Source organism: Bubalus kerabau, chromosome 15 (genome assembly GCF_029407905.1).
Source record: "Bubalus kerabau isolate K-KA32 ecotype Philippines breed swamp buffalo chromosome 15, PCC_UOA_SB_1v2, whole genome shotgun sequence".
Lineage (NCBI taxonomy): Eukaryota > Metazoa > Chordata > Mammalia > Artiodactyla > Bovidae > Bubalus > Bubalus kerabau.
The window spans coordinates 1,682,351-1,816,915 of NC_073638.1; the positions used below are offsets into that span (position 1 = coordinate 1,682,351).

The 134,565-nt window shown below is 38.0% G+C and overlaps 2 protein-coding genes and 1 pseudogene across 8 annotated transcripts; 2 read left to right on the forward strand and 1 right to left on the reverse strand.

The window, feature by feature from the left end:
- Positions 1 to 501: 501 nt before the first annotated feature.
- AASDHPPT (aminoadipate-semialdehyde dehydrogenase-phosphopantetheinyl transferase) lies at positions 502 to 23,780 on the reverse strand. 3 transcript variants are annotated; one of them, XM_055547448.1, is made up of 6 exons: positions 23,472 to 23,778; positions 21,730 to 21,955; positions 9,483 to 9,604; positions 8,685 to 8,846; positions 3,079 to 3,150; positions 502 to 747 (listed from the first exon to the last, which is right to left on the reverse strand). In XM_055547448.1, the coding sequence occupies exons 1-6, from the start codon at positions 23,652 to 23,654 to the stop codon at positions 583 to 585; spliced, it is 930 nt and encodes a 309-aa protein (XP_055403423.1). In that variant the 5' UTR covers positions 23,655 to 23,778; the 3' UTR covers positions 502 to 582. The 3 variants fall into 3 exon arrangements, with proteins under 3 accessions (XP_055403423.1, XP_055403424.1, XP_055403425.1); XM_055547449.1 differs by lacking the exon at positions 3,079 to 3,150 and having other exon boundaries at positions 23,472 to 23,780; XM_055547450.1 differs by lacking the exons at positions 502 to 747; positions 3,079 to 3,150 and adding an exon at positions 6,848 to 6,943 and having other exon boundaries at positions 23,472 to 23,780.
- A 240-nt stretch (positions 23,781 to 24,020) lies between these two features.
- Positions 24,021 to 101,438, forward strand: KBTBD3 (kelch repeat and BTB domain containing 3). Of its 5 annotated transcripts, none has more exons than XM_055547444.1 (4): positions 24,075 to 24,160; positions 83,003 to 83,146; positions 89,598 to 89,842; positions 94,274 to 101,438. In XM_055547444.1, exons 3-4 carry the CDS (start codon positions 89,622 to 89,624, stop codon positions 95,874 to 95,876), a joined length of 1,824 nt encoding a protein of 607 aa, XP_055403419.1. In that variant the 5' UTR covers positions 24,075 to 24,160; positions 83,003 to 83,146; positions 89,598 to 89,621; the 3' UTR covers positions 95,877 to 101,438. The 5 variants fall into 5 exon arrangements, with proteins under 5 accessions (XP_055403418.1, XP_055403419.1, XP_055403420.1 ...); XM_055547445.1 differs by lacking the exon at positions 83,003 to 83,146 and adding an exon at positions 54,152 to 54,223 and having other exon boundaries at positions 24,078 to 24,160; XM_055547446.1 differs by lacking the exon at positions 83,003 to 83,146 and adding an exon at positions 29,157 to 29,288 and having other exon boundaries at positions 24,084 to 24,160.
- Positions 101,439 to 104,273: 2,835 nt separating this feature from the next.
- LOC129628387 (myb/SANT-like DNA-binding domain-containing protein 4) lies at positions 104,274 to 105,357 on the forward strand (annotated as a pseudogene).
- Positions 105,358 to 134,565: the final 29,208 nt, after the last annotated feature.

Sequence of the window (134,565 nt, forward strand, 5' to 3'; positions counted from 1 at the left end):
ATAAATGTCCTTGGTTACTAAGCCAATTCAGTTGAACCGTAATACCTATGGTCAATTGCTTCTTGATAGTAGCTGGAAAACAGAATACTTAAGCAGCACTAAAAGTTATGCTACACCAGTATAGTTATGGACCTCAGATGTAGAGTCAAGAGAAAAATTAAATATATTTATGTTCTATTAAAAAAAAAAGAGTACGTATATTAATAGGGAATCATTCACCAAGAAAAAGATCTGGGAAGATACTCCATGTTTTAAGGATAGGTACCTCTAAAATAGTTATCTCTGAAAAATAGGAATTTGAACATTCTCTATTTTGTGTATTCCGTTTTATCACTTTAAGACTCTACCATCAATTTCTATTTTTATTTTTTATCAAATCCAATGTGATTTTGGGGAGGAAGAAGAGGCAAACGTATTCTAGTCACCTATCTTGATCTGGAAGTCTGCTTTTTTAATAGGAAAAGTTGTTTCTTCTTTTTAAAAATGTTTTGTGAAACAAAATTTGATACTCTCAGGCATTTATTTTTTAGTGAATACAGAAGACTACAGTTTTCACTTCCCTTTGTTACTCAGAAAATCATATCATGACTTTGTACCATTTCTTATTGAAATCTCTTCTGTAAAGCAAAAACAGTCCCAAAATGAAGGATCTTCAGGGGTCATAGGAACTGCAGATGATATTAAATCATTAAAGGTGAGAACAGTAAACTGCCTCTGGGTTGCTTTAGAATCATCCTGAGATGTAACCTAAAAGGGGGAAAAAAAAAACCCTTAGATTACCTCAAAATTATAATGCGTATTAATCTTATGGTCAATTTTATAATTCGGACAATAAGAAATCAGTAATCACATTTCAGTAACATTAAGTTACACTTCAATAACATTAAATAACACAGTGGGATTTTAGATAATTGTTTCTATTTCTTATATTAGTGCTGTCAATATAAACAAGAATAATATGAAATAATCTGATTCTTAAACTTTTTGTAGATAACAATTGCCTGTGGTTATTTGTTTAAAATGTAGATTTACTGAACCATACGTCCAACAATTCTGATTCAGTAGAAAAGGATCCCCAAATAGATAACTTTAACAAACAAGTGGGTTATTCTGACAGGGAGAGACCACCAGGTAAACTTCTGAGAAATACTCTAGAGGGTGCATCTAATAAAATTCCTGTAACTACTTAAGAGATGTAGCACTTCATTAGTAAGTGATTCATTCAACACTAAATCGAAATTATATCTTACACTCTGTGATACACCCCTTGTTCATAAACTCAGCCCAGTGTGGACTGTCTTTAACATTCTATACATTCTAGTAAAGACAGTACTTGGGTCTTCTGCAGTGCTTTTACAGGGTCAGTATGTTTCCTATGATTTAATTCTCATTACTATGTTGATATGGTTATGTTACCTCAATTCTATAGATGGGGAAACTGAGGCTCAGTAAGATCATTCAATGTATACAAGTGTACAACATAGCTTAAATGGTAGACCTGGACCTGGAACCCTTGCCCTTTTCTCACTATGATACTGCTGCCCAAATAGACTCTCTTCATGGCAATACCGTACTGCCATCTGCAAATGTTACAAAAAATATAAAGCTCTATGGAATCATAAGGTATTTGCAGAAAGGGCAATGCTGAGACTTCAGCATACAAGGACAGCTAACCTGTTTCAGAACATCTTCAGATAAAAGGAGTCAATTTTAACTTGTCGTCCCTTTTAAAATAAAATAATTTATGAAGAATTTTACTCTTTTTTAATCTATCCAAGGCATGATCTGTATTGAGCTTTTATCCTAGAAGTAATGATGAAAATATACTGATCACACTACATTCCCTTATGCAGATTCCCTAAAATAATCATATGCATTTAATTTCAATTATTGTAACATTATCAGTATTCCTTAAATAAATACTTCTATAGAATCACAACTGTTATGTAGACTGAGAGTCAAGACCCTAAGGTTTCTCTTTTAAAAAATTTCCCAACTTACCAATTAATAGGAAAAGAAAGTAAAAACAGATTTTAATTGGAAGAATTGATGTTATGCTAGAATATATCATAAGGTCTCTCACACGTTTGACACTTTGGGAATAATTTAGGAGAGCACTACAAAAAGGGGAAGGAGATCAATTTGACAGATAATCCCATTATTCACTACCCCTCAACTTAGTACTATTATATTCAGTTCAGTTCAGTCGCTCAGTCCTGTCCGACTCTTTGTGACCCCATGGACAGCAGTATACCATGCCTCCCTGTCCATCATCAACTCCCAGAGTTTACTCAAACTCATGTCCATTGAGTTGGTGATGCCATCCAACCATCTCATCCTCTGTTGTCCCCTTCTCCTCCCACCTTCAATCTCCCCCAGCATCAGGGTCTTTTCCAATGAGTCCGTTCTTTGCATCAGATGGCCAAAGTATTGGAGTTTCAACTTCAGCATCAGTCCTTCCAATGAATATTCAGGACTGATTTCCTTTAGGATGGACTGGTTGGATCTCCTTGCAGTCCAGGGGACTCTCAAAACTCTTCTCCAACACCACAGTTCAAAAACATCAATTATTTGGCACTCGGCTTTCTTTATGGTTCAACTCTCACATCTATACATGACTACTGGAAAAACCATAGCTTTGACTAGACGGACCTTTGTTGGCAAAGTAATGTCTCTGCTTTTTAATATGCTGTCTAGGTTAGTCATAACTTTTCTTATATTCATGACAGCCCCACTTCACCAGGAAATAAACCACTGTTAAGATGACCAAGATAGTAATTATCTTGAATTTCTATTGAAAATATGAATATTGGAACAGTACTACCAAAATTTTTTCTTTGTAATATTTAAGTGTATTTGAATGCAAAGTAGCAGGTAACATATTTTAAAAACATTTCTGTGAAATCCCAAATGATCTTAAAGATTAGATAATGAACACTTCTAAAGTCTATCATTAAAAAAAACAAAAAGCTAAAACCTCTACCTGATATAAAACAAATGATTATTTCCATCAATAACAAATTCAACTTTAATACATGTTTTTTAGGGAAAAAAAAAAAGCAAACAGAGAAATCTTACACTCTGATGTCTAGATCCATTGGGTTTCCTAAGAGCTACTGCAACAAAATGGTGCTCATCTATTTTGCTTTCCTGAAAAATAAAAAATAAGTAAACAGAGAATCAGAGAAGGCAATGGCAACCCACTCCAGTACGCTTGCCTGGAAAATCCCATGGATGGAGGAGCCTGGTAGGCTGCAGTCCATGGGGTCACTAAGAGTCGGACACGACTGAGCGACTTCACTTTCACTTTTCACTTTCATGCATTGGAGAAGAAAATGGCAACCCACTCCAGTGTTCTTGACTGGAGAATCCCAGGGACAGGAGAGCCTGGTGGGCTTCCTTCTATGGGGTCGCACAGAGTCGGACACGACTGAAGCAACTTAGCAGCAGCAGCAAACAGAGAATACTAAGTATAGAAATTTAGATACAGTTCTATTTTCATCTAAAAAAAATCTCACAACCCACCACCATACACACACACACACACACACACACACACACACACACATACACACTTCCCCTGAATAGTTTAAGGTAAAGTCACATACATTTTGGCCCTTTACACTGAAATATTGCAATGTATTTTCTAATAGGGACACTCTCACATACCCACAGTAGTTAATAACTTCAATAAATTTAACATTGAAATAATACTTAAATCTACTCTCTGTATTCCAGATTCTGTGAAGAATACAATAATGTCCTTTATACCATTTCCCCACCTTCAGTATAGGAACCAGTTTTGTGGTCAAGTATTGCATTCGGTTGCCATGTCTTGCTAAATGTTTTGTCTTTTATGACACTAATATTTTAAGATACAAGCTCCACCCCCCACTTTTTTATTAATAAACCCTGCTTATTTTTTGTCTGATGGCTCTTAATGATTATTTAATTATAGACTCTTAATAGGAATACCATATAGATAAAGCATCATACCTAGAGGCATGTCTAGAGAGCCATCCGCCCTCATTGGTGATTTTTATTTTGTACATGCTTAAAGTGATTAAAAAAAAAACCAGTCTGCAACATTGGTTTATAAGCATTTAGTTAACTACGTATTACAGCTTAAGGAAAATCATGTGGAAACTCATAGGTAAAACTCAATTTCCTATTTTCCCTTATGTGTGAGACAAATGGAGAGGGGGCTTTAAAATAGACACTGAGGCAGTTACTAGAGAAAAGTATGAACAACTAAACAAAATTTCACTGAGAAGCCACTTTACTAAGGCAGCACTCCATAAGAAATCAGTTGAAATAGGAAACTACAATCAGAAATAATGTTAGAGACTTTTCATCCTTTATCCTCCTGTGTATCTTCGCACCTTAAGATATCCAAATTTGTAAAAAAACAAAAGAAATTCAAAAGAGATAAATTTAGGAAAATAGTTCAAGAGGAAAAAAATAACGAAGTATGAGAAAGATTTAATAGGCTAAAGTTTGTTATTAACATTATAAACAGAACTATTCTTTTTGAACATGGTCCTCCCATTCTTTACACTGAATATATTGCTAATACAAACACTGTAACACAGAGGTGTTTTGGCTATAGTTACTTTTGGAAAACTACTTAGATCAGCAGTTTTGTGGTGTCTGTATCTAAGGTGGAATATCAGTGTTAACCAAGGGCAGCAGACCCTTTTCATTCAGTCTGTCCTCTAAAATGCCAAGGTACCCTGCTCAATTTGTCTATTTACTTCATAATGAGCCAAAATTCAATGAGACTGACTTCAAAATAAAGATTCACCATATCTATTCACCCCTCATCAACATCACATAAATATGAAATTTAACACCGCAAAACTAAAGAAGTTATTTGACAATGATTCCAGTTATCAAACATTAATATTTGATGTCTCACCAGAATAAAAGTTCTATGCAATTAACTTTACCCTAAATCCCTTCTGCCTAGTATGTCTATATTATTAGTTGAAAAAGGAAATGAAACTGGCAAGGTAGCTAGCTAAAGTTAAGGCCATACATTCAATACTACGGAACTTAAGACTTAACTTTAAGACTTCCTAAATTTTAAAATTTTTTCTAAGCTTACTAGCAAAAATTTCCTTAAATCGCCAACAAACCCAAAGAAACAATATTTTATTTTTTCAAGAGGTAGTTTTGCATTAGACTACAAAGATTAATCTGCTTCAGTTAAATTGTATGTCATTTTCTTAGTATAATTTGTTTGTAAGATAAAATACAAAGTTTAATTTAAAACATTCAAGTTTTACAATGCTTTCCCAACGATAAAGTGCTGAATAAAATCTGTCATAAAATGTTATTCTTTCTACTGTTTAAAACGTCTCCTTTCAAAAGTAAAGCAAAGAATTTGTTTCATCTAATCTCATCATTTTAAATAATGATGGTAAATTTAATTTTCCAAATAGGAACTGGTTATGAAAACTGAGAGCCTATGAAAACACAAGATTCCTCTTGGCATAAGAATTCATACTTCTAGAGTATTATTTTTCCAGGTGTTAGATACATGTGTGCCTACTAAGTTGCCTGGGTTGTATCTGACTCTGTGCAACCCTACGGACTGCAGCCTGCCAGGTTCCTGTGTCCATAGGATTCTCCAGGCAAGAATACTGCAGTGGGTTGCCATGCCCTCCTCCAGGGGATCCTTCTGACTGAAGGGATCAAATCCATGTCTCTTCAGTCTACCTGCATTGGTAGGCGGGTTCCTGACAACTAGCGCACCCTGGGAAATTCCATGAGATACATCTCTCTTCCTGACTCCAGGTGCTCCCTCATTCACTATGATAACACTGTTGTAATGCAGCTTTTAGAACCCTGGGTCATATTAAGTATCCAGTGTGGGTGAATTCAGTGGATGAAAAGAGGGCAGACAGGGAGGAAAGGCCAGTGAAGACCACTTACACCGCAGGTGTCCACTGTGATCACAGCCATCCCTCCGCTGCACGCCTAAAGGCTTGTTCTTTATCTCGTGTGGGGATTCAGAGATGCCAACAGGAATTCCCATCTGTGTTCCTTGACTCTAGGCATGCCTCCCCTGACTCCAGGCTCATCATTCTCCCCTCAAACCCTGGCTTCTGGCTGTCCATACCACCAGACTCATTCTGTTAAGGTCACTCTCTCTTCCCAGGCCTGTTTACAGTATAATAAATAGCCCACACTTAAATATATGTATCTAACAATTATTTGTATCTTTTCCTAACTGGTACACTGAATAGACAAAATGCTCAAGTACATTCAATTCAATAAAGAATTTTTCTTCCATAGATGTTTTCAAATGTGCCCTGATGGATCTCCATTCCCAGTTCCTGGACAAGCTCTGAGGCAAACCTGGTAGCTCCTCAGTCACTTTCAGCTTAAAAAAAAATCCTATTTTAATTCTTAAGACACATTCTTCCTGGCCTCACCTTCCTCTTCCTCTGGTTTCCTTCAGGCAGGTGGCAGAGAGGAAAGTGATGGAGAACAGGCAAAGTAATGATCAACACTGTTGCAATCCACTTTTTAGAACCCTGGGTCACATTAAGTATCCAAAGGCTAGCTTAGCGGGCATCTGAGGGATTTTCAGAGAAACACTACCTGTTCCTCTGCCCTATACCACTGCTTGCGCCTAACAGTGCATTTAAGAGCTGACTTCTTGTATATCCTACCCTTAGCAATTAATAAACAGTAGAATGCCCAGTGCCTCTTTCTTTTGGAAATCCTCTTAGGCATCTTTTCAAGATACTTCTGGCCCTTTTTCCACAGCATCTCACAGGCCCACAGGAACTCAGACATCTTTGTCACCTAAAAAGTTGAAGCACAGCTGGCCCAATCACTGATTCTTTCCTCCTTACCCTGCTACTAGGTCTATTTCATCTGGCACCATTAAGAATAAAGGACTCTCCATGAATGAAACGGCTGACATCTGCCCCTTTCAAAATGAGAAAAAAAATTTTAATTGTATTAAAAAACACAGTATGCTAAATATAATTTACTCTTTAACTGACAGAATCCCTATCTTGGTATGTTAGCAATTTTGCTAACTTTCTGCCTTTGGATCACCTAAGACTACTTTCTGTCATTAAAAATATTTATATATATTTTTTGGCTGCATGGGATCTTCACTGCAGCATATGAGATCTTCCTTGCGTTGTGTGGGTTCTTCTGTCGAGGCGCCAGCTCCAGAGCTCAAGGGGGCTCAGCGGTTGTGGCACTCAGGCTTAGCTGCTCCACAGATCGTGGGATCTTAGATCTCTGGCCAGAGATTGAACCTGTGTCCCCTGCACTGCAGGGTGAATTCTCAACCACTGGATCACCAAGGAAGCCTCTACTTTCTTAATTTACATTTTGGTTATTCTTCCTCAGTCTCCTCTCCATCCCACCTTTAAATAGCATTCTCAGGACTGTACTAGGTCCTTCTAAATTCTAATTTAGGTACTCTCACTGCTGCAACTGTAAATCCCATGGTTTCAGCTACCACTCACATGTTAATGATCACCTTTTTTCCTTTAGCCCAGTCTTTCACTCTATTCGCCTGCTCAAAACCTTCACTTAGATGTTTCTATGGTATCTCACACTTAAATCCCACTTGTTTTCTAATATTCAGTATTTCAACAGACAGTCCTCTAAGTCACAGAATTGATAACTTCTTTGACACCTCACTTCCTTAAACTCCAGATATCATCATACAGAGAATGTGGTCTTAAAATATGATTCTGATCTTACAATTCTCTATTTACAACTTGTTAAATTCCCTTGAGAAAATGAACGAACATCTCCTATTTTACCTACTCATCATGAATTCTTTATTCTGGATACTGACGTTCTGTGCACACAATTCAGGGGATGACTGCAAGAACTACCACATTATAGTACAGACCATTTGGCTGGGCTGTGAACACTTGATACCAGTTGTAACACACTTCCTTGGCTACGTCTGGTCAAGAGAAAGGCAACTAACATCCAACTTAAGCCATGGAATCTTTTTTCCAGAGCTTTTACGAATTCAACCAATGAGTTCACCAATCTCTGCGGGTTTTTAAACTGTAAATTGTTACACGTACGAGTGGTAGAAAGTCATGCTTCCTGCCACATAAGGAACCTTAACTAGATAAGGTTAAGAAAGCTGGTGTATAGAATGAGAAATGTGGGTGGGAGAAAACTTAAGCCAGGAAGGCAAAAGAGAAACGATAAAAAGAGTTCTGAGTTTTCCAGTCTCTAATTCTAGCCAATTCTGCAATTTGGTTATATGAATCACCCTAATAACCTATCATAATGTCTTTCTGGCTAAAATGAGTTTGTTAAGATTTCTCTCATTAGCAACCAGGAACTGCTAGTGACAGAAAGCAAATAAGTAAGAGACCAAAATATTAACCGACGAATAAGCATCTCTCTCCACCCCTTCACCTCAGCACAGTGACAGAATGGCGGCCTTTAGTGGTTCTATTACAGGGGCTCCTTGTCCCTTCTCTTTTACTTTATGTACTATGATTTATCTTTCACGCATCAGCTTAAACGTTACACGTGCTCCCAGTATCTCTGACTTCACCTTCAGAGCACCCAGACTGGATTCTGAATGTGTCAAGTTTCAATGACTAGCCTCCCCAAGCTGAGCTTATACTCACATGCACAAAATAAGAAAATTCTTATAGCAATTCTGATAAATTTCTTACCTCAAATGCCCATTCTTTTTCTTCTTCTCCATCCAAAAATAAACGTGTTTCTTTATAAACTTGGCCTATATCCAGGTTTAACGGGGATATATCGAATTCAAGCCGTTGCAATTCAAATCCTAATCCAACACCTATTGCTTTTATGAAGCTTTCTTTCAGTGCCTAAGATACAGACAGACATTTTCTCTTAGAGCTTTAGGAGATAAAATTGTTCATAAAATCTTCAACCCTCAAAACATATGGATTTTTAATTCTCTACTACATTACAACTATAAGCTACTTATTTTCACCTTTATACTAGCACAGAGGCCAGCCAGCTATGAAAGTTGAAGATATACCATTTGGGCTCCCCGTGCCTCCATTACCCCATGTGTAACATGCAATAATAATAGTACCTTCTTCATGGGGTTATAACAACTAACTAACTTAAGAAAGGCTTACAGTAATGTCTTCTGGTACATAATAAATATTATGCAAATGTTTTTTAATTAAATTTTTTAATTAAGTTCTAATATGTATGAGATTCTTTAAGACAGAAACCATTAAACTTTATTAATAATGATAAATAAAATGTCTTATTTTAGCTTTAAGAGTAAGGATCTTCTAATTGAGTATTAAACATATGTTAAATTTTCTTAAATGTCATTATAATATAATAATGTATACATAAAAATCATGAAGTTCCCAAGTAGTGACTTATGTACTTTGAACACTACAAAATACAGGGTTACCAATGGACTTTTGCTCCTGCTTTTAACAACACAGGGGTTTACTCTCAAAACTAGAAAGAAATTATACCCAATTCCTATAAAACATATCCAGCTGAGTCCATTCATCCTTAAAGCTTCTGATTGTTTCCCATTCTTTGTCGGTAAACTTTCTTTTCATAATATGAAAAAATTCTGGAATTGAACCACGACCTGTCAATTGAGGAAATAGAGAATTACCCAACTGTTAAAGATAGCACACAAAAGGAAACAATAGTCCAATGTTACTTTCGAATACAGTCACAATTTTGCTAAACAAAGTATCAGCAAATCAAAGCTAGTTGAGAATTAAAAGGATAACATGCAAGACAAGCGTGGGTTAGTCCAGAAATAGAAGGGTGACTTAGGTTTAGAATTTTACTTTGCTATTTAACAGGAAAATCAGAAACAATTTCTTTATAATTTTGGGGGAATTGGTAGAAAGCTAAGAAATGTTCTTTTAAGTGAATAACATAACTGGAAAGTATACACTTATTTCCTTCACAATAACTGTTTTTAAACATGTATTCTAATATGATTTTTCCAAATAAAAATAGATTTTGACTTCTGTTCTATTGGCTCATTAAAAAAAAAAAAAATACTGTTACACAGACAATAAAATATTACACAGCATCCAAAAAATCAATAGAACTCGAAGAATCTGATTCCCACAATTATGAGCTAAATTTGTAGTTTATATATTACAAATTATAATATACAGTATGCTTTTCATATTACATTTTTCAAAATATTATATGTTTATCTTTACTACTAAACAGGAACCTTCTATCATCATCCATTTATTCTACAATTATGCAGAATGTGTACAAATATTATACCATTATGAACTGAACTAATAGTTAAAAACAAATTGGCCATGGTTCTTGCTCTCACAGAACTACAGCCTAAGTAGTCTATCAGAAAAATCTGGCAACAAGGTGCATGTGTGCTAAGTCACTTTAGTCGTGTCTGACTCTTTGTGATCCCATGGACTGTAGCTCGCCAGGCTCTTCTGTCCATGTGATTCTCCAGGCAAGAATATTGGAGTGGGTTGCCATGCCCTCCTCTAGGGCATTTTCCCATTTTGATCCCCCAGGGATCAAAAGCCAGGTCTCCTGCATTCCAGGCAGATTTGTTTCCATCTGAGCCACCAGGGAAGCCCAGCAACAAGGTAGGTAAATCATAAATGTTTACTATATGAATAAATGTATGTTAACTATTACCTGGTAAATTAAATGCTCTACTGCCCTATATCCTTATTTCATGATTCCATTACTTCCAGCAAACCTCTTGAAATAGTCCTTCTGCAGGTTCTATTAACATAATTTGTCTACTCCTGAACTTCCATTCCCAAAATACTTAACTTCAAAATCTGACATTCCCAACTGGCTGGAACTATAGCACGTCTGGAAGAAAAAAGATGTCAAATCCCCCTACTTCATGCTTTACGGCATTTAATCCCTAACCCCATGAGAATTCAACAGTTAGAATGCAAACTATATCATCCACTCCAAAAGTATCTTTTCCATGGTTATCTCAAGGGTAGAAAATATTAAAAACCAGCTCTTCCACAGAATTGCCCATAATTCCCCCACCATCCCCCACTCCAGTACTTTTGCCTAGAAAATCCCATGGACGGAGGAGCCTGGTAGGCTGCAGTCCATGGGGTCGCTAGAGTCGGACACGACTGAGCAACTTCACTTTCACTTTTCACTTTCATGCATTGGAGAAGGAAATGGCAACCCACTCCAGTGTTCTTGCCTGGAGAATCCCAGGGATGGGGTCGCAGAGTCGGACACGACTGAAGTGACTTAGCAGCAGCAGTAGCAGCAGCCTCCTCTCGTTTACATAGGAAATATTTCTAATGACTCTCCAATGATATGTGGTCCTTTAGTTCAAGGCAAAGATCCTCAATTATTTTCAAGTTCATCAGACTCATTTGATTTATCTATCTACTCCTTAGTCCTCTACTGTTCTCAAGAATGAAAACTTTACAATCCATTTTTATGAATCAACTAATGTTTATTATTTGTATTCATATTAATGTTATCAGGCTATCATTTCTAGGACTTTCCTGGTGGTCCAGTGGTTAGAACTTTGCCTTCCAATGCAAGGGGTGCAGGTTCCATTCCTGGTCAGGGAGCTAAGATTCCACATGCCTCACGGCCAGAAAGTCAAAACAGAAGCAGTATTGTAACAAATTCCATTAAGACCATAAAAATTTTAAAAAGGTAGATTACACACACACACACACACACACACACACACACAGAGACCTATTACTTCCTAAAATAGCTCTGCAAAGCTGCAAAGTCATTTCATGCAAAAGCACTGAAATATTAACCTGGGATCTTAGGAGTCCTGGGAGGATTCTAACCCTTTTGGGGCTATGAACACTCTTTGATAGTCTGGTGTTTATTTCTTAAGCCCCTTAATAAAGACTGTCTTGTTAATGCAAGCATCACTAGTATATCCTGGCTTGACAAGTAAAACACTAAAGAAAGTAAAGATGGTAGGCTTGTTTTTTCAAAAGTGACAGAAGAAAATCTGCAGATTTTAAACACTAGGAGCACTAAACACACACAAATCATAAACTGTTTTCTTTTGAATAGATTCTGTTACAAATAGGATAAATAATAACAACGGAATGAACAGCTACCTTGAATTTGGAAGACACTATTTTATATTTTGAGTGGAAGGGAAAGTCATTCAGTGGTGTCAGACTCCTTGTGACCCCATGGACTATACAGTTCATGAAATTCTCTAGGCCATAATACTGGAGTGGGTAGCTGTTCCCTTCTCCAGGGGATCTTCCCAACCCAGGGATTGAACCCATGTCTCCTGCACTGCAGGCGGATTCTTCACCAGCTGAGCCACAAGGGAACCCCATTTTGAATGGAACTGCAGCTTTAACAGAATACTATCCAAAAAAACCTAAAATTTTTAACAGATATGCCTGTTCTCATCTATAGTGTCATTATGTTCGTTGGTTTCTTTAAGCTGTAATTTCATAATCTTCAAGAAGTCCTATGATTTTTACCTAAATATGATGGGGCAATCAGGGAAAAAATTTAGTCATGCTAGTAAAAACACTCATTTAACATAAAAAAGCAATCTAGCACAATCACTGAAAAAAGTAATAACTGATCATGCACACTAAAAAAAATATCTGCTATGACTATTTTCATATACTTTTGACAGCACCATATGCCACAAAAAAATAGACTGACAGCAACAGAAAATGGCTTTGTAAATGTTCAGCCAAAGAACCACAGTGCCACACTGTGACTTAAGGGGAAAATACACACGCACTGGATGAGTACTCTATTAAGGACTCAGTTTATCTTCCATATTGGAATTTAAAATATCAGTAGGAAATATCAGAATACAACACCCTCAAACTAGCTGAAAATGACACAATCATTAGTTACATAACTTGGCAAAGCCTCTAAGTAATACCAACACAATTCATGTCTATTACAATCTTCGATTTAATAGACAGGTAAGAACTTAAGTACATAAAGTACATACATAAAGGTAAAATAACTGAAAAACTTCTATAGAATGAATCACTAACCAGGTTGAGAAAAACAGGATTCCCCCAACTTACAGCTTAATCTCTAGGGAAAGCAGCACTAGATATTAACTAAGTGTTCTGCAATGATCAATTAATCAAGGTCACAACTAAAAAAATAATTTATATAGTTGAGCCATGAATAAGGCGGGTTTGAACTGTGAGGGTCTAGTTGTCCTAAAACTCATGCCCAGACTAAAAATGTGACCTTATTGGAAACAGTCTTTGCAGATGTAATCAAGTTAAGATGACGTCGTCTTGGAGGACTGGTGTCCTTTAAGGAGAAACATATAGACACACAAATGAGAATACAGGGGAAAAGGAGCCCTAGGAAACTAATACATAAATGCAAACAATTTATATATACTGACACATTCACATACTCAGCTTTAGTGTTATGCCACTGGAGTCAAATGTTCAAATCTTGGCTCTATCACTTAACTTTTTATTTTGTATTGGGGTATAGGTAATTAACAATGTTGTGACAGTTTCAAGTGAAGAGCGAAGGGACTCAGCCATACACATAGCCACTCTCCCCTGAACTCCTCCCATCCAGTCTACCACACATTGAGCAGAGTTCCATGTGCTACACAGTAGGTCCTTGCTAGTTATCAATTTTAAATACAGCAGTGTGTACATGTCCATTCTCAACTCCCTAACTACCTCTTTCCCCTGGCAGCCATGAATTCATTCTCTAAGTCTATGAGTCTCTTTCTATTTTGTAAGTTAAGTTCCTTTGTATCATTTTAGATTCCACATGTGGGATATCATACAATATTTCTCCTTCTTTACCTGACTGACTTCTCTCAGTATTGACATTCTCTAGGTCCCACCAACAGTGTAGGACGGCTCCCTTCCCCAGTATTTATTTATTAAATTTTTACTTCAGAGTCTTAACCTCTGGGCCACCAGGGAAGTCCTCAGCATTTATTTTTGATGATAGCCATTCTGCTTGGTATCACTTCTTTACTGTTAACTTTTCTATGGCTGTAAGATAGGGAGAAAAGAGTTGGGTAGTTCAAGAAAGAAACATATAAATGGTCTGGGCCTGGAGCTGCTGCTGCTGCTAAGTCGTGTCCGACTCTGTGAGACCCCACAGATGGCAGCCCACCAGGCTCCCCCATCCCTGGGATTCTCCAGGCAAGAGTACTGGAGTGGGGTGCCATTGCCTTCTCTGGTCTGGAGCTAGTAAGTACTTAATAAATATTAGCTTTAAGACTGCTGCAGTAATTGTTATATATACATATCACTCCTCTTTTGTGAAATGTTTTATCAAGTCCTTAGTCCATTCATTAGGTTAAGTTTTAAGGGACTTTTCTAGCAATACTTACAAAGTACTTTAAATATTAACCATATTTACCTCTTTGTGTCTTATTTGCCCTTGTTTGTGACAGAGAAGAGACTTAACATGAAATCAATGACATCTGCTAACTTTGTGGGTTCTTCTTACCTTTCTAAGTTTAAAAGGTATGCTTCTTTCAGAAGTCTGGCCAAATATACAATTCTATTGTGTTCTAGTAACCTTTGTTAAAACCCAATTCTAATTAACTTTGTTGTATATCGTGAAATAAGGATCTAATGGCTTTCAGATAATCTTATCAGAAAAAGTTGACAACTTACAATCTAATAGTGTTTCCCAAACACTAGTATGTCTAACAATCACTAGAAACTGTTTTGAGTATAGAATCACTGGCTGCATCTAAATTCTAGTTTGAGAAGTCTGAGATGGTTTCAAGGAACCTGCACAGGCATCCTGGCTGATTGTAACATCCTGATCACTATTTCAGAAACACCATTCTACATATGTAACAACTATCACAATCACCTTAGGCTAACATTTACTTATAAAGTACTTAATACTTCCAGGCACTTTAGATGTTTATTCCTAATCTATCCCACGCTGATGGTGCTAAAACTTTTGTGCCATACGATGTAAAATATATACACACAAATTCTAGAGGAATTAAAGATTTAAAGGTAAAAAAGAAGGTACAATTTTAAAACAAAAACTAAGAGACTCTACAACCTATTGTTGGAGTAAATCTTTTACCAATTTATTTTTTTCAAATAAGACAGAGTTCAGTATTTATCAAGGAAATGTTAGATATATTAATTAAAAAAAGATAAATAAAATTTATACATTAAAAAAAAACAAAAACAAAAAAACCAATTCAAGATAAACAAATAATATAGTGGAAAAATATTTGTAAGGGCTTCACTTGTGACTCAGTGGTAAAGAATCTGCCTGCCAATGCAGGAGACACAAGTTGAATCCCTGATCTAGAAAGATCCCACGTGCTGAGGAGCAACTAAGTCCATGCACCACAACTACTGAGCCCATGTGACGCAATTACTGAAGCCCGCACTCTGTAACAAGAAAAGCCACTGCAATGAGAAGCATGCATACCACGGCTAGAGTAGCCTCTGCTCTCTGCAACTAAAGAAAAGCCCGCACAGGATCAAACACTCAGCACAGCTGAAAATAAATAAATAAATAAATACAATTAAAAAAAAAAAGAAAATAGTTGTAACAGATATTAAAGAAGTGTCACTATCCAAAGTACATAAAGAGCTTTTATATATGGATTAGAAAATAGTAATACGTTTATGGAAGAGAAAATCAAGTAGCCAACAAGCTATTACCCTAGTGATTAATGTACCACTTAATAAATAATCTTTAACCACTGAATTGAAATATTACATATAAGTACTAATCAGTACTAGCTGTCTATTCTTTCACTAACATCATGCTTTTTTGTTTAGGACGCCTCAGTTTAGTTCAGTTCAGTCACTCAGTCGTGTCCGACTCTTTGGAACCCCATGGACTGCAGTACACCATGCCTCCCTGTCCATCACCAACTCCCAGAGTTTACTCAAACTCATGTCCATTGAGTCGGTGATGCCATCCAACCATATCATCCTGTTGTCCCCTTCTCCTCCCACCTTCAATCTTTCCCAGCATCAGGGTCTTTTCCAGTCAGTCAGTTCTTTGCATCAAGTAGCCAAAGCATTGGCGTTTCAGCTTCAATGACATCAGTCCTTTCAAGGAACACTCAGATCTCCTTTAGGATGGTCTGGCTGGATCTCCTTGCAGTCCAAGGGACTCTCAAAACTCTTCTTCAACACCACAGTTCAAAAGCATCGATTCTTCGGTGCTCAGCTTTCTTTACAGTCCAACTCTCACATCCATACATGACTACTGGAAAAACCATAGCCTTGACTAGACGGACCTTTGTTGACAAAGTAATGTCTCTGCTTTTTAATGTGCTATCTAGGTTGGTCACAGCTTTTCTTCCAAGCAGCAAGCCTAGTATAAGTTTAAACAATAGTAAAGCAAGTTCCAGCTCACTTTTGTATACTCTTCTTAGACATCAGTTCTTTCCTCAAAACTTTAAATTCATTTAACCCAGTTCCATAGAATTTTTCAGTATTTTGTACCTGCAAATTCTTAGCATTTAACACACAGAAGTTGCTCAATAAATACAAGTTCTATGTTGTGATCCCACTGAATTCCTCTGCACAGTGGGAAAAACCTATTCTGTAACCTGGGAAAAGGGAAAAACTACCTGCCAGTAAACACCTACTTTTCCAGTAGCAGTTCAGAACACAAAAAGAAGTGTGACTTATTTAAGCTGCTTGACAGCTGTAAATCTCCCATTTAAAAAAAAAAACCAACCCCCCCCCCAAAAAAAAACAATGCTTTAACTAAGCATATCTTTCAAAATGCAGATCCAGAAGAATGTAGATCAGCTTAAAAATGTAGATCAGAAATGACAGTGGAATGCAGTTCTTTGATTTATGATGAAGTTATATCCTGATAAATCCACTGTTAAGCTGAAAATATTTTAGGATTAAAAAGGCATTTAATACCCCTAAGCTATGACCGTCACAGCTTAGCTTTGCCTACTTTAAATGTTTTCAGAACACTTACATTAGCCTACAAATGGGCAAAATCATCTAACAAAAAGCCTATTTTATAATAGAGTGTAGAATACTTCATAAAATGCATTGAATACCTCACTGAAAGTGAAAAAAACAATGGCTGTACTGGGTGTTTACCCTTGCGACTGTGTAGCTGACTGGGACCTATGGCTCACTACTGCTGCCTAGAATTACGACGTATGGCTAGTCTAAGAAAATGTCAAAATTAAAAGTATGGCTTCTACTGAATTGCTTTTAAACCATCATAAAGTTGAAAAATTTTAAGTCGGAGACTGTAGATTGCAACAGTAACAAAGCTGGAAACTGAATCTGCTGGGGATGCAAATGCAGGAGAGAAGCAGCTAGGGAGATTATTGGAGGGTGAGGAAGAAGACCTGAAGGAAGAACTGTTTGTAACCACAGCTCACTAATGAGAGCAGTTTATACTCCAACTAGAATCTGATATGAACATCACTGTTTACTGTAGCTGCAAACCAACTTTTCAACAAATTTAAGGAATATTTTAAGTGAAATTGAGAATATTTATTATTTGTTCATTCAATGAATATTTACTAAGCACCTTCGACGTGCTAGACACACTAAGTACTAGGTCTGCATGGCTCCTGAACTTATTTAATGAAGTGGAACAGAAATGAAGGATAATAATCAAATAACTAAGTTATAATTAGAAATGAGAAAGGCCATGACAGAAAAAAAGAGCAGATTGTCAGGAAAGCCCTTTCAGAGGAGGTACTGGAATTGGTTACTTCTCAGCCTTCAGATCTCTGGTACTCAAGAAGAGTGAGAAGAACAACAGGCAGAGGGATCAGCATTTTTTAAACGACCCTGAACGGGAAAAATTTTGCTACATTCAAGGTAATAAAAGATGAGTGTGGAGAACAGTGAGCAGACAACAGATAAAAATACAAAAGGAGAGATAAAGGAGAAGCGACAACAAGACGACACAGTCATGTTAAAAGGAATGAATTTTATTAAGAACCAACCTAAAAGTTTGAGACAACTGCTTTAAAGAAATTTTTAAAGACCACTCTTAACTCTGTACAGACAATGTACTGAGTGAGAACAGAAGTAAAGAGGGGGAACCAATTAAGAAGCTACTAAAATAGTGCTACCAATTAGTATGGTCGAAGGAGACAACAAATAGACTACCAAAGCTATCATACAATACCATCACTTAGTTTATACTTACTGTTCTTAATTTAGGTAGCAACTGTTCAAGAGAAGCAGTTCTATGATGCACTAATTTCAAAGCTATTAAATTAGCATTAAATTTCAAAATACTGAGTCATTTTGTCCTGCCAATTAATATCCAGAAAAGTTTATAACAAAAACATGAACTACAAAGTATAAACTCATGGGGAAAAATATTTTGGGTCTTTCTCCAAATTCTAATAATATTTACACTGTATCTATCTTATCTTGGCCTTCCCTCATAGTTCAGTTGGTAAAGAATCTGCCTGCAATACAGGAGACCCCAGTTCGATTCCTGGGTTGGGAAGATCCACTGTAGAAGGGATAGGCTACCCACTCCAGTATTCTTGGGCTTCCCTTGTAGCTCAGCTGCTAAGAATCTGCATGCAATGCAGGAGACCTGGATTTGATCCCTGGGTTGGGAAGATCCCCTAAAGAAGGGAAAGGCTACCCACTCCAGTATTCTGGCCTGAGAATTCCATGGACTACCAGGTTGCAAAGAGTCGGACACAACTGAGCAACTTTCATCTTTTTTTTAAATTAATTAATTTATTTCAATTGGAAGCTAATTACAATATTGTGGTGGTTTTTCACTTTCACCTTAACTTGCCGTATCTTGTAAGTATGGGTACAAAACTGAACAATTCACAAAACTATCCTTATACTTCTAACTGCAAAAGCCTTTAGAGGCAGACAAAAATTATTAGAAAAGGAAGGAAAAACCACCAATATTTCCCAACTGGGTGCAACAGATTATAATGATGACCTATAAAACACCCACCCCCAGGGTTAGGATTATATTGCATTGGCAATTTATCTATACTAGAGCCCCAATATCTTATATTAATAACTCCTTCTCTGGATATTCATTAAACAAATAATTACTGAGTGCCAAGTATACACCAGTTACGTTTGTATAAGGTTCCTCTCTCCATTAGGCAGAGAAAACAGTGGTAGGTGCAAGTGTCCTTAATTGTGGGCATCTGGCTAGAAGGAAGAAGCCCAGAAACTTCTTAATCCATGATATATTCTCTCCTACCCTGTCACAGCAACAAAGAGAACTGGGAGAAGGTGGGAAATAATCTGCACCTAGTAGGAATGTCTAACGTGACAAGGAAAGACTCCACAAGTTCCTACGTGATGTTTGCATGTTAAGTCACTTCAATTGTGTCCAAACTCTTTGCAAGCCTATGGACTGTAACCCACCAGGTTCCTCTGTCCGTGGGATTCTTCAGGCAATACTAGAGTGGGTTACCATGCTCTGCAGACAAAATGGGAGTAATGGAACTAAGTCTTTCAATATACTGATGATGCCCCCAAAGTTTAACTTCTTGAAATGAAGTTAGATAATCTTAATAACAACATTCAGAACAAAGTACAATACCTCCCTTGCTGCTATACTAAGTTTTACCCTTCATCATTTAGCAAATCTTAGGAATGTCTCCTGCTCAGTTTCCTCACTCTGATAAGCAGAGTAATTCAATGCATTGCCAGTGAAGTAAACCAGTGTCTACTTCCTGAGAAATAATGCTGCATCCATTAATCTTTCCAACATTAGTGACAGAGTAACAATACTAATTAAAACTGGAAAATACCTCTTCCTCAGTGCATTACTGGATATGTCAACAGCTTTTTGGCAATGAAACAGCTGAACAGTAAAAGGCCTGGATACTGTGATTAGACAAATTAGGGCAAAGAAAAAAGATGGTGGATAAAAAAGGCTAACAAAATATAATTAACAGAAAACAGAATCATTTTTTGCTTTAGTAATTACCTGTTTATCCAGTATTGACCATAACCCAACATTGCCCACTAAACCAAATGTAATTAAATCTGTGTCTCATAGGCATAATTTCCAAGCAGATACCAACTTGATGAGCCAACCATTACTATGTAATTGTGCTGACTGCATTCTAAGGAGCAATGGCCTCTCCAGTAATTTCTGTTTTTAAGAGAAAATTCATATAAGAAACACAGAAAACTGTGAAGTTTATAGGCTCATTTGTATGCTCACTCTGAATCCTCTAGAGCAGTGGTTCTTTCACAATACACCTTCTATGACCCTGCAGAAAACCAGATCCTCTCTTAGAGAAAAGCATACCTGTGCATACAAAATGTGGAGAACAATTTCAGGAGGTTAAAAAAATGATGCTTATTTGGGGTCAAGAACCCCTGTTGTAATTAGTAGAGCTCCCTTCTGAACAAAGAATAGAGTTTTAATAGAGTTATGAACAGGTTAGAGAAAAACCAGCTGGTGGGAAAATTCAACATAAGGGAGAGATGAGAGTCACAGCCATATTCTGAAGCCTTACTATTGTAGCACAGAATGCTTATTCATTCATTTAACAAATATTTATTATGCATTACTTCGAACTAGATGTGATAGTACAGTGGAAAGACAATCATCCTGATAAATAACTATAAAATGAAGTATATTATTGGAATGAAGGAAATATATTTTATGAGAGCCTAGAACAAAGCAAACTGGTTTACTTTGAAGGTCCACAAAGGCTTCAGTGGAAGCTGAAGTGGAAGCTAACCAATAAATAAGTTATCTGTGCAGAAATGCAGGTGAGCACGACGTTATCACAAATATTCCAGTCCAAGGGAAACACAAGCAAATAACCTGTGGTGGATGCAGTGTGGAGATTAAGAAATTGCACAATGAAATCAGGAAGATGTTGGTTCTCTTATTTTAACAGCTTTCTTCTTATCCTGTTACTTATCTTCTGAAAAGTTCCACTCAACATATAATATACATAAAGCACTGAGTAAAATGTCTTGGCACACAGTAACTGCTCACTAATGTTAGTGATGATGAAAATTACAGAGGAGTTGAGAGAGCCTATGATCTATTAAAATTACTTTAGTCAACCACACAATAAATGTCAGCAGTTCTGACAGTCATCAACTGCAAATTTCTAAGGCAAAATATAAATATTTTAGTAACTATTTGCTCTTTGTTTTCATTGTATATAAATGTGCTACAAAGAAATATATTTAGATATAATACAAATACATGTTATCTCTGCTTAGTGATTATAACATAGCTCACTATTGAGATTATTATTTTTTAAACAAGTTAATTAGTGTTAGTCACTCAGTCATGTTTGACTCTTTGTGACCCCACGGGCTGTAGCCCACGAGGCTCCTCTGTCCACAGAATTTTCCAGGCAAGAACACTTAGGTGGGTAACCATTTCTCCAGGGGATCTTCTTGACCCAGGGATATTGAACCTGAGTCTCCTGCATTGCAGGCGGATTCTTTACCATCTGAGCCACCAGGGAAGGCCACCAGTTTGATCTTCCTGATAAAGGGATAGAACCTGGATCTCTCCTGGTGGCTCAGAAGGTAAAAAATCTGCCGGCAATGCAGGAAACTTGGGTCCAGTCCTGGGTTGGGAAGATCCCCTGGAAGAGGGCATGGGAACCCACTCCAGTCTTCTTCCCTGGAGAATTCCACGGACAGAGGAGCCTTGAGGGCTACAGTCCCTGGGGTTGCAAACAGTCAGACACAACTGAGCAACTAAACACAGCACAAGAACTAAGACAAGATATTTAATAACTCATGTATTACAAAAATGCAACATTACCTGGAAAACTAGTCTTCATTATATCAATTCCAACTTGTAGCTCAGATTCTGCAGCAAGTACAGCATAGTCTCCTTGATGAGAGATGTTAAAGTTGAAATTGGGGTAAGGATTTAATGAGTCTTTTGCAAGAACTGGTTTTCCTTTTGCAGTTCTTTGCAAACGAATATTATTCCAAGGTATATTCAATTTCTCTGCAACTAATTTCCTTATCATCAGACGACCAGCCTGTTAATAAAACACTTGGTAAGTATTGCTGTCTATACTAAAGATTCAAGTAAAACTGCCTATAACATACAAAGTCTATTTTTGTGGTTTCTAAAATACTCCTTAAAGTTTTAAAACTACGTACATATTAAATATCCTGCATTAAGATTTAAGAAATGCTTATGAAGACAGAAAAGTCGAAGTCCCTCTTTAGCAATTCCCTCCATCCCATCAACAAGTAACCAATGTTGACAAGTATTCATCCTTCATCTTTTCTCTAAGTATCCAAATATATGCTCATTTGCATTTGCTATCCATCCATTTATTTGAAACCCCACTATATGTACTATTTCACTTCTATGAACTTTTTCATTTCTAAGTGTTGGGGATTATTTTATGTCTGCACATAATCACTGGCCTGTGCATTTTTAAATGTAGCATATTTGATAGTATCAAGGTACCACAACTTGACTATCCCCCTATTACTGGATATTTTAGGGGGTTCTGGTTTGCTATTATATAAAAAAAAACTCCCCAGTGGGCAATCCTGTTGTACTTACATCTTTGTGCACATGTGCAAGTGTTTCTAGATCACATGTACTTATCACGTGCCTCCACAACAGCACGACATAACCTATCTTTTTTCACATATACCCAGTCCACTCTCTCTCCGATTAAGGTCTAAAATCACAGAAAATACCCGAGGACATAAGAAAATAAGGTAGATAACATTTTGCAAAATCTTTCAAGTTTTTTTTTCCTTCAGTTCTAACACTGACTTTAAATACTGCAACACTTTGAATTTCACGAAAATATTCACTAGTGTGCCTTCAAAAATCAATTAATCTACATTTCAAACGAAAAAGTCCTTTGACAGAGGGACATTTTCAGGATAATGACAGTCTTTGACGAGATGGCACTCAGAAGCTGTGCCATACTGCGCTATATAGACATCATTTTGAAACCCAACTTTCCATTCGTTGCTAAAAATATATACGTAAAATAAACGATTATATTCAAAATAGTGTTTTCTGAGCTAAAAGTTAACAAGATATGCCTAAGACCGCATCCTTCCTTTGCTTCGGTTTCATCGGTAAAAGGAGGCTAGACTCTTCCAGTTCTATAGTGTGCAAGGTTAAACTAAGTGATACTGTCAATATTTTTTAGGGCCTACCACGTGCACGGTGCACAGGGAGACTGGTGGGATATTTAACAGGCTCAGACTGCTATGGGCCCAAGCAAGGAAATTAAACAAATTTGATTAACACTTAAAAATAAGGAAAATCCTATTGACAGACCTCCGGAACAGCTATTTTAGGGTTTAGCAGGACCTCTCTTTTCAAATGCAACGGGGGAGGGGCTGATTTTTTCTATGGACGAGGCGACGACAAAGGCGGCGGAGACTAGGCCGGGCACACCCCGGAGTCGCCCGGGGCGGCCGCACGCGGACGCCGAGGCTCGCGTGTGGGGTCTCTACTGCGCGGCCCACCACCCCGAAGGCTGCTCCCCGACCCGAAGCGCAAAAGACTCGCGGTACCAGGGCGGCCTTAGCATCCCGGGCGAAGACGAACTGGCCAATGCGTTCTTTCTCCTCGGGCTGGATCGATCGCACCGCTAGCAGCCATTCGGCGCGGCTCGGCAGCCACGTGCCACAGGGAAAGGCCCAGCGCACGCCCTCCATCGCCGGCAGCACGCAGAGTCGCTGGGCGAGGAGAACCATCCACTGAAGGCCTCGCCGCAGCCCCGGGCTCGATGGCGCGGACGCGGGCAGAGCCTCTCCTAGCTGCCCCGGCGCCGCGCGGGGGGCGGGGCGCCGCGTGCGTCCGCAGGACCTGTGTCACGGGGGGCGGGGCGCCGCGTGCGCAGGCGGGGCGCCGCGGGCGTCCTCCCGCGCGGGGGCGGGGCGTCGCGTACGTGGGCGGGGCGCCGCGCGCGTCCGCGGGAGGTGGCTCACCTGCGGCCCTCGCTGCGCGTCACCCGCGCGGCCGCCGCCTCCTCGGAAGCCGGGTCCCTGCTCTGCGCTCTGCGTCCTCTGCGCTCTGCGGCAGCGCGTGACCGCGCGCGGGGCGGGGCCTCGGGGGCGCAAGGGGCGGGACGGAGGCGCGGCGCGTTACCGGCTGGCGCTCAGACTTGAAGAAGAGGCAGCGCGACAGTGGCGGGAGCCAATCGCAGCCAGGCCTCGGGAGCGGAGAGGCCGGGCTGGAGACTTCGGAGACCGTGGTGCAGGTGGGTGATCGCGGGGCGCCGGGGGAGCGTCGGGGGCCCGCCTCGTTCCCGGGCCAGGGCCGACCTCGTCGTCCGCAAAGCGGAGGGCTCTCTGGCCTCGGCCGCCCATGCCGCTCGTCCTGAGCCGGGGCGAGGGGGCTTCCGTGACAGAGGGCGCCGCGGGGCGCTTCGGCAGTTGTTTCCCGGGCCCCGGGTTGCCTCCCCCAACACCCGACCCCGGAGGCCTGAGCGCCCCGAGGCCCTTTCGGCCCTGTGCCCGCCCCGGCCCCGAGCCCCGCCTCACTCCTCCTGGAGTGGCACGGCCCCCGCCTGAAGCCGAGACTTCGGGCGAGCCGCGGAACCGTGCAGAGGCCGTCAGGGGATCCAGGGGCTGTTTCTGCGTTTGCCAAGCCCGGGCCGGAGCCCTGGGGAGAAAAGTGAGGATTCTGTTGTTGAGGCGCCGGTGGTTCCGTTCTTATTACGGGTCCTGGCTCTGAAAGCAACGGAACCAAGTTAAATAGTTTCAGGAGCCCTTCATAGTTGCTCTGCGCCTTTGCTCAGATGTTTGTGATCAAAGATCTTGCGGCTTTGGGGCCAGGGAACAGTTGAAATCTGTAGATGAATATAAATGCCCATCTTTGAGATAGATTAAATGCCACGCTGTGTGATTCAGCCAATTCCCTTCTTCCTTTGGCTGCCCGAGAGTATTAACTAAAGGCCAGCAGTAGTACTTAACAGTTACCTGCGGCTTACTTCCGTCTTTTTTAAAATGGGTTCTATTCTATTTTCATTTATATTTATTTCTGTTAACTTTTCGTGATATCAGCCCCCCTTCAATCATTTGCAACTAAATGAGATCTTGAACACAAGCAAACACAAATCCTCAAAGGGCTTTAAAATTAATTACTCGCTTCACATATCAATGTAGCTAATACTAAAAACGTGTCAGGTGCTTTATCTGCTTACAGTCTGGCAAAGAAGATGAAACATGTACAAAAAACTACAGAAAGAGAAAATGTAAAGATATGTAAAGTATGAAGTGCTGATACCCATACCAGCAATGATTGTTCCTAATTTCTCTATTTTTAACGTTGTGTAGCTAAGCATCATATTAAAACTTTTCCATTCTTGTTTATTTGAACTTTTACAATTTTGGTATATTTATGTTTCTAAACCACTTATATGTTCATTATCTCACGTGTTCTATGCAGTAATTTTTACTGATGCAGAAACTGAGATGAGAAAGAGAATTTATGGGATTACTTAAACTCAGATTTAGAAATTTATGGTCTACCCTTTTACTATTCAACTAAGCTCTGTGTATTCACTCTATAGAGCCTAATGTAGGCAGGTAATGTAGTGGTTATTTGTACTTATTCTTTCAGAATATTCTCCGCAACTTCCATCATCACATTCCTTGTTTTTCTTTGTCATTCAGGTCTCAAATGTCATACCAAAGAGAATGTCTCCATGGAACTTGTATAAAAAGCTAACTCTTCCCATTCCCTAACCCCCAGCCCTGAGCCTTACCTTAGTCGACACTCTTTATAGGTTTGTTTAATGTAATCCCCTTCCCCATCTACTTTTAAAATTCTTACTTGTCCTTGAAGGCTTAGCTCAAATCTAAAGGACTACCACAGCGTACTAAAAAAAAAAAAATATATATATATATATATATACACACACACACACACATATAGTCTATACAGTTCGTTTGACAATTATTCTAGTACTATTTTATGACATCTCTTCTGTTGGCCTGAATTATTTATATGTGTGTTATCTTGCAAATTAGAATATGAACTGCTCAAAGGGGATTTCCTGTGTATCTTGTCCTTTACAAATAGTTTACTTCAGCAAATGTTTTTGATGAACTTTTAATAGATTTTACTCTTCATAAGCCAATACTGATATTTATATTCTACCTTTACTTTTTTACTTTTTTCTTAAAGACATATAAAGTGTGCAGTTAATAGCTTGCCTAATTATATGCAATAAACCCAAAAATGTATTGCAGTATTTTTTACTGCATTGGTTAGGAAAAAAAGAGGACTAAAGCTTCTGAGAGCATTCGTCTTGCCAGATCCTGATCTGTGGCTTCTTAGGATTATGAGAGACTTGTGTTCTATTTTCAGTTCTATCACCAGTTATCTTTGTGACTTTGGGTAAATAACATAACCTCTCCCAAGTATCAGTTTTAGTAGAAAAGTATCAAGTGAAATCCATCTCTGAAATTTGGTGATTTTTTTTTTTTTTTTTAGGTAGTATTCATTAGTTTTTTATTCTATTGCAAAATCTTGATTTCCCCTATTCCTTTAATTCCTGTATCTGATCTGTCCCAAAGTTCTATTGGTTCTATTTCTAAAATAGAGCTAAAATCTATTTCTAGTCTCTAGTCTAAACCATCGTCATTTCTAACCTGAAATACTGATTAGTTTTCTATCTTGTTCAGTAAAGGGAAACATTCTCTTCCTGTGTCTGTCCTCCATGACTAGCACTCCTGAACCAGTCTTCAGAGCTAAGTTTATAAGGCCATGCTCTTAAGCACAGTGCTGTAGGCCTCTTTATTTAAGCTAAGGAGAGAGGAAACCTGAAAAGTGTTGTGGCACAGAAAAGAAGGGGGAACTAGTTAACAGTGTGAACACTTCTGAGAGGTTATAAGATGAGGGGAGAGAAGTTAGCATTTGACTGCAAGTTGAAAGTGTGGTGACATTGACATGAACAGTTTATTTTCATTTTTATTATTTATTTATTTTATTGAAGTATAGGTGGCTTACAATGTTTTGAGTATACAGCCAAATGATTACATTTTATATATATATATGTATATATATAAATGAGACTTTGAATATAGTGCCCTATGCTATACAGTAGGTCCTTGTTTATTTTATATATGTAGTGTGTATCCTTTAATTCCCAGGTCTCAGTTTATCTCTTCCCCTATTTCCCTTTTGGTAACCATCAGTTATTTTTCTACGTCTGTGAGCTTATTTCTGTTTTTAAAGTCAGTTTAATTGTATCATTTTTTAGATTCCACATAATAAGTGATATCATATGATATTTATCTTTCTGTGTCTGATTTATTTCACTTAGTGTGATAATCTCTAGGTCCATCCATGTTACTGCAAATGGTATTATTTCATTCTTTTAAATGGCCGAGTAATATTGCATTTATATATCTATCACATCTTCTTTATCCATTCATATGCTGATGGACATTTAGGTTGCTTCCTTGTCTTGGCTATTGTTAATAGTGCTGTTGTGAACATAGGGTGCATGTATCTTTTCTAATTAGACTTTTCTTCTTTCTTGAATATATGTGGGATTGCTTGATCATGTGGTAATTTCGTTTTGTTTTTAAGAAGCCTTCATACTGTTCTCCGTAGTGGCTGAGCCAGTTTATATTGCTACCAGTAGTGTAGGAGAGTTCCCTTTTCTCCACATGCTCTGTAGCATTTATTTGTAGATTTTTTTGACGATGGCCATTCTGACTCATGTAAGGTGGTACCTCATTGTAGTTTTAATTTGCATTTTCCTTATAATGAATGATGTTGAGCATCTTATTATGTGCCTGTTGGCCATCTGTGTGTCTTCTTTGGAGAAATGTCTGTTTAGGTCTTCTGTCTATATTATGATTAGGTTGTTATTTTTGATATTGTGTTGTATAAGCTGTTTGTATATTTTGGAAATTAAGACTTTGTTGATTGCACTGTTTGCAAATATTTTCTCCCATTCTGAAGGTTGTCTTTTTGTTTTGTTTATGATTTCTTTTTCTGTGCAACAGATTTTAAGTTTAATTAGGTCCTATTTGTTTATATTTGCTTTTGTTTCCAATTCTAGGGGAGAGATACAAAAATGTTGCTGGGATTTATGTCAGAGTTTGTTTTCCTCTAGGAGTTTTATAATATTGGGTTTTGCATTTAGATCTTTAATCCATTTTGAAGTTTTTTTTTTTTTTTTTCTGTATATGTGTTAAAGAATATTCTAATTTTATTCTTTTACCTGTAGCTGTCCACTATTCTCAGCAGCTCTTATTGAAGAGACTGTCTTCTCTGTTGTGTTGTAATTGATTGACTATAAGTATGTGGGTTTATTTCTGGGCTTTCTGACCTTTTGCATTGATCTGTGTGTGTGTTTGTACCAGTACAATACTGTTTTGATTATTCTAGCTTTGTATAAGCTGAAGTCAGGGAGCATGATTCCTCCAGCTCCATTCTTCTTTCTTAAGATTGTTTTGGCTATTTCGGGTCTTTTGTTTTCCATACAAATGAAAAAAAAAATTTGGTTCAGTGACAGGAACAATGTTAATAGAGTGAAAGAGAAGACCCTGATTGTAGTGGATTGAGATAATAACTGGTTGCAAAGTTACTGCAGACAATTCTTTAAAGAATTTTTTCTGGGAATAAAAGAATAGGATGATAGCTAGCAGAGAGTGCAAGGTCAAATGATAGATTTTTGTTTGATGTTTGTTTAAAGATGGGAGATAGTAAAACTTGTATACTGATAGAAAATGTTCAGTAGAGTGGGAGAAACTGTGAACGTATGAGTTTGTATGTGTGTTCACCACTCAGAAGTGTACTCCACAGTGGAGGACCTTGTCTCTAATATTTTTGACTCTGTGTCCAATCTCTGGAATAGTGCTTACTACAATAATAGTTACTTCATAAATATTCTAATATTTGTTGAATAAGTGAAAATTTAGACTCTATTTATCTTAACTTCTTTCAATTCATTCTTTACACATCAGCCAGATGGATATTTTAAAAAAATAAATCGGATTATGTCCCTGTCTAGTTCAGTTTTCCATAAATCCAGTAGGAAGTCAAGAAACACCTGAAGTAACAGGCAAATTTGGCCTTGGAATATGGAATGAAACAGGACCAAGGCTAATAGAATTTTGACAAGAGAATGCACTGGTCATAGCAAACACCCTCTTCCAACAGCATAAGAGAAGACTCTATACATGGACATCACCAGATGGTCAACACTAAAATCAGATTAATTATATTCTTTGCAGCCAAAGATGGAGAAGCTCTATACAGTCAGCAAAAACAAGACCCGGTGCTGACTGTGGCTCAGATCATGAACTCCTTATTGCCAAATTCAGACTTAAATTGAAGAAAGTAGGGAAAACCACTAGACCATTCAGGTATGACCTAAATTAAATCCCTTACGACTATACAGTGGCAGTGATAAGTATATTTAAGGGACTAGATATGACAGACAGAGTACCTGATGAACTATGGATGGAGGTTTGTGACACTGTACAGGAGAGAGGGATCAAGATCATCCCCCAGAAAAATAAATGCAAAAAAGCAAAATGGCTGTCTGAGGAGGCCTTACAAATAGCTGTGAAAAGAATGGAAGCGAAAAGCAGAGGAGAAAAGGAAAGATATACCCATTTGAATACAGAGTTCCAAAGAATAGCAAGGAGAGATAAGAAAGCCTTCCTCGGTGATGAGTGCAAAGAAATAGAGGAAAACAATAGAATGGGAAAGACGAGATCTCTTCAAGAAAGTTAGAGATACCAAGGGAACATTTCATGCAAAGATGGGCTCAATACAGTAATGGTATGGACCTAACAGAAGCAGAAGATATTAAGAAGAGGTGGCAAGAATACACACAAGAACTATACAAAAATGATCTTCACAACCCAGATAATCACAATGGTGTGATCACTCACCTAGAGCCAGACATCCTGGAATGTGAAGTCAAGTGGGCCTTAGGAAGCATCACTATGAACAAAGCTAGTGGAGGTGATGGAATTCTCTTTGAGCTATTTCAAATCCTGAAAAATGATGCTGTGAAAGTGCTGCACTTAATATGCCAACAAATTTTGAAAACTCAGCAGTGTCCACAGGACTGGAAAAGTTCAGTTTTCATTCCAATCCCAAAGAAAGGGAATGCCAAAGAATGCTCAGACTACCACACAATTGCGCTCATCCCACATGCTAGTTAAGTAATGCTCAAAATTCTCCAAGCCAGGCTTCAACAATATGTGAACTGTGAACTTCCAGATGTTCAAGCTGGATTTAGAAAAGACAGAGGAACCAGAGATCAAATTGCCAGCATCTGCTGGATCATTGAAAAAGCAAGAAAGTTCCAGAAAAGCATTTATTTCTGCTTTATTGACTATGCCAAAGCCATTCACTGTGGATCACAACAAACTGAAAAATTCTTCAAGAGATGGGAATACCAGACCACCTGACCTGCCTCTTGAGAAACCTGTATGCAGATCAGGAAGCAACAGTTAGAACTGGACATAGAACAACAGACTGATTCCAAATAGGGAAAGGAGTACGTCAAGGCTGTATATTGTCACCCTGCTTATTTAACTTGTATGCAGAGTACATCATGAGAAACGCTAGGCTGGATGAAGCACAAGCTGGAATCAAGATTGCCGAGAGAAATCTCAATAACCTCAATAATCTCAGGTTTACAAATGACACCACCCTTATGGCAAAAAACAAAGAAGAGCTAAAGAGCCTCTTGATGAAAGTGAAAGAGGAGAGTGAAAAAGTTGGCTTGAAGCTCAACATTCAGAAAACTAAGATCATGGCATCATGTCCCAACAGTTCTTGGAAAATAGATGGGGAAACAGTGGCAGACTTTATTTTTTTGGGCTCCAAAAATCACTGCAGATGGTGACTGCAGCCATGAAATGAAAAGACTCTTGCTCCTTGGAAGAAAAGCTCTGACCAGCCTAGACAGCATAGTAAAAAGCAGAGACATTACTTTGCCATCAAAGGTCCGTCTAGTCAAGGCTATGGTTTTACCAGTAGTGATGTATGGATATGAGAGTTGAACTATAAAGAAAGCTGAGGACCGAAGAATTGATGCTTTTGAACTGTGGTTTGTAGAAGACTCTTGAGAGTCCCTTGGACTGCAAGGAGATCCAACCAGTCCATCCTAAAGGAGATCAGTCCTGAGTGTTCATTGGAAGGACTGATGTTGAAGCTGAAACTCCCGTACTTTGGCCTTCTGATGCGAAGAGCTGACTCATTTGAAAAGAACCTGATGCTGGGAAATATTGAAGGCAGGAGAAGAAGGGGACAACAGAGGATGAGATGGTTGGATGGCATCACCAACTCAATGGACATGGGTTTGAGTAAGCTCCGGGAGTTGGTGATGGACAGGGAGGCCTGGCATGCTGCAGTCCATGCGGTTGCAATGAGTCAGACACAACTGAGTGACATTACTGAAATCCAGCTGCACTTAAAATAAAATTCCAGTTCCTTGCGTCTTACAAATCCTGCACGAGGTAGCACCAGCCTTCTGTAGGCCTGTCTCTCCAACATTCTTGCTGTCATTAACTACACTCCAACAATGCTGGCCTTATGTCATATTCTAAAACTGAAGGACCCTTTCCCACTGTAGGGCTTAATACATAATTTCTCTCACCACCCCTTACCTTCTCATCTTTCAGGTGTTAACTTATGAAACCAGCTCAGGAAGGCTCTCCCTGAAATTATAGTGGATTGAAAGCACGTTCTCTGGAGCCAAACTTTCTGGGTTTATAGCCTATCTCACTGCTTACTTGCTATCCATTATTATTTTCAAGATTTTGTTTCAAGACACTGTTAAACCATTTTTCACATTTTAATTCACATACATAGGTAATGACAAATATATCATGACTTCTGTCCAGAAGTGATTATAAGATACATATCAATTTCAGGTATGTTAAGCCTCATATTCCCTGGGTCTATAAAATAGAGATAATAGTAGTATCTATTTTATAGTAGTTGTTTTGGAGATTAAAGAGTAGGTAAAGATGTAGTTACAGAGTCTGGCACAGAGTAAGGTTATGTAAGTTTTCGCTGTTACCATTGCATTATCTGCAATTGAATACCGTCCACTGTTCATTTTTATTTTCTTTTTCCAGTTGTTTCTTCACAGAATGTATTAGAATTTATAATTTGTCAGTCTTCTTTTCTATATACTAAACATCAGGAAAGCAGTGATCATGTCTGCCTTTATTCTCCTTGCTATCTCTAGTGTGTAATTCACTACCTGGCATATAGTTAGCACTCTGTAATAAATATTGAAATAGAATAGCTAGAAATGTCAGTGACCAAATTTCTATCAGTGGGAGACTTAAAGAAATCAGAGCCTGCATCAGTCATAGCACAGCTTTAGTTTAATATTCTCCTATCAATTTGCATATGTTCCTTTGTTGTTACTTAATTTAAAAAGCTTGGTTATTAGGCTTGGTGCCTGTACTTTTAGTGACTAAATTTTTTTAAATCAAATTATAATGGAAGACATTAAAAGAAAAAAAACAAGTGAAATTTTGAAAATTGATTCAGTGTTTTCAGCAGGAAGGTGAAGAGAAAAGTGCCGTTTAACTGTGACACAGCTTTTTATGACTTGGAAGTTTTCATTCTCATGGCAAGCCCTTTTAAAAATAATTGTATCAACCTTGTACACACATTTTAAAAAGTAAGCAAAATTAATTTGCTGAGATACTCACATTCAGAGCCTAACTCTTCTGTTCACCTTCAACTTAAAGTTGCAATGTCCACGTTTTTCTATATAATATTGTTCTCTGTTATCAGGAGCATTTGTGATGTATCATTTTTTAAACAAAGTCAGTGTCCATTTTTGTCTTCAGGGTTTTCTTCCAAGACTGATACACATCTTTCACATTTTGATGCACATAACACATGTAATAACACGTATCTTATGACTGCTGTTTAACTAAAGTGGTTATTAGATACATTTCCATCAATTTCAGATGTGTTAAGTATGAAAAGTTGTGTCTTGAAATCAGTGAAATAAGATATTGAACTTATAGAATATTTTGGAAAAAAAGAATCGCCTACAAATCTTTTACCCAGATTTAAGAATTGTTTAACATTTAATAATGTTTATTGCTAAGTATACATTATTATTGATTTTGACCATTAATATTTATATACCACTTGACAACATTAATATTAATGTCATTTAAGCACCACTGCAGTACAATGTAATTTAATGTGTCCACTTTGCAGTTAAGGAAGCCAGAGCCTTAAAGAGCATCAGTAGGGGTCACTAGTCAGTGATGGATCATCTGGGACCCTATTCCTTCACCTCTCAATCCCAGGTTGTTTGCCATTTGCAAAATACACTTAATATTAGGAGTGAAGTGTCCGACTCTTTGTGATCCCATGGACTGTAGCCCACTATTCTCCTCTGTCCATGGAATTCTCCAGGCCAGAATACTCAAGGGGTAACTGTTCCCTTCTCCAGGGGATCCTCCCAACCCAGGGACTGAACCCAGATCTCCCGCATTGCAGGTGGATTCAGGCTTCCCTGGTGGCTAAGTTGGTTAAAGAATCCGCCTGCAATGTGGGAGACCTGGGTTGGGAAGATGCCCTGGAGGAGGGCATGGCAACCATTCCAGTATGCTGGCCTGGAGAATTCCATGGACTGTATAGTCCATGAGGTTGCAGAGTCAGACACGAGTGAGCAACTTTCACTTTCTTTTACCCCCTGAGCTACCAGGGGAGCCTTGTATTATTAGAGACTTACTCAAACCAAATTTAAGAATAGAAAGTTTCGGCTTCTTGGATTTATCCTGTGTAGACTACATGGATGGTGGGCTTTTATCTTTTATAAAAGTGACTAGCTGTGTATGATCCTAATATATTTGAGAATACTTGAAAATTTATAGTAAAGTTTGCTTTTAGTGACTATCTTTGTATCAATAGAAATAAGAATGCTGTTTTATAATTGGAGGATTATTGCTTTACAATGTTGTGGTGGTCTCTGCCATACATCAACATGGTACATCATAATTAGATATATATCCCCTCCCTCTTAAGCCTCCTTCATACCCCCTACACCCCCATATTCCACCCCTCTGGTTGTCACAGAGCACCAGGCTGGGCACCCTGTGTTTTACAGCAGTTTCCTGCTAGTTACTTGTTTCACTCATGATAGTGTATATATGTCAATGCTACTTTCTCAATTTGTCCTACATTTTCCTTCCCCCACTGTGTCCACAGACCATTCTCAATGTCAGGGTTGGCATTTATTCTCCGTAAATAGGTTCATCAGTACTATTTCCTAGATTCCATATGTATTTTTTGTTTTTTCATATGTATGTTTTAATATACAATTTTTGTTTTTCTATGACTTACATCACTCTGTGTAACATGCCTTTATCTACCTCACTACTTACTACTAACTCAAATTCCTTACTTTTTATGGCTGAGTTTGGGCTTCCCTGGTGGCTCAGCTGGTAATGATTCCGCCTGCAATGCAGGAGACCTGGGTTCGATCCCTGGGTTGGGAAAATTCCCTGGAGAAGGGAACGGCTACCCACTCCAGTGTTCTGGCCTGGAGAATTCCATGGACTGTATAGTCCATGGGGTCACAAAGAGTCGGACCCGACTGAGCAACTTTCACTCACTCACTCATTTCATAGTATATATGTACTACAGTTTATCCATTCATTTGTTGATGGACATCTAGATTGATTTCTGTGTCTTGGCCATTGTAAACAAGTGCTGTAGTGAACATTAGGGTGCGTGTGTATTTTTGAATTGTGGTTTTTTAAAAGCCTTAAGGGTATATGCTCAGTACTGAGATTGCTGGGTCATATGGTATTTGTATTGCTAGTTTTGAAAGAAATTTCCATACTGCTCTCCATAGTGGCTATACCACTTTACATCCCATCAACAGTGCAGGAGGGTTCCCTTTCTCAGCTTCAACTCCAGCATTTATTGTTTGTAGGTTTTTTGATGATGGCCATTGTCACCTGTGTGAGGTGATGCCTCATTGTAGTTTTGATTTGTGTTTCTCTGATAATGAGCATTGTTGAGCATCTTTTCATGTGTTTATTGGCCATCTGTATGTCTTTGGAGAAATGTCTGTTTAGGTCTTCTGCTCATTTTTTGATTGGGCTATTTGTTTTTCTGATATTGAGATGTATGAGCTGCGTATACATTTTGGAGACTAATCCTTTGTCAGTTGCTACATTTGCAAATATTTTCTCCCATTCTGAGTGTTGTCTTTTACTCTTGTATATTGTTTCCTTGCCTTGCAAAAGCTTTATAGTTTAATTAGGTCCCATTTGGGGCTTCTCTGGTGACTCAGTGTTGGGATGACCCGCAGGGATAGGATGGGGAGGGAGGTGGGAGGGGGGTTCAGGATCGGGAACACATGTACACCCATGGCTGATTCATGTCGATATATGGCAAAACCACTACAATATTGTAAAGTAATTAGCCTCCAGTTAAAATGAATACATTTATATTAAAAAAAAAAAAAAGACTCTGCAGGAGGTGGCAAGAGTCATGAGTCCGATCTTTGGGTCAGGAAGATCAATTTGAGGAAGAAATGGTAACCCACTCCAGCATTCTTGCCTGGAGAATCCCATGGACAGAGGATTCTAGTGGGCTACAGCCCATAGGGTCACAAAGAGTCAGCCACACTGACGCCACCGAGCATTCATGCCAGTCCTATTTATTTTTGTTTTTGTATCCCTTACTTGAAGAGGTGGGACAAGGAGGATCTTATGTCAAAGACTGTTCTACCTATGTTTTCCTCTAAGAGCTTTATAAGTTGCTAGCCTAACATTTGAGTCTTTAATCCATTTCAAGTTTATTTTTGTGTATGGTGGTAGAAAGTGTTCTTTTCATTCTTTTACATGTGGCTGTCCACTTTTCCCAGCACTGCTTATTGAAGAGGCTGTCTTATCTCCATTGTATAGTCTCCTTTGTCAAAAATAAGGTGCCCATAGGTATGTGGGTTTATCTCTGGGCTTCCTTTCTTGTCCTATTGGTTTGTATTTCTGTTGTTGTGCTGGTACCATACTCTTGATGACTATCAGATCAGATCAGATCAGTTGCTCAGTCGTGTCCGACTCTTTGCGACCCCATGAATCGCAGCACGCCAGGCCTCCCTGTCCATCACCAACTCCCGGAGTTCACTCAGACTCACATCCATCGAGTCAGTGATGCCATCCAGCCATCTCATCCTCTGTCGTCCCCTTGTCCTCCTGCCCCCAATCCCTCCCAGCATCAGAGTCTTTTCCAATGAGTCAACTCTTCGCATGAGGTGGCCAAAGTACTGGAGTTTCAGCTTTAGCATGATTCCTTCCAAAGAAATCCCAGGGCTGATCTCCTTCAGAATGGACTGGTTGGATCTCCTTGTAGTCCAAGGGACTCTCAAGAGTCTTCTCCAACACCACAGTTCAAAGGCATCAATTCTTCGGCACTCAGCCTTCTTCACAGTCCAACTCTCACATCGATACATGACCACAGGAAAAACCATAGCCTTGACTAGACGAACCTTTGTTGGCAAAGTAATGTCTCTGCTTTTCAATATGCTGTCTAGGTTGGTCATAACTTTCCTTCCAAGGAGTAAGTGTCTTTTAATTTCATGGCTGCAGTCACCATCTGCAGTGATTTTGGAGCCCAGAAACATAAAGTCTGCCACTGTTTCCACTGTTTCCCCATCTATTTCCCATGAAGTGATGGGACTGGATGCCATGATCTTCGTTTTCTGAATGTTGAGCTTTAAGCCAACTTTTTCACTCTCCACTTTCACTTTCATCAAGAGGCTTTGAGTTCCTATTCACTTTCTGCCATAAGGGTGGTGTGATCTGCATATCTGAGGTTATTGATATTTCTCCCGGCAATCTTGATTCCAGCTTGTGTTTCTTCCAGTCCAGGGTTTCTCATGATGTACTCTGCATATAAGTTAAATGAACAGGGTGACAATATACAGCCTTGATGTACTCCTTTTCCTATTTGGAACCAGTCTGTTATTCCATGTCCAGTTCTAACTGTTGCTTCCTGACCTGCATACAAATTTCTCAAGAGGCAGATCAGGTGGTCTGGTATTCCCATCTCTTTCAGAATTTTCCACAGTTTATCATGATCCACAGAGTCAAAGGCTTTGGCATAGTCAATAAAGCAGAAATAGATGTTTTTCTGGAACTCTCTTGCTTTTTGGATGATCCAGCGGATGTTGGCAATTTGATCTTCGGTTCCTCTGCCTTTTCTAAAACCAGCTTGAACATCAGGAAGTTCACGGTTCACATATTGCTGACTATAGCTTTGTAGTATAGTCTGAAGTCAGCAAGGTTGATTTCTCCAGCTCTGGTTTTCTTAAGATTGCTTTGGCTATTTGGGGGTCTTTTGTTTTTCCAAATCATGAATTTTTTTGTTCCAGTACTGTGAAAAATTACATTGGTAGTTTGATAGGGATAACATTGAGTCTGGAGATTGCTTTGGGTAGTATAGTCAGTTTCTCAGTATTTTTCCAATTCAAAAACATGGTATATCACTCCATTTGTTTGTGTTGTCTTTGGTTTCTTTTATCTGTATCTTATAGTTTTCTGCATACAGGTATTTTGTCTCTTTAGGTTGGTTTATTCCCAGCTATTTAATTCTTCTTGTTGCAATGGTGAATGGGATTGTTTTCTTAATTTCTCTTTTTGATTTTTCATTGTTAGTGTATAGGAATGTACGGGATTTCTGTATATTAATTTTATATCCTCTGACTTTACTGTATTCATTGATTAGCTCTAGTAATTTTCTGGTGGCATTTTTAGTGTTCTGTATATAGTATTATGTCATTCTACGAACAGTGAGAATTTTACTTTTTCTTTTCCAATCCGTACTCCTTTTATTTCTTGTTCTTCTCTGACTGCTATGGCTAGGACTTCCAAAACTGTATTGAATAATAGTGTTAAGAATGAACACCCTTAATCATGTTCCTGATCTTAAAATGTTTTTAGTTTTTCACCATTGAGAATAATGTTTTTCTGTGGGTTACTTGTACATGACCTTTATTGTGTTGAGGTATGTTCCTTTTCTACCCACATTCTGGAGAATTTTTTTATAATTATATTTATTTTAAATTGATTGCTTTACAATATTGGTTTAATTTCTCTCATACATCAACATGAATTAACCATAGATGTACATATGTCTCCTCCCTCTTGAACCTTCCTCCCACCTCCCAACCTTTCCCACCCTTCTAGGTTACTACAGAGCCCCAGTGTGAGTTCCCTGAGTTATACAGCAAATTCCCTTTGGCTGTCTGTTTTGCATATGTTAGTGTATGTCCCTCCATGCTGCTGTCTCCATTCATCTTGCCGTCTCCTTCTTCTCTCCTGCCCTTGTCCATAAATCTGTTCTCTGTGTTTTCTCCATTGCTGCCCTGCAAGTAGGTTCATCAGTACCATCTTTCTAGATTTCTTATATATGCATTAATATATGATATTTGTTTTTCTGACTTACTTCAGTGTGTGTAATAAGCTTTAGGTTCATCTACCTCATTAGAACTGACTCAGATGTGTTCCTTTTTATGGCTGAGTAGTATTCCATTATATATAGGTACCACAGCTTCTTGATCCATTCATCTGTCAATGGACATCTAGGTTGCTTCCATGTCCTCAGTTCAGTTCAGTCGCTCAGTCGTGTCCAACTCTTTGCGACCCCATGAATCGCAGCACGCCAGGCCTCCCTGTCCATCACCAACTCCCGGAGTTCACTCAGACTCAATGTCCATCGAGTCAGTGATGCCATCCAGCCATCTCATCCTCTGTCATGCCTTGTCCTCCTGCCCCCAATCCCTCCCAGCATCAGAGTCTTTTCCAATGAGTCAGCTCTTTGCATGAGGTGGCCAAAGTATTGGAGTTTCAGCTTTAGCATGATTCCTTCCAAAGAAATCCCAGGGCTGATCTCCTTCAGAATGGACTGGTTGGATCTCTGTGCAGTTCAATGGACTCTCAAGAGTCTTCTCCAACACCACAGTTCAAAAGCATCAATTCTTTGGCGCTCAGCCTTTTTCACAGTCCAACTCTCACATCCATACATGACCACAGGAAAAACCATAGCCTTGACTAGACGAACCTTTGTTGGCAAAGTAATGTCTCTCCTTTTTAATATGCTATCTAGGTTGGTCATAACTTTCCTTCCAAGGAGTAAGCGTCTTTTAATTTCATGGCTGCAGTCACCATCTGCAGTGATTTTGGAGCCCAGAAACATAAAGTCTGCCACTGTTTCCGCATCTTATTTCCCATGAAGTGATGGGACCGGATGCCATCATCTTCGTTTTCTGAATGTTGAGCTTTAAGCCAACTTTTTCACTCTCTATAGCTATAGTAAATGGTGCTACAGTAAACATTGGGGGGTACAGGTTTCTTTTTCAGTTTTGGGTTCCTCAGGGTATATGCCTAAAAGTGGTATTGCTGGGGTTATATGGTAGTTTTATTCCTGATTTTCTAAGGAATCTCCATACTGTCTTCCATCATGGCTCTGTGAATTCAGTATTCCCAATAGCAGTGCACGAGGGTTTCCTTTTCTCCACATCCTCTCCAGCACTTGTTTGTGGACTTTTTGATGATGGCAATTCTGACTGGTATGAGGTAATAGCTCATTGTAGTTTTTATTTACATTTCTCTAATAATGAGTGAGGTTGAGCATCTCTTCATGTGTTTATTAGCCATCCATATATTGTTGGAGAAATGTCTGTAGGTCTTTTGCCCACTTTTTGATTAGATTGTTTCTCTGGCATTGAGTTGTATGAATTGTTTGTATATTTTGGAGATTAATCCTTTGTCAGTTATTTCATTTGCTATTATTTTCTCCCATTCTGAGGGTTATCTTTTCACCTTGTTTACAGTTTCCTTTGGTGTGCAAAAGCTTTTAAGTTTAATTTGGTCCCACTTGTTTATTTTTGTTTTTATTTCCATTGTTCTAGGAGGTGGTTCATAGAGGATCTTGCTATGATTTATGTCATAACAGTGTTCTGCCTATGTTTTCTTCCAAGAGTTTTATAGTTTCTATAATTTCTATCAAACTATAGTTTTATAGTGTACATTTAGGTCTTTAATCCATTTCAGGTTTATCTTTGTGTATGGTGTTAGGAAGTGTACTAATTTCATTCTTCTACATGTTGTTGTCCAGTTCTCCCAGCACCACTTATTGAAGAAGCTATCTTTTTCCCCACTGTATATTCTTAACTCCTTTGTCAAAGATAAGGTGCCCCTAGGTACATGGGTTTGTCTCTGGGCTTTCTATCTTGTTCAGTTGGTCTATACTTTTCTTTTTGTGCCACTACCATACTGTCTTGATGACTGTAGCTTTGTAGTATAGTCTGAAATTAGGTAAGTTGATTCCTTCAAGTCCATTCTTCTTTCTCAAGATTGCTTTGGCTATTTGGGGTCTTTTGTGTTTCCATACAAACTGAGATTTTTTGTTCTAGTTCTGTGAAAAATGCCATTGGTAATTTGATAGGGATTGCCTTGAATCTGTTGATTGCATTTGGTAGTTCAGTCATTTTCACAATATTGATTCTTCCAAGCCAGGATCATGAAATATTCCTCTATCTATTTATATCATCCTTGATTTCTTTCATCAGTGTCTTATAGTTCGCTGAATACAGTTCTTTTTTTCTCTTTACGTAGATTTATTCCTAGGTATTTTATTCTTTTTGTTGCAATGGTAAATGGGATTGATTCCTTAATTTCTCTTTCTGATTTTTCATTGTTAGTATATAGGAATGCATGTGTTTTCTGTGTATCGATTTTGTATCCTGCAACTTTACCATATTCACTGATTAGCTCTAGTAATTTTCTGATAGTATCTTTAGGGTTTCTTATGTACAGTATCATGTTATCTGCAAATAGAGTTTTATTTCTTCCTTTCCAGTCTGGATTCTTTTTATTTGTTTTTCTTCTCTGATTTCTGTAGCTAGGACATCCAAAACTATGTTGAATAATAGGGCATCCTATCTCACAAGTGGGCACCCTTGTCTTGTTTCTGATTTTAGAGTGAATGCTTTCAGTTTCTCACCATTGAGAATCATGTTTGCGTTGGTTTGCTGTAAATGGCCTTTGTTAGTGGTGGATTCCTTCTGTGCCCATTTTTTGGAAGAGTTTATTTTAACATACATGGGTGCTGAATGTTGCAAAAGCTTTTTCTGCCTTTATTGAGATTATCATATGGTTTTATTTTTCAATTTGTTAATATGGTGTATCACATTGATTGATTTGTGTGTATTGAAGAATCCTTGCATTCCTGAGATAAACCCCATTTGGTAAGGGGATATCTGATGCTTTTAATATGTTGTTGGATTCTGTTTGCTAGTATTTTGTTGAGGATTTTTGTATCAATGTTATTAGTTATTGACTTCCCAGGTGGCACAGTGGTAAAGGAATCTACTTGCCATTACAGGAGACTCAGAATCACAGGTTCAACCTCCAGGACAGGCAGAACCCCTGGAGTAGGAAATGGGAAACCACTCTAGTATTCTAGCCTGGAAAATTCCATGGACAGAGGAGCCTGGTGGGCTACAGTTCATGGGATTGCAAAGAGTCGGACCTGAGAGCATGCATGTGGTACATGTCATCAGTGATATTGGCCTGTAATTTTCTTTTTTTGTGTATGTTTGTCACGTTTTGGTATCAGGGTGATGGTGGCTTATAAAAGGAGTTTGGGAGTTTTCCTTCCTCTGCAGTTTTCTGGAAGAGTTTGAGCAGCATATGGGTTAGCTCTTCTCTAAACTTTCGATAAAGCTTGCCTTTGAAACTATCTGGCACTGGGCTTTTGTTGGAAGATTTTTTGAGTAGAGTTTTGATTTCAGTGTTTGTGATTGATGTGTTCATTTTTTCTATTTCTTCCTGCCTCACTCTTGAAAGGTTGTACTTTTCATAGAATTCATCTGTTTCTTCCAGCTTGTCCATTTTATTGGCATATATTTTATTGGCATTTTATTGGCTCATAGTGGTGTTTTATAATCCTTTATATTTCTTTATTGTCTGTTGTAGCTTCTCTTTTGTCTATTCTAATTTTATTGATTTGAGTTTTCCCCTTTTTTTTCTTGATGAGTCTGGCTAACAGTCTGTCAGTTTTGCTTATCTTCTCAAAAAACCAGCTTTTAGTTTCACTGATTTTTTCCTATTGCCTCCTTCATTTCTTTTTCATTTATTTCTGATCTGATCTTTATAATTTCTTTCCTTCTAACAACTTTGGTTTTTTTTTTTTTTTTTGTTGTTGTTGTTCTTATTTTTCTAGTTGCTTAAATGTAAAGTTAGATTGTTTATTTGATGTTTTTCTTGTTTCTTGAGCTAGATTTATATTGCTATAAATTTTCCTCATAGCACTGGTTTTACTGAATCCTATAGGTTTTGAGTTGTTGTGTTTTTCTTTTTTGCTTTTCCCTCTTTGAGATCTTCAGTGAACTCTTGGTTATTTAGAAGCATGTTGTTTAGCCTCTCTGTGTTTGTGATTTTCTTTTACAGTTTATTCCTGTAGTTCATATCTAATCTTATAGCATTGTGGTAAAAAAAACAAAATGCTTGATATATTTTTAGTTTTACTTTTTTTAAACTTACCAAGGCTAATTTGTGACCCCAAGATGTTATCTTTCCTGGATTTTGTTTCTTACGCACTAGAGAAAAAAGTGAAATCTACTGTTTTTGGATAAAATGTCCTATAGAAATCAATTAAGTCCATCTGGCCCAATGTATCATTTAAAACTTGTGTTTCCTTAGTAATTTTTGTGTATGGATGACCTGTCCATTGGTGTGAGTGAGATTTTAAAGTCCCCCTCTATTATTATGTTAGTGTTGATTTCTCCTTGTATAATTGTTAGCATTTCCTTATATATTGAGGTTCTTCTATGTTTGGTGCATATATATTTTTGATTGTTATATCTTCTTCCTGGATTAGTCCCTTGATCTTTATGTAGTATCCTTCCTTGTTTCCAGTATTTTACATTTACATTGTAAATGTAAAATAGACATTGTAAATGTCTGGTTAGGCTACTCCTAAACTTCCTTTTGATTTTCACTTGCATGGAATATATTTTTTAAGTTAAGCTCCATACTTTCAATCTCTGTGTGTCCCTATGTTTGAAGTGGGTTTCTTGTAGATGGCGTACATAGGGGTCTTGTTTCTGTATCCGTTTATCCTGTCTGTGTCTTTTGCTTGGAGCATTTAATCCATTTACATTTAAGGTAATTAGTGATATGCATGGTCCTATTACCACTTATTTTATTGTTTGGGGTTTGTTTTTGTAGGTCTTCTCTTACTCTTGTGTTTCCTCTTTAGAGACGTTCCTTTAGTATTTGTCATAAAGCTGGTTTGGTGGTGCTGAATTCTCTTAACTTTTGCTTCTATGTAAAGCTTTTGATTTCTCTGTCAAATCTGAATGAGATCCTTACTCTAAAAAGTAGTCTTGGTTTTAGGTTTTTTCTTTTCATCATTTTAAGTATATCCTGCTACTCCCTTCTGGACTGCAAACTTTCTGCTGAAACATCAGTTATTAGCTTTATGGGAATCCCCTTGTACATTATTTGTTGTTTTGCCCTTGCTCTTTTCATAGGTTTTCTTTGTGTCTAATTTTTGTTAGTTTGATTAATATGTGTCTTAGTCTGTTTCTCTTTGGTTTTATCCTGTGTGGGACTCTGGGCTTCCTGGGCTTGTATGGTATTTCCTTTCCCATATTAGGGAAGTTTTTGACTATAATCGCCTCAAATATTTTCTCATACCCTTTCTATTTGTTTTCTTCTTCTGAGACCTCAATAATTCAAATGTTGGTGTGCTTAATTATGTTACAGTCGTCTCTGAGACTGTCTTCTTTTCATTCTTTTTTCTTTATTCTGCTCTCTTTCAGTTATTTCCATCATTTTATCTTCCTGCTCACTTATCCATTCTTCTGCCTCAATAATTCTGCTCTTGGTTTCCTCTAGTGTATTTTTCATCTCAGTTGTTTTGTTTTTCATTGCTGATTATGTGTTCTTTATTTCTACTAGGTACTTAGTAAACATTTCTTGTATCTTCTAAGTCTGTGCCTCAATTCTGTTTATCTGTGCTTCCATTTTCCACATTTTTGGATCATCTTTACTTTCATTACTCTGAATACTTTTTCAAGTAGGCTGCCTATTTCTTCTTCATTTGTTTGGTTTTGTGGGTTTTACCGTGTTCCTTCATCTACTGTATGTTTCCCTGTCTTTTCCTTTCGTTTAATTTACTGTGCTTGGGGTCTCCTTTCCGTAGCTGCAAGGTCGTAGTTCATGTTGTGGACTTGGTCCCCAGCTGGTGGGTTTGGACCAGTGCCTTGTGAAGCTTTACTTGGTGGTGGGGATTGGTGCCTGTGTTCTGGTGGTTGGAGTTGGATCTTGTCTCTCTGAAGGGCAGTACTACATCCAGTGGTTTGTGTGGGGTGTCTGTAAACAAGGTATGGCATTGGGACACACCTCTGCTACTGGGCAGTGTTATGTTCATGTTTTGCTGATGGTTTGGCATCAGACATCTGGCATTGGAGCTTTCTGGCCTTTTGTGTTGCATGGTCTTAGTGTTGAGATGGCGGCCTTTGGGAGAGCTCTTGCTGTTTAATATTCCATGGGATTGGGAGTTCTCTCATGGTGCAACACCCTGGACTCAGGTATCCTACCTTGGAGATTCAGGCCTGACTCCTTCTGTAGCCCCAAGACTCCACAAGCCACACAGCATAAAAGGGAAAGAAAAAGTCATAAAGGGCACAAAAAAGGAGTGAGAGAAGAGGGAAAAAACAAAAGAAAAGAGGGGAAAGAGTGAAAAAAAGAAATGAAAAGCAAAAGGAAAAAGAAAACGTCAACTATAGAAAGAAAAAAAAAAAAAAAGGGACAGACAAAACCCACGACAAATGGTAAAGCAACACAAGCAACAATCAACAGACAAGAATAAACAAAGGAGCTTTCATACTCACAAAGAGAATAGAAAAAAAAAAGAAGAAGAAAAAAGAATAAAAATAGGAACCAAAAAAGGAAGAGTACATTCAAGCCAATAAACAAATGCTAAGTGAAAACAAATACTAAAAACTAGAGTAGCAAAAATACAATATCAAAAATGTGGAAAAAATGGAATATAACTAGAGTACTGTAAAAATAGAAAAATAATAAATTTATTCAAAAGTAAAAGGTTTCTAAAAAGGAAAAGTAAGTTAAAAAATAAAAATTAAAGGAATAATAAAGAACACCATTACAACAGTATGAAAAAGAAAAAATATATACGTACATATATAGAGAGAAGAATGTCCTCCTGAATCCTCCGTTGTCCTTGCGTACAGTGTGTACTAGGCATTCTGTTTACTCAGGAAGTCCTCCAACATTTCTGGGAAGGTCTCTGGACCTGTTGTGGATGCTGTACGGTCAGCTCAGACTCAGATCTGGTCTTACTCCAGCTTGTTCTTGCACCCAAAGTCCACAGTTGCCCCCAAAGTCCACAGCCTTAGGCTCTTTCTGGAGATTTAATCTGCTGCACCTGTGGCTAGAGGAGCACATGCCCTTCCTCTTCTTCCATCCTACAACCCCTGGTGCTCAGCTTTGGTTTTGGCCCTGCTTCTGCTTGTAGGCCACCCTCCAATGTCTGTTCCCCACCCAGACAAGAGTGAATGAGAGTAGCAGCTGATCAGGGCTTGCTTGCTCAGTTTGACTTGGGAGAGGGAGTGCTATGGGAGACACAACTGGGACATAGGGAAGTGCCCACTGAGGTGGAGGCCTGCAGGAAGTTGCTATAGTCAGGCCGTCATGTGCTCCCTCAGGGGAGTTGGCCTTGGTTCATGTGTCCCTCAGCAGAGCCAAGCTGCAAAGTTTCCCCAGAAGGTGTGGGCAGTGACCTGTGCCTGCTCATTACTTGGTGAAAGCTGCTGCCTCTGAGGTTGGGACCACAGTGGCATTTTGTCAACAACCTCTGGCCCTCGCCTTGGCTTTAGAGGTGGCCAGTCAGCCTGCATTCCCCACTCTGGGATCATAAACTGCAGTCATGGCTAGTGCCACATCTGGCACTTCTGCCAGCTTTGGCAGTGGTGGCCAGTATACCTGCCTCTGGGGTAGCAGTCCACATCTGTGGCTTCTCCCATCTATGGCTTTCACAAAGGCAGAGTCCTGTAGTCTGTGCATGTGTGGAATTAGAGTTTCCCTGCAGCAGTGATCCCTTGACTCTCTGGAAGGCCCATGCTTTACCCTGGACTCGCCTAGCTGTATTGTACTAGTTCCCTCAGATTAGCATCATTTCTGTCAACCCCAGTTTTCCCTCTGGGGTCCAGTGCCTGAAGCCTGAGCCTCAGCACCCAGCCCCAAATCACTGTAGTGGGCATGCAAACAGCATCTCAACTGGGAAGTGCTGGTCAGCAGTTATCTCTGTGGTGAATTCTTTTCATTTTGCCTTCCTAATGTTGCTGCGTTCCCCTTTGAGGTTCTGAAGATGCTCCTGTCCCCACCCATGAGGGGGTTTCTGAGTGTGCAGACTTTTTCTCCTTCACAGCTCCCTCCCTGAAGTTCAGATCCCCATCCCAAGTCCTTTGTCTTTCATTGTTCTTGTATCTTTTGCCCTACTTCATTCTGTGGAGATTAGCTTGCCTTTTTGGAAGTCTGGCATCTTCTGCCAGCATCCAGGTGTTCCGAATGAGTTGTTCCACATGCAGATGCATTTATGATGTATTTGTGGGGGATGGTGATCTCCCCACCTTCCTTTATGGTATAGTCTTACTTTATGGTATAGTCTTACTCCTCTGCCATTTTGAAAGTCCCCCAAAGAACTTCTTTATACTTATATCATTGAGTTTAATTCTTCATGAAAAAATGAGACTTAATCTAACAATCCAAATTACATTCATATTTTTATCATCAGTGAACTTAATATAAAAAAATTTATGGTTGAGTTTTAAAATCGATGTTCTCGAGGTCTGTGCCACAATGAAGAAATAGAGATTTTATCCTTTTGAAAGTCTCAGATTTGGATATCTTCTTGTTGTTTTACATTCAACTTATTTTTAAAAACTGAGGAACCAGTTACACCAAAAATAAAAGGAAATTTTCTTTGAATATTCTGAGTGTTTTGAACAAGAACAAAACTGTAAGGTCAAAATAGTTTCTGATTTGAATTTATATGTCATTGTCTTTTTCTCTTCATTTTTAAAAGAGTAACTACGGATACACAGGAAGTTACAAAACTAGTACAGAGAGATCACATGTATCCTTCACACAGTTTCCCCAGTTTTATATCTTACATAATTATTGTTCAAATTCAAAACCAGGAATTTGACATTGATACAGTGTGTGTATAATTTCATGTCATTTTATCACCTGTGTTAGATTCCTGTGGCTACTGTCAACAATCAAGTCTCCTTTGTGTATATCCACTTCCTCCAACCCCCCACAACAGAGCCTTCAGTCCCTGGAAACCTCTAGTCTGTTTCTCATGCCTATAATTTTATCATTTAAAGGATATTTTAGAAGTGGAATTATAAAATATGTGACCTTTAGAGACTGAATTTTCATTCATGGTAATGCTCTTGTAATTCATCTAAATTGTGTATATAGTAATTTGTTCCTTTTTAAAGGTGAGTTATACTTCGTGGTATGGATGGTCCAGTTTGTATACTCATCTGTTTGTTTAGCAACATTTTGGTTGTTTCCAGTTTTTGATTATATAAATAAAGCTGCTATGAAAAGTTATATACAGGATTTTATGCCCACATAAATTTTTATTTCTCCTAGGATAAATGCTCAGGTCTGTGATTATTGGGTTGTATAATATGTGTTTAGTTTCCTGCCCCTTAGTTTTATTGAGATATAATTATATATAACATTGTATTTTTGGTGTACATCATGATTCCTGCAATGCAGGAGATGCAGGAAACATGGATTTGATCCCTGGGTTAGGAAGATCCCCTGGAAGAGGAAATGGCAACCTTCCCCAGTATTCTTGCCTGAGAAATACCATGGACAGAGGAATCTGGCAGGCTATGTCCAAAGGGTCACAGAGCGTTGGACACAACTGAGCAGATGAACACATGCATACATGTATTGCTAAATAATTACCACAATAAGTTAGCATCTATCTTCCGAAGTTAGTTTTTTCTTCTTATGTGAACTTGTAAGGTCTAATTCTCTTAGTAACTTTCAGATATTCCACATAGTATTGTTAACTATTGTCATCATGCTGAATGTTACATTTCCAGAACTTATTTATCTTATAACTGGAAATTTGTATATTCTTATTACCTTTACCCAGTTCTCCCCTGCACACACACACCCACCCACCTTTGACTAACATTAATTTGTTCTTTTTCTATGACTTTAGGTTTTTAGATCCCACATGTAAGTGACATCATACAATATTTGTCTTTCTCCATTTGATCTAGCATAATGCCCTTAAGGTCAATCCATGTTGTCACAACTAGCAATATTCCTTCTTTTTTATGGCTGAATATTTTTTCTCTGTATGTGTGTGTGTATATACATATTATTTTTTCTTTATCCTTTCATTTACCCATGAGCCTTTACAATGTCTCCATGTCTTGGGTATTGTGAACAATGCTACAGTGAAGTGGGGGTACAGACAGCTATTCAGGATGGTGATTTGATGTATTTTGAGTATATACCCAGAAGTTGAATTGCTGAATCATGTGGTACTTCTCTCTGGAGGAGGAAATGGTAACCCACTCCAGTTACCTTTGCCTGGAAAATCCCATGGACGGAGAAGCCTAGTGGACTATAGTCCATGGGTCGCAAAGAGTTAGACACCACTGAAGCATGAAGTGGTACTTCTGTCTTTTTCAAGAAATGTGCAGACTATTTTTTATTTGACTATACCTGTTTACATTCACAACAGATGTATACAAAGGTTTCTTTCCTTTTATCCACATCCACAACACCACTTGTTATTGCTTCTGTTTTTGACAGTAGCCATGCCAACAAGTGTGAGGTGATCTATTAGGGTTTTGATTTGTGATGTTGAGTACCTTTTCACGTTCCTGTTGGCCATTTGAATATCTTTTTTGGAAAAAGAAGGCTATTTGAGTTCTTTGCCCATTTTTAATTGTGTTATTTGGATTTTTTTGCTATTGAGTTGTTTGAGTTTGTTATACAGTTTGGATGTTGACGTTTTATCAGATGTGTGGTTTGAGAATATTTTGTCGCATTTTATAGATTGCCTTTTCATTTTGTAGATTGTTTCATTTACTGTACAGAAACCTTGTGGCTTGCTATAGTCCCACTTGTTTATTTTTTTGTGTCTGCGCTTTAGGTGTCATACCCCGCCCGCCCCGCCCCTGCAAAAATCATTGCTATTACTGTGATCAAGGAGCTTATTCTTCATTTTTCTCCTGGGAGTTTTATGGTATCAGATTTTACATTTAACTCTTTAATTTTGAGTTAATTTTTGTGGATATTGTGAAATAGGGATGTAGTTTCATTCTTTGGCATGTGAATATCCATTTTCCTCAGCTAAATTTTTGAAGAAATTTGTCTTTTTACCACTGAGTTTGTGGCCTTCTTGTCAAACATTAGTTGAACTTACATGTGTTTCCCATTAGTCTATGTATCTGGTTTTGTCCTAGTGCATACTGTTTTGATTACTGTAGCTTTGTAATATAATTTAAAATCAAGACATGATGTGTCTAGCTTTGTTCTTTCTCAGGATTGTTTTGCCTATTTAGTGTCTATGATAGTTCTATATAAATTGCAAGATTTTTTTTTTTTCCTTCTGTTATTTGTGTGTGTGTGTGTGTGTGTGTGTGTGTGAGAGAGAGAGAAATGCCTAGGAAATCATGATAGGGATTGTATTGACTCTATAGATGGCTTTGTGTTGTATGGACATTTTAATAATGTTAATTCTTCAAATCCAAGAACATTTAATATCTTTACATTTATTTATGTCTTCTTCAGTTTCTTTCATTAGTATCCTGTACTTTTTGGTGTGTTAAGTTTTTCACCTACATGGTTAATGTACTCCTAAAAAGCCTTTTGATGAAAGTGAAAGAGGAGAGTGAAAAAGTTGGCTTAAAGCTCAACATTCAGAAAATGAAGATCATGGTATCTGGTCCCATCACTTCATGGGAAATAGATGGGGAAACAGTGGAAACAGTGGCAGACTTTATTTTTTTGGGCTCCAAAATCACTGCAGATGGTGACTGCAGCCATGAAATTAAAAGGCGCTTACTCCTTGGAAGGAAAATTATGACCAACCTAGATAGCGTATTGAAAAGCAGAGACATTACTTTGCCAACAAAGGTTCGTCTAGTCAAGGCTATGGTTTTTCCAGTGGTCATGTATGGATGTGAGAGTTGGACTGTGAAGAAGGCTGAATGCCGAAGAATTGATGCTTTTGAACTGTGGTGTTGGAGAAGACTCTTGAGAGTCCCTTGGACTGCAAGGAGATCCAACCAGTCCATTCTAAAGAATACCCAGGAGATCAGTCCTGGGTGTTCTTTGGAAGGAATGATACTAAAGCTGAAACTCCAATACTTAGACCACCTCATGCGAAGAGTTGACTCTTGGAAAAGACTCTGATGCTGGGAGGGATTGGGGGCAGGAGAAGGGGACGACAGAGAATGAGATGGCTGTATGGCATCACCAACCCGATGGACATGAGTTTGAGTGAACTCCGGGAGTTGGTGATGGACAGGGAGGCCTGGCTTGCTGCAATTCATGGGGTCGCAAAGAGTCGGACACGACAGAGCGACTGAACTGAACTGAAGTATTATATTGTTGTTGATGCTGCCATAAGTGAGAATGTTTTATTTACTTCATAGTTAATTTCATTCTTAGCATATACAAGACCTGGAGCTGACTGTTGCTCATATCATGAATTCCTTATTCCAAAATTCAGACTTAAATTGAAGAAAGTAGGGAAAACCATTAGCCCATTCAAGAATGACCTAAATCAAACCCTTACGATTTTACAGTGGAAGTGATAAATAGATTCGAGGGATTAGATCTGATAGAGTACCCGAAGAACTATGGATGGAGGTTCATAACATTGTACAGGAGACAGTGACCAAAACTGTACAAAAAAGATCTTAATGAGCTGGATAACCCCAATGGTGTGGTCATTCACCTAGAACCAGACATTCTCGAATGTGAAGTCAAGTGGGCTTTAGGAGGCATTGCTATGAAAAAATCTAGGTACGGTATTGGAATTCCAGCTGAGCTATTTCAAACCCTAAAAGTTGATGCTGTGAAAGTGCTGCACTTGATATGTCAGCAAATTTGGAACTCAACACTGCCCACAGGACTGGAAAGGGTCAGTTTTCATTCCAATCCTAAAGAAGGGCCGTACCTAAGAGTGTTCTAACTACTGTACAGTTGTGCTCATTTCACATGCTAGCAAAGTAACGCTCAAAGTCCTTCAAGTTTGGCTTCAACAGTATGTGAACTGAGAACTTCCAGATGAACAAGCTGGATTTAGAAAAGGCAGAGGAACCAGAGATCAAATTGCTAACATCCATATGGATCACAAAAAAACAAGGGGATTCTAGAAAAGCATTTACGTCTGCTTCTTTGACTACGCTAAAGCCTTTGACTGTGTGTATCACAACAAACTGTGGGAAATTCCTAAAGAGATGGGAAAACCAGACCACCTTGCTTATTTAATTATATGCAGAGTGCATCATGTGAAATGCTGGGCTGGATGAATTACAAACTGGGATCAAGATTGCCAGGAGAAATATCAACAACCTCAGATATGCAGATGATACCAGCCTATTGGCAGAAAATGAAGAGGAACTAAAGAGCCTCTTGAAAGTGAAAGAAAGTGAAAAAGCAAAAAACTAGTGCTGGCATCTGGTCCCATCACTTCATAGCAAGTAGATTGGTAAAAAGTAGAAACAGTGCAGATTTTATTTTCTTGGGCTCCAAAATCACTGCAGATGTTAACTGCAGCCATGAAATGAAAAGACATTTGCTCCTTGGAAGAAAAGCTGTCATAAACCTTGTCAGTGTATTAAAAAGCAGAGACATCACTTTGCCAACAAAGGTTCATATTGTCAAGGCTATGGTTTTTCCTTCCAGTAGTTGTGTATGGCTGTGAGATTTAGACCACAAAGAAGGCTAATTGCTGAAGAATTGATGGTTTCAAACTGTGGTTTTGGAGAAGACTCTCAAGAATCCCTTGGACAGCAAGGAGATCAAACCAGTTAATCCTAAAGGAAATCAACCCTGAATATTCACTGGAAGGACTGATGCTGAAGCTGAAGTTCCAATACTTTGGCCACCAGATGGGAAAAACCGACTCATTGGAAAAGACCTTGATGCTGACAGAGATTGAGGGCAGGATGAGAATGGGGTGACAGAGAAAGATGATTGGATGGCATCAGTGAATCAGTGGTCTTTGAGTTTGAGCAAAGAGGTAGAGAAGGACAGGGAAGCCTGGCATGCTGCAGTCCATGAGGTGCAAAGAGTCAGACACAACAACAATTTTTGTATGTTGATATTGTATCTAGTAATTTTGCTTAATTTATTAATGCTTACATTTCTTGGTGGAGTCTATGGAATTTTCTACTTAGGTAAAGACTTCTGTTGCCATTTGGTTAATAGTGTTGAGTTTCTTTTTTATCTCTCTTCTTTGTGACTTGACTTTTTGTAGTAATATTCTTTGACTGGCTTCTGAGATAGCTCAGTTGGTAATGATTCCGCCTGCAATGCAGGAGACCTGGGTTTGATCCTGGGGTTGGGAAGATCCCCTGGAGAAGGAAATGGCTATCCACTCCAGTATTCTGGCCTGGAGAATTCCAGGGACTGTGTAGTCCATGAGGTCGCAAAGAGTTGGACACGATTGAGCAACTTTCACTTCACAGTCTTTGACTCTTGTCATAATCATTAGTGTAACTACTATAGGTTTTTTGCTTTTGGTTACCATGAGACTTACATAAAATTTATGTTTTTAACTTATTGTTTTAATCTGACACAGTTTTTGCATATATAAATTTTATATTTTTACTTCTCCTTTTCCATTTTAAATTATTGATGTTTTAGTTTATATGTATTTTATATTATGCATCTAATACATTATTTTAGTTATGGTTGTCTATTAGTATTTATTTTAAAATTTTGAATTATGTATCACCATTATAATATTAGAGAATCTGACTTTGTATATTTACCCAGTTAGCTTTACACTTACATTTATGTGTTTTTATCATGTTTTAAATAACTCCCTTTATTATTTCTTTGAAGGCAAATCTAGTGGAAATGAACTCACTGAGTTTTTGTGTTTTCAGAAAATTCTTTATCTTTCATTAATTTCTGAAAGATGATTTTGTTGGGTGTAGTATTCCTGAGACAGTGTTTTGTTTTCTTTCAGTATTTTGAATATATCACCCCATTCTCTCCAGAACTACTAAGTTTCTGTTGAGAAATCGGACCACAGTCTATTGGGAGTGGTCCCTTGTATATGATGTGTTGTTCCTCTGCTCCTTTTAAAATTCTTTCTTGTCTGACTTTTGACAGTGTAATTACAATGTGTCTCTATAGCTGTTTTGGAGTAGTCTATTTGGCGTTCTTTGGGCCTCATGGCTTTTGATATCCATATCTGTCCCCAGGTTTGTACAGCCATTATTGCTTTAAAAATATTTTCTGTTCTTTTTTCTTCTGGGATTCTCATAATGCAGTTGTTATTCATTTGATGATATCTTGTGGTTTTCATAGACAGTTTTACTCTTTTGCACTTTTTTGGTCTTCCAGCTGAATGATTTTAAATGCCCTGTGTTCTATTCATTGATTCTTTTTTCTGCTTGACCAAGTCTGATGTTAAAGCTCTCCATTGAATTCTTCAGATCAGTCATCATGTCCTTCAACTCTAAAATTTTTTTTTTATGGCTTATTTCTTGGTTGAACTTCTTGCTTTGCTCATGCACTGTTTTCCTAATTTTGTTTAATGTCTGTAAAGAAGCTCACTAAACTTCTTTGAGGGGATTATTCTGAAATCTTTGTACACAGTTCAGAAATTTCTGTTTCTTTAGAGTCAGCTTGGAACTTTCTTACTTTGCTTTGGTGGTGCCATGTTGGCTCAGCTTTCTGCTCCATTGCTGTTGTAAGCAGGGTGGTAGGTGGGGCTACACAGCTTCCTGAGTTTTCTGTTTAGTTTTTCTGATTGGGCAGGCATGGAGGCTGTATTCAGGCCAGGCGTTGAATTTGCTTTCCAACCTGGGGGCCATGTAACAGCATTCACAGCTGGTATGACTTGCTGACTAAGGATCTTAATCAGTCAGAACTGCTCACTAAGTTCCTTGGTCAGACAGAATCACTGACTTGGTGCTCTTCAAGTGTTGCTGAGCTGCTCTGTTTCCTGGATGCTCTGGGCAGGTTTCCAGGTAAGTGGGGCTGGGGTTGCATTCACCAATAAAGCTAGGAATTAGCTTCCCTACCTGGGCCAGCAACAGCAGCAAAGCAGGCATCAAAGCCAGCAAGGCATTGTTGGGGATCTTGCATCATAGTATTGAAAATACAAGCTAAACCACTTTTTAAGAAACTAGCAAATAATTGCCATTAGCAATGTATGAATGGTTTAGTGTCTCTGAATCCTCTCAAGCTTTTGGTGTTACCACTGTTTTTAATAATATATTAGCAATTCTAATAGGTAATAATATTCCCACTGTGGTCTTAACTTTACATTTTTTCATAGTGGAATATCTTGGAGCTATAGACAGGTTGTTTCCAGACCTCTGCAATAAAGCAAATGTTGCATTAGTTGTTGTTTTTCCCAATGCTTACAAAAGTTATGTTTAAGTATTAATATCAATACCACTATGTTTAAAAACACTGTACGTACCTTAATTTAAAGTATCAGTTCTAAAAAATGCTAACCATCATCTGACAGCACAAGGTTGCCACAAATTATCAAAACTGCAATATCTGTGAAGTTTAATAGAATAAATTATGTCTTTAATGACTAATGATATGAACACCACTAAATGTACTTATTTTCCATCTGTATGTTTTCATTGGCCAAATATTTATTCATGCCCTTGGGCTATTTTATAGTTGGATTGTTTGGGTTTTTTTCAACCCATTGAATTTCGAGAGTTCTTTGTGTGAATCTTTTATCAGATTTCATTTGCAAGTATTTTCTTACAGGCCATAGCTTGTTTACATGGTCTTTCACAAAGGAAAAGATTTTAGATTTGGTAAAATTCAACCTATCAATTTTTTCCTCTATTTTATGGATTATACTTTTAACTCATATTGACTAACCCCTAGTAGTCACAAAGATTTTCTCCTATAATTTCTTTCTTCTAAAAGTTTTATAGTTTAAATTTTTTCCTTTAAATTTATGATGCATTTTGAGTTAATTTTTGTATAAACGGTGATGGTTAGATCAAGGTTCACTTTTTTTTTGCTTGTGGATATCCATTTGTTTTAATATCATTTGCTTCAGTACTATTCTTTAAATTACTTTCGAACTTTGGTGAAAAATCAGTTGACTTTACTTGAGCGGGACTGTTTGTTAATTATATATTCTGTTCCACTGATGTGTGTATTTAGTCTTCACCAGTATCATACAGGTTGGAGAAGGCAATGGCAGCCCACTCCAGTACTCTTGCCTGGAAAATCGCATGGACGGTGGAGCCTGGTAGGGTGCAGTCCATGGAGTCGCTGAGAGTCGGACACGACTGAGTGATTTCACTTTCACTTTCACTTTCATGCATTGGAGAAGGAAATGGCAACCCACTCCAGTGTTCTTGCCTGGAGAATCCCAGGGACGGGGAGCCTGGTGGGCTGCCGTTTATGGGGTTGCACAGAGTTAGACACGACTGAAGCGACTTAGCAGCAGCAGCGGCAGTATCATACAGTCTGGATTCAGTTCAGTTCAGTCAGTTCAGTCGCTCAGTTGTGTCCGACTCTTTGCAACCCCATGAATCGCAGCATGCCAGGCCTCTCTGTCCGTCACCAACTCCCGGAGTTCACCCAGACTCAGGTCCATCAAGTCAGTGATGCCATCCAGCCATCTCATCCTCTTGTCGTCCCCTTCTCCTCCTGCCCCCAATCCCTCCCAGCATCAGAGTCTTTTCCAATGAGTCAACTCTTCGCATGAGGTGGCCAAAGTACTGGACTTTCAGCTTTAGCATCATTCCTTCCAAAGAAATCCCAGGGCTGATCTCCTTCAGAATGGACTGGTTGGATTTCCTTGAAGTCCAAGGGACTCTCAAGAGTCTTCTCCAACACCACAGTTCAAAAACATCAATTTGAGGGGAGGAGCCAAGATGGCGGAGGAGTAGGACGGGGAGAACACTTTCTCCCCCACAAATTCATCAAAAGAGCATTTAAACATCGAGTAAATTCCACAAAACAACTTCTGAATGCCGGCAGAGGACATCAGGCACCCAGAAAAGCAACCCAACTCTTCGAAAGGAGGTAGGAAAAAATATAAAAGACAAAAAAAAGAGACAAAAGAGGGAGGGACAGAGTTCCATCCCGGGAAGGGAGTCTTAAAAAGAGAGAAGTTTCCAAACACCAGGAAACCTTCTCACTGCTGAATCTGTGCCGAGCTTTGGAAGCACAGAGGGCAACATAACAGGGAGAAAAAATAAATAAACAATTAAAACTCGCAGATTGCGAGCCCTACGGTAACTCCCCCAGCAGAGAAGCAGTGCAGACGCCTGCACACGCCATTAGCAAGTGGGGGCTGGGCAGGGAGGCACGGCGCGGGCTGTATCGCTTAGAGTAAGAATTTGGCCTGAATATCCAGAGTGCTATCTGAGCGAAATAATTTGGGCTAGCAAACCAGACTGTGGGATATCTATCACACGAAAATCCAGCCCTAACCTAAGACACCACCAGGCCCGCACACGGAACAAAGGACTGAATAGAGATAGCCGGCTGCAGACCTTCCCCCTCCGGTGACAGGCAGCCAGAGCCAGAAGGGGGCAATCACAGCCCCAGAGAGACATTATCTATAAAACTGTAAGCAGGCTTCTTTGCTAACTAAAACTTCTTGGGGGTCTGGATGGTCAACATCTGCCTGAGAAGGTGCGCCGGTTTTACACCCAGATAACCGAGTGGTGGGGAGGCAATAAATCGCAGCATTGGCACTCGCCAAACACCTCATCACATGAGCTGTTTGGACCTGGGAAGAACACAAAATGCAGGCCCAACCGAGTCGGTGCCTCTGAGGACTACCCGAGTGCCTGAACCTGAGCGGCTTGGACCTGGGAGGTGCATGCAGCCCAGGGCCGGCCTCGGATTGTTCCCGGCGGAACAACCTAGAACCCAAGCACTGTGGGCAGGGAGGCTACACACCGTGAGCGGGGGCAGACCCATGTGGCTGAGGCACTGTGAGCGCACGCCAGTGTTATTTGCAGCATCCCTCCCTCCCTTCCCACAGCGCGACTGAACAAGTGAGTCTAAAAAAAAAAGTGTCCTCCACCGTCCCCTTTGTGTCAGGGCGGAAACCAGACACTGAAGAGACCAGCAAACAGAAGAAGCTATAACAGAGGGAAACGCCTTGGAAGCTACAGGCCATAGATTAAAACCCTGTGGTTACTACGGACTACATAGAAAGGGGCTTATAGATCTTGAGAAATATAAGTCGGACCAAGGAACTAGCCAAAAATGAACTGAACCCACAATACTCACAACAAAACCAGAGAAAGTCCTAGATATATTTTTACTATTTTTACGATCATTCTTTCTTTCTTTTTTAATTGAAAAAAATTTTTTTAAGTCGTCTATTGTTCCTTTAATTTTCACTTTTATAACCTATTACTTTGCCAAAAAAAAAAAGACCCTATTTTTTTCTTCTTCAGCAAACTTCATATATATATATTTTATAATTTTTTGACCTTATTTTTTTTTTTCTTCTTTTCTTTAACATTGTATTTTTGAAATTCCAAACTCTACTCTAGATTTTTAATTTTAGCTTTTTGGTATATGTTATCAATTTTGTACCTATGGTTTTTTTTTTATAATTTCTGTGACTTTTTTTTTTTTCTTTCTCTGTTTCTTTCTCTTCTTCTTTTATATAACGTTGTATATCTGAAATTCCAAACTCTACTCTAGATTTTTAATTTATGCTTTTTGGTATTTGATATCAATTTTGTACCTGTATTTTCTTTATAATTTTTGCGACTTTGTGTTTGTTTTCTTTCTTTATTTTTCTTCTTTTTTAAAACATTGTATTTTTGAAATTCCAAACTCTACTCTAGATTTTAAATTTTTGCTTTTTGGTATTATCAACTTTGTACTTGTATTTTCTTTATAATTTTCGCGACCTTGTTTGTTTTTCTTTGTACGTTTTTTCTCTCTTTCTTTTCCTTCTTCTTTTCTTTAACATCGTATTTTTGAAAGTCCAAACTCTACTCTAGATTTTTAATTTTTGTTTTTATGTATTTGTTACCAATTTTGTACCTTTAAGAACCCAATCTTCAGGACCCATTTTTCACTAGGGAGCGAGATTACTGGCTTGACTGCTCTCTCCCCCTTTGGACTCTCCTTTTTCTCCACGAGGTTGCCTGTGTCTCCTCCCTAACGCCTCTCTACTCTACCCAACTCTGTGAATTTCTGTGTGTTCCAGACGGTGGAGAACACTTAGGGAACTGATTACTGGCTGGATCTGTCTCCCTCCTTTTCATTCCCCCCTTTTATCCTTCTGGTCACCTCTGTCTCCTTCCTCCTTCTTCTCTTCTCTGTATAACTCTGTGAACATCTCTGAGCGGTCCAGTTGTGGAGTGCCCATAAGGAAGTGACTACTGGCTAGCCCACTCTCTCCACTATTGATTCCACCTCATCTCATTTGGGTCACTTCTAACTACCTCCTCCCTCTTCTCTTCTCCATGTAACGCTGTGAACCTCTCTGAGTGACCCTCACAGTAGAGAAACTTTTCATCTTTAGCATAGATGTTTTATCAGTGGTGCTGTATAGAAGGTGAAGTTTTGAAACTACTGTAAAAATAAGACTGATAACTGGAAGCCGGAGGCTTAAGTCCAAACCCTGACTCCAGGGAACTCCTGACTCCAAGGAACATTAATTGACAGGAGCTCATCAAATGCCTCCATACCGACACTGAAACCAAGCACCACACAAGGGCCAACACGTTCCAGGGCAAGACATACCAAGCAAATTCTCCAGCAACAAAGGAACACGGCCCTGAGCTTCAAGATACAGGCTGCCCAAAGTCACCCCAAAACCATAGACATCTCATAACTCATTACTGGACACTTCATTGCACTCCAGAGAGAAGAAATACAGCTCCACCCACCAGAACACCTACACAAGCTTCCCTAACCAGGAAACCTTGAGAAGCCACCTGTACATACCCACCCAGAGCGAGGAAATGCCACAATAAAGAGAACTCCACAAACTGCCAGAATACAGAAAGAACACTCCAAACTCAGCATTTTAAACAAGATGAAGAGACAGAGGAATACCCAGCAGATAAAGGAACAGGATAAATGCCCACCAAACCAAACAAAAGAGGAAGAGATAGGGAATCTACCTGATAAAGAATTCCAAATAATGATAGTGAAATTGATCCAAAATCTTGAAATTAAAATGGAATCACAGATAAATAGCCTGGAGACAAGGATTGAGAAGATGCAAGATAGGTTTAACAAGGACCTAGAAGAAATAAAAAAAGAGTCAATATATAATGAATAATGCAATAAATGAAATTAAAAACACTCTGGAGGCAACAAATAGTAGAATAACAGAGGCAGAAGATGGGATTAGTGAATTAGAAGATAGAATGGTAGAAATAATCAGAGAGGATAAAAGAAAAACGAATTAAAAGAAATGAGGACAATCTCAGAGACGTCCAGGACAATATTAAACGCTACAACATTCGAGTCATAGGGGTCCCAGAAGAAGAAGACAACAAGAAAGACCATGAGAAAATACTTGAGGAGGTAATAGTTGAAAACTTCCCTAAAATGGGGAAAGAAAGAATCACCCAAGTCCAAGAAACCCAGAGAGTCCCAAATAGGATAAACCCAAGGCGAAACACCCCAAAACACATATTAATCAAATTAACAAAGATCAAGCACAAAGAACAAATATTAAAAGCAGCAAGGGGAAAAACAACAAATAACACACGAGGGAATTCCCATAACAGCTGATCTTTCAACAGAAACTCTTCAAGCCAGGAGGGAATGGCAAGACATACTTAAAATGATGAAAGAAAATAACCTACAGCCCAGATTATTGTACCCAGCAAGGATCTCATTCAAGTATGAAGGAGAAATCGAAAGCTTTTCAGACAAGCAAAAGCTGAGAGAATTCAGCACCACCAAACCAGCTCTCCAACAAATACTAAAGGATATTCTGTAGACAGGAAACACAAAAACGGTGTATAAATTTGAACCCAAAACAATAAAGTAAATGGCAATGGGATCATACTTATCAGTAATTACCTTAAACGTAAATGGGTTGAATGCCCCAACCAAAAGACAAAGGCTGGCTGAATGGATACAAAAACAAGACCCCTACATATGTTTTCTACAAGAGACCCATCTCAAATCAGGGGACACATACAGACTGAAAGTGAAGGGCTGGAAAAAGATTTTCCATGCAAATAGGGACCAAAAGAAAGCAGGATTAGCAATACTCATATCAGATAAAATAGACTTTAAAACAAAGACTGTGAAAAGAGACAAAGAAGGTCACTACATAATGATCAAAGGATCAATCCAAGAAGAAGATACAACAATTATAAATATATATGCACCCAACATGGGAGCACCGCAGTATGTAAGACAAATGCTAACAAGTATGAAAGGAGAAATTAACAATAACACAATAATAGTGGGAGACTTTAATACCCCACTCACACCTATGGATAGATCAACTAAACAGAAAATTAACAAGGAAACACAAACTTTAAACAATACAATAGACCAGTTAGACCTAATTGATATCTATAGGACATTTCACCCCAAAACAGTGAATTTCACCTTTTTCTCAAGCGCACATGGACCTTCTCCAGGATAGATCACATCCTGGGCCATAAATCTAGCCTTGGTAAATTCAAAAAAATAGAAATCATTCCAAGCATCTTTTCTGACCACAATGCAGTAAGATTAGATCTCAATTACAGGAGAAAAACTATTGAAAATTCCAACATATGGAGGCTGAACAACATGCTGCTGAATAACCAACAAATCACAGAAGAAATCAAAAAAGGAATCAAAATTTGCATAGAAACGAATGAAAATGAAAACAACAACCCAAAACCTGTGGGACACGGTAAAAGCAGTCCTAAGGGGAAAGTTCATAGCAATACAGGCACACCTCAAGAAACAAGAAAAAAGTCAAATAAATAACCTAACTCTACACCTAAAGCAACTAGAAAAGGAAGAAATGAAGAACCCCAGGGTTAGTAGAAGGAAAGAAATCTTAAAAATTAGAGCAGAAATAAATGCAAAAGAAACAAAAAAGATCATAGCAAAAACCAACAAAACCAAAAGCTGGTTCTTTGAAAGGATAAAATTGAAAAACCATTAGCCAGACTCAGTCAAGATACAAAGGGAGAAAAACCAAATCAGTAAAATTAGAAATGAAAATGGAGAGATCACAACAGACAACAAAAGGATCATAAGAGACTACTATCAACAATTAAATGCCAATAAAATGGACAATGTGGAAGAAATGGACAAATTCTTAGAAAAGTACAACTTTCCAAAACTGGACCAGGAAGAAATAGAAAATCTTAACAGACCCATCACAAGCACGGAAATTGAAACTGTAATCAAAAATTCTCCAGCAAACTAAAGCCCAGGTCCAGACGGCTTCACAGCTGAATCCTACCAAAAATTTAGAGAAGAGCTAACACCTATCCTGCTCAAACTCTTCCAGAAAATTGCAGAGGAATGTAAACTTCCAAACTCATTCTATGAGTCCACCATCACCCTAATACCAAAACCTGACAAAGATGCCACAAAAAAAGAAAACTACAGGCCAATATCACTGATGAACATAGATGCAAAAATCCTTAACAAAATTCTAGCAATCAGAATCCAACAACACATTAAAAAGATCATACACCATGACCAAGTGGGCTTTATTCCAGGGATGCAAGGATTCTTCAATATCCGCAAATCAATCAATGTAATACACCACATTAACAAATTGAAAAATAAAAGCCATATGATTATCTCAATAGATGCAGAGAAAGCCTTTGACAAAATTCAACATCCATTTATGATAAAAACTCTCCAGAAAGCAGGAATAGAAGGAACATACCTCAACATAATAAAAGCTATATATGACAAACCCACAGCAAACATTATCCTCAATGGTGAAAAATTGAAAGCATTTCCTCTAAAGTCAGGAACAAGACAATGGTGCCCACTTTCTCCACTACTATTCAACATAGTTTTGGAAGTTTTGGCCACAGCATTCAGAGCAGAAAAAGAAATAAAAGGAATCCAAATTAGAAAAGAAGAAGTAAAACTCTCACTATATGCAGATGACATGATCCTCTTCATAGAAAACCCTAAAGACTCCAACAGAAAATTACTAGAACTAATCAATGACTATAGTAAAGTTGCAGGATATAAAATCAACACACAGAAATCCCTTGCATTCCTATACACTAATAATGAGAAAACAGAGAAATTAAGGAAACAATTCCATTCACCATTGCAACGGAAAGAATAAAATACTTAGGAATACATCTACCTAAAGAAACTAAAGACCTATGTATAGAAAAGTATGAAACACTGGTGAAAGAAATCAAAGAGGACACTAACAGATGGAGAAATATACCATGTTCATGGATTGGAAGAATCAATATAGTGAAAATGAGTATACTACCGAAAGCAATTTATAGATTCAGTGCAATCCCTGTCAGGCTACCAACAGTATTCTTCACAGAGCTAGAACAAATAATTTCACAATTTGTATGGAAATACAAAAAACCTTGAATATCCAAAGCAATCTTGAGAAAGAAGAATGGAACTGGAGAAATCAACCTACCTGACTTCAGGCTCTACTACAAAGCCACAGTTATCAAGACAGTATGGTACTGGCACAAAGACAGAAATATAGATCAATGGAAGAAAATATAAAGCCCAGAGATAAATCCACGCACATATGGACACCTTATCTTTGACAAAGGAGGCCAGAATATACAATGGATTATAAAGACAATCTCTTTAACAAGTGGTGCTGGGAAATCTGGTCAACCACTTGTAAAAGAATGAAACTAGAACACTTTCTAACACCATACACAAAAATAAACTCAAAATGGATTAAAGACTCAACATAAGAATAGAAACTATAAAACTCCTAGAGGAGAACATAGGCAAAACACTCTCTGACATACATCACAGCAGGATCCTCTATGACCCACCTCCCAAAATACTGGACATAAAAGCAAAAATAAACAAATGGGACCTAATTAACCTTAAAAGCTTCTGCACCTCAAAGGAAACTATTAGCAAGGTGAAAAGACAGCCTTCAGAATGGGAGAAGATAATAGCAAATGAAGCAACTGACAAACAACTAATCTCAAAAATATACAAGCAACTCCTACAGCTCAACTCCAGAAAAATAAATGACCCAATCAAAAAATGGGCCAAAGAACTAAATAGACATTTCTCCAAAGAAGAGATACAGATGGCTAACAAACACATGAAAAGATGCTCAACATCACTCAGTATCAGAGAAATGTAAATCAAAACCACTATGAGGTACCATTTCACAGCAGTCAGAATGGCTGCGATCCAAAAGTCTACAAGCAATAAATGCTGGAGAGGGTGTGGAGAAAAGGGAACCCTCTTACACTGTTGGTGGGAATGCAAACTAGTACAGCCACTATGGAGAACAGTGTGGAGATTCCTTAAAAAACTGGAAATAGACCTGCCTTATGATCCAGCAATCCCACTGCTGGGCATACACACTGAGGAAACCAGAAGGGAAAGAGACATGTGTACGCCAATATTCCTTGCAGCACTGTTTATAATAGCCAGGACATGGAAGCAACCTAGATGTCCATCAGCAGATGAATGGATAAGCAAGCTGTGGTACATAAACACAATGGAGTATTACTCAGCCATTAAATAGAATACATTTGAATCAGTTCTAATGAGATGGATGAAACTGGAGCCTATTACACAGAGTGAAGTAAGCCAGAAAGAAAAACACCAATACAGTATACTAACGCATATATATGGAATTTAGAAAGATGGTAACAATAACCCTGTGTATGAGACAGCAAAAGAGACACTGATGTGTAGAACAGTCTTATGGACTCTGTGGGAGAGGGAGAGGGTGAGAAGATTTGGGAGAATGGCATTGAAACATGTAAAATATCATGTATGAAACGAGTTGCCAGTCCAGGTTTGATGCACGATACTGGATGCTTGGGGCTAGTGCACTGGGACAACCCAGAGGGATGGTATGTGGAGGGAGAAGGGAGGAGGGTTCAGGAAGGGGAACACATGTATATCTGTGGCGGATTTATTTTGATATTTGGCAAAACTAATACAATTATATAAGTTTAAAAATAAAATTAAAAAAAAAAAAAAAAGCATCAATTCTTCGGCGCTCAGCCTTCTTCACAGTCCAACTCTCACATCCATACATGACCACAGGAAAAACCATAGCCTTGACTAGACGAACCTTTGTTGGCCAAGTAATGTCTCTGCTTTTCAATATGCTATCTAGGTTGGTCATAACTTTCCTTCCAAGGAGTAAGCGTCTTTTAATTTCATGGCTGCAATCACCATCTACAGTGATTTTGGAGCCAAGAAAAATAAAGACTGACACTGTTTCCACTGTTTCCCCATCTATTTGCCATGAAGTGATGGGACCAGATGCTATGATCTTCGTTTTCTGAATGTTGAACTTTAAGCCAACTTTTTCACTCTCCACTTTCACTTTCATCAAGAGGCTTTTTAATTCCTCTTCACTTTCTGCCGTAAGGGTGGTGTCATCTGCATATCTTAGGTTATTGATATTTCTCCTGGCAATCTTGATTCCAGCATGTGCTTCCTCCAGCCCAGCGTTTCTCATGATGTACTCTGCATATAAGTTAAATAAGCAGGGTGACAATATACAGCCTTGATGTACTCCTTTTCCTATTTGGCACCAGTCTGTTGTTCCATGTCCAGTCTGGATTACTCTAGGTATATAAGTCTTAAAATCAGGTAGACTGATTCTTCTCACGTTATTTTTCAAATTTATGTTAGCTATTCAGCTTTCCTTATCATCCCATATATGTTTTGAAATAAATTTATTATCTATATTTTAGAAAACCCTTTCTGGGATTTTGATAGGAATTGTATTAAACCAGTATAGTCAGTATGGGGAGAACTGACATACTTATTACTATGGTTATTTTTCCAACTCATGAATGTGGCATATCTTAACATGTATTTAGGTTTGATTGATTTCTTTGATTAGCATGTTGTAGTTTTCAGTGTATGAATCCTTGTACATATTTTGTTAGTTTTATACCTGTGAATTTCTCTTTCCCTTTCTCCCTTTGATATTGTAGATAGTTTTGATTGCCATGTATTCATGGCTATTTTATAGAATAACTGTTTTCATGTGTTATTATATCCTGTGGCATTGTTGAATTTATTAGTGTATATGTGTGTATGTGCATGTGCTCAGTCATGTTTGCCTCTTTGCAGCCCCATGGACTGTAGCCCACCAGGCTCCTCTGTCCATAGGATTTCCCAGGCAAGAATACTGTGATGGGTTGCCATTTCCTATTCCAGGGGATCTTCTCAACTCAGGGATTGAACCCATGTTTCTTATGTCTCCTGCATTGGCAGGCAGGTTTTTTACCACTAGTGCCACCTGGGAAGCCTATATAAATATATATGTATGTATTTACATATACAAATATGTATTTGTATTTACATATATATATACACACACATATATTTTATCAAATACTTCTTCACAGACAAGTTTAAGGTCTATAAATAGTTTATTTCTTCCTTTCAAATATGTATGGTTTGTATGGTATTTTCTTGCTTTGGTGTGCTGGCTAGAACTTCCAATATTATAATGAAAGGCAGTGGTACGAGTGGTTATCCTTGTCGTTTTTTCTCATCTTAGAACATTCAGTTCCTTGTTCTTGTTCAGTTGCTAAGTCATGTCTGAGTCTTTGTGACCTCATGGACTGTAGTATGCCAGGCTTCCCTGTCCTTCACTATCTCCCAGACTTTGCTCAAACTCATGTCCATTGAGTCAATGGTGCCATCCAGCTGTCTCATCCTCTGTCACCCCCTTCTCTACCTGCCCTCAATCTTTCCTAGAATCAGTCCTTTCCAGTGAGTCTGCTCTTCACCTCAAGTGGCCAAAGTATTGAAGCTTCAGCATCCATCGTTCCAGGGTTGTTCAGCGTTGATTTCGTTTAGGATTGACTGGTTTGACCTCCTGTCCAGCTCTCTTACCCTTTAGTATATAATGTTATTGATAAATTTTATTGTAGATGTTCTTTATCAATTTGAGGAAGTTCTCTATTTCTTATTGGCTGCAGAGTTTTTCTCATTAATAATAGATATTGTATTTTTAATGCTTTTACTGTGTTGATTTTCTTTCATAGAATCCTTCAAAGGTGGATTACATCTATTGATACTTGAATATTGAAGTATTCTTACATCCCTGGATAAACCTACATGGTTGTAATATAAAGTTTCTTTTGTTTATTGCTGAACTTTTAAAAATAATTTTAAAAGTAATTTTTACATCATATTTGTGAAGGTATTTATAGTTCGGGCTTCTTTTTTTGTAGTTTCTTTGGGATGCTACAGTAAAACTGACTTTATAAAATTAATTAAGAAGTATTCTCTCTTTTATATTGTGGAAGAAATTGTATAGATTTAGTATCCATTCTTTAAACTTCTGGAAAACTTAATTTGTTTAATAGTAACATGGCTGTTCAAATTTTATGTTTCATTTTACTTGAGTTCTAATGTGTGCTTTTTGAGGAATTAGTCCATTTCATCTGTACTATCAAACTGTTATGTGAACAGTTATTTATATTAGTAGTACTCCCTTATCCTTTTGATGTTTACAAGGCCTATAGTAATTCCCTTGCTTCATTCCTGATATTATTAATTTGTGCTTTTTTTCTTCTTTCTTTGTCAGTCTTGCTGTAGGTTGGTCTACTTTATTGAACTTTTACAAAGAATAAGCTCTTTGTCTCATTGATTTTTTTCTCTGCATTTAAAAATTTTCAATTTCATATATATTTGCTTGTTATCATTTCGTCTGTCTTGCATACATTGAGTTTATTTTGCTCTTCTTTTTCTAGTTTTCTAAGGTGTGAGCTTCGGTTATTGGTTTGAGGCCTTTATTTCATAACATAGGCATTTATTGAGATTAAATTTTCTCTCAGCATTGTTATTAGCTACATCCCACACATTTTAGATATGTTATATTTTTGTTCCAATTAAATGTATTTAAAAAATATTTCCCTTGAGACTTTTTCTTTGCCTCATGTATTGTTAGGAAGTGTGTTACTTAATTTCTAGGTGTGGGGGAGATTTTAGTGTTAACTATTTTCTTAATTTCTAGTCTTGTTTCATTGTGGCCACATAACATAGTGTGTGTGTGATTTCAATTCTTTTAAATCATTGGAAGTTTCTTTTTGTGAGTCAGAATATGGTCACCCTTAATATATGTTTTATAGGCACTTAAAACTCATGTATATTCTGTTGATTAGATTCTGTTGGTTACCAAGTTCTTATGTATCATTGCTGATTTACTGTTTTCTTGTTCTCTTAATTTTAGAGAGAAAGATATTCAGGTCTCCAGCATTATAGCTATAATAAATACTTTTGTCTGTTCTTTTCAGACCTATCCTTTTTTGCTTCGCATTATTTCAGCTCTTTTGTTTGACATCCTCACTTCAGTTTACCCTGTCTTCTTGGTGGATTGACCTTATGTGATATTTCTCTCTATCCCTGATACTTTTTCTTGCTGAAGTCTACTCTACCTGATATTCATATAGCCCTACCTGTTTTTCTTAATTCATGCTTGTATAGTATATCTTTCTTTATCCTTTGACTTCTAGGCTACTTGTATCATTCTGTTTGAAGTGACTTACTTGTAAGAAGGATAAAATTGGGGTAACTTAAAAACAAAATCTCTGCTGTTCTCTGTCTTAAATTGATATATATATGTGGGGTGTGTGTGTGTGTATGTACTGTTTACATTTAGTACAGTTGTTGATATTTTAGTACTTAAGTCTTCTTTTTGGTTGTTTTCTGTTTATTTTGTTTTCTTTTTTTCCTTTCTTCCTGTGTGTTACTTGAACCGTTTTTAGGATTCCATCTTCCATTTTCCTGACTCTGGGTGTATCTCTTTGTATAGACTCTATAATGGTTGTTTTAAGTGTTACATCACTTACATATTTTGTACATGTATTCAGTCCTCCATATCTACAGGTTCTGCATCAACAGATTGAGAGGACTGACCATACTTTGCCAGCCATTTTTAAAATATTTTTTTTTTTTAATTGAAGGATGCTTGCTTTAAAGAATTTTGTTTTCTGTCAAACCTCAACAAGAATCAGCAACAAGGGTATACATATATCCCTTCCCCTCGGAACCTCCCTCCCATCTCCCTCCCCATCCCATCCCTCTAGGTTGACACAGAGCCCCGGTTTGAGTTTCCTGAGTCATACAGCAAATTTCTGTTGGCTATCTTTTTTTACATATGGTAATGCAGGTTTCCATTTTACTCTTTCCATACATCTCACCCTCTCCTCCCCTCTCCCTATGTCTGTAAGTCTTTTCTCTGTTTGTCTCTCCATTGCTGCCCTGTAAATAAATTATTCAGTACCATTTTACTAGATTCTGTATATGTGCGTTAGAATATGATATTTATCTTTGTGCGTTAGAATATGATGTTTATCTTTCTCTTTCTGACTTACATCACTCTGTATAACAGGTTCTAGGTTCATCATTAGGACTGACTCAGATGCATTCCTTTTTATGGCTGAGTTTTATTCCATTGTGTATATGTACCATGACTTCCTTATCCATTCATCTGTCAGTGGACATTTAGGTTGCTTCCATGTTCTATCTATTGTAAGTAGTGCTGCAGTGAACAATGGGATACATGTTTCTTTTTCAATTTTGGTTTCCTCAGGGTATATCCCTAGGAGTGGGATTGTTGGGTGATCAGTTCAGCTCAGTTCAGTCGCTCAGTCGTGTCCGACTCTTTGCGACCCCATGAATCACAGCATGCCAGGCCTCCCTGCCCATCACCAACTCTCGGAGTTCACGCAGACTCACGTCCATCGAATCAGTGATGCCATCCAGCCATCTCATCCTCTGTCATCCCCTTCTCTTCCTGCCCCCAATCCCTCCCAGAATCAGAGTCTTTTCCAATGAGTCAACTCTTCGCATGAGGTGGCCAAAGTACTGGAGTTTCAGCTTTAGCATCATTCCTTCCAAAGAAATCCCAGGGCTGATCTCCTTCAGAATGGAGTGGTTGGATCTCCTTGCAGTCCAAGGGACTCTCAAGAGTCTTCTCCAACACCACAGTTCAAAAGCATCAATTCTTCGGCGTTCAGCTTTCTTCACAGTCCAACTCTCACATCCATACATGACCACTGGAAAAACCATAGCCTTGACTAGATGAACCTTTGTTGGCAAAGTAATGTCCCTGCTTTTGAATATGCTATCTAGGTATCTAGGTTGGTCATAACTTTCCTTCCAAAGAGTAAGCATCTTTTAATTTCATGGCTGCAGTCACCATCTGCAGTGATTTTGGAGCCCCCAAAAATAAAGGCTGACACTGTTTCCACTGTTTCCCCATCTATTTGCCATAAAGTAATGGGACCAGATGCCATGATCTTCGTTTTCTGAATGTTGAGCTTTAAGCCAACTTTTTCACTCTCCACTTTCATCAAGAGGCTTTTTAGTTCCTCTTCACTTTCTGCCATAAGGATGGTGTCATCTGCATATCTGAGGTTATTGATATTGTTCCCAGCAATCTTGATTCCAGCTTGTGCTTCTTCCAGCCCAGTGTTTCTCATGATGTACTCTGCATATAAGTTAAATAAGCAGGGTGACAATATACAGCCTTGACGTACTCCTTTTCCTATTTGGAACCAGTCTGTTATTCCATGTCCAGTTCTAACTGTTGCTTCCTGACCTGCATACAGGTTTCTCAAGAGGCAGGTCAGGTGGTCTGGTATTCCCATCTCTTTCAGAATTTTCCACAGTTTATTGTGATTCACACAGTCAAAGGCTTTGGCATAGTCAATAAAGCAGAAATAGATGTTTTTCTGGAACTCTCTTGCTTTTTCCATGATCCAGAGGATGTTGGCAATTTGATCTTTGGTTCCTCTACCTTTTCTAAAACCAGCTTGAGCATCTGGAAGTTCACAGTTCATGTATTGTCAAAGCCTGGCTTGGAGAATTTTGAGCATTACTTTACTAGCATGTGAGATGAGTGCAATTGTGCGGTAGTTCAAGCATTCTTTGGCATTGCCTTTCTTTGGGATTGGAATGAAAACTTTCCTTTTCCAGTGGCCACTGCTGAGTTTTCCAAATTTGCTGGCATATTGAGTGCAGCACTTTCACAGCATAATGTTTCAGGATTTGAAATAGCTCAACTGGAATTCCATCACCTCCACTAGCTTTGTTCATAGTGATGCTTTCTAAGTGATGTCTCACCTAGAGCCAGACGTCCTGGAATGTGAAGTCAAGTGGGCCTTCCATAGTGGCCGTATCAGTCTGCATTCCCACCAACAGTGCAAGAGTGTTCCCTTTTCTCCACACCCTGTCAAGCATTTATTGTTTGCAGACCTTTTGATGATGGCCATTCTGACCGGTGTGGGGTGATCTCTCACTGTAGTTTGATTTACATTTCTCTAGTAATGAGCATGTGGAGCATCTTTTCATGTGTTTGTTAGCCATCTGTATGTCTTCTTTGGAGAAAAGTCTTAGGTCTTTTTCCCACTTTTTAATTGGGTTGTTTGTTTCTCTGGTTTTGAGTTGTATGACCTTGCTTGTATATTTTCCAAGTTTATCCTTGGTCAGTTGTTTCATTTGCTCTTATTTTTTCCATTCTGAGGGTTGTCTTTTCACCTTGCTTATAGTTTCCTTTGCTGTACAAAAACTTTTAAATTTAATCAAGTCATACTTGTTTACTTTGGTTTTTATTTCTATTACTCTAGGAGGTGGATCATAGAGGATCTTGCTTTGATTTATATCATCGAGTGTTCTGCCTGTGTTTTCCTCTAAGAGTTTTATAGCTTCTGGTCTTCCATTAGGTCTTTATTCCATTTTGAGTGTATCTTTGTGTATGGTGTTAGGAAGTGCTCTGATTTCATTCTTTTACATATAACTGTCCAGTTTTCCCAGCACCATTTATTGAAGAGGCTGTCTTTCCCCATTTTATATTCTTGGCTCCTTTGTCAAAAATAAGGTATCTGTAGGTGCATGAGTTTATTTCTGGGCTATCTTTTTCCATTGGTCTGTATTTCTGTTTTTGTGGCAGTGCCATACTGTCTTGATGACTGTACCTTTTTAGTATAATCTGAAGTCAGGAAGGTTGATTCCTGCAGCTCCATTCTTCTTTCTCAAGACTGCTTTGGCTCTTTGGGGTCTTCTGTGTTTCCATATGAATTGTAATTTTTTGTCCTAGTTCTGTGATAAATGTCATTGGTAATTTGATAGGGATCACATTGAATCTGTAGATTGCCTTTGGTAGTATAGACATTTTCACAATATTGATTCTTATTACCCAGCAACATGGAATATGATGCATCTGTGGAGTTTGGTATTAGATGAGGTGGAGTGTCTTGGAAGCAACCCCCTTTGGTTACCAAGGGACCAATGTATATAATATATGTGTGTGCATGCTTCTCTGGTGGCTCAGTAGTCAAGAATCTGCCCGCCATGCAGGAGACACAGGTTCAATCCCTGGTTTGTGATGTTCCTCTGGAGAAGGAAATGGCAACCCACCCCAGTATTCTTGCCTGGGAAATCCCATGGACAGAGGAGCCTGGCAGGATACAGTCCATGGGGTTGCAGAAGTGTCAGAAAGAACTTAGGATCTAAACAACAACAATGTAATATATACTTTATAATTGTTCATTGAAGCTTTTCCAAGATCAGTTCAGTCGCTCAGTCCTGTCCGACTCTTTGCGACACCATGGACTGCAGTACACAAGGCATCTTGTCCATCCCCAACTCCTGGAGCTTGCTCAAACTCATGTCCATTGAGTTGGTGATGCCATCCAACCATCTCATCCTCTGTCATCCCCTTCTCCTCCTGCCTTTGGTCTTTCCCAGCATCTTTTCCAGTGAGTCAGTTCTTCACATCAGGTGGCCAAAGTACTGGAGCTTCAGCTTCAGCATCAGTCCTTCCAGTGAATACTCAGGATTGATATCCTTTAGGATTAACTGGTTTGATCTCCTTGCAGTCCAAGGGACTCTCAAGAATTTTCTCCAATACCACAGTTCAAAAGCATCAGTTCTTCAGTGCTCAGCCTTCTTTATGGTCCAACTCTCACATCTATCCATGACTACTGGAAAAACCATAACTTTGACACATGGTACTGACTAAATGTTAGCTCTTATTATCATCATATATGTCTTTCTTACTCAAAATGACCTTAAATTGTCATGGTAACTTTTGACCAGTACATTTATATTTGGATATTTTGAGCAGTAAAATACTTTGTGAGCTTTCATTTAATATTAAAATCCTGGGTCAAAATAGTATTGAAAATACTGTGGACTTTCAGTGAAGCAAGCATAGTTCTGTTAGTTTTGTGTCTAAATCTTATTGTTTAACTTGGCTTCAATTTCCCATTTTGGAAAACTAATTGTTAATCTTAAAGGATTATGAATATTGAATAAAATAGCTCTATAAATTGCTAATTATAAATTCTAATACTGTCAGGTCTGCTATATCACAAACTATGAAATTTGAGTCTCTAATCATTCATTTATTTATTAATGTTTACATGTTAACAGAAAGGGGAGTTTTTACCAGATAGTATTTTTCTCTAGTTTATTGCTTTAAAGGTCCAAAAAGCTCTACATTGATAGGGATGTAAATTCTTAATTCCCCTTCATGGATCACAGCCTTGTGGTGAAGGGGCTAGCCTAACTCAATGAAGATATGAGCCAGGCCATGCAGGGTCACCTAAGATGGACAGTTTATAGTGAATAGTTCTGATAAAATGTAGTCCAATGGAGGAGGGAATGGCACATGACTCCAGTATTCTTGATGTGAGAACCTCATGAAAAGTATGAAAAGGCCAAATGATGCGACACTGAAAGATGAGTCCCCCAGGTCAGAAGGTGTCCAGTAGGCTACTGGGGAAGAGCACAGGGTAATTACTAATAGCTCCAGAAAGAATGAAGTGGCTGGGTCCAAGAGGAAACGACAGTCAGTTGTAGACCACTCTGGTGGTGACAGTAAGTCCGATGAACAGTATATTGCTTAGGAACATGGAATGTTAGGGCCATCAGTCAAGGTAAATTGGACATGGTCAAGTGAACAAGAGAGTCTGAAATGCAGTACTTGGGTACAATCTCAAAAACAATAGGATGTTCTCGGTTTGTTTCCAAGGCAGACCAATATTACAGCAATCCAAATCTGTGCCTCAGCCGCTAATGCTGAAAAGCTGAAGTTGACCAGTTCTTTGAAGACCTACAAGACTTTCTAGAACTCACACCAAAAAAAGATGTCATTCTCATCACTGGAGATTGGAATGCAAAAGTAGGAAGTCAAGAGATACCTGAAGTAACAGGCAAGTTACATTTACCTTGGAGTGCAAAATGAAGCAGGGCAAAGGCTGACAGTTTTGTTAACGACATGCTCATAGCAAACACCCTCTTCCAGCAACACAAGAGATGACTTTACACATGTACATCACCAAATGGTCAGTAACTAAGGCAGATTGATTATATTCTTTGCAGCCAAAGATGGAGAAGCTCTATACATACAGCAAAAACAAGACATGGAGCTAACTGTTGCTAGATCATGAGCTCCTTATTGCAAAATGCAGGTTTAAATAGAAGAAAGTAGGAAAAGCTGCTAGCCCAGTGAGGTATGACCTAAATCATATGGTGGAGGTGACAAATAGATTCAAGAGGTAAGGTCTGGTAGGTAGAGTACCTGAAGAACTATGGACAGAAGTTCGTAGCACTGTACAGCAGGCAGAGACTAAAACCATCCCAGAGAAAAAGCAATGTAAGAAGGCAAAGTGGTTGTCTGAGGAAGCTATACAAAAAGAGAAGCGAAAGGCAAAGGAGAAAGGGAAAGATATACCTAACTGAATGCAGAATTCTTGGAAATAGCAAGGAGGGTTAAGAAAGCCTTCCTAAATAAACAGTGCAGAGAAATAGAGGAAAATAATCAAATGGAAAAGAGATCTCGTCAAGAAAATTGGAGATATCAAGGGGGCATTTCATACAAGGATGGGCACAATAAAGGACAAAAATGGTAAAGGCATAACAGAAACAGAAGATATGAAGAAGAGGTGGCAAGAATACGCAGAACTGTACAAAAAAGATTCTTAGTGACCCAGATAACCACAATGGTGTGGTCACTCACCTAGAGCCAGACATCCTGGAGTGTGAAGTCAAGTGGGCCTTAGGAAGCATCACTGTGAACAAATCTAGTGGAGGTGATGGAATTCCAGCTGAGCTACTTCAAATCCTAAAAGTTGATGCTGTTAAAGTGCTGCACTCAACATGTCAGCAAATTTGAAAAACTTGGCAGTGGCCCCAGGACTGGAAAAGATCAGTTTTCATTCAATCCCAAAGAAGGGCAAGCCAAAGAAGGTTCAGACTACTGTACAGATGCGCTTATTTCACATGCTAATAAGGTTCTGCTCAAAATCCTTCAAGGTAGACTTCATCAGTACATGAGCCGAGAACTTCCAGATGTACAAGCTGCATTTAGAAAAAGCAGAGGAACCAGAGATCAAATCGCCAGCATTCGTTGGATCATGGAGAAGGCAAGGGAATTCCAGAAAACAAAACAAAACAAAACAAAACACACATACTTCTTTGACTATGTTAAAGCCTTTGACTGTGTAGATCACAACAAACTGTTGAAAATTCTTACAGATATGGGAATACCAGACCACCTTACCTGTCTCCTGCGAAACCTGTATGCAGATCAAGAAGCAATAGTTAGAACCAAACAGGGAGCAATTAACTGATTTAAATTTGGGAAAGGAACAGGACAAATCTGTATGTCTCTCTGGTTATTTAACTTCTATGCAGACTCCATCATAGGAAATGGTGGGCTGGATGACTTACAAAATGGAATCAAGATTCCCTAGAGAAACACCACTTCAGATATGCAAATGACACCACTCTTAATGGCGGACAGTGAAGAGGAACTAAAGAGCCTTTTGATGAAGGTGAAAGGGGAGAGTGAAAAAGCTGGCTTGAACTCAACATTCAAAAAACCTAAGAACATGGCTTCTGGTCCCATCACTTCATGGCAAATAGAAGGGGAAAAAGTAGAGTCAGTGACAGGTTTTATTTTCTTGGGCTCCAAAATCTCTGTGGACTGAGACTGCAGCTATGAAATGAAAAGATGCTTGCTCCTTGTAAGAAAAGCTGTCACAAACCATGTCAGCATGTTAAAGAAACAGAGAGATCACTTTGCCAGCAAAGGATGTCTAGTCAAAGCTATGGTTTTTTCAGTAGTCATGTCTGGATGTGAGACTTGGACCATAAAGAAGGCTGATCACCAAAAAATTGATGCTTTTAAATTGTGCTGGAGAAGACTTCTGAGAGTCCCTTGGACAGTGAGGAGATCAAACCAGTCAATCCTAAAGGAAATCAATCCTGAATATTCATTAGGACTGATGTTGAAGCTGAAGCTTCAATACTTTGGCCACCTGATGGGAAAGCTGACTTATTGGACAAAACACTGATGCTGGGAAAGATTGACAGCAGGAGCAGAAGAGGGAAGCAGAGGATGAGTTGGTTAGATGTCATCACCGACTCACTGCATATGAATTTGAGCCAAGTCCGGGAGATAGTGAAGGACAGGGAAGTCTGGAGTTCTGTATTCCATGTGGTTGCAAAGTGTCAGATTGAACTTTTGACTGAAGAATAACAATAAAAAGTGCTTAATTTAGATTGGTGTAGTCATTATCAAAAATTTTCCTCCATTCCCCGCCCCCCCCCTTTCTTCTCAGTGTATTTGCATGCTTAAATTTCTCCCATCTAAGCAAAATAAAATTCCATAGAATCTACACGATCCTCTAGTTCCAACCTCACTGAACTTAAAAAAAAATTACGTAAAATATGTTCATTATCCTCTCTTAAAACCACTGTAATCTGGCCTCTCCCTATCCCACCCTCAAATCATCAGTGACTTCTTTTCAGTCCTTACCTTACTTAAACTTTTTCAGCCTTTGATGATATGGGAGCTACATCATTTTTGAAATTCTCCTATGGCTTCCACCATCTCTCCAAATTAATTTTCCTCCATTTCTGTCCCTGTTCTTTTTATGTTTTTTTCTCAGCTCTAGAACTTTTTCACCGGTGTCTTCTACAGATTATATTTCTCATATTTTCTTTCCATCTAGGCTGTCACCTGGTATGTAGCAAATGCTGCATAAATAATTCTTCAGCTTAGATTGTCTATCCCTTAAGGTTAATTATCCTTGGTGTTCTATCCTTAACACTCTTCTCTAGAAATTCTACTTGTCTTCTTTGATTGATTGTTATTAATTTCAGTGGACTTAGTTATCTTGTGGATTAGTTCCCTCTTTCCCTTTCATATATTTTCCAGTGCCCTTTGTCTATGATAGTGCTTGCAATTGTTGTTTAAGTAAAGTCTACATAAAGAAATTTATTCAAGCCAAATTGACCAAATAGGACATTTCAACTTCTCTGCTTAACCACTGTACATAGAGTAAACATGGAGAGTTTTAACTTTTAGGCACATTGCAAAAGTGAATACCCTTGTGTAATAATGTATTATTAGTTCAGTACTTGAAAATTTCCAGTAAAGCCATTTTACTTGTATTATTAGTCATAGAAATAAAAACTACTATGTGTATATATCATTGTGTTCACTTCTTATCTATGAACTATTAGCTTCAGTAATTTAGACTTACTCTAATACAAATTCCAGATTATATATTTATATAATAACTTAGTATAAATAATTAGGTATAAATTAGATATACACACTTATATAGAGATATTTTTAAAAGTATTGCAACCCATACTGCTTTTATTCATCAGTGTTCAGGAGGTCTTAGCTACTACTGTAGTACAAAAGAAAGGAAATTGGTAAAAAATAATACAAAAGCAGTCTCAATATTTACAAATGATATATTTTTTTATGCATTAAACCAAACAGTAAAGAATCAACAGATAAATATTTAGATTAATAAATATGTTTAATGAGTTGCTGAGATTAAAATTAATACTCATCAGTTAAGATAGTCTTATTTGGGTTTTACCTAGGGGCTCAGTAGTTGAGAAGCTGCCTGCCAGTGCAGGGGATATAGGTTCAATCCCTAGTCCTGTAAAATTCTGCATACCAAGGAGCAGCTAAGCCTGTGTTCAACAGCTGCTGAGCCTGTACTCTAGAACCTGTGTACTGCAACTACTGAGCCCCCAGTCACTGCAGCAAAAGATAGCCTGTGTGCAGTAGTGAAGACCTGGTACAGCCAGAAATAAATAAATTTTTTAAAAATGATCCTATTTGTTATAATAGATGCATCTCAGTGACTTAACAAAATTAAAGTTGTTTTTCATTAAAGTGGATTTTAAAAAATTGATACTCATTACCAGTACCACTGCACATGCATATCTGTCTCATTAGATAGTAAACTCTGTGAGAGTAAGAGCCTCATCTTTGTTACTTACTGCTGTATTCTTAGCAGTATTTCTAAATGTAAATCCAGTGGTATAATGCCAATCCTTCTTAAGTTTACTATATGTTCTGTATTACGTATAGAGTGAAACCCACACCCCCTTTCATGAGGTAAATACCCTGTTTACCACGTAAGCTTTCTTTAATCCTGTCCCCTGTCCTCAACTTTGTTTTTCTCCATAGGGCCATAATAACCCTTTTATCCATGGCTTTGCACTTACAACTTAATTTTTTTCTCTTGGAAATGTTGGTCTCACCTTCTTTGATAACAATTTTTCTTAACAGCTCAAGTACCATACTCATCAGAATGGTTTCCTCAGTCCTCCCCTCTCTATTCTGTCCTCTCCACTCTTGAAGCAAGTCTGAATGTTGTTCTTCCTCTGTGCATCCATAGTACTTGCTCATATTGCTTTTGTGACTCTTGTACAGGTTATCTGGGGCTTCACTGGTGGCTCAGATGGTAAAGAATCTGCCTGCAATGCAGGAGACCGGGGTTCAAGACCTGTGTCGGGAAGATCCCCTGGAGGAGAATGGCTACCCACTCCAATATTCTTGCCTGATCCCATGGACAGAGGAGCCTGACAGGCTACATACAGTTCACGGGGCTGCAAAAAGTTGGACACAATTGAGTGACTAACTTTCACAGTTTACTTATTTCTCACCACACTAGCCTATAAACCTGTAAGAGCAGGAATCCTGTACCTCATTTATTTTATATTCCCAATGTATGTGCAGGTTTGAAAACCAGAAGATTCAAATAAAAGTTTATAGAATAAGGAATATTAGTGTAGAGGCTGTTGCGGCAATTCAACCCCAGTCCAACCCCAAGTGAGAGTAATGAGAGCCTCACTAAAAGAATGACAAATAGGGAAGGAAAGAAGTGGTTTTAAAATGAATGTGTATCATTGGTGAAATATGACTTCCACTTGTCTGACTTGGAGAGTATAGAAGCTATTCATCTAGATGAGAATTAGAAAAATAATAAGAGTCATGGGGGGAGAAACCCTACATTGCTGTTATAGAGTATGGATGCTTCAGCCCGTGGCTAAACTTGGGAAACAAGCCAAGGATAACACCTTGACCTCATTGTGTTGTTGAGAAAATACTTTGATCCTTTGCACCACATTAACCCATGTCTGTCTGTCTGCCTAGTGCGAATCATGCTGGTGATTTGCTCTGTTATGCTCCCCTTTAGTGTGTATAAATACTCCCTGGCTCATCCTTACAAGTATTCCTTTCCATCATCATGGAGTCAGAAAGAGAAGGCTGGTTCATGTCTCCACCAGCTGTCTCTCTCCTCTTTCATTGATATTCCATATAAAACTATTGTGCAGTGATAGCTCTTATGCTCAACTTTCTCTTAAGCTCTCAGTTCAGTTCAGTTCAGTTGCTCAGTCCTGTCCGACTCTTTGTGACTCCATGAACTGCAGCACACCAGGCCTCCTTGTGCATCACCAACTCCTGGAGTTCACTCAAACTCACATCCATCGAGTCAGTGATGCCATCCAGCCATCTCATCCTCTGTCATCCCCTTCTCCTCCTGCCCCTAATCACTCCGAGCATCAGAGTCTTTTCCAATGAGTCAACTCTTTGTGTGAGGTGGCCAAAGTATTGGAGTTTCAGCTTTAGCATCAGTCCTTCCAAAGAACACCCAGGACTGATCTCGTTTAGAATGGAGTGGTTGGATCTCCCTTGCAGTCCGAGGGACTCTCAAGAGTCTTCTCCAACACCACAGTTGAAAAGCATCAGTTCTTTGGTGCTCAGCTTTCTTCACAGTTCAACTCTCACATCCATACATGACCACTGGAAAAACCATAGCCTTGACTAGACCGACCTTTGTTGGCAAAGTAATGTCTCTGCTTTTGAATATGCTATCTAGGTTGGTCATAACTTTCCTTGCAAGGAGTAAGTGTCTTAATTTCATGGCTGCAAACACCATCTGCAGATTTTGAAGCCCCGAAAAATAAAGTCTGACACTGTTTCCACTGTTTCCCCATCTATTTCCCATGAAGTGATGGGACCAGATGCCATGATCTTACTTTTTTGAATGTTGAGTTTTAAGCCAACTTTTTCACTCTCCACTTCCACTTTCATCAAGAGGCTTTTTAGTTCCTCTTCACCTTCTGCCATAAGGGTGGTGTCATCTGAATATCTGAGGTTATTGATATTTCTCCCGGCAATCTTGATTCCAGCTTGTGCTTCTTCCAGCCCAGCGTTTCTCATGATGTACTCTGCATATAAGTTAAATAAGCAGGGTGACAATATACAGCCTTGACATACTCCTTTTCCTATTTGGAACCAGTCTGTTGTTCCATGTCCAGTTCTAACTGTTGCTTCCTGACCTGCATACAGGTTTCTCAAGAGGCAGGTCAGGTGCTCTGGTATTCCATCTCTTTCAAATTTCCCACAGTTTATTGTGATCCACACAGTCAAAGGCTTTGGCATAATCAATAAAGCAGAAATAGATGTTTTTCTGGAACTCTTTTGCTTTTTCCATGATCCAGTGGATGTTGGCAATTTGATCTCTGGTTCCTCTGCCTTTTCTAAAACCAGCTTGAACATCAGGAAGTTCACGGTTCATGTATTGCCGAAGCCTGGCTTGGAGAATTTTGAGCATTAATTTACTAGCGTGTGAGATGAGTGCAATTGTGCTGTAATTTGAGCATTCTTTGGCATTGCCTTTCTTTGGGATTGGAATGAAAACTGACCTTTTCCACTCCTGTGGCCACTGCTGAGTTTTCCAAATTTGCTGGCATATTGAGTGCAGCACTTTCACAGCATAATGTTTCAGGATTTGAAATAGCTCAACTGGAATTCCATCACCTCCACTAGCTTTGTTCATAGTGATACTTTCTAAGGCCCACTTGACTTCACATTCCAGGATGTCTGGCTCTAGGTGAGTGATCACACCATCGTGATTATCTGGGTGGTGAGGATCTTTTTTGTACAGTTCTTCTGTGTATTCTTGCCATCTCTTTTTGATATCTTCTGCTTCTGTTAGGTCCATACCATTTCTGCCCTTTATCGAGCCCATCTTTGCAGGAAATGTTCCCGTGGTATCTCTAATTTTTTTGAAGAGATCTCTAGTCTTTCCCATTTTGTTGTTTTCCTCTATTTCTTTGCATTGATCACTGAGGAAGGCTTTCTTATCTTCCCTTGCTATTCTTTGGAACTCTGATGCTTATATCTTTCCTTTTCTCCTTTGCTTTTTGCATCTCTTCTTTTCACAGCTATTTGTAAGGCCTCCCCAGACAGCCATTTTGCTTGTTTGCGTTTCTTTTGCATGGAGATGGTCTTGATCCCTGTCTACTGTACAGTGTCACGAACCTCTGTCCATAGTTCATCAGGCACTCTTATCTATCAGATCTAGTCCCTTAAATCTATTTCTCACCTCCACTCTATAGTTGTAAGGGATTTGATTTAGGTCATACCTGAATGGTCTAGTGGTTTTCCCTGCTTTTTTTCAATTTAAGTCTGAATTTGGCAATAAGGAGTTCATGATCTGAGTCACAGTCAGCTCCCGGTCTTGTTTTTGCTGACTTTATAGAGCTTCTCCATCTTTGGCTGCAAAGAATATAATCATTCTGATTTCGGTGTTGACTATCTGGTGATGTCCCTGTGTAGAGTCTTCTCTTGTGTTGTTGGAAGAGGGTGTTTGCTCTGACGAGTGCGTTCTCTTGGCAAAACTCTATTAGTCTTTGCCCTGCTTCATTCCATATTCCAAGGCCAAATTTGCCTGTTACTACATGTGTTTCTTGACTTCCTACTTTTGCGTTCCAGTCCCCTATAATGAAAAGGACATCTTTTTTTCTTAAGCTCTAGGAATTATTAGAGAATGCAGTGAGTGGCACCCCACTCCAGTACTCTTGCCTGGAAAATCCCATGGATGGAGGAGGCTGGTGGGCTACAATCCATGGGATTGTGAAGAGTCGGACATGACTGAGCGAGTTCACTTTCACTTTTCACTCTGTTGCATTGGAGAAGGAAATGGCAACCCACTCCAGTGTTCTTGCCTGGAGAATCCCAAGGACCAAGGAGCCTGGTAGGCTGCTGTCTTTGGGGTCCCACAGAGTCAGACACGACTGAAGTGACTTAGCAGCAGCAGCAGCAGCAGGAATTATTAACTGCTTCTACTCTCCTTCCCCCATCACCTTATAAACATTTTGATTAATGTAGTTTAAATGATTTTTTTGACTTTTAAGTGGACTTCTAATAGAAAACTGGCTTCCCTGGTGGCTCAGATGGTAAAGAATCCACCTGCAAGGCAGGAGACCCAGGTGTGATCCCTGGGTCAAGAAGATCCCCTGGGGAAGGAAATGGCAACCTACTCCAGTATTTTTGCCTGGAAAAGCCCATGGACAGAGGAGCCTCGTGAGTTACAGTCCCTGGGTTACAAAGACTTGAACACAACTGAGTGAGTAAGCACACATGCACACACTAACTTTCATTTAGCACACAGTAAATGCTAAATTATGTATTACTTTTTAATCTCAGCAACACAACTAGATAAAGTTTATCCTTATTTTACAAATGAAGAAAATGAGAATCAAAGATTAGTAGTTACTTGCCTCAAATATATCACAAGTATATTACACAGCCAAAACTGGAACTCAAGTGTATCCTATTCTGTGTGTGTTAGTTGCTCAGTTGTTTCCCAGCTGTTTGCAACTCCATGGACTTTAGCCCACCAGTCTGCTCTGTACACAGAATTCTCCAGGCAAGAATACTGGAGTGTGTTGCCATTTCCTTCTCCAGGAGATCTTCCTGACCCAGGGATCAAACCTGGGTTTTCTGCGTTACAGGCATATTCTTTACAGTCTGAGCCACCAGGGAAGCCCATCCTATTCCAGAGCCCTGCTTCTATTTCATATTATGTCATAGCTCTGGGACGATATGATTTTGTAGTTATTCGAAAAGGAGGAAAAACATGCGTATTTTATAAACATAGTTTTACAAGTGACGTAAGAAGTATGCCTTGTGAGGTAAGGAATTACCATTGGGACAATAGCCATATGTACTTATTGGTACATGTATTTTGTACCCTACTCTAACTTGGAATATTTTTTTAATCCTAGATCAGATGTTACTAACGTTCTTTTTTGTTGTTGTTTTGTTTGGCCACAACATACGGCTTGGGGAAATGTTAGTTCCTCACCAAGGATTGAACCCAGGACCCAGCAGTGAAAGCACAGAGTCTTAACCATTTGGACTACTAGGGAATTAACCTCAACAGTCTTAAGTAAAGATTTGCACCACTGTGATGATTTTCTCTGTAGCTTACTTTAACTTGGAATATTCTTTTGCATCCTAGATCGGATTTATCAACATTCTTAAGATTTGCACTGTTGCATTGTTTGCACTGTTGTGATGACTTGGCACTGGGTGCCCAGACATTTGGTCAAATGGTTATTCTGGGTATGTCTGTGAGGATGTTTCTGGATAAGATTAATAACACGTGAGTAGATAGACTGAGTAAATTACTGTCACTTCTAATGCATGTGGGCCTCATCCAATCAGTTGAAGACCTGAATAGAACTTTAATCATTTCCTGCCTTTGGCCTTGAAATGAAAAAAGAATTTCTTCCTAGGTTTCCAGCCTGCCAGCTTTCAGAGTAGAACTGACACCATCAGCTGTCCTGGTTCTTAGGCCTTTGGATTCAAAGTGAATCTACACCATTGGCTGTTCTGAGTCTTTGACTAGCCAGCCATAATCTTGGGACCTCCACAATGTTATGAGCCAATTATGTGTATGACAACAGACTGGTTCAGAATAGGAAAAGGAGTATGTCAAGGCTATATATTGTCACCCTGCTTATTTAACTTATATGCAGAGTACATCATGAGAAGCACTGGGCTGGAAGAAGCACAAGCTGGAATCAAGATTGCTGGGAACAATATCAGTAACCTCACATATGCAGATGACACCACCCTTATGGCGGAAGGTGAAGAGGAACTAAACAGCCTCTTGATGAAAGTGAAAGTGGAGAGTGAAAAAGGTGGCTTAAAGCTCAACATTCAAAAAACAAAGATCATGGCATCCGGTCCCATCACTTCATGGGAAATAGATGGGGAAACAGTGTCAGCCTTTATTTTTGGGGGCTCCAAAATCACTGCAGATGGTGATTGCAGCCATGAAATTGAAAGACGCTTACTCCTTGCAAGGAAAGTTATGACCAACCTAGATGGCATATTCAAAAGCAGAGACATTACTTGGCCAACAAAGGTCGGTCTAGTCAAGGCTATGGTTTTTCCACTGGTCATGTATGAATGTGAGAGTTGGACTGTGAAGAAAGCTGAGCACCAAAGAATTGATGCTTTTGAAGTGTGGTGTTAGAGAAGACTCTTGAGAGTCCCTTGGACTGCAAGGAAATCCAACCAGTCCATCCTAAAGGAGATCAGTCCTGGGTGCTCATTAGAAGGACTGATGCTGAAGCTGGAATTCCAATACTTTGGCCACCTCATGCGAAGAGTTGACTTATTGGAAAAGACTCTGATGCTGGGAGGGATTGGAGGCAGGAGGAGAGGGGGATGACAGAGGATGAGATGGCTAGATGGCATCACGGACTTGATGGACATGAGTTTGGGTAAACTCCGAGAGTTGGTGATGGACAGAGAGGCCTGGCGTACTGCAATTCATGGGGTCTCAAAGAGTCGGACACGACTGAGCACCTGAACTGATATACATATATACTATATTTACATACACGAATATACATATACACACACAACCCACACAGATATCACATGTATACCAGTAGTTATATATATAACAAATAGCCTTATAGCCAAATATATAGCCTATTGGTTTTTTTTCTCTGAAGAACTCTAATACAACTGTTTTCTGTTTTATGTTTCTTTGGAGCCCAAGCCTTTTACTGTCTTTCTCCTTTTATGACACTTCATTCTTTGTGTTTATTTGTCTGTGAGCTCAATTTTATTGACAACAAATATTCTCAGTTCTTTTCCTCAAAATGGCAGGCTCACTTCTTTCACTTTTGAGCATATCTGCCAAATATGCAAGATAGAATAGCCATAATGTGTCTGTCATTTGACATTCCGTATAAATGGTAGCTGCATCTGTGCTTTTCCTCAAGACGGCGTAGTTCTTGGGCACGTAGCACAAGTGCTCTATATGGGCTTCCCATTTTGTCACACGGAATTAAAAAGATGTATCCTTAAGGAGCAAGCTTTAATAAAATCCAGAATTTTTAGCGCTTCACTAAGGACAGTTTTAAGTGAAGTTGACTTTTTCCCCCTTCCGAGTGCTTGGGGTGAAGAATAGAATAAATAGGTGTATTCCTTGATGGTAGCAATTTCAATCACATTTCTTTTGTACTATCAGTGCAAGTGTCAGAATAGTGAGAAAAGCAACTACTTAATGTTTGTATGAAAATTGTTTTAATTTCACAGACTCCTGAGAAGGTTTCAGGGACCTTTGGTGGTCCATGCGCTACATTTGAGAAACAGTTTGAGATACTGTCTCACAGAATAGACATGGTTGCTGATGATGAATCTGAGTTATACTTGACCTTCTTTCTCTCCCTTCTTGTGATTTTTTTTTTCACGATTTGTCAGCAACTGAAGTTCCATCAGATGCCTGTAGCATCTCTCTAAAGGAGAGTGGCAGAACAAATTTACCATTTGTTCCTTCGTATTGTATGTCTTGCATCTGCTTTGTTTGATCTTTGAAATTTGAAACTAGTAATGTCCTTTGAGACTTTATTTCCTAGATGACAACAGTAAGGTTCTAAGATATGGGGGTCAGAGAGAAAACAATAGCAACCTGGAAACAAAGCTTTGACCTGGCTAGAGTAAAATCATAATTATTGGCACTCACATTTAGAGCCATTCCTTGAATATGTTTTTTTCCAGGGCTATTTCTCATCATTACTGTGCCTTTCAGCTTGTAAGCATCCGCTTTGGAATTTTCTTAAATTCAGATTTACAACATTTGGTAATAACATTGAATCTGTGAGGCATGCAGAAAGTGAGGCATGCTGTCAGAATCAGAAACAATTCTACTTCCCAAGACTGTAATCATCCAATTTGAAACTCTTTGCATACTGGCAATATATTAAAGCATGTGTAGCAGGCACAGAAATGAAAATGGAAGTTTACTATAGGAATCCTCAATTTATGACATGTCATGATCCTGTACCTAAATCTGCAGAATGGGGCATCCATTTTTTATACCCTTAAAGATACTGTTTTTGAAAGTTTCCCTTTTTTCTTTTTCTTTTATTTTTTATTTTTTTTTAATTTTATTTTATTTTTAGACTTTACATAACTGTATTAGTTTTGCCAAATATCAAAATGAATCCGCCACAGGTATACATGTGTTCCCCATCCTGAACCCTCCTCCCTCCTCCCTCCCCATTCCATCCCTCTGGGTCGTCCCAGTGCACCAGCCCCAAGCATCCAGTATCGTGCATCGAACCTGGACTGGCAACTCATTTCATACATGATATTTTACATGTTTCAATGCCATTCTCCCAAATCTTCCCACCCTCTCCCTCTCCCACAGAGTGCATAAGACTGTTCTATACATCAGTGTCTCTTTTGCTGTCTCGTACACAGGGTTATTGTTACCATCTTTCTAAATTCCATATATATGTGTTAGTATACTGTATTGGTGTTTTTCTTTCTGGCTTACTTCACTCTGCATAATAGGCTCCAGTTTCTCCACCTCATTAGAACTGATTCAAATGTATTCTTTTTAATGGCCGAGTAATACTCCATTGTGTATATGTACCACAGCTTTCTTATGCATTCATCTGCTGATGGACATCTAGATTGCTTCCATGTCCTGGCTATTATAAACAGTGCTGCGATGAACACTGGGGTACTCGTGTCTCTTTCCCTTCTGGTTTCCTCAGTGTGTATGCCCAGCAGTGGGATTGCTGGATCATAAGGCAGGTCTATTTCCAGTTTTTTAAGGAATCTCCACACTGTTCTCCATAGTGGCTGTACTAGTTTGCATTCCCACCAACAGTGTAAGAGGGTTCCCTTTTCTCCACACCCTCTCCAGCATTTATTACTTGTAGACTTTTGGATCGCAGCCATTCTGACTGGTGTGAAATGGTACCTCATAGTGGTTTTGATTTGCATTTCTCTGATAATGAGTGATGTTGAGCATCTTTTCATCTGTTTGTTAGCCATCTGTATGTCTTCTTTGGAGAAATGTCTATTTAGTTCTTTGGCCCATTTTTTGATTGGGTCATGTATTTTTCTGGAGTTGAGCTGTAGGAGTTGCTTGTATATTCTCGAGATTAGTTGTTTGTCAGTTGCTTCATTTGCTATTATCTTCTCCCATTCTGAAGGCTGTCTTTTCACCTTGCTAATAGTTTCCTTTGATGTGCAGAAGCTTTTAAGGTTAATTAGGTCCCATTTGTTTATTTTTGCTTTTATTTCCAATATTCTGGGAGGTGGGTCATAGAGGATCCTGCTGTGATGTATGTCAGAGAGTGTTTTGCCTATGTTCTCCTCTAGGAGTTTTATAGTTTCTGGTCTTACGTTTAGATCTTTAATCCATTTTGAGTTTATTTTTGTGTATGGTGTTAGAAAGTGTTCTAGTTTCATTCTTTTTTCATCTCTACCTATTTGATTTACATATTCTTTCATTTCCACAAAGTTCACTCCCACCTTCATTCTTAATATATTTCCTTCCTTATAGTTACTCAGAACACTCTCACAAAATGACTGCAGGTAACTTATTTTTCTAATACTTACTGCAAATTACATCATATTACTGCCTCCTGCACATGTGTGCACACACACTCTTAACACAGGCACATTATTTTATAGTACATCAGCTAGTCAGTAACTTTCTATGATGATGGAAATACTCCTTATTTCCTGTATAATACAGTACACTGCAGTAATCATTAGCCACATGTATTAGTGTTCTCCAGAGAAACAGAGCCAATTGGAGGGAAGATAGATTGATTTACTCTGTAGAGTTAGCTTATATGCTTATGGAAGCTAAGCAGTCCTAACATCAGAAAACTGGTCCTACTAGTAAAATTAGCAGGAAAGTTGTAATCCAAGTTTTAGTCCAAAGGAAGGAGAAGTCTGATACTCCAACTTAAAGACAGTCTGGCAGACAGAAAAAATTCTTTCTTACTGGACCTTTTGTTCTTTGCAGGCCTTTAATGGATTCAGTGAGTTCCACTCACATTAAGTAAAGCAACCTGCTTTCCTCAGTCTGCTGATTCAGATGTTAGTCTCATCCAAAAACACCTTCACAGACATACCCAGATAAAATGTTTAGCCAAATATCTGGGTACCCCCATGGCCCAATCAAGTTGACACAAAAAAGTAACCACCATATTACATATAGCTACTGACTACTTAAAATATGGCTATACCAAGGAACTAAACTTCTATTTAAATTTAAATAGTTTAAATGTAAATTGGTATACATGGCTCATGCTTACTACTTTGGATAACACAGAGATGAGCTTTGCTTGATGTTGTAGGACAATTCAGACTACTTCTCCAGCGTCTAGCTTTCACCTGGGCTTGAAACTCCTCCTATAGACCACAGCTACCATGTAAGAAGTCTAGCTACCCTGAGACTGCCATGCTATGAGGAAGTATTGCTTTGGCCACCTCCTGCGAAGAGTTGACTCATTGAAAAAGACTCTGATGCTGGGAGGGATTGGGGGCAGGAGGAGAAGGGGACGACAGAGGATGAGATGGCTGGATGGCATCACTGACTCGATGGACATGAGTTTGAGTGAACTCCGGAAGTTGATGATGGACAGGGAGGCCTGGCATGCTGCGATTCATGGGGTCGCAAAGAGTCGGACACAACTGAGCAACTGAACTGAACTGAACTGATGGAGAGAGTGCATCAAGAGGGGGAGAGAGCCCTGTCTGTTCTAGCTGTCCATCCCATATGAAGGAGATGGGAGTGAGGAAATCATACTGGACCTCTCACCCAGGTTAATCAGGCCTTCAGGTGAGCTGCCATCTGACTCTGACCCGATCAGGCCTTCAGCTAGAGCTGCCACCCTACTGACCATATGAAAGCCTGCAAAGAAGAAGCTCCATCTAACCCTGCAGAACCATGAGAGACTAAGTTGTCTTAAACCACTAAGTTTTGGGGTGATTTGCAAAGCAGTAAATAACCAGAACAGAAATATGCTAAGGACTCAAGGTTTCCTATTTCTCTGACTCACCTAGATCCCAGTCTTACTGTCTTGCTGTTTCCTACTTTCTTGCTTTTTGTGGTATAAACTTTTATGCTCAAAACTAAATTTGTGGTTTGGGAAAGTCAGTTAATCTGGCCTTCAACTATCTTGGATTTCTGACCTCACTTAAAAGGCTTTCTTACTTTCAAATAGGACAGCTTGAACCAATGTTGACTTTTCCTTCCTTACTAAAGGCCATAGCCAGTTAATTTAACACCCTTTTCTTTTTCAACCAGTCATTTTTTAAAAGTGTAATCCCAGAAGACATGTACCTGTGCTTCAATATCAACATTTTAACATCTGGTTTGCTACCAGAAGGAAAAGGATGGGAGCGGAGAGGGGTGTGTTGGATAGATACTCAAATGATACCTGCTTATAAAAGCTATACCACTTATATGTAACAAGACTAGACATGTAGTCAGATTCTATGTCAGGTTTTAATACAACTTATAATTGTACTATTTAATGCAATTATACAGCCTCGAACTTTATTACTAAATAACATACTTTTTAATTTCAGTGAGCTCAATATAAAAATTTAAAAGGAATTTACTGTTAAATGTCATGAAAACAAGTGTGTGGGACAAGATTTACCATTATGATTGTTTTTAGTGAGCATTTTTTTGTGATTTACACTAAGAGGGCGAATTTTAGATCTGAAAATTCATTAAGACTGCTACATCAGTGATTTGTTTTTTTTTTTCCTTCTAGTTCTAAGAACAGATAGAAGTGGCTATGGATAATTCATATGATTTCAATCAAAAAGGCTCATGTAATGGAATTCCATCTGAGAAGAAAAACAACTTCCTTGTGTCAGAAGATCATGGACAGAAAATCTTAAGTATACTACAGAATTTTCGAGAACAAAATATCTTTTATGATTTCAAAATAATCATGAAAGATGAAATAATCCCATGTCATCGTTGTGTGTTAGCAGCATGCAGTGACTTTTTCAGGTACTTTTACCTTGTCTGTCTATCCCTCAGATTTTATGATACCACTAATTAAGTTATTTTTATGACTGTAACTGAGTTTTTCCCCTACAGAGTATGGAATAGTAATCTTTAATACTTAAAAAGAGATACTTAGAACCTAGATTAACTAATGATTTTTTTAATATGAAAATATAAGAATACCTTTTTTAAAGCTCAAGTCTTCCCAGGCTAGGATTTCCCAAAGTTAAACATTAGTCCTTACTGTTCTGGAAAAACAAATTGTTTTGATGTGGGGTCAGTTTTGTTTGGGAGGTCCCCTGCACTGTATAATTTGGCAAAAGAGAAAAGGATAGACTGAGCAGAAATGGAAGCCAAGCTCAAAGAAAATGAGGCATCTGAGAAAAAAATACGTTTTGGACATGGGTTGTATCCCATGGATTGTCCAGGGAAGAGGTACTCTAATGCGGAGAGTTTCTCTTCTCTTTAGCCTGGATCATCCTAAAGTGGGGAGAAGTACTTCCAGAGCCATTTCTGGAGAGCACTCAACTTGTTTTGATTCTGAGTATAATTCTGTTCCCCAAGTAAATCATCCTACAAGGAATGCACTAGTCATAACACTGTTAGAATCCACTATGACAACAGTGGGTTTCTGATTCTTCGTGGTTAAGGGTCAGACACATGACCTTAGTATTGTGGTAACTGTATGAAGGTAATACCTCTGAGACCTATTCGTCAGACAGGCAAACCTCTCTTGCTGACGTCCTGACCTTCAGGCCTCCTAGTCATATTTTAATAAACTTAAATCTTAAGTGCAATATTTTGTATTAAGTTCAGTTTCAGAAGCAATTCTAAGTAAGCAGAGTTTAAATCTCTAACAAACTTGATAAAAGAAGAGCAAGATATAAGATACAAAAACATCTAGATACAAGTTAACGTATACTGGTTTTAATCCTTAATTTAACTCTTGTTTTACTACCAACATATAATTAAACCATACCCTTATTGCTCAAGATTAAATCTTACAGGTTGTACTTCATTCAGCAAGTTTATTGATATCTACTACTCACTAAACACCTTTTTTTTTTTTTTTTTTTGACTCTCCTATGTGGCATGTGGGATCTTCATTACCTGATGAGGGATCAAACCATGCCCCCTGCATTGGAAGCATAGTCTTATCCACTTGACCACCAGTGGAAGTCACTAAACACCAGTTTCTCTAGGGTTTCCTGCTTTGAATTTGAGAGCAGTGGCTCAGTGCTACATCACAATTTACTGAGGACAAGGGGAACTACACCTTTTACTAGCTTTTTGCCTAACTAGACTATATGTCTTCAGGTATTCTTCTCATTTCTTCTCTCAGGTAACCTAAGTTATTCTTCAGCCTCCACTGGGGCCCTAACTGGCCTTATGCTCTCCCATTTTCAGATTCCACTAGTTTCTTTCCACTTCCCTTTGAATTCAGTTTTTCTTCCAAGGAACTCTTTTTTGTTCCCTTATCCTTCATATCACCTCTTCATTAGAGGAAGCAATACAGTATAATAGGTAAGTATTTGGCCTCTTTATACACATGCCCTAAATCTAAATTCCAGCTCCATCACTTATTAGACTGAACTTAGGTAACTTAGCCTCTTTATGTATCAGTTTCTTTATTTGTAAAAAATTAGGATAAGACAAATAGGACCTAGCTCATAAAGTCATTAGTGAGAGTTGAATGAAATAACATATATGCAATGATTAGGTCAGTCTTCCCTGGTATCTTGGTAAAGAATCCACCTGCCAATGCAGGAGAGGCAGGTTCAATCTCTCGGTCAGGAAGATCCCATGGAAAAGGAAATGGCAACCCACTCTAGTATTCCTGCCTGGGAAATCCCATGGACAGAGGAGCCTGGTGGGCTATGGTCCATGGGGTTGCAGTGAGTCAGACACTAGAAACTAAATAACAACAATTGATTAGTGTCCACTACTTTCAGTTATTATTGTTGAATTTAATTGTTATTAAGTTGAATTTTGTATTATTTATTAATATTATTAGCTGACTTTTTTTTAGCTGAACTTATTTCCAAATCTAGCCAAAAAATGGAAATAATTTGGTATGAACATGCAGTTTTTTTCCTTATAAAGTTTGCATGTTAACAAAATAAGAAGTTCATGTGAGCATTTGAATTGGCAGTCTTCTACTCTTTATGTTGGAGTTATGCCTACAGCTTAGCTTTTTAGGGATCTGTTTTCAATTTTTAAAAATTACTGTTAAAAACAGTGTTTTTAAAAATTTGTACCTGTTCTGAAGTAAAACAAATGACAATTTTATAATGACCTGAATCTTTTATGATATATAATATTTTACTAAATGAGTATATAGTTCACATAAAAATGTGTATAAATGTAGTTAGAAGGTCTATATAATTTACGCTCTTGTAGATAAGGCCACTGAGTCATAATTTTGTGTTATGATCAAACTCACTGGAGTATTGGGCTATAAACTTACAGGAATATTGGGGTATATAAAATTAAAAATAGCAGAAAAGTACACAGTGCATGGTAAATGCCCTTTATAATGTTTTTGAAAAATGAAAATTATGATTGAAATATAAAGTCCCTGGAGACAAGATTCAAAAACAAGCACACTATTGTATAACCAGTTTATGATAACACAGTAAATTTGAGATGGAAGTTAACTGAACACTTTAAAGATGAATAGGATGAAGTATATAAATATGATATTACATGTCTTCTCAGAGACAGTGTGGAAGCTGATGGTAAATTAGGAATGCATATGATTTTAGAAAACTTTTTTTCCTTAAAATGATAGTAACAGCTAATGTGCTCAGTTGCAATGCAATCCCATGGGCTGTAGCTCACCAGGCTTCTCTGTCCATGGAGTTTTTCAGGCAGGAATACTAGACTGGGCTGCCATTTCCTACTCCAATAACAGCTAATATTTTGCATCAGTTAACTTAGTTGTTCCTCTCATAACTCTGTGGCATAGGTACTACTAGTATCCGCATTTTCAGAAGAATTTGAAGTACGATTAAGTTGTTAGCTCCCCAAGGTCACACAGTTAATAAGGCAGCCCTGTCTAGAGGCCACACTCTTATTATTACCTTAAACTGACTATAGATATCTTAATAATCTAATATGATTATCACCACAGGTTAATGTTTCTAAGTTGATCACATTGAAATATATATGTGGAATATGTATAAATTTTTGTAACCATGTTTATTTGTTATTATATTAAGAAGTATTGAATATCCCTGTTAGAAAGGAGCTTTATCATCCTTTTCCTAAGGAGTGTTCTGTATTTGGAAGCCTCCTCATATTTTTCAGGTGGACACTAGTGTTTCTTTAGTAGCTTTAGTTACTCTCTAGAATAGACTTTAATAATGAAATTTAGTTTTCCCCCAGTACTACTTGGGGGCTTCCCTCATAGCTCAGATGGTAAAGAAACCACCTACAGTGCTGGAGATGTGGGTTTGAAACCTGGGTTGGGAAGATACCCTGGAGGAAGAAATGGCAACCCACCCCAGTATTCTTACCTGGGAAATCCCATGGAAGAGGAGCCTGGCGGGCTGCAGTCCATGCAGTTGAAAAGAGTCTTAACACGCTAACCAACTAAGCATGCCTGCAGAGTACTTGGGCACTGCTCACAAAGGTATCCTGGACAATCAATACCGGTACAAAAACAAACCAATGTTAAACCAGGCCCAAAGTCAGATGATCTTTAGTCTTAATGAATGTTCAACTGGCAATCTTTAGTTCTTTGTTGTAGTCCTTTCCTCTTTAACCTTAATTTTTATTTGCAGTTCTACTGAAAACCATGTTAATGGGTTTGTTTAAAGTGTAAAAATTAGTAACTCTGGATATAAAGTTAATTAAGGATGGATGGCAATATTGTTCTTACCAAAGCCAGTCATGAAATATTCTTAGTCTCCTGCCTAAACATTTCCAAATAATTTATACTTGTGCTTAAAATGAGCCAAAAATGTTCCCAGTTTCTTAGAGTGGCATCAACATTACCAGGTGGGGATAATATATATGTAAGTTTATCCTGTATTTTAAGTAATTTTAGTTATCACCTGCAGAGTTGATACTAAATTAATCCATAGGTAAATAAATTCAGCCATTAGATTTTACCCCAATTTTGTGAATAATGTATAAGAACATCAAATCAGACACAAAATTTGAATCTTTTTATAGCCTTTGGATTCATTGCTATGGCTTAGCTGTAATCTATGTATTTTTCAATGTGGTATTGTGTAATATGTGTATTTTACAGATAAATAATATGGTCTCTATTATAGATATTAATTTATTAGGATGCTTTAAAAATGTATTTTGTAAATATATTTTATATCAACCTAAGAGTGAAAGAAACCTCTTTAAGGTCATATTGAAAATTATCTTGGAATAAAATATTCCTGTTTATTTGTTCTTCTGTGTTCATTTTTGCAGGGCTATGTTTGAAGTAAACATGAAAGAAAGAGATGGTGGAAGTGTTACCATTACTAATTTGTCCTCCAAAGCAGTAAAAGCATTTCTTGATTATGCCTATACTGGAAAAACAAAGATAACAGATGATAATGTGGAAATGTTCTTCCAGTTGTCATCATTTCTTCAAGTTTCCTTCCTATCCAAAGCTTGCAGTGACTTTTTAATAAAAAGTATTAATCTTGTCAATTGTTTACAATTATTATCTATATCAGATAGCTATGGCTCTGCCCGTTTGTTTGACCATGCTTTATACTTTGTACAACATCACTTCTCTTTATTATTTAAATCCAGTGATTTCTTAGAGATGAATTTTGGAGTACTGCAAAAGTGTTTGGAATCAGATGAATTAAATGTTCCTGAAGAAGAAACTGTACTGAAAGTTGTCCTTAGTTGGACTAAACATAACTTAGAATCAAGGCAAAAACATCTGCCTTATTTAATTAAAAAAGTAAGATTATGTCAGTTATCTGAGGAGACACTTCAAGATTGTCTACTCAATGAAGAGTGTTTACTCAAAAGCACAAACTGTTTTGACATAATCATGGATGCAATTAAGTGTGTGCAAGGTTCTGGTGGACTTTTCCCTGATGCTCGACCATCCACAACTGAAAAATACATATTTGTTCACAAAACTGAGGAAAATGGAGAAGCTCAATATACGTTTTGCTATAATATTAAAAGTGATTCATGGAAGATACTGCCACAGTCACACCTGATTGATTTGCCAGGATCTAGTCTGTCTAGTTATGGGGAGAAAATATTCTTGACAGGTGGTTGCAAAGGGCCATGTTGTAGAACAGTTCGGCTTCATATTGCAGAATCATATCATGATGCCACTGATCAAACCTGGTGCTACTGTCCAGTCAAAAATGATTTTTTCCTGGTATCAACTATGAAAACACCAAGAACCATGCATACATCAGTTATGGCTCTCAATAAATTATTTGTCATAGGTGGAAAAACTAGAGGATCTCAGGACATTAAAAGTCTCTTAGATGTTGAATCTTACAATCCTCTTTCCAAAGAATGGGTGTCTGTTAGCCCATTACCCAGGGGCATATACTATCCTGAAGCAAGTGCATGCCAAAATGTAATTTATGTTCTTGGATCAGAGGTAGAAATTACAGATGCTTTTAACCCATCACTTGATTGCTTTTTCAACTACAATGCTACAACTGATCAGTGGTCTGAACTAGTGGCAGAGTTTGGGCAGTTTTTTCATGCAACACTAATTAAAGCTGTCCCAGTAAACTGCACACTCTATATATGTGACCTTTCCACTTATAAGGTTTATAGTTTTTGTCCAGATACTTGTGTTTGGAAGGGTGAAGGATCTTTTGAATGTGCAGGCTTCAATGCAGGTGCGGTTGGAATTGAAGATAAAATTTATATATTAGGTGGTGATTATGCACCAGATGAAATCACAGATGAAGTTCAAGTCTACCACAGCAGCAGGTCTGAGTGGGAAGAAGTTTCACCAATGCCAAGAGCCTTAACTGAATTTTACTGCCAGGTGATTCAGTTTAATAAATACAGAGACCCATGGTTTTCTAATCATTTCTAAAAGTAGTGTATGATTAGACATTCTAAAGCAATTGCAGTTCTAGAAGCCTGCAGTAAATTTACTAACTTTAATTATTGGTAAAAAGGTCTTTACAGCTTAGTGAGATAAAATAGACCTTCTATAAGAGAATTACTATGAATGTATACCATATTAGAAAAATACTATGAATGTATACTATATATGAATTAGCAGTTCCCAGAAACTTAAAATACACAATACATTCTACCAAAAACTGTATTTAATTTACTCTTGGAGAATAGGATATTAGTATTTTCATATGTAAGTAAAACTCAGGCTTTGATGTTTTGATTCTTAAAGTACTTTATCCATGACAGAAAAACAAATCATACTTCACAGAACTGTACAATGTAAATGGGAGAAGTCTCTTTAGGTAGTAAAAATGACTTATTTATACTATATTATATGAAGTATAAAATATATTAGAGGTGAGAATCCTATCTTGTTACTACAGGTATAAGAGTAGTTGAATTCCTATTTTTTCTGATCATTGGTTAGCTATTTTTAAGCCCTTTCTTTTTTTTCACTATTTTTCAGTCAGAAAATTTTCTGAAATGAAGTGTATTTCCCCAGCCTTCTAAAACTGTACACTAAACATATTTTAATTTTTTGATTCAACTCGTCATTAAGAGCATAGTGTACTGTAATGCTGTTGGCAGTTACTGAAATGTCTTAAAATTTGCTTATTCTATTAGTTTTCAGTGTTAGTTAGTCTCAGTTTTTAGAGGTATTTTATTTTCTGGCTCAAGCTCAGTAAATTAACTGTCTTGATTTATTTAATCAGTTCAAGTTATACCTGACCTGATTTTATCTTGACATGTAATCCTTTTAGTGACATTCTTGGATTCTGGGATGGTAGTCCTAAAATACTTTTCCATATTGTTGCCAGATTCCAATGTAAGCGAGGATATAGAAAATCTGACCTCTAGCTAAGTGGACCACTGTTGTTGGCATTTCTTAAACTTTTGCATGTCCAAATTTGAGTTGCAGTAAGAAATTTCAACATCTCAGTTAGTACTGTGTCAGTTTTTTTGTGATGATGTATACCAGCTGTAAACTGCTGTGTATGTTTTCTTCTTCAGCACATTATTCATTGTGAATTATTTACTAAATTTAAAAATGTGACTGGGCTTTTGGTATTGATAGTAAACATGTGAAACTTGCAACTTATTTGATGTTTAATCATCTCTAACCCAAACAATGAAAGAGAATCATCCTTGTTCTCAGCTAAGATGATTCTGCCTTGTAAGAGGATGTGTTTCTTTAATCAGTTTTAACGATACAGGTATTTTAGGTTTTAGGACCTGATTTATATCTCAGGTAATCTGTAGATTGTATTTCTCTGGAATCAAATGAAGTTTCCCACACACTGTAGTAAATGTTAATCTGTTGTAAATATTCTTTAGAAGTAGAAATATGCCTAAATGAAGGTCCTTTTATTTTACCATATAAAATTTATGTAATCATAGGTTTCAAATATATTTTTCAAAATGGAACAGAATGCTAGACTAAATTATGCAATTCAAAAATCAGGGATTGTCCATAATCAGATGATTAGTTGCCTAAAAATTCTTCTGTAGTATTGGTGGCTTCCTCCCTACCTACCTTTATTGGCTCTGCCCTGTTCTCTCTCTCTCTCTCTGTGGGTGTGTATATGTGTGTCATGTGCGTAAGAAAGAAAATTCAGTGGAGACCTTCTCTGTGTGTTATGTGGCACTTTGAAAACAAGTTATTTAAGAAAAACCATAACACAGTGGGTGATTAAATTGTTAAACATTTATAAACAAATATTTCCAGAAGGGCGAAACTAAAGCAAAATAGAATCCCTTCCTGATCTTGTTTCATTATTATATCTTGATTTCTACCATTCTTCTCACTGGCCATTGATTTTTTAAATTTTATTTTTACTTGGAGGATAATTACGATGTGGTGATGGTTTCTGCCACACATCAACATGAGTCAGCTATAGGCATATATACTTCCCCTTCCTCTAGAGCCTTCCTCCTAACTCCCTCCATACCCCAACCCTCTGGGTTGTCACAGAGCAACTGCGGCCATTGGTTCCTGATGTTACTAGAAGTATCCTTGTTACCAAGCCATAAGTAACTCCCTCTGCATTTGATTTTAAACACTTTTCAATGCACAAGGCTTTGTGCCTTAGTTTCCACAATTGCTGCAGGAAACTTGATTGTTTTTCACTTACTGTCATCCCTTTACATCTGTACCTGAGTGTTCTTCATCAGTTATAACTAAAAAAAGTAGTCTGTCTAGTCATAAAACCTCAAACTCTTCCTTTACTTACTGTTCTTTTTCCTTGACATTATGGCAATCTGTGCTGGGCTTGGCTCTCTTAGCAATTAATCTTGTAGTCTCCAATTTTGCATCATCTGGTAAAGGGAACACTTTCATTTGATCTACTAAATGGTTATTGAAAAATGGTTCTGGGTGTTCAAAATCCTCAAGAAACCCAGGCACATGTACACGTGGTCAGTGACTTAACTGGTATTATTCTGATCTTGGCAATCACTTTGGCTTCACCAAGAACCACATATATTATTTCTGCCTTGGCCCTCTATTCTTGATCTCTTGCAAATCTCAGTGATCTCTCAAGTCTATTCTGCTACCCATGAGGAGCTGTTTTTCCTGTCTGTAAGATTAGAAAACAATATCCCTTTATGACTTCTTCCTTCTTTTTTTTTTCTTTTAAGTTTCCTTTCATTATCATCCTTCAGTCAGTGCTGCATTGTAAGAGACAAAATAATTAAGCTCATTATCCAGATTGCTTTCATTCTTGTAGCAAAATTCTAAATAACATTTCCAAATTGTCATTTGTCCTGGTAAATGGATTATGCATGCAAAAAAAAAAAAATTGCAGTATTGTAGTATCCTAGTGTCCACTAAAATTGAAAGTAGTTATGTGTCACTGTTAAACATAAAAAAGATTAAATTCAACATTTATATGATATCAAAGTTAATGAACATTTTTAGAACTATCTTCAAACTTGATTTATAATGTAGAGCACCTGTTCATGTATTGCCTGTGAAATAAAAGCAGTATGAAGAATATTTGCATAATCAAATTAACTGCATTCATATAATACTCAATTTTGGTTGGGGAGGGGAAACAGTCTTTATCACAACAGTATTCACTATATGTTACTCTTGAAAGCTAGAATATTATTTGAGAGCAACCACATCCTGCAACATGATTCCATTTTCCCCAGATACCAAGAAGAGCAATTGAGTATGTGTTCAGGGTACCTAAATGAAGGCATCTGACTTGAAAATCAGAGTCAAATATAGAGGGAGACATCTGTTTACCTTTTGAGATTTGGAAGCAATAAATGTAGTGGTTAAATATATTGTTGAATATATTTTGGATCATCGTTCTCAGTTTAATTGGATCCAATGTTTGGAAACCCGTATATTTAGAATTGAATGTGTAAGGATGAAAAATGCCTTCCAACGGACAGCTCTTGAGGGCAACCTAAAAATGAAAGGCTAAAGTTTAAAAGGAAGCCAGTTTCTGTTCAGCATAACAGAATTCACTCCACTTTATAAAGCCATATTTGGAATAAGACTAAATATCAAAAACTGTGGCATGTGGCAGAAAATGAGCCCAAATAAATAAATTCCTACACAGGAGTACACAACCAAAGATTTCTATATTTTATTTGCACATTTTGATCTTAATATTTTTCTGCCTTTTGACTAATTGCTTCCTCCAGTTTGTTTAGCATTTAGGCATTCTGAGTAACTTGATTTTATTGCCTGCATACTCAAGATTTCATTAAGATGTGAGTCATAAAATTACATCATTTTAGGAGCATTCTTGTTGAAGGAAATTTGTTCTTTTTTTAAATCACTTCGGAAAAACTCTGTAAAGGGTGTTGACATTTATAGTGAGCTGCTAATAGGGATTTCTCCTTCTGTTTACCATAAGTGCACATTTGTTTTACATCGAATAGAAACTGAAAGACCATTACCTAAAATTTTGTCCTGAATTATTTCACTGCAAATGTGGCTATATAGCAATATGTAGTGAATTTAAAGATGATGTGCTTTGAAAGATATCTTTAATTTTAAAAATCTGTTTATAAATTATATTTGACTACACTAAGATGCTTAATCAAATTTCATTTATAAATAGGGGTTTTAATCAGCATAGTATTAAAATAGGGATTTTAATCACAGCATGGTATTACACACTGATCAAGAGATAACTTTTCTAAATCATAGATTCGTATTCAAACTTGAAGGTAAAATCTAATACAGCTTTCAGCCTTGTATAGAAAACCCCTCTAAATTCTAAAATACCCTTGACAGATGATTTTCTTTTCAAATTCTAATTCAGTTCTTTCAGGGTGAAGAGCTCACTGCCTCCATTTTTAAACAGTTCTATTAGAAAGTTCTTCCTAAGGTTGAAAGCAACTCTGCCTCCCTGTAATAACTTTCAGTCCTTGATCTTAGGTTGCTGTCTCCATAAGTATTGAAAATAGCATGTCTTCCATTCCTCTAAAATCAAGTCATCACTTTCCTTCTTGTTTAAATGCTTAACACTTTAAAACTTGCCACAGTGGCCAAGGTTACATACCTTCTACATGTACATTTGCCTCAGAAAAATCTATCCTAACTCTATTGCTTTTTTGGTGTGTTGAGCATGATGAGCATTGCATAATCTAATAAAGCAAGCACTTCATTTCCTTAATCAGCTCTTATAAATCCAGTGTGAGCTAGAGCTTTGCTATCTCTCCTATCAACTATCGACATAATCACAAACATTTTCTGGGAGAGGAATTCTGAAGCCAGATTTTAATGTCTTGATCATTTGTCATTAGGTATGGTTTTGAGAATTTTAATAATACTTCTAAAAGAGACTAAAGCATATACAAAAAATAGAAACCAAAGCAGTCACTAACTAGTTCAACAAATTATGCTATTGGTTCCAAGGGTAACAGGGTTGCCGGAATTACTTAAGAGTACAATTCTCTAGAGTATCACATTGTAGTGTAAATACTTCTTTACATATCTGTCTTATTTAATTGGAAACTCTTAGGAGTAGGGGTATTATCATTTCTGGACCTAGCAATTAGTACAGTGCTTGCATATTAATAAGGCATCTAACATTCTATCAAGCCAATATATGAAGCAAAATTTATTGTTTCTGAATGGGTTAGACTTAACTGCATATTTTGCGATTTCCATGTACAAAAAATTGATTTACATTAGGATTTTACATTTAAGAATGCTACACGTTGTACTTTAATTATCAATGTATGTGTTAATTCTTTTTGTAATATTTGATATCCTTATATTAAAAAGTCTGGGCTAGCTAATTTATACAATTTTTGTTAGTATATGTTGTATATCTTTGTTAGTATATGGAAAAATTAATAATGAAGTACTTTTTATTTGAGAATGAAATTGCATTACATAGTACATTGCCCACATTTGGAGAACATGTATAGTTGGTTGTATAGTTGTGTTGTATATGTATATTTGGTACTTGAAAGTGAAATTATACTTTCAAAGTAATTCATTGAATTTTTTTAGTGCTTAAGGATTATTTGTTCTCCTTGAATTTTAATTATAATATTTAATTCTGTGTTTCTTTTCAAATACAGTAATAGATAAGACAATGATTGAAAATATTGTTAGTAGACATACAACCCCCATTTCCCCTACAAGAACATAATAGCTTTAGTGACCTTCTTCCCACAGGGGAGACTGTGCGCAAAGCTACTTAACTTTGCATACATAAGTGATTTATTTCATTTTCTATGAGTAGAATATGGGCATTTACCATATGGTATGAGAAATAAAATCATTTTTTTCAGTTCCATGTTAACCATATTAATATATAGTAAACATTTCAATTATATAAAATAATTATTAATGTATTAAAATGTATCTCAGAAAAGAATATATATTGTTTGTATTTATTGTTACTAGAAATAAAAAAGATAGAAAAAGGTGAATTCTAAGGCTCTCATTTTCTTGCCACCCCCTTCCCCAGATGCCCTGAGTGGCTCTGATGAATCTCAGAATTCCTGAGAGAGTGGTGGTGGAGGTGGGGTTACTGTTAGAACTGGCTCTGTAACTGTGGACAGAGCAGCATAGACTTCAAGGTGGACATAGTGGGCTGAGTGAATAAAATGCAGCTAGATTTGAAATGAATCATAGATAGGGAGAGACCTTGAGGCTGTTAATGAGCTAAGAAAGAACAGACCAAATGTCCATGAGCCACAAATGAAATCAGTAGAAGCTAGCTGAATATCCAAGGTCAGGCACTGTCCAACCTTACTTCAGCGGACATCAGCAACACAAGAATCAGCTAGATGCCAGGGTATAAGCCTCCTTCCTACCTAATACGTACAGGTGAACTAGTGAAGAGGTCCAGAGTCTGAGAGACTAAATCAGACCATAACATTATTTTAAGATGTTTACATTGGACAGATGCTGTCTTAATTCCAGTTCAATTTTTCCTATTTCTGGATAGGCTCATTTGCCATCACATTTCTGGTTTTCCTATGTGATCAGTTGTGATTTACTAAACAACTTTGACTTCCAAACCCTCTTCTAGAATACTGCTCAGGTTGAAACAGTTTGTCTATGGAAACCTAACCCTTCAAAAATCAACTGTTCTATCCCACATGCTTGCATAATGCTAGTTGATTTCTCTTCATTTCTTAGGCTGTCTTATCAAATCCTTGGTCCAACCTTACTGCTCCAGATTTCTTCCCTTATTACCTCCAATTCTCCATGTGCTTCCAGCTTCTGTAGTTTACTTTGCCAGCAAATGATGACTCACCTCCTTCTCTTTAATCACTGTAGTTAATTTAAAATGTAAGGATATTGGAGGGAATTTGCCTGTTACCAGGTTATTGGGGATGCTACCCTGAAACCAGAGGTCTCTCTTGGTCAGCATTTTAATACTTGCAAGGTTTCCTCTTAAGTCATTAAATAGAATGGTTCATAATCTCAGACTGATGCATTGGCATTTGAAGTTGTTTCCCTAAATTCTGAACTGCCTGAATTTATCCTACTCCTCACTGCAAAACAAAACCCCCTCAAAGACAAAATTTAATCTCTGTACTCAGAAAATAAATTGCAAAACACATTTAAACTTAAGTAATTAAGAATTACTTAATATTGTTTTACAGGCTCTTATTCAGTTACAGTGTAAGTTGCAAATATGTTTTGTCAAAAACTAGCTATTTGGCCAATATATATATATGTACATTTTTCAGAGAAAAAAAAAATCCTAAAATGTAATTACTCTTCACTATGAATATGGAGTTTCAAAGTAATATAAAGTGGTTTGAGGTTTTTGAAACTATAAAATATTGAATTTTTAGACACTGTGGCACTAAACCAATCTACCTAGTAAACATTAATTAAAACTGCAATTTATTTTAATTACTTTTATAAAACCTGTTTCCAAGGTTAAGTTTCCTTGGACTTATTAAATTTTGCGATTTTGAAGACTTCTATGAAGCCTAATGAAACTAAACCTAAAATAGCAAACTTAATATTCATGAAAAACTTAAGAAATATGTGGGACCATCTTAAAATATTTGACATATCATCATAGTATTTATAGAGTTAGATTTCACTGCACTGGATAAATATTTTTGCATTTCTTCCAAATTCAGGGCTTGTTTAACCTGATTCTGTTCTGGTAGTAATTAGTGAGTCTTTCCATTGGAAATTAATTACCCTTACGTAACTTTGAGTAAAATACATGGTGCAAAGTTAGTTTAACATTTTCAATCAAGCCTTTGTCTAGCCTTTTTATTTAAAAATTCAACTAGCCTAATTTTTTCCTTTTAGAGATTAACCACCTTTTATGTTATGGAACATTAATTGAAATTCGAAAAAACTTTTCGAATGTTTTTAAAAACTTTTAAAAACAATTTTGAACAAATGAGTAATTTTTTTTGTTTGTTTGTTTCCTTTACAAATAGTGTTCACCTTGTGATCAATTCCTGAAGGAGTGAAATATACCACAATATTCTTCCATTTAAATACAATTCACATTTCACTTATAAGCACAAATTAATGAACACTTGTTTCTAGGAATTTTCACAAAGATAATTATTCTAGTAGTTTAAAGCATCTAAGTTTCTTTCCTTGATAAATGAAATATTAAGCTCTAGCCAATAATTTTTGTTATGGGATTTCTACCCAGGAGTATATGTGTCAGGCAGTGTTCCTTAAAGTTTCCTCCAAAAAGAAAAAGGTCATCTGGTAATTCCATTAAAAATACTGAATCTAGGGGGAGGTGCCGCCAGGCTAGCAGGAAACCTCCAACCCCATGTGCTACTAGATGAATAGAAAACTGATTTAGACAAGGTACTAACAAGGAATTGTCCTTGATTTTTGTACTTTGTAGCATTCCTCAAATTCTTTTCACATCTTCCCTTACTGTAAAAACTGCATTTAAGTTAGAAAATGAAGCAATTGAAAAGGAAAAGCAATTTCAGTGTACAAGAAACTCAGACCCTTTTGAAAGAAATTACAGAAAGGAAGGAAGTAATTTTTTCTAAGCAGCTTAATACAACAATTAATGTGATGAAGCAAATGACTTGGGAGGAGATTGCACAGCATGTGAATGCTGTAGGAGAAGGAGAACAGAGAACAGGGACAGAAGTGAAAAGGAGTTACCTTGACTGGCAAGCCCTTATGAAGAGAAAGAAGATGAAGGCGAACATTAAGCAAGTTGGTTCAGGGTTTCCCCTTCCCACATCTGATTTAGATGACTCTCACTGAAGAGATAGATGAAAAGATTGGATTCCGAAGTGATATAGATTTTGATTGGCAAAATGTGGCAGATTTCAGGGATGCAGGTGGATCCTGAGGTCAAGGAAGAAGAAGAAGAAAGAGATCCCCAGAGTCCTGAATTTGAGATTTAAGGAAGAAGAAATGTCATCAGTCATACCAGATTCCAGGAGGGAAAATGAACTTCCTGATTTCCCCCACATTGATGAATTTTTTACTCTGAACTCAACACCATCTAGGTCTGCATATGATGAGCCCCATTTGCTTGTAAACATTCCAGAAACTAGAATTGGAAAAACGAAGGCTTGATATTGAGGCGGAAAGACTGCAGGTAGAAAAGGAACGCCTACAGATTGAGAAAGAGAGACTGTGACATTTAGACATGGAGCATGAGCGACTTCAGCTGGAGAAGGAGCGGTTGCAGATTGAAAGAGAGAAGCTGAGGTTACAGACAGTAAACTCAGAAGCCATTTTTGGGAAGTGAACTTGATCAAGGGGAAAAGTCCGTACATCAGCCACAGGGTATAGAAACCGAGAAGTTAAAACCTGAGAGAGAATGCTTACAACTGGAGAATGATAGGCTGCATTTTTTGGAATCTGAATCAAAGAAGCTGCAGATTGAAAAGAAACACTTTCAAGTAGCAAGAGACTACAAATTCAGAAGGAAAGACACTTGCAGTGATTTATCTAGGTCTCCATTTATCAAATGGTTGTAAAGCATAAGTTTAGGTTTAAAAATGGTTGCAGGATTAGCTGTATTGTTGTTTTGCCCCTGTTTAATATTAGTGTTTTCAATACGAAAAAGATAATTCTTTGCGGATAATATATGCTTAAGTCTTCTATGAAAACTATGTGCCCTAGCATAAATAGTATAGCAGAAATTGTTGTACTATACACTTTAATTTAGTAAAATTACACACAATCTTGTATAATCTATGCACTCAGAGTTTACAGTTACGTCTTTGTAAAATTCTAGCTCAGTAGTTGTCAACTGGGGGTGACTTTGGCCCCCAAAAGACATTTGGCAATGTCTGGCAACATTTTTTGGTTGTCAGAATTGGAAAGTTGGCCACATTCCTCCTGGGATGTAGTAGCTAGGGATGCCCTACATCCTGCAATGCACAGGACAGTTCCCACTCTCCCCCCCAAAAAAGAATGATCAAACCTTAAATAGCAATGTTGCTGAAGTTGAGGAACCCTGTCTTAGCCTGGCTGAGCACCTCTTTAGCTTTGTTTCAGTTTCAGAATGTTAAAACCATAGATATTTATGTGGGAATTACTTAAATGGCCCAAAACTTTACCTATGAAACAGTACTGTATAGTATATTGACTATAGGAAGTGATGAAGATTATAGATGTTTTATTCCTTTGTTTCCATCTATAGATAATGTGAGAGTCAGAAAACAATGTAAGCAACATCAGAGGTTGTCTAAAGTGGGTTACTTTCCAAAGCAGTTCACTCATCTAGCTATCGGTGCTTTAGAAATGGCACACATTTTTGTAAGCTTTATGCTTTCTTCTGTGACTCCATTGACTAAGCCAGTAGTTTAGACAAAAACTGTCATTTCAACCATGTACTGAAATCTTAATATACTTGGTTGAAGCTAGTAAGAATGTTACCAGTTTAAAAATGGTGCCAGTAGTCAATGAACTGGAACTCAGCAAGTGGTCATTTGATTTTTAAAATAGATAATAGCTATTTGAAACTGGGAGTGGGTGTAGGGGAAAATGTCCTCTGTATCCAATAGTAATGATGATGGTGATGAAATAATGATAGTAGTGGTGTATTATGAATTAGGGAAGCACTTACTGTACACTATCTGACCTGTAGAAAAAGTCTTAAGAGTAGTATCATTATTCCTGAATCTGAGACTTAGAGAAGTCACACTTCTCTTAAATGACTGATTTCATATATCATGATGTATCTTGTCTTTGTTCTTCCCTGTGAAACAAAGTTTGTATCTTTAGTCAGTCATTTTGATATTTATTCTGAGACCAAGGGTTTACTTAATCTGGTGATTTGCCTTCAGTCCCCTAAAGGTATTTTTCCACTGTCCAGATGATTGTAATGCACACTAAATTTGAGAATCACTGCATGAGATCACCTTGTATTTTCCCATTTCCCTGTATATAGCCTTAATACATCTCTTCTATTCACAGATACTACCTTGATTCTAAATTGATTATTGTTAATTTAAGAATATCTTGAAACCAAATTTAAAGAAGAGCTAACAGCTATCCAACTCAAACTCTCCCAGAAAATTATAGTGGAAGGTAAACTTCCAAACTCATTCTATGAAGCCACCATCATCCTAATACCAAGAGCAGACAAAGATGCCACACACACACAAAAAAACAAAAAACAAAAAACTACAAGCCAATATCACTGATGAATATAGATGCAAAAATCCTCAACAAAATTCTAGCAAACAGAATCCAACAACATATTAAAAAGATCATATATCATGACCAAGTGGGCTTTATCCCAGGGATGCAAGGATTCTTCAGTATTAGCAAATCAATCAATGTGATACAGCACATTAACAAATTGAAATATAAAAACCATACATTATCTCAATAGATGCAGAGAAAGACTTTGACAAAATTCAACACCATTTATGATTAAAAACTCTCCAGAAAACAGGCATAGAAGGAACATACCTCAACATAATAAGAGCCATATGTGATAAACACATAGCCAACATTATCCTCAATGGTGAAAAATGGAAAATATTTCCTCTAAAGTCAGGAACAAGACAAAGGTGCCCACTCTCACCGCTACTATTCAACACAGTTTTGAATGCTTTAGCCAGAGCAATCAGAGAAGAAAAAGAAATAAAAGGACTCCAGATTGAAAAAGAAGAAGTAAAACTCTCATGACATGATCCTCTACATAGAAAACACTAAAGACACCACTTGAAAATTACTAGAGCTAATCAATGAATATAGCAAAGTTGCAGGATATTAAATTAATACACATAAATCCTTTGCATTCCTATACACTAACAATGAGAAAACAGAGAAATTAAGGAAACAATTTCATTCACCATTGCAACAAAAAATAAAATACTTGGGAATAAATCTACCTAAAAAAACAAAAAATCTTTGTATAGGAAGCTATAAAACACTGATGAACGAAATAAAAAATGACACAAATGGATGGGAAAATATACCATGTTCATGGATCAGAAGAATCAATATAGTGAAAAATGAGTATACTACCCAAAGAAATCTATAGATTCAACTCAATCCTCATCAAGCTACCAATGGTATTTTTCACAAAACTAGAACAAATAATTTCACAAATTGTATGGAAATACAAAAAAACCCTCGAATGGCCAAAGCAATCTTGAGAAAGAAGAATGGAACTGGAGGAATCAACCTTCCTGACTTCAGACTATACCACAAAGTTACAGTCATCAATACAGTATGGTGCTGGCACAAAGACAAAAATATAGAGCAACGGATCAAAATAGAAAGCACAGAGATAAATCCACGCACCTATGAACACCTTATCTTTGACAAAGGAGGCAAAAATACACAATGGAGAAAAGACAATGTTTTTAATAAGAGGTGCTGGGAAAGCTGGTCAGTCACCTGTAAAAGAATGAAACTAAAACACTTTCTAACACCATGCTGCTGCTGCTGCTTCTAAGTCGCTTCAGTCGTGTCCGACTCTGTGCGACCCCATAGACGGCAGTCCACCAGGCTCCCCCATCCCTGGGATTCTCCAGGCAAGAACACTGGAGTGGGTTGCCATTTCCTTCTCCAATGCATGAAAGTGAAAAGTGAAAGTAAAGTTGCTCAGTCGTGTCCGACTCAGCGACCCCATGGACTGCAGCCTACCAGGCTCCTCCATCCATGGGATTTTCCAGGCAAGAGTACTGGAGTGGGGTGCCATTGCCTTCTCCGAACACCATACACAGAAATAAACTCAAAATGGATTAAAAATCTAAATGTAAGATCAGAAACTATAAAACTCCTAGAAGAAGACACAGGCAAAACACTCTCTAACATAAATCACAGCAAAATCCTCTATGACCCATCTCCCAGAGTAATGGAAATAAAAGCAAAAATAAACAAATGGGACCTAATTAAACTTAAAAGCTTTTGGACAACGAAGAAACTATAAGCAAGGTAAAAGGGCAGTCTTCAGAATGGGAGAAAATAATAGCAAATGAAACAACTGACAAAGAATTAATCCCTAAAATATGCAAGCAGCTCAAGCTGCTCAGTACTAGAAAAATAAATAACCCAATCAAAAAGTGGGCCAAAGAACTAAACAGGCATTTCTCCAAAGAAGACATACAGATGGCTAACAAACACATGAAAAGATGCTCAACATCACTCATTATCAGAGAAATGCAAATCAAAACCACAATGAGGTACCATCTCATGCCGGTCAGAATGGCTGCTATCAAAAAGTCTACAGACAATAAATACTGGAGAGGGTGTGGAGAAAAGGGAACCCTCTAACCCTGTTGGTGGGAATGCAAACTAGTACAGCCACTATGGAGAACAGTGTGGAGATTCCATAAAAATCTGGAAATAGAACTGCCATATGACCCAGCAATCCCACTGCTGGGCATCCACACCGAGGAAACCAGAATTGAAAGAAACTCTTGTACACCAATGTTCATTGCAGCACTGTTTACAATAGCTAGGACAGGAAAGCAACCTAGATGTCTATCGGTAGACGAATGGATAAGAAAACTGTGGTATTTATACCCAATGGAATATTACTCCGCCATTAAGAAGAATGCATTTGAATCAGTTCTAATGAGGTGGATGATAACTGGAGCCCATTATACAGAGTGAAGCAAGTCAGAAAGAAAAACACCAATACAGTATATCAACACATATACATGGAATTTAGAAAGATGGTAACGACAACCCTATACACGAGACAGCAAAAGAGACACAGATATAAAGAAATGACTTTTGGACTCTGTGGGAAAAGGGGAGGGTGGGATGATTTGAGAGAATAGCATTGAAACATGTATATTACGATATTTGAAATAGATAAACAGTCCAAGTTCGACACATGAAAAGGGCACTCAAAGCTGGTGCACTGGGACAACCTAAAGGGATGGGATGGGGAGGGAAGTGGGAGGGGGGTTCAGGATAGGGGACACATGTACACCTGTGGCTGATTCATGTCAATGTATGGCAAAAAAAAAAATATATTGTAATTAGCCTCCAAGTAAAATAAATAAAAATATAAAAATTAAAAAAAAAAAAGAGTATCTTAAAAACCACATGTGACATTTGAGTATGTGTATATAAGGCAAAAATATACATCTTAGTTATCTTACATTTGAAATAGTGTTATTTTTCTATAATTGAAATAAATGCTTCCATAGGGGGAAAAATACCCAATCCAGGACCTTATCCTTAGAGATTTTCATTTAGTAAGTTCTAGATTTGGATCCTAGGAACTCATAGCTTTTACAAGCACAGCAAATAATTCTTATCAGTAAGCAGGCCTGGAAATATACTAAGGTAGAGACTGAGAACCCAACTCTAAGTCAAGTAGGTTTGGGTTTGTATCTTTGTTCCACCATAGAGTGGTTTAAAAGCTGTACAAGCTTGAGTAAATTACTTAAACATTCTGTGCCCCAGGTGTTTTATTGACAAAACAGGTAATAGTTATAACCTCCTACAACATGTTGTTGTAAGAATTAAATAACACACGTGACATACTTGACAGTGGGAAATGTTCAGTAAATGTCCTTTGTCTCCTCTCTTTTGTCTTGTTTGCTTTCAGCAGAAACCATCTTTTCCTAATTCTCTGACATTCTACTACAGCTTTACATTCTACAATTAGAGCTAAAATTTTAAATCTGAGAAGTATACCAATCTTCCTTGACAGAGGGAATTGATGGGACAAAGTAAAACTTTGCCTAATACACAGTTTAGCTTTGACTTGGCCCTAAACATTCCTTCTTAGGCTCAACCATGAGTATCTCATTTATTAATTTAACTGAATTCCTAATGTGTGTTATCAGTGTAGTAGGCTTGAAGGTACAATAGCAAGAAAATCAGATGTGTTCCCTATTTTCCTTGAACTCACTTAGTGTTCTGTCACTTCTTCAAGTCTCTCCAGGCTTGATTTTTGCCTAGTCTCTATTGATAACAAACACTTTCGATTTGGCCCCATTTTTGTTTTCCAATCCCTCTTTCAGGGCTTTGAACCTTAGAAAGTTCTTTGGCTTCCTCATCTGCTCTGTCCAGATGAGAATTCCCTTTTTCTCTTTGACCCACATCTCTCACCTTTTTCTCAAGTTTAACTTTGGATGATGCCAGATAGAAAATGAAGTTCAAATCTCCTGTATATACCTGAGCAGAGGGTCAGACAACCAGGTTACAGAACCCTAAAATGGGTAAGAGCTCTTAGAAGTCTACAAGAAATTTAAAATCTATTGCATGTTTTATTTTCACAAACTGCAATGTAGAATGTATACACGATTCAAAATTTTGAACACAAAAAACTTTTTTCTCATTAATTTCTCATCCTGCTATCTGTATTCAACCCTATATAATATGTCATGTTGAGGGGGTGGTCCCGAGATGACTTAAGAATAGCATGGGGAGATCACTTTCTCCCCTACAAATTCATCTAAAGATCAGTTGAATGTTGAGCAACTCCCACAAAACAACTTTTGAACGCTGGCAGAGGACACTAGGCACTGAGAAAGGCAGCCCAATCTCTTCTAAAGGAGGTAGGACAAAATATAAAAGATGAAAATAGAGACAAAAGATTTAGAGATGGAGACTTGTTCTGGGGAGGGAGTCGTGAAGGAGTAGGATAACCCTCTCATAAACTGTGTAGGTTTGTCACAGCTTTTCTTCCAAAGAACAAGCGTCTTTTAATTTCATGGCTGCAGTCACCATCCACAGTGATTTTGGAGCCCAAGAAAATAAAATCTGCCACTGTTTCCACTGTTTCCCATCTGTCTGCCATGAAGTGATGGGACCAGATGCCATGATCTTCGTTTTCTGAATGTTGAGCTTTAAGCCAACTTTTTCACTCTCCTCTTTCACTTTCATCAAGCTTTTTAGTTCCTCTTCTCTTTCTGCCATAAGGGTGGTGTCATTTGCATATCTGAGGTTATAGATATTTCTCCCAGCAATCTTGATTCCAGCTTGTCCTTCATCCAATTCAACATTTCTCATTATGTACTCTGTATATAAGTTAAATAAGCAGGGTGACAATATACAACCTTGATGTAATCCTTACCTGATGTGAAACCAGTCTGTTGTTCCATGTCCAGGTCTAACTGTTGCTTCCTGATCTGCATACAGATTTCTCAAGAGGCAGGTCAGGTGGTCTGGTATTCCAATCTCTTTCAGAATTTTCCAATTTGTTGTGGTCCACAGAGTCAAAGGCTCTGGCATAGTCAATAAAGCAGAAATAGATATTTTTCTGGAACTCTATTGCTTCCAGATGTTCAAGCTGGTTTTAGAAAAGGCAGAGGAACTAGAGATCAAATTGCCAACATCTGCTGGATCATCGAAAAAGCAAGAGAGTTCCAGAAAAACATCTATTTCTGCTTTATTGACTATGCCAAAGCCTTTGACTGTGTGGATCACAATAAACTGTGGAAAATTCTTCAAGACATGGGAATACCAGACCACCTGACCTCCTTCTCGAGAAACCTATATGCAGGTCAGGAAGCAACAGTTAGAAATGGACATGGAACATTGCCGGGAGCCACCATGGGAGATCCAACCCATGACAAAGGTCATGCGGAAGAGACCTGACAGGCAAAGGTGGATCAGGCTTCAAGGGACCCCCCTGAATCTGCTCGAGCATCTACCCCAAAACCAGAATCTGTCTGTCTTGCTATTTTGTGCCTTTCACCAACTCTTCTGACATCAACAGGGGGCTATCCCCGACCATCTTTCTCTGGAAAAAGTCAACTTAGGGCTTTAGTTAATGGGCATGATAGGAGTGTTTCAATTCAAACCCCTCTGATGGCTTTCTAGCTTGCCTGACAGGTTTATCCATACTCTTGCAATTAACATAAATGATTGTTCACAATTCCCCAACCTTGAAAGGCACGGGAAGCCAAAACATTCTAAAAGTCCTAATGAGCATAGAGTCCTTTAAGGGATGAAAAATTATTAGAATAGATAGTACTGGTGAAGGGCTTCATTACTGGGCCAATGCTTGCTGCCAAGTTCCCATATCCCTTATCCATTGTACACCTGGGAGTGCATTAGTTAACACAGTTGGAATGTAAGAAAAACAAGTAACAGCCTTGGAATTAACCACATCAGACCTTTGAGCTAATTGGTTCTTTCTTTGTTGTGACCCATTGCACCTTTGCTCTGTGAGAATGTAACTCTGTTTAATACTTTCTGAGTCTGGGGAAAATAAAGAAAAAACACTTCAAGGGAAATAAGTTTTCTGGTTGAGCAGCCTTTATCAAAAAAGGGTCATAAAATGTCCACAGGCCTCCAAGGCCAGAAGATATTGTGTACAACATTGTTTATAGGAAAGGTATGCAGAAAAAATCCTGGTTTCGATAAAGACAAAACAGATGTAATGTTTGGGCTGACTCTGTATGACTTTGCATCTTTCATTTCCCTCTATGTACAAGTCAAGGTATAAAAGTTCCTTTTGAAAATAAAGTTATGAGCCTCGCTCACCGAAGCTTGGTCTCCCCATGTCATTCTTTTTTTCCTTTTCCTCCTTTTCTCTCTCTGTTCTTCTTTCAGGATGACTCCTTGGAACACAGGAACTTTATTGGCTTTCTGTGTTAATCAAGGAAGAGCAAGCCTCTGATCTCTCTGCTTTGCTATCCTTATTGTCTAGGCCGTCATCCTGAGGGTACCCCTGGATCCTGCTGGGGCTGGACCCCGGCAGAACAACAGACTGGTTCAAAATAGGAAAAGGAGCATGTCAAGGCTGTATATTGTCACTCTGCTTATTTAACTTATATGCAGGGTACATCATGAGAAACGCTGGGCTGGAAGAAGCACAAGCTGGAATCAAGATTGCTGGGAACAATACAATAACCTCAGATATGCAGATGACACCACTCTTATGGCAGAAAGTGAAGAGGAACTCAAAAGCCTCTTGATGAAAGTGAAAGAGGAGAGTGAAAAAGTTGGCTTAAAACTCAACATTCAGAAAACGAAGACCATGGCATCTGGTCCCATCACTTCATGGGAAATAGATGGGGAAACAGTGGAAACAGTGTCAGACTTTATTTTTGGGGGCTCCAAAATTGCTGCAGATGGTGATTGCAGCCATGAAATTAAAAGACGCTTACTCCTTGGAAGGAAAGTAATGACCAACCTAAATAGCATATTGAAAAAAAGAGATATTACTTTGCCAACAAAGGTCCGTCTAGTCAAGGCTATGGTTTTTCCAATAATCATGTATGGATGTGAGAGTTGGACTGTGAAGAAGGCTGAGCGCCGAAGAATTGATGCTTTTGAACTGTGGTGTTGGAGAAGACTCTTAAGAGTCCCTTGGACTGCAAGGAGATCCAACCAGTCCATCCTAAAGGAGATCAGGGCCTGTGTGTTCATTGGAAGGACTGATGCTGAAGCTGAAACTCCAATACTTTGGCCACCTCATGTGAAGAGTGGACTCATTGGAAAAGACTCTGAGGTGGGAGGGATTGGGGGCAGGAGGAGAAGGGGATGACAGAGGATGAGATGGCTGGATGGCATCACCGACTTGATGGACATGAGTTTGAGTGAACTCTGGTAGTTGATGATGGACAGGGAGGCCTGGTGTGCTGTTATTCATGGGATCACAAAGAGTTGGACACGACTGAGCAACTGAACTGAACTGATTGCTTTTTTGATGATCCAATGGGTGTTGGCAATTTTATCTCTGGTCTATAAATAATCTACAGAGCAAGTCAAGACATGAGAATAATAAATGTTTTTTCTTGAGTCACTGCTGTCAGAGTCCTTTCCCGTGCTGGGAGTCACAGTCCATCTCACCTCCCGAGGATGCTCCCCAACACTGTGCTGATCTCTGGGCCTGCTGTGGGGGCAGCGCAAATTCTAATCTGGTTCTCCTCCTATGTGTTCTTTCCTCCAGTGTCTACATATATCAGTACTAGTGCATTTTCTTTTGTGTAAGCTCTCAATGACCTTTTATATATTCCATAAGCACAGAATCTGCCTAGTTGATTGTGTGGGTTTAATCTGCAGCTTGTACAGCTGGTGGGAAGGTTTTGGGTCTTCTTCCTTAGCTACACTGCCCCTGGGTTTCATTTGTTGTTTTGAGTAGGATAGGTGTTAACTCTTCTCTAAATTTTTGGTAGAATTCACCTGTGAAGCCATCTGGTCCTGGACTTTTGTTCGTTGGAAGATTTTTGATTACAGTTTCGATTTCCATTCTTATGATGGGTCTGTTAAGATTCTCTATTTCTTCCTGGTTCAGTTTTGGAAGGTTATACTTTTCTAAGAATTTGTCCATTTCTCCAAGTTGTCTAGTTTATTGGCATATAGTTGCTCATAGTAGTCTCTTATGATTTTTTTGTATTTCTGTGTTATCTGCTGTGATTTCTCCATTTTCTTTTCTAATTTTATTGATTTGATTCTTCTCACTTTTATTCTTCATGAGTCAGCTAATGGTTTGTCTATTTTATTTATCTTCTTATAGAACCATCTTTTAGTTTTGTTGATTTTTCCTATTGTCTCCTTCGTTTATTTCTGCTCTGATTTTTATGATGAGTTTCCTTCTACTAACTTTGGTGTTTTTCTGTTATTTTTCTAGCTGCTTTAGGTGTAAAGTTAGGTTGTTTATTTGGTATTTTTCTTGTTTCTTGAAGTAAGCTTGTATTGCTATGAATCTCCCTCCTAGCCCTGCTTTTACTGAATCACATAGGTTTTATGTTGTCATGTTTTCATTTTCGATGGACGTGAGTCTCAGTGAACTCCAGGAGTTGGTGATGGACAGGGAGGCCTGGCGTGCTGCAATTCATGGGGTCACAAAGAGTCGGACACGACTGAGCGACTGGTCTGATCTGATCTGATCTGATGCATATTTTGGTTTCTGTTCCATGATCTCTTGGTTATTCGGAAGTGTGTTGTTTAGCCTCTGTATGTTTGTATTTTTAATAGTTGTTTTTTTTTGTTTTTTGTTTTTTTTTTTCCTGTAGTTGACATCTAACCTTAAAGCTTTGTGATCAGAAAAGATGCTTGAATTGATTTTAATTTTTAAAAATTTACCAAGGCTCGATTTATGGCCCAGAATGTGATCTTTCCTGGAGAATGTTCCATGTGCTTTTAAGATAAAGGTGAAATTCATTGGATTTTGGTGAAATGCCATGTAGATATCAATTAGATCTAACTGGTCCATTGTATCATTTAAAGCTTGTGTTTCCTTGCTAATTTTCTGTTGGGTTGATCTATCCATAGGTGTGAGTGGGGTATAATTCAGATCAGATTCAGATCAGTCACTCAGTTGTGTCCGACTCTTTGCGACCCCATGAATCGCAGCATGCCAGGCCTCCCTGTCTATCACCAACTCCCGGAGTTCACTGAGACTCACGTCCATCGAGTCAGTGATGCCATCCAGCCATCTCATCCTCTGTCGTCCCCTTCTCCTCTTACCCCCAATCCCTCCCAGCATCAAAGTCTTTTCCAATGAGTCAACTGTTCGCATGAGGTGGCCAAAGTACTGGAGTTTCAGCTTTAGCATCATTCCTTCCAAAGAAATCCCAGGGCTTATCTCCTTCAGAATGGAGTGGTTGGATCTCCTTGCAGTCCAAGGGACTCTCAAGAGTCTTCTCCAACACCACAGTTCAAAAACATCAATTCTTCGGTGCTCAGCCTTCTTCACAGTCCAACTCTCACATCCATAGCTGACCACAGGAAAAACCACAGCCTTGACTAGACGAACCTTTGTTGGCAAAGTAATGTCTCTGCTTTTGAATATGCTATCTAGGTTAGTCATAACTTTCCTTCCAAGGAGTAAGCATCTTTTAATTTCATGGCTGCAGTCACCATCTGTAGTGATTTTGGAGCCCAGAAAAATAAAGTCTGACACTGTTTCCCCATCTATTTGCCATGAAGTGATGGGACCAGATGCCATGATCTTCGTTTTCTGAATGTTGAAATTTAAGCCAACTTTTTCACTCTCCTCTTTCACTTTTATCAAGAGGCTTTTTAGTTCCTCTTCACTTTCTGCCATAAGGGTGGTGTCATCTGCATATCTGAGGTTATTGATATTTCTCCCGGCAATCTTGACACAATAATAGTGGGGTATAATAGTCCCCCACTATTATTGTGTTACTGTTAATTTCCCCTTTTATACTTGTTAGCATTTGCCTTATGTATTGAGGTGCTCCTTTGTTGGGTGCATATATATTTATAATTGTTATATCTACTTCTTGGATTGATCTTTTGATCATTAGGTAGTGTGCTTCTTTGTCTCTTATCACGGCCTTTATTTCAAAGTCTATTTTATCTGATATTAGTATTGCTACTCCTGCTTTTTTTTTGGTCTCCATTCGCATGAAATATCATTTCAAGCCCCTCACTTTCAGCCTGTATGTGTCCCTAGGTAGGTAATTATTGATAAGTATGATCCCATTACCATTTACTTGTTTTGGTTTTTATAAACCTTTTCTGTGTTTCCTGTCTAGAGAAGATCCTTCAGCATTTGTTGAGGAGCTGGTTTGGTGGTGCTGAATTCTCTCAGCTTTTGCTTGTCTATAATGCTTTTGATTTCTCCTTTGAATCTGAATGAGATCCTTGCTGGGTAGAGTAATCTTGGTTTTCAGTTCTTCTCTTTCATCACTTTAAGTGTGTCCTGCCATTCCCTGTTGGCCTGAAAAGTTTCTATTGAAAGATCAGCTGTTATGTTTATGGGGATCCCCTTGTGTATTATTTGCTGCTTTTCCCTTGCTGCTTTTAATATTTTCTCTTTGTGTTTGATATTTGTTAATTTGACTAATATGTTCTTGGAGTGTTTTGCCTTGGGGTTATCCTGTCTCTGGGTCTTTTGGACTTGGGTATCTATTTCCTTCCCAATTTTAGGGACATTTTGACTGTTATCTTCTTAAGTATTTTCTCATGCCTTTTATTTTTTCTTCTTCTGGGACATCTAAGATTCAAATGTTGGGGCAATTAACATTGCCCCAGAGGTCTCTGAGGTTGTCCTCATTTCTTTTAATTCCTTTTCTCTTCTTTCCTCTCTGCTTCATTTATTTCCACCATTCTATCTTGCACCTCACTTATCTACTCTTCTGCCTCTGTTATTCTATTGTTGGTTCCCTCCAGAGTGATTTTATTTTATTTATTTATTATTTTTTAAAATTATTTATTTATTTTACTTTACAATATTGTATTGGTTTTGCCATACATTGACATGAATCCACCATGAGTGTGCATGTGTTCCCCATCCTGAACCCCTCTCCCACCTCCCACCCCATCCCATCTTGCTGGGTCATCCCAGTGCACCAGCCCCGAGCACCCTGTATCATGCATCAAACCTGGACTGGCGATTCATTTCACATATGATAATATACATGTTTCAATGTCATTTTCCCATATTATCCCACCTCGCCCTCTCCCATAGAGTCCAAAAGACTGTTCAATACAACTGTATCTCTTATGCTGTCTCGCATACAGGGTTATCATTACCTTCTTTCTAAATTCCATATATATGTGTTAGTATACTGTATTGGTGTTTTTCTTTCTGGCTTACTTCACTCTGTATAATAGGCTCTAGTTTCATCCACCTCATTAGAACTGATTCAAATGTATTCTTTTTAATGGCTGAGTAATATTCCATTGTATATATGTACCACAGCTTTCTTATCCATTCATGTGCTGATGGACATGCTTCCATGTCCTGGCTATTATAAACAGTGCTGCAATGAACATTGAGGTACATGTGTCTCTTTCAATTATGGTTTCTTCAGTGTGTATGCCCAGCAGTGGGATTTCTGGGTCATATGGCAGTTCTATTTCCAGTTTTTTGAAGGAATCTCCACACTGTTCTCCATAGTGGCTGTACTAGTTTGCATTCCCACCAACAGTGTGAGAGGGTTCCCTTTTCTCCACACCCTCTCCAGCATTTATTGCTTGTAGACTTTTTGTTAGCAGCCTTTCTGACTGGAGTGAAATGGTACCTCATTGTGGTTTTGATTTGCATTTCTCTGATAATGAGTGATGTTGAGCATCTTTTCATGTTGTTTGTTAGCCATCTGTATGTCTTCTTTGGAGAAATGTCTGTTAGTTCTTTGGCCTATTTTTTGATTGGGTCTTTTATTTTTCTGGAATTGAGCTGCAGGAGTTCCTTGTATATTTTTGAGATTAATTCTTTGTCCGTTGCTTCATTTGCTATTATTTTCTCCCATTCTGAAGGCTGTCTTTTCACCTTGCTTATAGTTTCCTTTGTTGTGCAGAAGCTTTTAAGTTTAATTAGGTCCCATTTGTTTATTTTTGCTTTTATTTCTAATATTCTAGGAGGTGGTTCATAGAGGATCCTGTTGTGGTTTATGTCAGAGAGTGTTTTGCCTATGTTTCCCTCTAGGAGTTTAATAGTTTCTGGTCTTACATTTAGATCTTTAATCCATCTTGAGTTTATTTTAGTGTATGGTGTTAGAAAGTGTTCTAGTTCCATTCTTTTACAAGTGGTTGACCAGTTTTCCCAGCGCCACTTGTTAAAGAGATTGTCTTTTCTCCATTGTATGTTCTTGCTTCCCTTGTCAAAGATAAGGTGTCCATATGTGCATGAATTTATCTCTGGGCTTTCTATTTTGTTCCATTGATCTATATTTCTGTCTTTGTGCCAGTACCATACTGTCTTGATGACTGTGGCTTTGTAGTAGAGCCTGAAGTCAGGCAGGTTGATTCCTCCTGTACCATTCTTCTTTCTCAAGATTGCTTTGGCTATTCGAGGTTTTTTGTATTTCCATACAAATTGTGAAATTATTTGTTATAGTTCTCTGAAGAATACCATTGGTAGCATGATAGGGTTTGTACTGAAGCTATACATTGCTTTTGGTAGTATATTCATTTTCACTATATTGATTCTTCTGATCCATGAACACGGTATATTTCTCCATCTATTTGTGTCCTCTTTGATTTCTTTCACCCGTGTTTTATAGTTTTCTATATATGGGTCTTTTGTTTCTTTAGGTAGATGTAAGTATTTTATTCTTTTCATTGCAATGGTGAATGGAATTGTTTCCTTAATTTCTCTTTCTGTTTTCTCATTGTTAGTGTATAGGAATGCAAGGGATTTCTGTGTGTTAATTTTATATCCTGCAACTTTACTATATTCATTGATTAGCTCTAATAATTTTCTGGTTGTGTCTTTAGGGTTTTCTATGTAGTGGGTCATGTCATCTGCCAACAGTGAGAGTTTTACTTCTTCTTTTCCAATCTGGATTCCTTTTATTTCTTTTTCTGCTCTGATTTCTGTGGCCAAAACTTCCAAAACTATGTTAAATAGTAGTGATGAGAGTGGGCACCCTTGTCTTGTTTCTGACTTTGGGGAAATGCTTTCAATTTACACCATTGAGGATAATGTTTGCTGAGGGTTTGTCATATATAGCTTTATTTTGTTGAGGTATGTTCCTTCTATTCCGGCTTTCTGGAGGGTTTTTTTTTTATCATTAATGGATGTTGAATTTTGTCAAAGGGTTTCTCTGTATCTATTAAGATAATCCTATGGTTTTTATTTTTCAATTTGTTAATGTGGTGTATTACATTAGTTGATTTGCAGACATTGAAGAATCCTTGCATCCCTGGGATAAAGCCCACTTTGTCATGATGTATGATCTTTTTAATATGTTGTTGGATTCTGTTTGCTAGAATTTTGTTAAGGATTTTTGCATCTTTGTTCATCAGTGATATTGACCTGTAGTTTTCTTTTTCTGTGGCATCTTTGTCAGGTTTTGGTATTAGGGTGATGGTGGCCTCATACAATGTGTTTGGATGTTTACCTTCCTCTGCAATGTTCTGGAAGAGTTTGAGTAGGATAGGTGTTAGTTCTTTTCTAAATTTTTGGTAGAATTCAGCTGTGAAGCCGTCTGGACCTGGGCTTTTGTTTGATGGAAGATTTCTGATTACAGTTTCAATTTCCGTGCTTGTGATGGGTCTGTTAAGATTTTCTATTTCTTCCTGGTTCAATTTAGGAAAGTTGTACTTTTCTAAGAATTTGTCCATTTCTTCGAAGTTGTCCATTTTATTGGCATATAATTGCTGATAGTAGTCTCTTGTGATCCTTTGTATTTCTGTGTTGTCTGTTGTGATCTCTCCATTTTCATTTCTAATTTTGTTGATTTGGTTTTTGTTCCTTTGTTTCTTGATGAGTCTGGCTAACGATTTGTCAATTTTATTTATCTTCTCAAAGAACCAGCTTTTGGTTTCATTGATTTTTGCTATAGTCTCTTGTGTTTCTTTTGCATTTATTTCTGCCTTAATTCTTAAGATTTCTTTCCTTCTACTAACACTGGGGTTCATAATTTCTTCATTTTCAAGTTGCTTTAGGTGTAAAGTTAGGTTATTTATTTGACCTTTTTCTTGTTTCTTGAGGTAAGCCTGTATTACTATGAACCTTCCCCTTAGTACTGCTTTTACAGTGTCCCATAGGTTGTGGGTTGTTGTGTTTTTTTTTTTTTTTTTTTTCATTCATTTCTATGCATAGTTTGATTTCTTTTTTGATTTCTTCTGTGATTTGTTGGGTTTTCAGCAGCCTGTTGTTCAGCCTCCATATGTTGGGATTTTTAATAGTTTTTCTCTTGTAATTGACATCTAATCTTACTGAATTGTAGTCATAAAAGATGCTTGGAATGATTTCATTTTTTTTTTTAATTTACCAAGGCTAGATTTATGGCCCAGGATGTGATCTATCTTGGAGAAGGTTCTGTGTGCACTTGAGAAAAAGGTGAAATACATTGTTTTGGGGTGAAGTGTCCTATAGATATCAATTAGGTCTAACTGGGTCTATTGTATCATTTAAAGTTTGTGTTTCCTTGTTAATTTTCTGTTTAGTTGATCTATCCATAGGTGTGAGTGGGGTATTAAAGTCTCCCACTATTATTGTGTTATTGTTAATTTCCCCTTTCATACTTGTTAGCATTTGTCTTACATATTGTGGTGCTCCTATGTTGGGTGCATATATATTTATGATTGTTATATGTTCTTCTTAGATTGATCCTTTGATCATTATGTAGTGTCCATCTTTGTCTCTTTTAATCGCCTTTGTTTTAAAGTCTATTTTATCTGATATGAGTATTGGTACTCCTGCCTTCTTTTGGTCTTTATTTGCATGGAATATCTCTTTCCAGCCCTTCACTTTCAGTCTGTATGTGTCCCTTGTTTCAAGGTGGGTCTCTTGTAGACAACATATATATGGATCTTGTTTTTGTATCCTTTCAGCCAGTCTTTGTCTTTTTGTTGGGGCATTCAACCCATTTACACTTAAGGTAATTATTGATAAGCATGATCCTGTTGCCATTTACTTTAGTGTTTTGAGTTCGAGTTTATACACCCTTTCTGTGTTTCCTGTCTAGAGAAGATGCTTTAGCATTTGTTGGAGAGCTGGTTTGGTGGTGCTGAATTATCTCAGCTTTTGCTTGTCTGTAAAGCTTTGGATTTCTCCTTCATATTTGAATGAGATCCTTGCTGGGTACAGCAATCTGGGCTGTAGATTATTTTCTTTCATCACTTTAAGTATGTCATGCCATTCCCTTCTGGTCTGACGAGTTTCTGTTGAAAGATCAGCTGTTGTCCTTATGGGAATCCCCTTGTGTGTTATTTGTTGTTTTTCCGTTGCTGCTTTTAATATTTGTTCTTTGTGTTTGATCTTTGTTAATTTGATTAATATGTGTCTTGGGGTGTTTTGCCTTGGGTTTATCCTGTTTGGGACTCTCTTGGTTTCTTGGACTTGGATAATTATTTCCTTCCTCATTTTAGGGAAGTTTTCAACTATTATCTCCTCAAGTATTTTCTCATGGTCTTTCTTTTTGTCTTCTGCTTCTGGGACTCCTATGATTTGAATGTAGGGGCGTTTAACATTTTTTCAGAGGTCTCTGAGGTTGTCCTCATTTCTTTTAATTCTTTTTTCTTTTTTCCTCTCTGTTTCATTTATTTCTACCATTCTATCATCTACCTCACTTATTCTATCTTCTGCCTCCGTTTTTCTACTGTAGGTTCCCTCCACAGTGTTTTTTTTATCTCATTTATTGCATTATTCATTCTATATTGACTCTTTTTTATTTATTCTGGGTCCTTGTTACACCTTTCTTGCATCTTCTTGATCCTTGTCTCCAGGCTATTTATCTGTAAGTCCAATTTGTTTTCAAGATTTTGGATCATTTTCACTATCATTATTCGGAATTCTTTGTCAGGTAGAGTCCCTATCTCTTCCTCTTTTGTTTGGTTTGGTGGGCATTTATCCTATTCCTTTACCTGCTGGGTATTTCTCTGCCTTTTCATCTTGTTTATATTGCTGTGTTTGGTGTGGCCTTTCTGTATTCTGGCAGTTGGTGGTTCCTCTTTATTGTGGAGGTTCCTCACTGTGGGTAGGGGTTGGATGGGTGGCTTGTCAAGGTTTTCTGGTTAGGGAAGCTTGTGTTGGTGTTCTGGTGGGTGGAGCTGGATTTCTTCTTTCTGGAGTGCAATGAAGTGTCCAGTAATAAGTTTTGAGATGTCAGTTGGTTTTGTGTGACTTTGGTCAGCCTGTGTATAGAAGCTGAAGGTTATGTTCCTGTGTTGCTGGAGAATTTGTGTGGTATTTCTTGCTCCGGAGCTTGTTGGCTCTTGGGTGGTGCTTGGTTTCAGTGTAGGTATGGAGGCGTTTGATGAGCTCCTATTGATTAGTGTTCCCTGGATTCAGGAGTTCTCTGGTGTTCTCAGGATTTGGACTTAAGCCTCCTGCCTCTGGTGTTCAGTCTTATTCTTACAGTAGCCTCAAGATTTCTCCATCTTTACAGCCCCGATGATAAAACGTCCAGGTTAAGGATGAAAAGTTTCTCCACAGTGAGGGACACCCGGAGAGGTACACAGAGTTACGTGGAGAAGAGAAGAGGGAGGAGGGAGATAGAGGTGACCAGGAGGAGAAGAGGGGGAATCAAAAGGGCAGAGAGCAAGCTAGCCAGTAATCACTTCCCTATGTGCTCTCCACAGCCTGGATCCCTCAGAGATGTTCACGGAGTTACACAGAGAAGAGAAGAGGGAGGAAACAGACAGAGGTGGCCAGGAGGATAAAAGGGGGAATCAAAAGGAGAGAGACAGATCCAGCCAGTAATCAGTTCCCTAAGTGTTCTTCACAGCCTGGAACACATGAAGAGCTTCACCTATTTGAGTAGAGAAGAAAAGAGGGGGAGAGGGATAGAGGCGACCTGGTGGAGAAAAAGGAGAGTCAAAAGAGGAAGACAGCCATCAGGCCAGTGATCTCGCTCCCAAGTAAAAATGGGTACTAAAGATTGGGTTTTTAAATGTACAAAGTTGATACAAAGACCAAAAAGCAAAGATTAAAAATTTTGAGTAGAGGTTAGATTCTAAAAAATACAATATTAAAAAAAAAAAGACAAAACGAAAAGAAAACACAAAGTCACAGAAATTATATATATATATGTGTGTGTGTGTGTGTGTGTGTGTGTGTGTGTGTATGTATATGAAGTTTGCTTTAAAAATATGGTCTTTCTTTTTTTGTAAGGTAATTGTAGGTTATAAAAATGAAAATTAAAGGAGTAATGGGGACTTAAAAAACAAATAACAAAAAGCAAAGATTAAAAATCTTGAGTAGAGGTTAGATTTTCAAAAATACAATATTTAAAAACAAAACAAAACAAGAAACAACAGAAAAAAAAGAAAACAGAAAACCATAGAAATTATAAAATATATATATATGAAGTTTGTTTTTAAAATAGGGTCTTTCTTTTTTTGTAAGGTAATTGTAGGTTATAAAAAATGAAAATTAAAGGAGTAATGGGGACTTAAAATAACAACAAAATAATAAAGTAAAAAAATTTTTTTTAATTTAAAAAATTATAATAGTAAAAACATATCTAAGACTCTCTGGAGCTGTTGTGGACAGTGTGCAGTCACTTCATTTTCAGATAGTTCCTTGGTCCAGCTTGTATTTCTCATGGTCTATAGGTTCCTTCCTATGTAGTTAGTGCTAACTACAGGGTTTTAATCTATTGCACCTGTCACTTCCCAAGCGGTTCCCTCTGCTTATTTTAGCTTCTTCTCTTTGTTGGTCTCTTCAGTGTCTAATTTCCACCCTGACACAAGGGGCACGGTGGTGGTCACATTTTATTTTAGCCTCGCTTGTTCCAGAGTGATTTTAATCTCACTTATTGCATTGTTCATTATTGATTGACTATTCTTTATTCTATGTCCTTGTTAAACATTTCTTGCACCTTCTCAATCCTTGTCTCTAGTCTGTTTATCTGTAACTTTATTTTGTTTTCAAGATTGTGGGTCATCTTTACTATCATTATTATGAATTCTTCTAAAGGTAGACTCCCTATCTCCTCCTCTTTTGTTTGGTTTGTTGGGTTTTTATCATGTTCCTTCATATGTTGTATATTTCTCTGCCTTTTCATTTTGTTTAGACTGCTGTGTTTGGGGTGCCCTTTCTACAGGCTGGAAGTTTGTGACTCCTTTTAATAGAGGAGTCTGCTCCCTGTGGTTGGGGTTGGACCAATGGCTTCTCAAGGTTTCCTGGTTGGGGGAGCTTGTGTCTGTGTTCTGGTGGGTGGAGATGGATCTCTTCTCTCTGGAGTGCAATGAAGTGTCCAGTAGTGAGTCTATGGGTTTGGTATGGCTTTTGGCAGCCATCTTTCAATTTTTAGGATTGTGTTCCTGTTTGCTAGAGAATTTGCATGGTATGCCTTGTTGGCTCTTGTGTGAATCTTGGTTTGAGTGTACGTATGAAGACTTTTGTGTGAGGTGTTGTCTATTAATGCTTCCTGAGTTAGGTGGTCTGGGGTTCATCTTTGGTTTATCATTTTTGGATATTTGTTTTACTCTCCCTTAATGCCATAACAAACCACTTGTGGAATCTTCATTCCTGACCAGAGATCAAACCCTGAGCCTTTGGAGTGGGAGCACTGACTCCAAGACCCCAGACTACCAGAGAACTAACCCTAAGGAATATCAAATACTGAGAAATCACGTGAAGGAAACCACTTGAATAAAAGATCCAGCAACAGCCAACCACCAGTAACACCCTGTGCAGGACTTCTCATCTAAACAAGAAACAAACAAACAAACAAACACAAACCCAATCATCAGCAGACAGCATTATCACCTCACTCAGCCTTGCATATCAAAGGAAAAACAAGCAAACAAACAAAAACTCAGGTGAAATCTCACTCTATATGAAGCTTACACAAACCACTGGACAAACCTTAGAAGGGTAGAAACCAAAAGGAAGAAATAATTCAACCTTGAAGCCTGGAAAAGGAGACCTCAAACCCAGTAAGTTAAAAAAATAATGAAAAGACAGAGAAATGCTACACAAATGAAGGAACAATCTAGAAACACAAAAGTCCAAATAAATGAAGAGTAAATAGGCAAACTACCTGAAAAAGTATTTAGAATACTGATAGGGAACATGATAAAAACAAACAAACAAACAAAAAAAACCTTGAAAACAAAATGGAGAAAAGATTCAATTAACGAAAACCTGGAAGAATTAAAGAATAAACATACAGAGACAAACAACACAATTACTGAAATTAAATATACTCTAGAAGGAATTAGTAGCAGAATATCTGAAGTAGAAGGGCGATACAGTGAGCTGGAAGATAAAATGGTGGAAATAAGTTCTGAAGAGCAGAATAAAGTAAAAATAATGAAAAGAACAGGACAGTCTCAGGGACTTCTGGGACAATATAAAATTCACCAACCTTCAAATTATAGGGGTCCCAGAAGACAAAGAGAAAAAGAAAGGGTATGAGAAAAATTTTGAAGAGATGATATTTGAAAATTTTCCCAACAATGTAAAGGAAATAATCAATCACGTCCAACAGGCACAAAGAGTCCCATACAGGATAAACCCAAGGAGAAACATGCCAAGACACATACTAATCAAACTAACAAAGACTAAACACAAAGAAAGAATATTAAAAACAGCAAGGGAGAAGCAACAAGTTACATACAAGGGAAACCCCATGTACTTACCAACTTATCTTTCAGCAGAAACTCTTCAGGCCAGAAGGGAATGGCAGAATGTATTTAAAGTACTGAAAGGAAAAAATCTACAACTAAGATTACTGTAGCTGGCAAGGATCTCATTCAAAATTGATGGAGAAATAAAAAGAATTTCAGACAAGCAAAAGTTAAGAGAACTCAGTACCACCAAAACAGATTTACAACAAATGTTAAAGGAATCTATATAGTCAAGAAATACAAGAGAAGAAAAAAGATCTACAAAATCAACCCCAAACAATTAAGAAAATGGCAACAGGAACATATATATCATATATATCTTTGTGACCCTGTGGACTGTAGCCCACCAGGCTCCTCTGTCCATGGGATTCTCCAGGCAAGAATACTGGAGTGGGTTGTCATTTCCTTCTCCAGGAGATCTTCTGGGCCCAGGGATCGAACCCAGGTCTCCCACATTGCAGGCAGACACTTTAACCTATGAGCCACCAGGGCAGACCCATATATATCAATAATTACTTTAAATGTAAATGGATTAAGTGCTCCAAACAAAAGACACAGACTGGCTGAAAGGATAAAAGAAAACAACAAAAACAACAACAACAAAACCCATATATGCACTGTCTACAAGAAACCTGCCTCAGACCTGAAGACACATATAGACTGAAAGTGAGAGGATGGAAAAATTGGGAAGCAAATTGGGAAGCAAAAGAAAGCAATTGGGAAGCAATTGGAAGTCAAAAGAAAGCTGGAGTAACAATCCTCATATCAGACAAAATAGACCTTAAAATAATGACCAAGGGATCAATCCAAGAGAAAGACATAACAATTGTATATATCTATGCACCCAACATAGGAGCACCTCAATACATAAGACAAACACTAACAGACATAAAAGGAGAAATTGACAGTAACACAATAAGAGTAGGAGAATTTAACACCCCACTCACATCAATGAACAGTTCATCAAAACAGAAAATTAATAAGGAAACACAAGTCTTAAATGATACATTAGATAAGGTAGATCTCACTGATATCTTCAGGACATTCCATCCAAATGCAGAAGAATACACCTTCTTCTCAAGTGCACATGAAACATTCTCCAGGATAGACCACATCTTGGGTCACAGATCAAGCCTCAGTATATTTAAGAAAATTGAAATCATATCAAGCATCTTCTCTGACCAGAACGCTGTGAGACTAGATATCAATTACAAGAAAGAAATTGTAAGAAACAAGAACACAAGGAGATTAAACACGTTTCTAAATAACCAACAGGTTACTGAAGAAATCAAAAGGGAAATAAAAAGTTTTCTATAAACAAATGACAATGAAAGTACAACAACTCAAAACCTATGGGATGCACCAAAGCAGTTCTAAGAGGGAAGTTTATAGCAAGACAATCTTACTTCAAGAAACAAGAAAAACATTGAATAGACAACCTAACTTTACACCTAAGACAGCTGGAAAAAGGAGAACAAAAAAACCTCAAAATTAATAGAAGGAAAGAAATCGAAAGACCTGAGCAGAAATAAATGAAAAAGAAATGAAAGAAACAATAGTAAAGATTAAAAAAACTAAAAGCTGGTTCTTTGAGAAGATAAACGAAATTGACAAGCCTTCAGCCAGTTCAGTTCAGTCACTCAGTCGTGTCCGACTCTTTGAGACCCCATGAACTGCAGCACGCCAGGCCTCCCTGTCCATCACCAACTCCTGGAGTACACCCAAAGCCATGTCCGTTGAATTGGTGATGCCATCCAAGCATCTCATCCTCTGTCGACCCCTTCTACTCCTGCCCTCAATCTTTCCCAGCATCAGGGTCTTTTCAAATGAGTCAGCCCTTCGCATCAGGTGGCCAAAGGATTGGAGTCTCAACTTCAACATCAGTCCTTCCAATGAACACCCAAGACTGATATCTTTTAGAATGGACTGGATGGATCTCCTTGCAGTCCAAGGGACTCTCAAAAGTCTTTTCCAACACCACAGTTCAAAAACATCAATTTTTCAGCACTCAGCTTTCTTTATAGTCCAACTCTCACATCCATACATGACTACTGGAAAAACCATAGCCTTGACTAGATGGACTTTGTTGACAAAGTAATGTCTCTGCTTTTTAAATATGCTGTCCAGGTTGGTCATAACTTTCCTACCAAGGAGTAAGTGTCTTTTAATTTCATGGCTGCAAACATCATCTGCAGTTATTTTGGAGCCCCCCAAAAATAAAATCTGCCACTGTTTCCAATGTTTCCTCATCTATTTGCCATGAAGTGATGGGACCAGATGCCATGATCTTAGTTTTCTGAATATTGAGCTTTAAGCCAACTTTTTCACTCTCCTCTTTCACTTTCGTCAAGAGACTGTTTAGTTCTTCTTCACTTTCTGCCATAAAGGTGATGTCATCTGCATATCTGAGTTAATTGATATTTCTCCTGGAAATCTTGAGTCCAGCTTGTGCTTCCTCCAGTCCAGCATTTCTCATGAAGTACTCTTCATATAAGTTAAATAAGCAGGGTGACAATATACAGCCTCGACGTACTCCTTTTTGCTATTTAGAACCAGTTTGTTGTTCCATGTCCAGGTCTAACTGTTGCTTCCTGACCTGCATACAGCTTTCTCTAGAGTCAGGTCAGGTGGTCTGGTATTCCCATCTCTGAAGAAATTTCCACAGCTTATTGTGATCCACACAGTCAAAGGCTTTGGCATAGTCAATAAAGCAGAAATAGATGCTTTTCTGGAACTCTCTTGCTTTTTCGATAATCCAGTGGATGTTGGCAATTTGATCTCTGGTTCCTCTGCCTTTTCTAAAACCAGCTTGAACATCTGGAAGTTCACGCTTCATGTATGCTGAAGCCTGGATTGGAGAATTTTAAGCATTACTTTACTAGTGTGTGAGATGAATGCAATTGTGCAGTAGTTTGAGCATTCTTTGCCAGACTCATCAGGAAAAAAAGAGAGAATAATCAAATCAAGTTTAGAAATGAAAAATCAAAATTAGAAATGAAAAAGGAGACATTACAATAGACAATACAGAAACACAAAGGATTTTAAGAGAATATTATGAAAACTATTTGGCAATAAAATGGATAACTAGGTAGAAAGGGACAGATTCTTAGAGAAGTTCAACTTCAAAGACTGAAGAAATAGAAATTATGAAGAACCCTATTACAAGCACTGAAATTGAAGCTGTGATAAAAAAAAAATCCCCCAAAATCAAAAGCCCAGGACCAGATGGCTTCACAGGAGAATTCTATCAAACATTTAGAAAAGAGCTAATGCCTATCCTTCTAAAATTCTTTCAAAAAATTTCAGAGGAAGGAATGCTTCAAAACTCATTCTACAAGGCTACCATATCCCTGATACCAAAACCAGAGAAAAATAACACTAATAAAGAAAATTACAGGCTGATATCACTGATGAACAAAGATGCAAAAATCCTCAACCATATTTTAGTGAACAGAATTCAGGAACACATCAAAAAGCTCATACACCATGATCAAATTGGGCTTATTCCAGCAATGCAATGATTCTTCAATATATGCAAATCAATCAATGTGATACACCATATTAACAAATTGAAAGATAAAAATCATATGATTATCTCATAAGATGCAGAAAAAACCTTTGACAAAATTTAGCACCCATTTATGATTGAAATTCTTCAAAAAAAGGACATAGAAGGAACCTACCTCAGCATAGTAAAGGCCATATATGATAAGCCTACAGCAAATATTATTCTCAATGGTGAAAAACTGAAAGCATTCCCCCTAAGATAAGGAAAAAGACAAGGGTGTCCACTTTCATCACTATTATTCAACATAGTTTTGGAAGTCCTAGCCAAGGCAATCAGAGAAGGAAAAAAAAAAAAAAAAAAAAAAAGAAAGGAATCCAGATTGGAAAGAAGAAGTAAAGCTCTCACTGTTTGCAGGTGACATGATACTATACATAGAAAACCCTAAATATAGTATCAGAAAATTACAGAGCTAGTCAGTGAATTTAGCAAAGTTGTAGGATACAAAATCAATACACAGAAATCACTTGCTTTTCTATATACTAACAATAAAAAATCAGAAAGAGAAATTAATAAATCAATCCCATTCACCATTGCAGCAAAAAGAATTAAATATCTAGGAATAAACTTACCTAAGGAGACAAAATAACTATACACAGAAAACTATAACACGCTAATGAAAGAAATCAAAGACAATGTAAATAGATGGAGAGATATTCCATGTTCAAAGGTAGGAAATCAATGTTGTGAAAATGACTATACTACCAAATGCAATCTACAGATTCAATGTGATCCCTATCAAATTACCAATGGCATTTTTCACAGAACTAGAAGAAAAAATTTCACAATTCATATGGAAACACAAAAGACCCTAAATAGCCAAGGCAGACCTGAGAAAGAAGAATGGACTGGAGAAATCGACCTTCCTGACTTCAGATTATACTACAAAGGTACAGTCATCAAGACAGTATGCTACTGACACAAAAACAGAAATATAGACTAATGGAACAAGTTAGAAAGCCCAGAAATAAACCCATGCACCTATGGTTGCCTTATTTTTGACAAAGGAGACAAGAATATACAATGGGGGCAAAGACAGCCTCTTCAGTAAATGGTGCTGGGACAACTGGACAGCTACATGTAAAAGAATGAAATTAGAACACTTCCTAACACCATATGCAAAGATTAACTCAAAATGGATTAAAAACCTAAATGTAAGATCAGAAACTATAAAACTCTTAGAGGAAAACATAGGCAGAACACTCCATGACATAAATCAAAGCAATATTCTCTATGACCCATCTCCTAGAGTAATGGAGATAAAAACCAAAGTAAACAAGTGTGACCTGAATAAACTTAAAAGCTTTTGCACAGCAAAGGAAACTACAAGCAAGGTGAAAAGACAACCCTTAGAATGGGTGAAAATAATAGCAAATGAAACAACTGACAAAGGATTAATTTCCAAAATATACAAGCAGCTCATACAACTCACTGCCATAAAAACATACAATCCAATCAAAAAGTGGGAAAATGACCTAAATAGACATTCCTCCAAAGAAGACATAGATGGCTAACAAACACATGAAAAGATGCTTAACTTTGCTCATTATTAGAGGAATGCAAATCAAAACTACAGTGAGATATTATCTCACACCAGTCAGAATGGCCATCATCAGAAAGTCTACAAAAAATAAATGCTGGAGAGAGTGTGGAGAAAATTGAATGCTCTTGCACTTTTGGTGCGAATGTAAATTGATATAGCCGCTAAGGAAGACGGTATAGAATTACTTAAAAACCTAGGAATAAGACCACCATAAGATCCAGCAATCCCACTCCTAGGCATATACCCTGAGGAAACCAAAACTGAAAAAAAAAAAACACATGTATCCCATTGTTCATTGCAGCACTATTTACAATAACTAGTCAAGGCTATGGTTTTTCCAGTAGTCATGTATGAATGTGAGAGTTGGACTGTGAAGAAAGCTGAGCACCAAAGAACTGATGCTTTTGAACTGTGGTGTTGGAGAAGACTCTTGAGAGTCCCTTGGACTGCAAGGAGATCCAACCAGTCCATTCAGAAGGAGATCAGTCCTGGGTGTTCTTTGGAAGGAATGATGCTAAAGCTGAAACTGCAGTACTTTGGCTACCTCATGCGAAGAGACTCTGATCCTTGGTGGGATTGGGGGCAGGAGGAGAAGGGGACGACAGAGGATGAGATGGCTGGATGGCATCACTGACTCGATGGATGTGAGTTTGAGTGAACTCCGGGAGTTGGTGATGGACAGGGAGGCCTGGCATGCTGCAGTTCATGGGGTCGCAAAGAATCGGACATGACTGAGCGACTGAACTGAACTGAAGAGGATGAGATGATTGGATGGCATCACCAATTCAATGGGCATGAGTTTGAGTGAACTCCGGGAGTTGGTGATGGACAGGGAGGCCTGGCGTGCTGCAGTCCATGGGGTTGCAAAGAGATGGACATGACTGAGCGACTGAACTGAACTGAAGTAATGAGTGGGAGGATTATTCCAATTATTTGGGGAAGAGGTGAAGATTTCCAGGAATTGGGCTATCACTCACTTTTTGGTCTTTTATGGTTAGCTTCTGAACTGTCATGGTGTCTGTGGGTATGTCATTTAACATATTAATGTATTACAATGAGCATATAATGAGGCCAAAGGTCTACTGGAAGTCACATCTTCCACTATCTTGGACCTAGTTGATTCTAACCGGTTTTTCTCATGTCCTGTGGCTGTCCCCTGTCATAGATCACAGACTTGTCATGGTGAAGGGGCTTGCATAACTCAAAGAAGCTATGAGCCATGCCATGCAGGGCCACCCAAGATGGAAGGGTCATAGTGGAGAGTTCTGACAAAACGTGGTCCACTGGAGGAGGGAATGGCAAACCACTCCAGTATTCTTGCTGTGAGAACCCCATGAACAGTATGAAAAGGCAAAAAGATATGATACTGGAAGATGAGTCCCCAGGTTAGAAGGTGTCCAACAGGCTACTGGGAAGAGAGGAGGGCAATTACTAATATCTCCAGAAAAAATGAAGCATCTGGGCCAAAGTGGAAATGACGCTCAGTAGTGGATATGTCTGGTGGTGAAAGTAAAGTCCGATGCTGTAAAGAACAACATTGCATAGGAACTGGAATGTTAGGTTTATGAATCAAGGTAAATTGGATAAGATTAAGCAGGAGATGGTAAGAGTGAACATTGAAATTTTAGGTATCAGTGAACTAAAATGGATGGAAAGGGGCAAATTTAATTCAGATGACTATTATATATACTACTGTGGGCAAGAATCTCTCAGAAGAAATGGAGTAGCCCCCATAGTCAACAGAAGAGTCCAAAATCCAGTACTTGGGTACAATCTCAAAAATGACAGAATAATCTTTGTTCATTTCCAAGGCAAGCCATTCAACATCACAGTAATCTAAGTCTATGCCCCAACCACTAATGCTGAAGAGCTAAAGTTGACCAGTTCTATGAAGACCTACAAGACTTTCTAGAACTAACATCAAAGGAAGATGTCCTTTTCATCATATAGGATTGGAATAAAAAAGTAGAAAATCAAGAGATACCTGGAGTAATAGGTAAGTTTGGCCATGGAGTACAAAACGAAGCAGGACAAAGACTAACAGAGTTTTGTCAAGAGAATACAGTGATCATAGCAAACACCCTTTTCTAACAACACAAAAGATGACTCTTCACATGGACATCACCAGATGGCCAATACCAAAATCAGATTGATTATATTCTTTGCAGCCAAAGATGAAGAAGCTCCATACAGTCAGCAGAAACAAGACCAGGAGCTGACTGTGGCTCAGTTCATATGTTCCTTACTGGAAAATTCAGACTTTAAGAAAGTAGGGAAAATCAGTAGTCCATTTAGGTGTGATCTAAATCAAATCCCTTATGATTATACATACAGTAGAGGTGACAAATAGATTCGGGAGATTAGATCTGATAGACTGCCTGAAGAACTATGGATGAAGGTATGTAACATTTTACAGGAGGCAGTGACCAAAACCTTCCCAAAGAAAAAGAAATGCAAGAAGGCAAAGTGATTGTTTGAGGAGGCTTTACAAATAGCTGAGAAAAGAAGAGAAGTGAAAGGTAAAGAAGAAAGGGAAAGATATACCCACTAAATGCAGTTCCAGAGAATAGCAAGGAGAGATAAGAAGACTTTCTTAAATGAAAATTGAAGATAAAAAGAGGAAAACAATAGAATGGGAAAAACTAGAGATCTCTTCAAGAAAATTG

Coding starts and splice junctions, on each gene's coding strand:
- AASDHPPT (XM_055547448.1), bottom strand. CDS start 23,654: ATGGTTCTCCTCGCCCAGCGACTCTGCGTGCTGCCGGCGATGGAGGGC. Junction 9,605..21,729: donor AATGAAGACTAGTTTTCCAG/GTAATGTTGCAT, acceptor CTCAATTGACAG/GTCGTGGTTCAATTCCAGAA. Junction 8,847..9,482: donor ATATGTTTTATAGGAATTGG/GTATAATTTCTT, acceptor TCTGTATCTTAG/GCACTGAAAGAAAGCTTCAT.
- KBTBD3 (XM_055547443.1), top strand. CDS start 89,622: ATGGATAATTCATATGATTTCAATCAAAAAGGCTCATGTAATGGAATT. Junction 89,843..94,273: donor GCATGCAGTGACTTTTTCAG/GTACTTTTACCT, acceptor TCATTTTTGCAG/GGCTATGTTTGAAGTAAACA.